This window comes from Pinus tabuliformis, chromosome 2_2 (assembly GCF_031772625.1).
Source record: "Pinus tabuliformis cultivar Carrire ecotype Pingquan chromosome 2_2, CPIR1, whole genome shotgun sequence".
NCBI lineage: Eukaryota > Viridiplantae > Streptophyta > Pinopsida > Pinales > Pinaceae > Pinus > Pinus tabuliformis.
The window spans coordinates 418,092,472-418,236,650 of record NC_142300.1 but is presented as its reverse complement, the minus strand read 5'-3'; positions in this window follow the sequence as shown (position 1 = coordinate 418,236,650).

The window sequence follows — 144,179 nt, the reverse complement described above, 5'->3', positions numbered from 1 at the left end:
TTTTCAAGCATTGAGAAGCTACATCAAGACAAGTGGGGATCTTCATCAAGCATTTCGCAAATAGGTGAGAGGCTTATTCACCATCTTTTATACTCATAATTCAAATGAAGTAATCTTAGGGAAAGAGTTATTCAATTGTCTTTTTGTTTCTAGTTTCCTTTAGGATCTAGGGAGATCGCTCTTGTTAGCAAGAGGGATTTATCCCCAAATAATTAGCAACCATAATGGGGAATGTTAATGTTCTCTTCTCTTTTCTTGGTTTTTCTTTATGATCTTCTTTGTCTAGCTGGACCTGAGTCTTAGCAAATTTATGATCTTTAGATCCTTTTAGTTTCATTGCTTTCTTTTTTATTTTTCTTGGATTTCCCATACCTGCATGATTTTTGTTCATACACAGAGCACATATCTGCGCAATTTGTGCATTAAGCAACTTGCACATGTGCACTGGTTTACACTGCTTACCAATGCAGTTCCTAGAAATTTTTGAAAAATTAGGTTTTCTTCTACCCAGAGTCTGAATTTTGGTTTCTGAAAGTGTCATCATATTTGTTTTGACTGTCCATACCTTTTCTGAACTTGTTTGAGTGCTTTGTGAGGTCTTTTTGGGAATTAATCTTTTTTGAAAAATTGATTAGGGTTTTGTCTGGCTTGTTTGTTGATTAATCAAAAAGAGATAGGTTGTCCTCAAGATCATTGTATTCCTGTCTTTTTCTGTCAAGTACACCAGATCTATTATCAAACTTGCTTATTTGTGATGAATTTCTTTGTTTAAATCACAAATTAGTGTTTCTTAAGAATTAGTGTTTTGACGAGATGTGCTTCTTTTGTTGTATTAAAAATATAAGTCATTTTTATTCCAGTATTGAAGTTTAATCATAATTACACTTTAAACATTGATTTCATAACATTCATTCAGACATTTTTAATTTTAAGTATTTCATTGGGTGTCTTGAATTCGATTTCCTTTGGTCATTGCTCAAAGATTTGTCTCGGTTTCTTAACAATTTTTGCATAATTTTTCTTTCATTTTTGCAAAACAAAAAAAATCCCCCTCAGTTGCTGGCGGTGGCTGAATTGTGTCTGAGTTTTAATCGCCTTTGAGTGTCATTATTTTTTATCTTTGGAACTTTCACCCAATTTCCTTTAGTTACACTTGATTGGTTCTTTAGTTACATTAGTGAAAGGAAATATTTGTGTTGTTCTTTCGCTAATTTGGAATCATCTTGTGTTTGTTTTGAATAATTCTCTTGCATAGATTACATTTGCATGGTTAGAATTCTCATTTCATGAACAAAAATTGTGCATATATTACATTTGCATAGTGTTCACGGAAAGTGTGCATAGATTACATTTTCATAGTTTTCAAGCAAATTGTGCATATATTACATTGCATGGTTTGCAACTTAGAGCTTTGAATTGCATTGAAAAATTAGAAGTGATACATTCTGGAGTTAATATTTTAAAGAAGAACCTCTTTACTTACTCTAGCTAGAATTCACAAAAATGAAGAGATTACAAATTTCATATTTGATGCATTAGAGTTTTGAGTCAAGTCATAATACCATCAATTTCACATCCATTTACCCTTGAGTAAATAACAGCTTAATAACACAACGTTAAATAAAATTAATCTAGAATTTTTATTATTTTTAGGGATCTTTCCACCTACAATAGATTAGGTTGTAGGGCTTTGGAATAAGAAAGTGAGTAAACTTTACAAAGCTACAGACAAACAAATAGAATCTTGAGTTAGGGAGAGAAATCCAATTATTTCATTTTTTCTCTAGGAAGCTCTTCTTATACATGAGTTAAGCATGAGATCATGTTGGATCTGGTGAAGTGATTGTACCCACTTTATTGGATATGATAGAAAATTTTCACGTATTACAATGGTGTCAAAAGGTACTTGGGGTCACTTGAAAGTAAACCTCCCATTAAACATGTTGAGGATCCTTCAAGGGGATTGAGCTTTGTTACTCTGCCCTTGTGTGTACATCTGATTTACCACTATCCCCCCAAGGGAAATTGTTTTAGTTGGTAAACTTAGTGACCATAATCCTAGGGATCTACCTAAGGTGACAACAGAGGGAAGGTCTTGTTGTACTTGGAACAGACGTTGACTAGACTCACTTGGACTTTTTGGAGGGTAATCTTTGCTCGATATGGCATAAGAAAAGTTACTTGCACCAGACTATTTCATTAAGTAGGTTTTCAGGGTAACAGGTTCCAAATTCTCATATCTATAAATATTTTCACTTTGATCTCTACGACATTGGATTTCATCACAAACTAGTAAATATTGATCTTTGTGAAAGGTGGGTTCGTATGGTTTGAATCCCTAGAATTTTTAGCTTGTGTTACTTTGCTTGTTTTACTTTTTACAAGACCTTAGGTGTGGATTGTGAATATTATTTAATTTTAATAATAAAAACTTATTTGGATTGAATCTAATGGAAATAATGTCGAAAGTTACCAATAAAGACCTCCCTTTTAATGGGAATCCTAATCCTTTTCCTGATTTTACAAATGTCAGTCCTCCTTATATGGCTACATTGTCACTTCCTGGATTCACGATAGGTTTACCTGTATGGCTGTTCTCAACTTATTTAATTCCAAATACTCTAATTGTAGCAGATCAACTGATCTTTTCACCTCAACCGAATTCTCCATCTCAACATCACCAACCTACTCTTGACCCTTTACCTTCTTCATCTAAAATGTCATCCTCCCTTTCTTCTTCTTCACTTGGTAAAAGCCTTGATGCTAGTAACCAAGTGACTAAGAAGAAGAAGAAAGGGAAGAAGAAGAATAAGAAGCATGATAAGAAAGTAGTCAACTAACCAACCATGGTCGTAAGTATTGGTATTGTTGAGGGAACTTCTACAATGAATCGTAAGCCCAAATACTCTTGCAAGCTTTGTAAGGGTGACCACTTCCTTATCAAATGTCCTGTTATGCCTAAGGTTTTGGAAGTATGGTCAAATAATTCTCATCAACTTATTGTTGATCCATCAACCTGTGATTCTTATATTCTGAGGAAAAAACTTAAAGTTAGGTTTCCTTGTAGGTTATGCAAAGGGACTCATCATAGTCACCTTTTCCCTCACATGGATGAAGCCTCAAAATTGTTGGAAAAAATTATTGTTTCACAGCAACAACTTCCAACTAATTACCGCAAACTTTCTCCCCCCCACCATCAGTTGACGAAGTGATTGATCTAAATCCAAGTACAGTCAATCCCTCTTACATTAGAGAGTGAAACATGTGTCACTCAGGTTGATGGACCATTTGTTGATCAAGTGGTCGAATCAATTCCATCTTCAGTCAATCCCACTCTCCCTTTAGAGAGTGAAATTCATACTGCTCAGGTTCTTCATGTTACCTCAAATTCTTCTACACATGGAGTCATTTCATTTGTTGCTTTTGAACCCCATCCAACTAATGAGGCTATTTATTTTTATTGGAGTAGGCTAACAGAACCTCATGTTCCTTCCTCCACCCCTTTCCAAATCATTATGAAGGCTTATGGTAAGAATGTGCATCGCAAAAATGTAGATGAAGGTGCTTCTGTCAGTATTTTATCCTTGACTACTTGGCAAGCTTTGGGTTCCTCTCAACTTGTGGTTGTTACACAGAATCTTTTAGCTTTCAACATAATCGTTAGTGAACCTTTAGGGATCCTTCCTAAGTTACCTATTACTCATGAAGGTAAATTTGTTTGTATTGATCTTATGGCAGTCCAAGGTCCCTTGGATTTCAATTTTCTCCTTGGGTGAGCCTATGTTTATGGCATGAAAGTTGTCGTATCGACACTCTTTCGTGTGATGTCCTTCCCTCACAATGGAAACATTGTGATGGTTGATCAAATTTCATACGTTGATCTTGCTTCAACTACCAGTCATACGACACCCCTAAATGTTCCTTATATGGAAGTGGTACCTACCTCGTCATGGGTTAATTATGTGGCAACCAGTCCCATGTTTTCAGTTACCGATGCAAGAGAGCCTCTCACTATTTACTCGACTTATTTTGACTTAGATCTGGTAAATGACGTGGTAAAAAATTCAATGGGGGCATTTGAATATAATTTTCTTCTCCCTATTGATCCCCTTGACATGTGTTCCTTCCAAAGAACTATTCTTCCATCTAATGAAGACATTTTCGAAGCCATGATTAAGGGGGTCTGTTATACAGCATTTTTTCACTGTCCCTGCACTCCCCGTCTATGATCCCGGAGGACCTCTATAGTGTACCTGAAATGATTTCCCATCATGAAAAAACTCCCAGTATGTCCCTCTTCATGAGCATAATAATCCCCCTTTGCATCATTTCCCAAGAATATTCCTTCTATCCCAGTTTACAAGACTAACACTACTGACCAGTTTTCTCCTTGCGCCAATTTACAGAGGTTAAAAATAACCCTTGCACCAATCGGATCGACTAAGCCCTTTTGTAGTCGTGTCGATCCTCTTTTGGGAGATTTTTTTAATGAGCTGAAGCTTCCATGTCTAGAAGCTTCGTAACGGAAGTTTGGTAGATGGTTTGGCTGGATAGAGCCGAGGAAATCAGTTTGGGCTCCTTTCCCCTATTAGGATGGAACAACCTCAAGAGATAATACCTTCTCCCATAATGAGAGGAACCATCTCCCATCCATTCAAGCTATATAAGCCTCTCTTTTTCCCAAGATAAAGTTAGTTGGAGTTTTGGAGCAAGTGTGAATAAAAAACAAGTCATCTATGTAGAATTTTTGTAGAATTTTTCTACAAATCAACTAGCTCCAATACCATGTAGAACTTTTTCTACAAATCAGCTAGCTCCGATACCATGTAGAAATTCCCACCTATAGATCACCTGGTAATGCAATGTACTAAAGAAAAACACTTGATCTACTTCTACAAAAAATTTAGCGGAAGCTTAATCAACCATGAGCAACATCAAGCATGAACACATATAACTGATAAGAAGGAATCAATAACACGTAACACAAAAGATATAAGCAGGGGAAGCACCAACCTAAAACCCCATCTCTGTATTAGCATACAAGTGGAAATATGTCCGGATTACACAAAGCCTTAGCTCGGAAGCTATCCAGCTCTCATTAAAATCCCTCTGCTGCTCATAGACAGTCAAAGGCTTCTCACAAACCTTCTCCTCTACCCTCCAAGCCTCCTATTTCTATGCACAGTTTTTCTTGGGTCCTCCAGCTGCAACCTGTGTGATTCTCACCTCACACACAACACTGACCTCTGAAATAACTGCACAAACCTGAAGGAGATAAATCCTCATCATGGATGAGCTTCCTTTATAGGAAAAATATTCATCCAACTGATAGTACACTGTCCCTTATCTGATCTCAACTGGGTCTCTGTCTGAACTGACATGCATCATTTATCCATGAGGGAATACTCAATTATGTGAAAATAATAGTTGTCACATGCATGGAAGCATCAACAAACTATATCTCATTAATTTAACAACTTGTTAAATTAATATAACTGAACTTGACTAAGTTAAACTAAGTCAACTAATCCTCTCAATATAGAACTCATCCTTAATTCCTCAATCAATGGAGCAAATCAAGGACACATTCCCCAATCAGTGGATAAATTATTGCTTGTTCTCACAAAGACTTCAAGTTTGATTTTTCTTAACTAATTAACTCATGGAGAATTAATTAATTAATATTCAAACTGCTAGTAAGACCAAATTCAAATTTTAATTCCTATTTTAGACTAGGGACTATCTAAAAATAGGAATCCAACTTGAACTGCTAAAAATAGAACTTCTATTTTTAGCACTTCCATTTTTCATTCCCTGTTGCCCAATCCAGCACTGATGCCCAAACTACAATTTTTAGCAGTGCTATTTTTAGCACTTCTATTTTTAGCAATTTCTTGTTGCCAATTTTCAAAAATCTATAGCTTATAGCTTTTTAGTGTTTGTTTGAGGGAGAATAATGTGATTTTGGTTTGGTTTGAGACTAGAGAGAAAGAGGCCTTAAACTTCCATTTATTTGGGCTATCCATGAAGTGCTAGTAGAAGTGTGGGAATCCAAATACATCGGAGGAGACCATAAACCTTAAGGCATCGGTTGTAATCTCTTTCTAATTTATATTAATGCAACTAACGATTGATTTCCTACATGAAGTGTCATTTTACATCTTTATGGCTTAAGGGTCCTTGAACTATTAAGCATGTTGTCATGTTTTTTGTTGTTGTTGTTTTCTTGTTTCAGGTATTCGAAGGAAGGAAACGAAAGATAGCTGGAGTGAGGAAGTAGGATCATCACCAAGTGGAATAGCGTTCTAAGAGGTAGGTCCTCTTAATTGATTATAGCTTAAGGATATTTTTCATTGATTGTTTGTTTGTGGCTAGACCCGCTCTCTCGGGCTAGAGGAATTGTTTGTGTCTGCACTGAGAATTTACCTGCACCACGAATTAGTGACCATACTGGGGAGCCAATCCTTCTATTTGATTGATTGTCATTTTATGGCTCTGTGTGAACTTATCTAGTATCACCATTTCCCTTTAGTGTTCTCTGTTTTGCGTAGTTTACTGCTCTGAACCTAAAATTTACAATGGCAAGTCTGGTCTTAGCCTTTGAAAAAAATTATTTTTTTCCTTGAATCCCTGGTCAGCTCATTTATTTTTTTGACAGTCGTGCCGATCAGCGCGAGCTTCTCAAAAACAGTCGCGTCAACCCCCTTTTGGCATGTGTTTCCAATTAGGTAATCACGCTGATTCTTTTAGGTGAAGATGAGGGTTTACCCTAGATCATAGCCAGTGTGTCTTGCCCTTTTGATTTCTGTCTCTTAGCTTGTTTTGATTGTGTTATCCCTGACTGGAAAGCTTCATTAGCTTGGTTTGTGTGCTTGTTTGGTTTAGCCCACCCTCTGATGTGTTAAGTTTGGCCCTGTGTGAAGTTCTTTTTTATTTTTTCTTTGAATCCCTCGATCAGCGCTACTTGTAGCTTTACTAGTCGTGTCAATCAACCCATCAGCGCTAGTTGTAGTCTGGACAGTTTTGTCGGTCATGCCAATCGACGCTAGTTGTCAGTTAGGCAATCACTCCTGTCTCTAAGTTAAGAAAAAATCAGAATTTCTCCCATTCCAGTGCTAGTGTGTCTTGACCCTCAGACTCTCTTCTTCCGCCCAGAAGTGACTAGGATGCTTTGTTTGTTTCTTTTGATTGATTGATTGGCTTGAAGTTTCATTTCTTGATTTTTTGAGTTTTTTGGATGGTTTCTATGACCCTAGGGCATCTAGGTCAATTCTCGATCATTTGTTTATTTAATCATTGTGTCAAGTTTTTGATTTGTTGCTTCATTTAATCCATCTTTCAGTTGCAACATCTTCATTGCTTCATTTTTAATTGAATGAGTGAAAGAGTCTCGTTTGTTCTCTTATTTCGAGTGTCTCTTTTCTCATTCCAACCATAGATTACATTACTTGGTTTGTCGATTGAAGCATTTATGTGTTTAGTTTGTTCAATTCAGGGAAAAAGTTGCTTTTAGTTTCATTTATCATGCTTTGGATTTGATCGATGCTGGTTTGTTCGGAATTGTGAAAATTTTCATTAAGTTGCTTTATGTGAAAGATTTTATTTCCATTTTATGAAAATAAGAACATCATTCTAGTTTACATAAGTGAAAATATTGCATTAGTAGCGTTATTGAGAAGCTAGAATTGCATCATCATAGGCATGGAAATGAAATGGAACTTATTTTGTTGTTAAGGGAAGTTTAAGTGCATTTAGGACATATATTAGTGAAAGATTTCATTCTTTGATTGTTGCATTGATTTTGTGTTCCCTATCTCTCAATTAGTATTAACTTTCATCAAAGACAAAGATCTCCTTTCTCATATAGTTGTAGGTAGGAGTTGTGTTAGATGACAATGGTAGGGCCTTGTAATCGAAACCTAATTCAAGATCAACTGTTAAAATTTATTGAATTAACATAAGGAAGCATTGAAACCTAACGCTTACATTTAGAGCTCTAGGTTAGAGACGTGTTCCAACGTCTTAAAACCTAGCAGTTGTCGTTCACTTCGGCACTAGACAGCGCCAGTACGGACTTGTGCTCCCCATACTGTCGTGTATATAAAGGAAGACCCCACTAGGTTGCAATCCTTTTATCCATAGGAAATCAAGTCTATCGCCTTGTAAATGTGATACACCAAACACAACATTCAGGGAGATTGCATGCTTGTACTTTTCGGTTCACCGAGAGGTATTATGTAGTTCATAGTTACCTGGTAATCCTTTTGCCTAGATTATCCCGAGCAGTTGTTTTGGTTTTTTTTACTCTTCAAATTTAAAAGATCATCAAGCACTTGTCTTTTCAAGCTCGTTAACTTCGAAAGCGACTAGAGTCACCTTTTGCCCTTTTCTCGACTCTTAAAACATGAAAAGGAAAAGTTTTGTTTCAGTGTTCTAAAATTAACTTCCCACGAAATATTCCTAGTTAAAGTTATATTCCTTAGTAATTCTTTAGGGTCGATTCCAATGGCAACATTTCCAGAATCTACCAGTCAAGGATTCCCCTCGAATGGGAATCCTAGTCCTTTTCCTTCTTTTGGAAACGCTGGTGCTCCTTATATGGCGATGTTGTCCCTTCCTGGGTTAACCATTGGTCTACCTGTCTAGTTGTTTTCGACCTTGGTGGTCCCAAGCATCCCAACTCCTGTCCAAACATATCCTTCATTCGAATCACGTCACGATGATTCTAAGGTTGACTCCTCACCTTATTCCCCCATTTATTCACCCACCTCTTCTACTTCGTCTGGTGAAAGTTTCAAATCTAGTAACCAAGAGGCTAAGAAGAAGAAGTAGAAGACGAAGAAGAAGAAATCAGATAAGTGAGAGGCCAACCATGCAGTTATTTCTCTAAATGCCCTTCCTATATACAAACCTTTTGATCCTCCATGGAAGGTTAGATTCCCTTGCAAGTTTTGTAAGGATTACCATCTCCTTCAAGATTGTCCTGGAATTCCCAGAGTCTTAGAGGTATGGTCTCAAAATCTAGATCAACCATCCCCATCGACCTCTAGAGATCATGTCAATGTTGCACCCTCGGTTAGCAATGGTAAGAATAAAGGGAAGATTAGATTCCCCTGTAGGTTATGTGAAGGAGAGCATCTTATTCACCTTTGTCGTCTTATGGATAAAGCTTCCAAAGTTTTGGAAAACCTTGCAACTCCTCAACCCCAAATTCCTATTGGTTATAAGAGGCTTTCTTCTGACCCTCTCCCAGTTGGTAAAGAGATTGACTTGGATTCATCTATTGCCCATCCTACTCTTCCTTAGTCAAACTGTCTTGTGACTATTCCCGACCAACCATTGGTCGAAAAGAGTGTCGACTTGGTTCTGCCACCAGTTGCTCACTTTGTTCCGGAAGAGAGTGGTGATCATATTTCTCATGTTCTTCTTGTCTCCACATATTCTCATGAATCAAAGAGTGACCCTATCATCCCTGTTGTTCAGGATAGTCTTTCTTCTATTCCTGCAGAGCATGGGGGCAATCATATGATACCCCCACCAATTAGTTTTGTTGTCTCTTTTGATTGGAGTCAATTGACTTCTTTCTGCCTCCCATCTTATGTGCCTTTCCAGATCACAGTACAAGCCTATAATATGGTAGTACATGGCACTATATTAGATGAAGGTGCATCTGTTATCATCATGTCTTCTACTACTTGGAAAGATTTGGGTTCCCCACAGCTTGTGCCTGTCACTCAGAATCTATTGGCTTTCAATAGAGGAACCAATCAACCCTTGGGGGTCCTTCCAAAGTTCCCTATTACTTTGGGAGGAAAGACTGTCTATATAGACGTGATGGTAGTCCAAGGTCCCTTAGATTTCAATCTTCTCCTTGGACGCAACTATGTTTATGTCATGGGAGCTCTTGTTTCTTCACTTTTCCGTGTGGTTTGTTTTCCACGAAGGGAGAATTGTGACCATTGATCAACTGTCGTTCATTGGTCACCAGGCACCTCCTTTGCAACCATCGTCCCCTATCGGCTCTTGTTTGCAAGCAGTACCTTCCCTGCCACAGGTCAATTATGTGGCTACCTGTTCCGTCTTCGCATCTGTTGATGTTCACACAGATGGTATTGTACATTATGTACTGGGGGCATTGGAACCCGATCTATCTTTGGTACCAAATGACATGTATTCCTCTTAGAGCATGGTTTTTCTGTTTAGTGAAGACCTCTTGGGGGCCATGTTCTCGTATGGTCCATGAACAGATTGCAGAGAAGAGTTCCTTGTCTTATGTCAAGCTCCTTTAAAATAAAAAAAATAAAACAAGGGATGTGAGCATAGTTCCTTATCTTGTGTCAAGCTCGTTAAAAAATGAATCAAGGTGTACGAGGATAGTTCCTGGTCTCATGTCAACCTCATTAAAAAATGAAACGAAATGTCACAAAGCATAGTTCCTGGTCTTGTGTCAAGCTTGTTAAAAAATGAATCAAGGTGTACGAGGATAGTTATTTTCTCTATCAACCTCGATAAAAAATGAAACTGATTTCGAGGATAGTTCTTTTAATTGTGTTGACCTCATTAAAAAATGAAACAAATCCCTTTTCCAAATCAAGTCTTTGATTTAGATCTCGTAAAATCCAAGTCGAGCCTGTTACCGGGAAAAGTGTCTATTCATAACGACTCTATCCCACTAAGGTGTGACAGTTACCTTAGAAACAAACATAGAAAACTACTTTTGTATTTCCTTTATGAATTAAAGATAGAGGGGGATAGAAAGAACCGACCTGTGTCTTGCGCTAATCCTTTGATCTAATCCCTCTCTTCTTTGACAGCTTCCAGCTACCTGCTTCCTTACTTGCCCGGCTTCACCAAGTTCCTGTAAGATCACAAAAGAAGAAAACTACACAAAGACATGGATCTATATTCATAAAAAGCTTAGGATCAGATTTAAGCTAAACATACAAATGTAACAAGCATCAATGATACACAAGCATGTAGGAGAAACTCAAATAGTTTTATTGATATAACAAGAAGATCCGGGAGGAGTTACAACCGATGATTCCTGATCCAGCATCAACCTCCCAGCAAAGAAACCCCTCTTCACCTCCAACAAAGCATAAATCACCCAATACTCTGATATCTATCTCAAAACCAATACCAATTCTTTGCAATGTACAAAATTCCAGCCTCCGGATCTCTGGGATGAGGGATCCATATATAGATGTATGCAAGGAGGATGAGTCAGCTTATGATTTGACTAGTGTCTTCTCTCTGTCAGTTCTTTCTTCCATTTGGAGACTGAGAGCCTCTTACTCACCCTTGGTCGAATTCAGTGAGGCAAGTGTCATTGGAGAAGATTCTGGAAGCTTCCATTGTCTTTCCACCTCGCGGAATGGCACTGCCATTTGTCATTTCCCACTCAACACACCCTGATAGTGCATTTAGGTGCGTTGCAATGCACCTAGCTAGTGTATTTAGGTGCTATGCAACGCAGCTAGCTAGTGGAGCAGCTGAAATGATCCTGATTTGACTGATTCTGAGCAGTTTCTGGTGGAGAACTTCTGGGAGAAGCTGTAATTTGTTGACCTTGTTCCTTTAGGGGTTGGAACAACATTTTTAGGGACTTAGGAGCCTTTGGTTTATGGACATTTCATGCTTGGTGCTGCAAGGCACAAAAATGTCTATAACAGTTGCCCCCTAAAGTATGAGGCCGTTAATCGGGTGAAATGCTTTATTATGAGGATCCGAAGTTCTTTCAATGCTGGGAGGAGACCTGTAATAAGATACAATACAATACATTATCTTCATACTGTTTTTCATAATCTAGCTGAGGCGGGCATTCCCATGCTCAGCTTTATAAATTCATTTTCATGTACATAAGACAGACAATCGTCTGAGTGTAGAATAATGATTCTGATAGAGTCATCATCCTTTTGGTAGGATTATTATCTGTGCTGCAATGCTGTAATTTTAATGTCTTTATTTTCCTGAATATATATCGCAGCCCGGATGGATGAAACTAGATCCGGGGTCTTCAATCTTGTCCGATCTTCACTCGAAGTACAAGTCGATCCATGTGAGAAATGTTCTGAAGTCGAACATGGAAAGACATCGCTTGATTACCAGTCAATGATGTAAATTGTTAACAAGCACGAGAGGAATCACCGATAATGATAATGACCCTCAAGGTACTACAGTACAATTCACGTGGTGTGAATAAAGGACTTGGCATCGAACACCACGCAAAATCTTTTGATCGAGGGCCATTGATGTAAACCTGTCGCTGGAAGTGAGAAACTTGCCATTAAGGCATGCAAGCTTCAAAGTACTGAATGGGGTGTTCCTAAATCAACTTCTTGGATAATGAGCTGATGTCAACAAGAAGCGATTCGTCAAAGGAGGGCCTTAATGAATCCCACATCAATGACACGGAATGGAGCAAATGATTTTGATGGAGGTGAAAACAATCTGATGATATACGGTTCAAGCTGGCGGTCATGAAAGAATGAAGTATAATGTATGGTAGTGGATGGGACACAGGTGACTTCTCTGGATGACTTCTCTTGAACATGTCGGCGACACTTATGTGACGGATTGGTAGCATTTACCCCAAATGTGGATGGTATGGCGTGACCATGGTGATGTGACCGGTGAATGAGACAACCCAACCCGACTCGGACACGGAGTGGAAGTGTCATGTTCAAGAGCGACTTGCTACCAATAAAGATTCTTTGAGTTTTCTTCCCAATTTTTCCCCAGTCATTGCTGACCAGTACCTCTTTATTTTTGTCAAGCTTGAGGAGGATAACATATGCTTGTTCTATAATTTTCCCTTCGGGCAAACCCATCGCTATGTTTTAACGAGCCTAGCGATAGTGAAACTCGTTCTCGTCTAAAGACAAGTTTGTCGCTATTAATCTTTTTAACGAGTTTAACGACAAAGATAACTCGGTCCTTTTCATTTTTAGAGAGTCTAAAAAGGTACGTAAAGGTAACTCCAAAATTCATTTTTTGTCATCTGATCCCTTAAGTCCGAAAAAGTATAAAACAATACAGAAGGGATGAATTTTCGATAGTTTTAACGAGCCGAAGAAAACAAGCGCTCGATCTTTTTGTGCAATAATCCCTCAGGTCCAAAAAGATTAAAATCTAGAGGAGGGATAGCACTTCCTGTCCCTTTAATGAGCTGGAAGGCCAAGGACTCGGCAATCTTTTCATATTTTACGAGTCAGTTGAAAAGAGCTTAAAGGAGACTCGTCTTTTGAGGACGAGTGATAAAATGGGTAGCAGTTGATTCCAGGTAAGGTTTGGAATTTTCCAATCACGGCAGTGTCACAAGGATGGCTAGTGAAATCACTCTTCGCAGTTGTTCCTCAAAATGAGTAAACAATCAAATGGAGGTGAATGATCGGCCAATGGAAAAGTGGAGGTGACGGTGCAAACACGACCAAGGCTTTAATGGCTGAAGTACTACATTCACGGTGGTTATTTATCGGGGAATAGTTCATTTTTTAGCGAGCTTAAACGCAGGTGGAAACATTTGCTCGGTCTGGGTTTATTTTTTAACGAGCTTGAACCTCGCGGTAAACACTGCTCAATTAATCCAGTCGTATGATAAGAATGTCTCATATAAACATGGCAACTTTCAGAGTTCCGCCCCACATCCTTTCTTTATGCAAGTTAGGAGACGACCAATCCTACGAGTTTAAAGGGTTAGAGGTCCTAAAAATTTAAAAAAATAAATAGTCGCTCTTCGCTCGCACTCCAAAAGGCTTGCATGCCCCCAGGTATAAAACAGAGTTTCAAGGTCACCCTCTATTCGAGCTGACAAAACATTCGTTTTATCAGGAAGGGTAAACCTCTTACAGGTTACCCAAAGATTGTTCTATTCGCAGCGCAAACAAAACACTTCTTCGGCGATGTCTACCGAGATAAACAAAGGTGAGTGGCGGTGTTCGCCAACTTACATAACTTTGACAAGAGAATCCTGTACTAGAATAACCCCCTCTTCCACTCACTGACGGGGGTACAGACTAGGCATATTCTCCCGCGGAAACCTACCCTATACCCAGAGTTTTCCTGCCGAAGCAGACCAGGATGCATGCCCCCTGGGTTTCAGTCATATCCCCCTGGATTACTCGCGCTCATCGGGAGGACGAACTGGGGATTGAGACATTTCTTGCGTGAAAAGAACATTTAGGGATGGTATATGACTATTTGCTATGCGTGATCCGGGAAATGAAAGCTGGTCCACGAGCTTGACCACTCTTCCTTCGTGCGGAAAACACATTACTCTAAAGAGTGAGGAGACAATCGCTCCCATGCAATAAATATAGTCTCGTCCAAGGAGTAGATTGTAATCTAGGGGTCCTTGAACTACCATTACGTTCAGGCGAACGGTTTTCCCTCTCAATGTTATGGGCACATCGGGAAGGATCCCTAAAGGTCGACTGGTTCCTTTATCAAAGCCCGTCAAATTTATCATCTCAGGCAAAAGCGATGGCGAACCAAGCGCTTTCCAAGCAGTCGAGGAAAGGGTACTCATAGAAGCCCCCTCATCTATGATGGTACCAGCCATAACCATTCTATATATTTGGACGATAATTCGGAGTGGTATGCTAGCTAGTAAACGGGGTCTACCTAGTTGATTCCAATCAAAGGAGACAACTAGGTTGCTTGGAGGTGGGACCGAATAGACGACCGGGTACGAATCTGACGAAATTCCTTCCTGCGGTAAAGGAACGGGTATATTGCCCCCATGTTCATTAGAGTCTGTGCTTATGAAGAGAATTTGGACAATCTCATCTTTGTTCTCCTCAGTGAGTGTATCATTTGAAGATGAAACCTCTGAAGGCAAGACCGGGTCAACTGCTGCCTCGACCTTTTGACTTTCGTCTGGTATGGATCCAGATGGTTTATCTTCAATGATAGGCGCTTCAGCCGACCACCTGAGCGGGCCATCTGGATTCTCAACTAGTGACGGACTCGGCAAGAGTTTTTTATATCCAGGAGGAAGTCGTAACGGTGAAACCGGACGATCATCCAAAACTCTTTTATCTTCATCTAAGAAGGGACAATGGTGGACGGCATGATTGCCTTCGCACAGTTTACAGGGAAATCTAGCTTTCCATTTTTGTCCTGGGGCTTCACTTTTGCTAGTTGACGGTGTGCTTTCAACATGATCATCAGAGGTTGACGACACCGGGTTGTGCAAACTAGGAGACCAGTCCCTCAGTATCCGGGGGATGCAGGGACAATCTCTGTGAAAGTGGTCTCCTTTGCAAATGACACATTGCGATTTGGGCCTGGTCGGTGCAGTGTGTGGATTTTCGTTAGACGACACTCGTTTTCCCCCATTCGCCTTTGGCTCCTTCTTCTTCTTTTCTTTCTTCTTCTTTTCCTTCTTCTCCTTAGGAACCTGACTTTTGGCTTTACCAGCCCCATCAAGCGAAGAGGAAGGAAGAGAGGAAGAATTAGATGAAGTAGAAGGTTGGTGGGCAACTCTGGACTCGTCTAATTGCTGATTCGATTGTTCAGGAATAGTGGTGTTCTGAACGACAGAGGTTGAGAAGAGCCATACAAGCAAACCAATTGTCAGTCCTGGAAGCGACAATGTGGCCATATGGGGTGCACCAACATCTCCCCAAGAGGAGAAGGGACTAGGATTTCCACCAAGGGGAATTCCTTGGTTGGTAGACTCCATTTTCTCAACCCAAGATCAATGTAGGAAAGGGGTAATGAATATTCCGTTTAAAATAAATTTTTAGACGCTTTGACACAACTTGTTTTTTCAGTTTTAAAGAGTCGAGAAAAAACAAAAGATGACTCTAGTCTCCTTCAATTTTTAATGAGCCTGAAGTGACAAGTGCTCAGATGGACCTTTTCCATTAAGGAGTCTGAAAAGGAACGAAAGGGACTGCTCTGGAGATCTAGGTAGAGGGAGTACCAAGCCAATCGCAAAACTGCAGAATACTTTTTACGGTACGGAAATCAATCTTCCCGAATGCTGTGTTCAGTGCATTGCGATCGATAGGGCGGCAGACACGACTTCCTATGGATAAAGGATTTAAGCCTATAGGGGTCTCCCAATATATACTCGACGGTACGTGGGAGCACAAGTCCATACTGGCACTTATCGTCTCAAAGTGGAGGAATCACCCAACCATCAGTGAGGACAACAGTTACCAGGCTTTGCGACGCCGGAATACGTCTCTAGCCTAGACCTCTAAATGTTGTGCGTTAAGTTCCAAAGCGTTGTTAGATTCATTGAATTTATTTTAAGTTGATCTTTCTTATGAAGTTTGCCTTTTGGGTTCACAACGAGATGTACATGTAATTCCTAAAACGCAATCTAAAGATGATAAGCAAACTTTTATCTCTTTTCAACAATGAAAATCCTGGCTACAAAGGGAAAAGAAAGACACAATCTTTTCACAAAGAGCAAAGAACACACTGTAAATGCACTTTCCTAAATCAAGCCAAACAGATTGTCAATATGCAAATGCACATGTGCATGTATTTGTTTTCGACTTTCTTAATATTGATGCTAAAAAGAAAGTTGATGTACAAATCTGAATTTTCTTTCAAGTGACAAACACAAACAAGCTTCTTTTCGAAATCAAAAGATAAAGACGATTACGACGCTTTACGATTTTGAAATAAACACTCGTTTTTGACACTAGAAAAACATAAATTCAGACCAAAGGCAATAGTACAAGTATAATCGACCATCAACAGCAATCAAACTTTCTCCTATGATCGAAATCGACACTTGCGACAGATCTAAATCAAAGGACGACAGTACGACTATTCTACTATTGCAATGGAAAACTGTAAACGACTCAACAAACACATAAAAACATCTACAGTTCTTTTGTACAAAGGAGGCGGAATTACAGCAAGGAAAAGGGGTTTTTAAACAGACACATACACTGATCACAGGCTGCAAAAATCAGAGACAAAACTGGAAAGAATGAAGCACAAGAACCTCAGCTACACAGGGCTAGTCTATTCAGCGCACCTGTAACACAGAGAAACTGGAATGCGGTGCAGGTTGCCCTCTCGGGAACTGTGCTGAAATGTAGGAACTCTTCACAGTACCTGCGCTGGGGCAGAAATGAGAATTCTATCTGGGTTCTGGGTCACGGTTTACAGTTTAGTCTTTGGTTTTTGGCCAAGTAAAAGCAATCAGTAATGCACAATCAGGGGGTAGATCTAAGGAGGGTCTAAGAGCTATCACAAAGGGCAATCAGATCATTTGTGAATCAGCTGTTCAAATCATAAACAGATCCAGTGAATGGATTGAAGTAGCAGATGTCTACTTTGCATTTTTTATGGCAAATGCAGTTCGAATGCTACTTATAAGTTTATGAAACAAACAACAAAAGATACACAAACAAACTAATTAGACAATCGTCCCCAGCAGAGTCGCCATTTTGTTACCGGGAAAAGTGTCTATTCAGAACGACTCTATCCCACTAAGGTGTGACAGTTACCTTAGAAACAAACAAAGAAAACTACTTTTGTATTTCCTTTATGAATTAAAGATAGAGGGGGATAGAAAGAACCGACCTGTGTCTTGCGCTAATCCTTTGATCCAATCCCTCTCTTCTTTGACAGCTTCCAGCTACCTGCTTCCTTACTTGCCCGGCTTCACCAAGTTCCTGTAAGATCACAGAAGAAGAAAACTACACAAAGACATGGATCTATATTCATAAAAAGCTTAGGATCAGATTTAAGCTAAACATACAAATGTAACAAGCATCAATGATACACAAGCATGTAGGAGAAACTCAAATAGTTTTATTGATATAACAAGAAGATCCAGGAGGAGTTACAACCGATGATTCCTGATCCAGCATCAACCTCCCAGCAAAGAAACCCCTCTTCACCTCCAACAAAGCATAAATCACCCAATACTCTGATATCTATCTCAAAACCAACAGCAATTCTTTGCAATGTACAAAATTCCAGCCTCCGAATCTCTGGGATGAGGGATCCATATATAGATGTATGCAAGGAGGATGAGTCAGCTTATGATTTGACTAGTGTCTTCTCTCTATTAGTTCTTGCTTCCACTTGGATACTGAGAGCCTCTTACTCATCCTTGGTCGAATTCAGTGAGGCAAGTGTCATTGGAGAAGATTCTGGAAGCTTCCATTGTCTTTCCACCTCGCGGAATGGCACTGCCATTTGTCATTTTCCGCTCAACGCACCCTGATAGTGCATTTAGGTGCGTTGCAACGCACCTAGCTAGTGTATTTAGGTGCTATGCAACGCAGCTAGCCAGTGGAGTAGCTGAAATGATCCTGATTTGACTGATTCTGAGTAGTTTCTGGTGGAGAACTTCTGGGAGAAGCTGTAATTTGTTGACCTTGTTCCTTTAGGGATTGGAACAACACTTTTAGGGACTTAGGAGCCCTTGGTTTATGGACATTTCATGCTTGGTGCTGCAAGGCACAAAAATGTCTATAACAGAGCCTTTCCTGGATCTCGAAAGTGAACCTTCATTCCATTCACCCAGTTGAATGAACTGAAGCTTCGGGGGCATGTACCTCAGATTGAGTCATTATGCTGGGGGCATGAAAACTTATACCAAGCATATTTTTTCATTTCAAGCTTGTGTAAACATGAAACTGAATCCAAGCAGAGTTCTCCATGGTTCAAGCTTGTGTAAAAACGAACCCATGCCCAATTTACATCTCATGATTGTCGTTTCTAACAGCTAAATTCTACTAGATGATCCTTGGTTGTTTCATTCCATCGCCACCATCTCTTTGGCCAATCATATGCTTTCACTTGGTTATTTTTCCTTTCCTGAGGAATGGCAGTAATGAGTTTGTTTATTAGCCATCCTCTTGACCATTACATGTTTTGAGAAGTTCCTCCATTACTGGAACCAGTTTCTACCCTTTATACCACTCATTCCTCCAGGAGGAGTCACCTTTAGGCTCTTTTCTGACTTTTAAAAGATGAAAATATTGCCGAGTATTTTTTCCCTTTTTGACTCATAAAAAGGAATAAAAATGGGGGGTCCTATTTCAAGCTCTTTTCTGACTCTTAAAACACAAAAATATTGTCGAGATCTTGTCATTTTTGAACTCATTAAAGGCTTCAAAATGTCGTTTACCCCTTTTTCGAGTTGGGATGAACTATTTACGAAAAGGTACTCCTTGATTGAAATGGTCAAGTGGTTCTCTCAAGTATCGTTTCCTACCTTTTTGGGCTCTAGAGACACAAATGTACGAAAAGGGACCATGTGGAATTTTCTTTTCTGTCTTTTTCAAACTCTCTAAACATGAGAAAGATGTTGAGTTTCACCTTTGTCAGCTCATTAAAAAATTAAATGACATAGGACTTGTCATTATGACGAGACCGAGCTGCTCCTTCCTAGGGCTCGTAAAACTTACTAGGATGGATCCATCTTAAGGATGGACTTATATTCCAAGCATATGCTATCCCTATCAAGCCTGTGTAAAATAACTGGGGTACTTACCAGAAATGGTGGGGAAAAATTGGAAATTCTATCAGTCATGTTGGCAGCTCACTCTTGAACATGACACTTTCTGCTTTGTGTCAGGTTGGGATATTGTCTTTTTTGTCATTTGACCTCCCTGGGTTGGTCTGCTCATTCTTACCTTCCATTTGATCTTTGTCACGTCATCATAACCACCGATCCTATGGATCCAAAAACTGCCAAACTCCGGAATCGTGTCACTGATATGTTCAATAGTTAGTCCTTTTGTAGTTACACTTACTCCTGATTCTCTGTATCATCTGAAATCATTGCATCCCTTCATCTTGTGTTGATGATTTGGGATACATCATGGCCCTCCTTCAACGCAATCGCTCCTGTCGACTTTAGTTCATTATCCAGGAATTTGGTTCGAGAGACTCCCTTCCAGTACCTTAGAGCTTGCATGCCCTAATGGAAATTTCTTCGCACTGGACAACAAGTTCACATCATTGTCTTTCGATAAAGTGATTTCACAGGTGTTCGACATCAGTTCCTTTATGTAGAAATTCCCACTGTAGATCAATAGATTATGCAATATACTAAAGAAAAATACAAGATCTACTTCTACAACAAACTTTGCGGAAGCTTAATCAATTTGAGCTAGATCAATCAGAACACATATAATTGAGAATGAGAAGCAATCACACATAACCTAGAAGAGATAGCCCGATGAAAGCCTCAGCCTAAAACCCCAACTCTGTATTATCATACAAGTGTAAAATAGTCATAGTATTACACAAAGCCTTAGCTTGGAAGCCAACTAGCTCTCGGTATAATCCCTCTATTGCTCATACACAGTCAAAGGCCTCTCACAAACCTTCTCCTCTGCCCTCCAAGCCTACTATTTCCTTAAGCATTTTTTCTTGGCGTCTAGTGCTTCCACACATGTGAATTCCCACCTCACACTGCTCACTTGGCCCAGTAGTAACTATGCAATCCTGAAGGAGATAAATCCTTCTACATAGATGAGTTTAATTTATAGGAAAAATCCATCCAACTGATAGTACATTGTCCCTCCTATGATCTCAACTAGATCTCTATTTGAACTAACATGCATGAGTTATTCATGAGAGAATATTCAGTTATCTAGAAAGCAGCAGTTACATGCATGCAAGCATCAACTAACTGAACACACAATTAATTCAACAAACTGTTTGAATTAATCTAACTAGACTTGACTCAGTTAACTGAGCTAACTAATTACAACTCAATATCACAACTCATCCTTATCTCTTTAACTGATGGATAAATTCCTCAATTAATGGAGAAACTGTTGCATGTCCCCACATAGACTTCATGTTTGATTCTCCTTAACTAATTAACTCAAGATGAATTAATTAATTATTTTACAAACAGCTGCTAAGATCAAATTCGAATTTTACTTCACTATTTTAGTTCAGGGACTAACTAAAATAGAAATCTATCCCGAACTGTTAAAAATAGCAATGTTATTTTTAGCACTTCCATTTTTCATTCCTTGTTGCTCAGTCGAGCACTGGTCCCTGAACTACTATTTATTGCAGTGCTATTTTTAGCACTTCTATTTTTAGCATTTCTTGTTGCTATTTTCAAAACTCCCTCTCAACAAGAAAGGAATTCAACTCGAACTCAATCGTGAACCTTTTGAATGTTCTGCATGCAACACTTCTCCCTAGTGTTGTTGCTCCAACAACTCTAGAAACAAAAAAACTCCCAAATGACCTCTCTGTTGGGCTAGAAACACCCTCTGATGTTGAAGCTCCCTCTGTCGCTGACAAGTGCTCCCTCTCTAACCTATGAGCTGCTACAACACTCCATGCATCTCACACTGTTGCACACCTCTCAGTTCCATCCTGCACGAGTGCAACACTCCTGTGCCTCTCGCATTGTTGCAGCCTACTAGCTCTACATTGTCTTGGGATACTTGCACTGTAACTCTCTCTACTGCTCCATCTGCATCTGTATCTATCCACTCAACCAATCCTGCTACTCCTCATCGGGGCTCCCGTAACAAGGTCTAATAAAAAAGGTTGGGTACCTCAATGATCCTACCCCTATTCCAGCCTTCTTGGGACTGTCACTCCACATCGCCCCACCTCCTACCTGGAGGTATGGATGCATGTGATCCCTATACCCACTTGGCACGAAATTTCCCCCTACTAGAGGTCTCTGCATGAGTGGATGCCTCCACTCAGTATCCACTCTGCTTCTCCAATTGTGGCTGCTCCACAACCTCCTGAAGCTATTTCATCAATTGTGGCTCCTCCACAATTGTCTGAGACTTCTTTTGGCACTGCATGTTGAGAGGTAATTTACTTTCCCTCTCAACCACCAAGTCTCCAAAATTTGCCTTGCTCCTCAAGGCTTTACATGCATCTTGTACCTCAAGTGCATACAGGTTCTTAGCTAGCACAGCAATCTATTCATCTTTCCCGCAGTCACGAAATTTTCTGGAAAAAGAGCTGATTTTAAATCAACGATATCTCCCTCATCCGAACTCCGATTCAGCCGATTTGTTTTTTGAATTTGGGTATTTTTCCGCAAGGAATCCAGATCTACTATTTTTTTCTGAAAATTTTGCACAAAAAATTTCAGATCTGCTCTGAAAACTCACAGCCCAATTTTTTTTTTACTTCGAATTCTCTTCTCTGTATACTGTTCACTGCTCCAATAAACTTGGCTCTGATACCATGTAGAAATTCCCACTATAGATCAACAGATTATGCAACATACTAAAGAAAAATACAAGATCTACTTCTACAACAAACTTTGCGGAAGCTTAATCAATTTGAGCTAGATCAATCAAAACACATATAATTGAGAATGAGAAGCAATCACACATAACACAGAAGAGGTAACCCAGGGAAAGCCTCAGCCTAAAACCCCAACACTGTATTATCATACAAGTGGAAAATAGTCACAAAATTACACAAAGCCTTAGCTTGGAAGCCAACCAACTCTCAGTATAATCCCTCTACTACTCGTAGATAGTCAAAGGCCTCTCACAAACCTTCTCCTCTGCCCTCCAAGCCTCCTATTTCCTTGCGCAGTTTTTCTTGGGGTCCAGTGCTTCCACACATGTGAATTCCCACCTCACACTGCTCACTTGGCCCAGTAGTAACTGCGCAATCCTAAAGGAGATAAATCCTTCTGCATAGATGAGTTTCCTTTATAGGAAAAATCCATCCAACTGATAGTACACTGTCCCTCCTCTGATCTCAATTGGGTCTTTGTCTGAACTGACATGCATGAGTTATTTATGAGAGAATATTTAGTTATCTGGAGAGCAGCAATTACATGCATGCAAGAATTAACTAACTGAACTCACAATTAATTCAACAATTGTTTGAATTAATCTAACTAGACTTGACTTAGTTAATTGAGCTAACTAATTACAACTCATCCTTATCTCTTTAACTGATGGATACTTAATGGAGAAACTGTTGCATGTCCCCACATAGACTTCATGTTTGATTTTCCTTAACTAATTAACTCAATATGAATTAATTAATTATTTTACAAACAACTGCTAAGATCAAATTCGAATTTTACTTCACTATTTTAGTTCAGGGACTAACTAAAATAGGAATCTATCCCGAAGTGCTAAAAATGGCAATGCTATTTTTAGCACTTCCATTTTTCATTCCTTGTTGCTCAGTCCAGCACTGGTACTTGAACTGCTATTTATAGCAGTACTATTTTTAGCACTTCTATTTTTAGCATTTCTTGTTGCTATTTTCAACACTTCCTCTCAAAAAGAAAGGCATTCAACTTGAACCTAATCCTGAACCTTTGGAATGTTCTGCATGCAACACTTCTCCCTAGTGTTGTTTCTCCAACAACTCTAGAAACAAAATTACTCCCAACTGACCTCTCTGTTGGGCTAGAAACACCCTCTGATGCTGAAGCTCCCTCTATCGTTGACAAGTACTCCCTCTCTGACCTCTGAGCTGTTGCAACACTCCATGCATCTCGCATCGTTGCACACCTCTCTATGCCATCCTGCACGGGTGCAACACTCCTGTGCCTCTCGCATTGTTGCAGCCTACTAGCTTTGCACTGTCTTGGGATTCCTGCATTGTAGCTCTCTCTGTCACTCCATCAGCATCTGTCTCTACCCACTCAGCCAGTCCTGCTACTCCTTGTCGAGGCTCTCGTAGCAAGATCTAATAAAAAAGGTTGGGTACCTCAATGATCTTGCCCCTATTCCAGCCTTCTTGGGACTGTCACTCCACATCGCCCCACCTCCTACCTGGAGGTATGGATGCATGTGATCCCTCTGCCCACTTGGCTTGAAATTTCCCCTACTGGAGGTCTCTGCATGAGTGGATGCCTCCACTCAGTCTCCACTCTGCTTCTCCAGTTGTGGCTGCTCCACAACCTCCTGACACTGCTTCACCAATTGTGGCTCCTCCACAATTGTCTGAGACTTCTTCTGTCGCTGCATGCTGAGAGGTAATTTACTCTCCCTTTCAACCACCAAGTCTCTATCATTTTTCCTTGCTCCTCAAGGCTTTGCATGCATCTTGTACCTCAAGTGCATACGGGTTCTTGGCTAGCACACCAATCTGTTTCATCTTTCCCGTCGTCACGAAATTTTCTAGAAAAAGAGCTGATTTTAAATCAGTGATATCTCCCTCATCCGAACTCTGATTCAGTCGATTTGTTTTTTAAATTTGGGTATTTTTCAACAAGGAATCCAGGTCTGCTATTTGTTTCTGAAAATTTTGCACAAAAAGTTTCATATCTGCTCTAAAAACTCGCGGTCCAATTTTTTTTTTACTTCGAATTCTCTTCTTCGTATACTATTCACTACTCCGATAAACTTTGCTCTGATAAACTTGGCTCTGATACCATGTAGAAATTCCCACTGTAGATCAACAGATTATGCAATATACTATAGAAAAATACAAGATCTACTTCTACAACAAACTTTGTGGAAGCTTAATCAATTTGAGCTAGATTAGTCAGAACACATATAACTAAGAATGAGAAGCAATCACACATAACACAGAAGAGATAACCCGAGGAAAGCCTCAGCCTAAAACCCCAACTCTGTATTATCATACAAGTAGAAAATAGTCACAGAATTACACAAAGCCTTAGCTTGGAAGCCAACCATCTCTCAGTATAATCCCTCTGCTACTCATAGACAGTCAAAGGCCTCTCACAAACCTTCTCCTCTGCCCTTCAAGCCTCCTATTTCCTTGCACAATTTTTCTTGGCATCCAGTGCTTCCACACATGTGATTCCCACCTCACATTGCTCACTTGGCCCAATAGCTACTGTGCAATCCTGAAGGAGATAAATCCTTCTGCATATATGAGTTTCCTTTATAGGAAAAATCCATCTAACTAATAGTACATTGTCCCTCCTCTGATCTCAACCGGGTCTCTGTCTGAACTGACATGCATGAGTTATTTATGAGAGAATATACAGTTATCTAGAGAGCAACAGTTACATGCATGCAAGCATTAACTAACTGAATTCACAATTAATTCAACAAACTATTTGAATTAATCTAACTGGACTTGACTCAGTTAACTGAGCTAACTAATTACAACTCATCCTTATCTCTTTAATTGATGGATACTTAATGGAGAAACTGTTGCATGTCCCCACATAGACTTCATGTTTGATTTTCCTTAACTAATTAACTCAAGATGAATTAATTAATTTTTTACAAACAGCTGCTAAGATCAAATTCGAATTTTATTTCACTATTTTAGTTCAGGGACTAACTAAAATCGGAATCTATCCCGAACTGCTAAAAATAGCAATGCTATTTTTAGCACTTCCATTTTTCATTCCTTGTTGCTCAGTCCAGCACTGGTACCTAAACTGCTATTTATAGCAGAGCTATTTTTAGCACTTCTATTTTTAGCATTTCTTGTTGCTATTTTCAAGACTCCCTCTCAACAAGAAAAGCATTCAACTCGAACCTGATCCTAAACCTTTGGAATGTTCTGCATGCAACACTTCTCCCTAGTGTTGTTTCTCCAGCAACTTTAGAAACAAAAAAACTCCCAACTAACCTCTTTGTTGGGCTAGAAACACCCTCTGATGTTGAAGCTCCCTCCGTCACTCACAAGTGCTCCCTCTTTGACCTCTGAGCTACTGCAACACTCCGTGCATCTCGCACTATTGTACACCTCTCTATGCCATCCTGCACGGGTGCAACACTCTTGTGCCTCTCCCATTGTTGCAGCCTTTTAGCTCTGCACTGTCTTGGGATTCCTGCACTGTAGCTCTCTCTGTCGCTCCATCCACATCTGTCTCTACCCACTCAGCCAATCATGTTACTCCTCATCAGGGCTCCCGTAGCAAGCTCTAATCAAAAAGGTTGGGTACCTTAATGATCTTGCCCCTATTCCAGCCTTCTTGGGACTATCACTCAACATCACCCCACCTCCTACCTGGAGGTATGGATGCATGTGATCCCTCTGCCCACTTGGTTCGAAATTCCCCCCTACTGGAGGTATCTGCATGAGTGGATGCCTCCACTCGGTCTCCACTCTACTTCTCCAGTTGTGGCTGCTCCACAACCTCCTGAAGTTGCTTCACCAATTGTGGCTCCTCCACAATTGTCTGAGACTTCTTCTGGCGCTGCATGTTGAGAGGAAATTTACTCTCCCTCTCAACCACCAAGTCTCCAACATTTGCCTTGCTCCTCAAGGCTTTCCATGCATCTTGTACTCCAAGTGCATAAAATTTCTTGGCTAGCACACCAATCTGTTTCATCTTTCCCGTCGTCACGAAATTTTCTGGAAAAAGAACTGATTTTAAATCAGCAATATCTTCCTCATCCGAACTCCGATTCAGCCGATTTGTTTTTTGAATTTGGGTATTTTTCCGCAAGGAATCCATATCTACTATTTGTTTTTGAAAATTTTGCACAAAAATTTTCAAATCTACTCTGAAAACTCGCAGCCCAATTTTTTTTTTTACCTTCGAATTCTCTTCTTTGTATACTATTCACTTCTCCGATAAACTTGGCTTTGATACCATGTAGAAATTCCCACTGTAGATCAACAAATTATGCAATATACTAAAGAAAAATACAATATCTACTTCTACAACAAACTTTGCGGAAGCTTAATCAATTTGAGCTAGATCAATCAGAACACATATAACTGAGAATGAGAAGCAATCACACATAACACAGAAGAGATAACCCGGGGAAAGCCTCAGCCTAAAACCCCAACTCTGTATTATAATACAAGAGGAAAATAGTCACAGAATTACACAAAGCCTTAGCTTGGAAGCCAACCAGCTCTCAGTATAATCCCTCTGCTGCTCATAGACAATTAAAGGCATCTCACAAACCTTCTCCTCTGCCCTCCAAGCCTACTATTTCCTTAAGCATTTTTTCTTAGGGTGCAGTGCTTCCACACATGTGAATTCCCACCTCACACTGCTCACTTGGCCCAGTAGTAACTGCGAAATCCTAAAGGAGATAAATCCTTTTGCATAGATGAGTTTCCTTTATAGGAAAAATCCATCCAACTGATAGTAAATTGTCCCTCCTCTGATCTCAACTGGAGCTCTATCTGAACTGACATGCATGAGTTATTTATGAGAGAATATTCAGTTATCTAGAGAGCAGCAATTACATGCATGCAAGAATTAACTAACTGAACTCACAATTAATTCAACAAACTGCTTGCATTAATCTAACTGGACTTGACTCAGTTAACTGAGCTAACTAATTACAACTCAATATTACAACTCATCCTTATCTCTTTAACTAATGGATAAATTCCTCAATTAATGGAGAAACTATTTGCATGTCCCCACATAGACTTCATGTTTGATTTTCCTTAACTAATTAACTCAATATGAATTAATTAATTATTTTACAAACAGCTACTAAGATTAAATTCGAATTTTACTTCACTATTTTAGTTCAGGGACTAACTAAAATAGGAATCTATCCCGAACTGCTAAAAATAGCAATGCTATTTTTAGCATTTCTTGTTGCTATTTTTCAACACTTTATTCACATTCCGTGAACTGTGATTCCAGTACCTTGAGAGCCATTGTCATTATTGGTGGTTTCTCTCGCGCTTGTTAATGTTTCACATCATTGACCGGTAATCAAGTGACTTCCTAGCATGTTCGACTTCAACATATTCATTCACATGTTAGGATTTATACTTTAATCGGATCATTTGGAGCGCAAGACCCTGGGCTAAGATTACAAAAGTCCAGGTTGTGAGGAAATGTGACATGGACATGTTGATATACATGTCTCTTTCAGATGGATGGCTACGACCATACCACGAGTTGTTATATGTGATCCTTCTCATTATTGGGTGGTTGCGACCATATCTTGGTTTCATTATGGTCCTTTATGATGGATGGTTGCGCCCATACCTTGGATCCATTTACATGATCATTCTCTAGATGTCTGCGTCCATACCACGATTCATGTATCATTATTCAAAGTTTTCAGTGACGTATATGTATCTATGCTTTCTTGCAAGTTTTCCGATGATGGGATATGGTTCCCCGCTTCCACTTATAAATCATTTCACCCCTCACTCTAGTTCAGCCTTCATGCTTTAGGGGGCATCTGTTACACAACATTTTGTCACTATCCCTGCACTCCCAGTTTATGATCCCAGAGGACCTCTATAGTGTACCCGACATTCTTTCCCATCATGAAGAAACTCCCAGTATGTCCCTCTTCATGAGTAGAATAATCCCCCTTTGCATCATTTCCCAAGAATCTTCCCTCTATCCCAGTTTACAAGACTAGCGCTACTGACCAGTTTTCTCCTTGCACCGATTTACAGAGGTTAAAACTAACCCTCATGTCGATCGGATCGACTGAGCCCCTTTCCAATCACGCTGATCCTCTTTTGGAAGATTTTTTAAATAAGGAGATGAAGCTTCCATGTCTAGAAGCTTCATAATAGAAGTCTGGTAGATGGTTGAGCCGGATAGAGCTGAGGAAATCAGTTTGGGCTCCTTTCCCCTATTAGTATGGAACAACCTCAAGAGATAAGACCTTCTCCCATGATGAGAGGAACCATCTCCCATCCATTCAAGCTATATAAGCCTCTCTTTTTCCCAAGCAAAAGCTAGTTGGAGTTTTGGAGAAAGTGTGAATAACCAGTAAGTCATTTATAGCTTATAGATTTCTAGTGTCTGTTTGAGGGAGAATAGTGTGATTTTGGTTTGGTTTGAGACTAGATGGAAAGAGGCCTTAAACTTCCATTTGTTGGGGCTATCCATGAAGTGCTGGCAAAAGTGTGGGAACCTAAATACGTCGAAGGAGACCAGCAACATCAAGGCATCGGTTGTAATCTCTTTCTGATTTATATTAATGCAACTATCGATTTATTTCCTACATGAAGTGTCATTTTACATCTTTATGGCTTAATGTTCCTTGACCTATTAAGTAGGTTGAATACAATATTGCATGATGTCACGTTTGTTGTTGTTGTTGTTTGCTTGTTTCAGGTATTCGAAGGAAGGAAACGGAAGATAGTTGGAGTGAGGAAGCAGGATCATCACCAAGCATAATAGCATTCTAAGAGGTAGGCCCTCTTAATTGATTCTAGCTTAAGGAGATTTTCCATAGATTGTTTGTTTGTGGCTAGACCTGCTCTCTCAGGCTAGAGGAATTGTTTGTGTCCACACTGAGAATTTACCTGCACCACAGGGTCCCTTGACATGTTTTTCTTCCATTTGGAAGCCATGAAACAAGTCTCATTGAGGATAGTTCTTTTATTGTGTCAACCTCATTAAAAAATGAAACAAATCCACCCCTAATTGAGTTGAATTTTTAATCTGATCTCGTAAATGAACCTTCATTTCAACCACCTATTAGTAACCATTAGTCTACTTAGGTGAATGAAACAAAGTTTGGAGGGCATGTTCCCTTGTAGCCATTATGTTGGGGGCATGAAAACTTATTGGAAGCACAATTTTATCTATTTCAAGCTTGTGTAAAAATGAAACCAGTCTCAAGAAAAAATTTCCTATGTTTCAAGCTTGTGTAAAAATGAAAACCTATCTCGAGTTCGTTTTGGGTATTATTTTCAAGAGTCGTTCAACTCATGAAAATCCTGAGCTTCTTTTGCTATCTTTTCATGCTCGTAAAATGTACATGAAAATGTTGAGTTATTTCTGTCATTACTATTGTAGTTGTATCCCTTATTAATATTGTTGTGCCCCTATTTTCCCCATATTGTTATTATTGTGCCCCACATAATCCCTCTATTGTTATTTTTGTGCCTTTATATTATTATTGTTAGGTCGGCTTGGTTATATTGTGATCCCTTAGACTCCTATATATAGAAAGAAGGTTTTTTCATTTGAATCATCCAAGAATTGTTCATTTGTATAATGTAAAGGAGGTTGCCCCCTCGAAGAGGCTAAATTCTAAGGCATTTATCTTTCTTACATGAAAATGTACATGAATTCTAAGGCGTTTATCTTAGATTCCACGCCATTTATCTTAGCTTCCAGATAATAGGTGTGGAATATAAGATGAATGGTGTGGAGGCTAAGATGAATGGCATGGAAGCTAATATGGATAGCATGGAAGTTAAGATGGATGACATGGAAGTTAATATGGACAACATGGAAGCTAAGATGGAAGCTAAGATGGATGGTATGAAAACATTGTTACTAGAAAGGCTTCCTAATGGAAAAAAGGTAGGAGAGGAAACTCATAATGAGAACAAAAGGAATGTTAATCATGATTTGAAGAATGACAACATGGAAGATTTGAAGAAAGACATTGAAGGATTGAAGGAAGTTTGACAAAGTTGCTACAAGAAAGGCTTCTTAACGATGAAAATGTTGTAGAGGAAACTCATGACGAGAAAAAAATAAATGTTAATCATGATTTCATAGACTCTAACATTGTAACAAAGACCCACCATGTTCCAAATATCGATATGAGGAAGTTTTATGGCAAAGATCTTGTAACATGGATACTACAGATGGAGCAATTTTTCGATCTCCATAATGTACAAAACACGCAAAAGGTACACATTGCAACTTTATATTTGGAACCAAACCAATTTGTATGGTATCAATGGCTTTGCTCTTGTAAAAAAATTGTGACTTGGGAAATTTTTACGGAAGAAATGACAACATATTATGAGGATACAAAAAACAACACTTTTTTTAGCTAATTGATAAACCTCAAACAAAAGGGTTCAATGAGGAAGCACATTGAGGACTTCCAAAAATTGAATATAAGGGTACAAAATATTCCAGAGGAGCATAGGATTGATATGTTCATAGGGACTTTAAAGGATAACATCCAACATAAGGTTCGCCTTTGGGAACCTAACTCATTGGAGAAGGCATTTAGGTTGGCAAGAAAAATGGAAAGAAAAATTATGGCAACAAGGAAGCCTACCACTCACAACTATAAGGATGGAAGTGTTGTTTCCCCCAACCATCCACAACCTACAAGGTTGACACCCCAACAATTGGAAGAAAAAAAAAGCAAAAGGGCTTTGTTATAGTTGTGATAGCAAATACACTAAAGGTCATAAGTGTGCTGAGAAGAAATTATTTTACATAGATTGTGAAGAGGAGGAAGAAAAGGAACAAGAAACACCAAAAGAAGAGGATATACACCAGGTATAAACCCTAGAGAAAGAAGAAATGAATCCAACCATATCTTGTAATGCATTGGCTAGAATTACCACTCCTCAAACTATCAAGATAGAAGGACATATCAGGAAGAAAAAGGTAATAGTGTTGATTGATTCTTGAAGTACCCATAATTTTATTCATTGTAAGATAGCCAAGGAATTGAATTGCTTCTTATATCTAGCACTAGAGTATCAAGTGATGGTTGCAAGTGGAGGAACCATAAATTGCTCTAGAAAGTGCCATAATATCAAGCTATCCTGGGAGAATATGTATTGAATAGCCCAATGCTTTCCATTCTAATGGGAGGTGCTGATGTTGTACAGGAGTCCAATGGCTACAATCCTTGGGTACAATAGCTTTTAATTTTCAAGTACTTTTCATGCAATTTTCTCCAGATGGAAAGGAAGTTGAATTAAGGGGTATTGCAGGGAAACCTGGAAAGATAATCAGCTCTAACGGTATGACAAGGCTTCTAAAAAAGGAACAACGAGGTGTAATTGCACAATTATGTTCGCTAGATGTTTCCACATAAAAATCACCTATTTCTCCAGATCTCCAAAACGTCTTGGACGATCATTCCAAGGTATTTGAGACTCCCAAAGGTCTCCCACCTATTCATGATCAAGATCATGCTATTCATTTGATTCCAGGAAGTTTTCCTCCAAACATCAGGCTGTTCAGATATCCTTATGCCCAAAAGAGTGAAATTGAACATATGGTTGCAGAAATTCTAGAGGCTGGTATAATTCAACCTAGTCAAAGTTCTTTCTCTGCTCCAATAGTATTGGTGCACAAGAAGGATGGATCATGGCGCATGTGTCCGGATTATAGGGAGCTCAACAAGCTCACTATTAAAGATAAATTTCCCATTCCTGTCATTGATGAATTATTGGATGAATTACATGGATCAATTTACTTCACCAAGTTGGATCTTCATTCAGGATATCATCAAATGAGAATGAAGATTGAAGACATTCTAAAAACAGCATTTAGAACTCACGAGGGTCATTATGAATTTTTGGTCATGCCTTTTGGCCTTACCAATGCACCTTCTACATTTCAAGGTTTGATGAATTCCATTTTCAAACCCTTCCTTAGAAAATTTGTGTTAGTATTTTTTGATGATATACTAATCTACAACAAGTCTTGGAAGGATCATGTTGAACATGTTGACAGGGTACTACAACTATTGGAGGAGAAACAATTATATGCAAAAAGCTCCAAATGTTTCTTTGGAGTACAAGAGGTGGAATATCTGGGTCATATTGTATCTCATGAACTTGTTAAGGTAGACCCTAGCAAAATTAAAGCCATTAAGGAATGGAAGATCCCCACATCCATAAAGCATCTGCGGGGATTTCTCGGGTTGATAGGGTATTATAGCAAGTTTGTTAAGAATTATGAGAGAATAGCAGCACCTCTAATAACATTATTGAAAAAAGATGCATTTTCATGGACTCCAGATGCAACAAAGGCCTTCGAACGTCTTAAAGAGGCAATGTTCCAAGCATCGGTCTCAGCTACATCGGACTTCAAAAAAACCTTTATTGTGGAATGTGATGCTTCAAGAAATGGAATTGGTGCTGTTTTACTGCAAGATGAAAGACCCATTGCTTTCGAAATTCATCCAATCAAGGGAAAGTACACAAAGCTATTTATGAGAAGGAAATGTTTGCAATACTACATGCATTTAAGAAATGGCGACCCTACCTAATGGGAAGACACTTCAAGGTAAAAACGGATCATGATAGTCTTAAATACTTTCTAGAACAAAGATTATCCTCTGAAGAGCAACAAAAATGGGTCACAAATACGTTGGGTTATGACTTTGAAATCATCTACAAAAAAGGGAAGCAAAATGTTGTGGCAGACGCACTCTCAAGAAAGGATGAGGATGTGGAAGCATTGTTGTGCGCCATTTCTATTATCCAACCAGATTGGATAAACGAAGCAAGGGAGGAATGTAAGAATGAAAAAGAAGTGTGGGCACTTATTCGAAAGTTACAACAAGATTCTAGTACATCTAATACATTTAGCTGGAAAAATGATTCATTATGGTACAAAGATCGCTTATACTTCTGTAAGAATTCCCAACTCAAACAAAATATTCTTATGGAATTGCACACTTCTCCCTTAGGAGGGCACTCGGGATTTTTAAAAACTTACCACAGGGTTAAGAAGGAATTTTTTTGGGTTGGCCTTAAATCGGATATTCAAAAGTTTGTGGCGGAATGTTGATTTGCCAACAAAATAAAGTTGAAACAATTAAGACCCCGGGTCTATTACAACCTTTATCCATTCCAAGCCAATGTTGGGAGGAGGTTTCAACGGATTTTATCACAAGTTTACCCAAGTATGAAGGAAAGAGTGTCATCATGGTGGTAGTTGACAGACTTATCAAGTATGCACATTTTTGTGCGTTATCACATCCATTTAAAGCCAGTACAGTTGCTACTGCATTTATGGAAACAATTCAAAAGCTACATGGAAGCCCAAAGATTATTATAAGTGACAGGGATCCCATTTTCACTAGAAATTTTTGGTCAGAATTATTTTCTTGTCTTGGTACTTAGTTAGCTCATAGCTCATCTTATCATCCTCAATCTGATGGGAAAATTGATATAGTAAACAAATGTTTGGAAGGATATCTTCGTTGCTTTGTATCTGATAAACAAACACAATGGGTCAAATGGTTGCCTCTGGCTGAATGGTGGTATAACACTTCTTTCCATACTGCAGCAAAAATGACCCCATTTATGGCACTTTATGGATATCAGCCACCATCCATCACATCATATTTAAAAGAAAATTTTAAGTTTCAAGTAGTGGAACATCACATCGAGCATCAACAACAAGTTCTCCAACTCTCAAAGGATAACCTCGTGTTGGCTCAGAATAGAATGAAACAACAGGCAGATCAACATCGCAACAAAAGAAGTTTTGATGTAGGTGACTGGGTATTCCTACGGCTACAACGATATAAAAAAATGTCCCTCAAGCAAGCTAAGAAGGATAATAAATTATCACCAAAGTATTATGGTCCGTACAAGGTGTTGCAAAAGATTGGTACTATGGCATACAAATTGGATCTTCCTGCAGCTTCTCGAGTACACCCAGTTTTCCATGTTTCATGTTTAAATAAGGTTATAGGTGACAAGCTCCTAGTTCAAACAATATCGCCAGAACTTGATGAGGAAGGAAAAATTATATTGGAACCGGACGCAGTTATAGAAACAAGAACTCGACAGCTATGAAATCGATCAATTTCAAAGTATCTCATCAAGTGGAAGAACTTATCCACTGAAGATTCCACATGGGAGGATGAGAATTTTATACAGAAGCATCCAGAACTACTCAAGCGTTGAGGACAACACTTTTTTAAAGGAGAGGGGCATGTTGGGTCCCTATAATACTAGTGATTCCCCCATTACTATTGTAGTTGTATCCCTTATTAATATTGTTGTGCCCCTATTGTCCCCATATTGTTATTACTGTGCCCCACATAATCCCTCTATTGTTATTTTTGTGCCTTTATATTATTATTGTTAGGTCGGCTTGGTTATATTATGATCCCTTAGACTCCTATATATAGAAAGGAGGTTTTTCATCCGAATCATCCAAGAATTGTTCATTTGTGCAATGTAAAGGAGGTTGCCCCCTCGAAGAGGTTGAATTCTAAGGCGTTTATCTTTCTTTTCTATCTTTTTGTGAGCTGGTTTCATAACAGAACAACGCATAACTGTGCTATGTCTGCCACTATAGACCGTGAAGGTGAATCAAAGAAAAGTAAAAATAAAAAGTGAGATCTAGAAGCATTGTTGGGCGAATATATCCCAACTGAAAGCTCTCAAGTCATATATATTTGAGCCAAACCCCTTAGATGATGGACCTAATTCCATTTCCTCAAGGAACCCTGATCCCCCAATTAGGGGATCTCATCCTCCTCTTTTGGATCTAAAACTTCTTCCTCTTGGGCTATAAATTGACCAGAGGGTAGATAGATAGAGGAGGTCAGAGAAGATAGACTTATGTTGTTGGATGGAAATTGGAAATCTTATCATCTAAGGAGAGGGTTGGAGGCATTTGGGAGGAACCTCATGACATCAAGTCAAAGGTTGTAAGGTTCTTCTTTATCCTTGAATTAATACAAATGAATCATTTTTTTCATTGTATTGTCTTACTGAAATGATGAATGGTTTATAGTTCTTTAGATATTCATTAAGGAAATTTCAATTTCTAATCTCCTTAATCATTAGATTAAGCTTGTTTGAATTTTTATGTTGCATATGCCTTTGATCTTTCTTATGTTTGTGGTTGCAGGTCTTTTCAAGCATTGAGAAGCTACATCAAGACAAGTGGGGATCTTCATCAAGCATTTCACAAATAGGTGAGAGGCTTATTCACCGTCTTTTATACTCATAATTCAAACGAAGTAAGCTTAGGGAAAGAGCTATTCAATTGTCTATTTGTTTCTAGTTTTCTTTAGGATCTAGGGAGATCACTCTTGTCGGCAAGAGGGATTTATCTGCCTAACACCTAGCTTGACCATGATGAAGAGGCATGGCGAATTCCCCAACAATCCTACAAACCTAGAATAAAACATTTATGCATGTGTTCATGTTGTTACCACTAACTTCGGAAGTATACACCCTTCTTTCCATAATATCACACAATAGTTCAAAGTGGGAGTCAACGACGAGGACATGGAGGCATGTCTGGAAAACTGAAAACCAAGACAAAGCACCTCTGCATAGAGCTTTGAATCCCACCCACCAGCTGCCAATGCAAGCTTACGGGATCCCTAAATTGAGGTCAAGTTACATAATTAGTACTTCTTAAGATGACTCTGAACTCCCTAGACTACCATCTAGCTAATCCAGGTGTAGAAAATTTCCAAGCTTGAAATGAACCACTCCCCTAGAGAATTACAATAAGACCCCTTTAGGAATACCCAACCCTGAGGTAGTTGGCTTGGGGGATGAGCCTCCCTAGCTCTCCCCTGGAAAACACCCACTATAAATATAAGAATAACCCATACATAACATGGGTGATTATGAACCCCCACTGACAGAGGAAACCACCAATACTGAGAGGACATAAAAATAGTAACATAGCAAAGAAAATGAATTTTCTTGCGATAAAAGTCAGAACCAAGCCTAGAAGGCCAAGATACATGCACCAAACCTCACATTGTTGAACTACCTCCCAAACTCCACGAAGTGAATCTGAGAAAGTGTCTAAAATACCAAGGTCCTAAACAAGGTGCATTTTTTTGCGCACAATGCCTAGCAGTGCATCACCAAGACCTAATTGTCCCTCACAAAACACACATTCCTACTCCACGATAGGCATAACTTCATGTGCAGAAGTTACAGATGTTCCCATTACAAGCTCCACTCCCATACCACCTTCAAACTCACAAAATGTGCTAGCAATCCAGACTAAGAACCATATCATTTTACCTCCCACCAACTCCATATGTTTAACACGAATGAGCTTAATTGTGATGTGAGTGTGCATGCATGAAGGGTGACACACCACCCCTATAAATTATCAGGCAGGTTGATGAGGTGGCATTCACCCTCACTAATCCCAATGTTCCCCATGTCTGTCACCCCCATTGAGGAAAAAAAATCTTAGAGTTAGTAAATCATGATGTGCTTGGATTGTATATGTTCCATCATTAGTTAAATCTATGTACTATGTTTCAAGATAATTTAGAGACATAAATTAGGACAAAATACTCATATCAATTTGGTGTTCATAAACTTGGAAGCACACTATCATATGTAATGAGTTAGATTATATTAGTTGTCACTTTTAAGTTAAGTCAAAACTAAAGGCTAAATTAAGTATGAAACAAAAATTTTAATCTAATCAAATAGGATTGAAATTTAAATCATGCCAAATTGACTTATGAATACATCGTACTGAGAATATACTAAGACTTCTTACATAAGTCAAAGTTCTCTATGCAATCATGTTCAAGATATCAAGCTTTCTCTCAAATTCTTGGAAATAAAAATGGTCAAAATGGTATTTAATATAAAGGATTGTTTATTATATTAGGTCTTTTCTTTCCATTAGAAGTATGTAGACACTCTAGTAGTCTTTTACTCAATCAAGTAGATTTTGGCCTAGTACTAGTTAAGAGGTTCAAAATGCACTACGACCTTATCAATTTGTGAGAGTGAAAATAGGTGGTCACTCATAGTATTATACTCATCCTTTTAGTTGATATGTTCCCAAATCATTAATCTAATCTAAGGAAATCATTATATGAAAAACATGGAACTACGGTGTTTGATAGCTCAAGGCTAAAGGGAAAGGTTATCAAGAAAATAGGGCCTTCCTCACCGAGAAATATGGTGAATGACACTCCAGGTGCCTTAGTTACTTTTGCTAGTCAAATTAATCCTTCAAACAATAATTACTCTATGATAAATAAGACTCATGAACATACTAAAATCTATGGAAATTTAGATATATTCTAATGATCGAGAGTAAAATGAATATGGTTGTTATGATATAATAATGCAATATAGCGATATAGTGATATGTGGTTTGTGATGTATAGTGAGATCACACTAAGAATCAACTGATATAACTAAATTAAAATAGAATTGAAAGCATTAGAAATTAGATAATACAACTATGGTATAATAAGAAAAAAATACTTATAAATAGAGGTTTTAAAAACTAGCTTTAAAGCTTATCAACACAATGACTAGGAAACTAGTTTATAAACAAATTTATATCTGAACGTACAAGATGTAATCAAAGAATATAAACAAGAAAAATATAATAATAGACAACATTAAACAATAAATAAATATATGTTCTCTCGATATTTCAAGGATTAAAATTAGTCCTGATTATGGATCCCCTTTGGGATTTTAAACGTTGACAAGATTCATGTAATACTATGGAGAATCTGAACTATCTTTATCCAAAAGAAGACCACATAAGTTTAAAATATAACACCATTTACCTGTACAAAGGGGATATATGGAATGAGATATGCTCTCTTAAGATTTCAAGGATTAAATTAGTCATGATGATGGATCCCCTTTCAGAATTGAAACGTTGACAAGATTCATGTAATACTATGGAGAATTTGAACTATCTTTATCCAAAAGAAGATCACAAAAGTTTAAAATCTAACATCATTTCGCTGTAAGGAGGGGATACATGGAATGAGTATATTCTCTCGAGATTTCAAGGATTAAAATTAGTCCCGATGATGGATCTCCTTTGGGATTTGAAACGTTGACAATATTCATGTAATACTATGGAGAATCTGAACTATCTTTATCCAAAAGAAGACCACATAAGTTTAAAATCTAACATCATTTCCCTATACGGAGAGGATACATGGAATGAGATATGTTCTCTTGATATTTCAAGGATTAAAATTAGTCCTAATGACGGATCCCCTTTAGGATTCGAAATGTCGATAAGATTCATGTAATACTATGGAGAATATGAACTATCTTTATCCAAAAGAAGACCACATAAGTTTAAAATATAACATCATTTCCATGTACGAAGGGGATACATTGAATGAGATTTCTTCTCTTGATATTTCAAGGATTAAAATTAGTCATGGTGATGGATCCCCTTTGGGATTTGAAATGTCTACAAGATTAATGTAATATTGTGGAGAGTCTGAACTATATTTATGCAAAAGAAGACCACAGAAATTTAAAATCTAGCATCATTTCTCTGTGCAGAGAGGATACATGGAATGAGATTTGTTCTCTTGAGTTTTCAAGGATTAAAATTATTCCTAATGATTGACAAGATTCATGTAACACTATGGATAATCTTAACTATCTTTACCCAAAAGAAGGCCATAGAAGTTTAAAATATAACATCAATTCCTTGTAGGGAGGGGATACATGGAATGTGATATGTTCTCTTGAGAATTAAAGGATTAAAATTAGCCTTGATGATGGATCTCCTTTGGGATATGAAACATCGACAAGATTCATGTAATATTGTGGAGAATCAAAACTATCTTTATCCAAAAGAAGACCACAAAAGTTTAAAATCTAACATCATTTCCCTATACACAGGGGATACATGGAATGAAATATGTTCTCTCAAGATTTCAAGGATTAAAATTAGTCCTGATGATGGATCCCCTTTGGGATTTGAAACGTCAACAAGGTTCATGTAATACTATGGAGAATATGAACTATCTTTATCCAAAAGAACACGGAAGTTTAAAATCTAACATCATTTCCATGTACGGAAGGGATACATGGAATGAGATCTATTCTCTTGAGATCTAAAGGATTAAAATTAGTATTGATGATGGATCCCCTTTGGGATTTTAAACTTCAACAAGATTCATGTAATACTATGGAGAATCTGAACTATCTTTATCCAAAATAAGACCACATAAGTTTAAAATCTAACATCATTTCCCTATACGAAGGGGATACATGGAATGAGATTTGTTCTCTCGAGATTTCAAGGATTAAAATTAGTCTTGATGATGGATCCCCTTTGGGATTTGAAACATCAACAAGATTCATGTAATATTGTGGAGAATACGAACTATCTATTAGAGTCCTACGTTATAGTAGCCAAAGTCAAGTTTGGTCTTTCTATTATTTTGCGTCAATTTGTAAAGTTTAGCCATGATCTTATAAATATCAAATTCTAAAGTGTTAGTTTAGAATAAAGGGTGTAATTCTAAGTCTGAGTCGTCATTAAAATTCAACGTGTCAAACTCTTGAAGGGGTCTAATTTTAGCAAAGTCTAGGGTTTTATGTCATTTAAGTCATGAATAAAGAAAATAGTGGGCTTAGTTTTCCATAATTTGATGAGTGATTGTTGTCTTGTCATGGGTTAGTGGATGAGTTAATGGAGGATTTAGGTGTCATGAGTCAATATGTGTTAGTTGCAAAATCATACCCTTATCATCACTACTGGTGTTGTGTTTCTTATTTATGTTGCATTTTTAAAGAAGGGAATCATTGCAATGAACATAAGGTTTTGGACCATGTGGAGGATTAAAAGACATATTTTGACTTCCAAAGAATCCATCGAGTTCATCATTCACCTCCCCAGACACTCTAAACATCAACAAGGAGTTTGTTGCGTTTTATTTAAAGGGGATTTGTTGCATTTCTAGACAGTCAGTGCACTTCTACAACCTGAGAGTGTTCTTCATCACATTGACCATGCACAGGTTCCATTCTTTCCTTTCTAAGATATTTCATGTTGTATTTAGCCTAATTCACCTTTCAAAACCAAGCAAAGAACCTAGACGAGCCCCTAACTCTCATAACCTATGACTAGTTGCACAAGTTTGTTATGTTTCTGTTGTGAGGGGTAATTTTCAAAGATAAAGATTTGTAGCTTAAGAAAAGGTTTTTAAACAAGTTTCCAATGTTGCATGGTTATCTTCAACCTACCCAACACATTCAGAAGTCGAAAATATGGTCAGAAGCATGGTAACCAATGAGTTGTTGCACTTCTTTCTGTGCAAATGCCAGAAGCATTAGGGTTTAATTAAAAATCAATATTTTTGCATTATTTTTTGATGTGGTAACTTAAATAGGTTTACAAGGGTGGAAAAATCATCAATCATCCTTTTCTTCTCAGCCAAAGTTCAAGCATGTGATTAAATCAATGCAAAGACAACTCGTTGCACAAACGTATTTTCACCATATTTCTTAAACCATGTACCCGTTTTCCATGAGATATTTATAGGAGATGCATGGGGGTAATATAAATAGACTCACTCAATTTCTGGTCAAAATGCTTCACAGTTTTTGAGAAATGAGTCATTCAACATTTTGACCAATGAATTCGACTCCAAAACTTCTACAAATGTTTTTTTATGACTGTGAAGGTTTTTCTTACCAATTTTTAAATTCATGAATCATCTTTTGGGACTGATTTAATCCATTTTTTTCAAAAAAAATCCCATGTAATTAATGAATCAAAATAGTTTTCTATTTTTTAGGGAAGTAGTTTGTTATCATTTCTATTTTGATGTAATCAGATCTATCTCTTGGGGATGGTTGAACTCTACCCCTTGAGCCTAAGGAATGATCTTTTAGTATATATTTTATGAATCTACATGAACAAGGGTTGGTCAGCATGTGATTGAAATAACTTGGTGCTCCGCACATTTTGATTAATTTCCAGTGAATGAAAGAAGGATGAAGTGACTTGTTGCAGGAATGCAAGTGTTAGTCCTCTATGCTGATGTATCTCTTGTATTTTTTTATTTTCTTATGTAATTCCCAAGCTTGAGTATTAATTCTTCAAATGTTTAATTGAAAATAAATTTTTCAAAATTCACTATACATGCTCTGTTATGGTAAATTAATAATATTAATGTTTACTCCTCATTAGAACATCTGAAATTCACCCTTGGATAGGTGCTTTAGGTGTTTTCAAGTTCATTACTCCTCATCTTGCCCTCCTACAATGAATTTTACTTTAATGATTGTAAGATTTCCTATCTTGCTCTTGTTGCAAGAACTCTTCATTATCCCACTTATTCACTGAAAATATCAATTGAGAGTGATTTCATGCCCAATGGATTTGTCTTCTCACACCTACCTTCAAAATCATTAAAACAAACCCTTTTCTTTTGATCCACACAACTAGTCTAAGATCAGGAATCATTTAGTCATCTAATTCATTGAGAAAACCTTAGTGAGAGAGCCATCTCCAAGGCTAGAAGGGCTAGATTCTAGACTAAAAGTGGTATGTGGTTACCTTTGTAATCCTTTTTCAGCCTAAAGGAAATTATAGAGTGCTAACATTCTGGTTTCATTGCCTGGGAGCGAAAGGTTCCATCTTCCCCGGGAAAGATCATCAAAGTTTCAAATTTGATTGTTGATGGTGGACAGCAGTCAAACACATGAAGGTTGTACCATTCACCTAGCGACTCCAATCAAGTTTTAACCTTATCCAAAGACTCCACTAGCAGAAGCATCCAGAAATCATAGTTTTACTGGCAACTCTATTGTCTAAAAATGAATTCAATTATGAGGTATGCGCCCATGAATCGTGCTCACATTCCTAGTTTTCCAAATCGAATGCCTTGTAAAGATTGGCAGACTTATTTATCGAGATTCAGATATCATGAAAGAGATGATGATGCTCTTCACTTAATTAAATTTCTTATGCATGAATGTAAGCTAAAGGTTCAATTTCATGAACACTACCTTGTTAGCACCCTGTAATTGAACCTCTAGGTTGAGAAAAGGTTATAGGAGTAACCACAAATATCTTTGGGCTAGAAACTGGTATTTTCTATCTGGAGGGGGCTCCCTCACTAGAAAAAGTCTAAAGGTAAATAACAATTAAGCTCAGGGACTACAGAGACCAAATTTGGAAAGAAACCTAGGATTTAATGTGAGTTGTTGGTGGATTTAGGAAAAAGGCCACTGAGGCATGAAACCAAAGCCACAGCTCAAATTTATAAACTAAAACACTAGTTCTTACATAAGCCACTTGTAGAAACAGAGGCAAGATAGGTACATATTTCAAAGTTGATATCAATTGTAGTATAGTGAAGAAATTGGAAAAACACATAACAATATTTAATCAAATGCAACAGAGCACATCATGAATTCTGCTACATACTTTCATGACCAAATATTGGGAAGAACAACAATGATGGAGCACCTAACTAAGGATGAATTCCATCATAATATAAAAAACCAACAATTAACCAGAGCATCAAGAGATGAATTCTAGATAAATTATTCAGAAATGTACTTTAAAAGCGAGACTATAACAAGATATTCAGATTAACAATTGCACGAAAAGAAGAATAGTAACTCGAAAGGCATACCACATGAATCTCTGAACCACAGTGACAAAAACTTATGCTGATATCTTTATTCAAATAACATGATCACATATGCACAGGGCCTCTTTTGATTTCCAACCCTTCTTCCATATTTTGCTTAGGTTTTTATACATTTTCCATAAAGTAAAGGAATATGATTAGATGCATTGTATCCATTATCCACTAAGTGGATCGAATCTAGCTAAACATAGAAACATCATGGTTTTGGAACTAAATCTTAAATAAAACTAATAAAAATGCAACATTATCCTTAAAAAAACTATCTACTAACTAATGTCTTATCCATTCATCCTTATTCCTATCCTTAATCATCAAAACAACAAGGTTTGGGCTTGATACAAAAACAAAAAAAGCATGTAGTTTGAGTTGCACAGCGAGTGAAGTATTGCGCAGCATTTTTGCAGTAAGATCCAGCTTGGCATGTATACGTGTTGCACCAAATGACAGTAAGATGATGAGGATGATGACAAGGTGGTTAAGGTGGAGAGGGACTCGTAATAACTCATGTAATAACTCTTTAAATTGTTGCGTAAGGGAAGAGTCCATTTCTTGAACTATTTGGCTCCATCAAGTGCATCCAGGGCTTCTGCAATTTGAGTATCATCTTCTTTGATTGTCTCATTGATGGCCTTCTTGTATTTTTCATTGTTCTCTTCTATTTGGTCAGCTTGCCTTTGGCAGACTTCAATCTCTTCAAACAATCTCTAATACTCCTTCCATTCATCAAACACTGGTTTTTTTTTTGCCTGAAAGGTTCCTCCCATATGCTATTTACCTTTACCTGTTGACCTTGTGATAGGTATCCTCAGTGGCATACTAGCTTCTTTTATCTCCTCCACATTAATTACTTGCTTTCCTTTTTCTTCAATTGTAGGCCCAGAAGACCTCTTGGACAATTCAATTTCTTTTTGTTGTGCTACCTTTTTTTGTTGTGTGCCTTATTTCTTTATTTTCCTTTTGCAAATAGGAAATCTGAAGTTGAGATTTGGCAAGACTTTCTTGCAACTTTATGATTTCAAGATCCTTGTCTTCCTCCATCTGAACATGTTTTTCCTCCCCTGTACCCTGTTCTAGCATATCCTGTGAGATATCAGCTTGAGGAGTTGGCTCCTCCATTAATTGTTTTGCAGAAAATCTTGTCCTCGACCTAGTTCTTGGCATATGTATAAATTGTGCCTCTTCCACTGGTATCTTTCCTTTCTGTTTGCTTGCTTCTCTCTTATCCCTCTTTGTTTCCTTAATTGTCTTTATAGCCTTGGGTACCTCTGCCTCTTCCCATGTCACCTTAGTTTTGGATACCTTTGTCTCTTTCACTATTGCTTTAGTTTTGGGCTCTTCTACTTCCTCATGTGTCTCCATTGGGGAGATGTCTGCATGAGCTAGCAGACCTACATTTGACAAAAAAATTTCCCATGACATCTTCCTCTTTTCTAGCTCATGCAACACCAATAACTTGATCAATGAAAAGTGGAAAAGGTTGGGAAAATGTTTATCTCCCTTTGACTGTACCCTCTCTTCCATTTTGCCCAAACTCTTAAATAAGTAATATGGAAAATTTAAACTCTTCTTGGCAGTGAAATGCATGAGAAATCTAATATGGTATTGATATACTTTACTAAATCAACCCTCACATGTGAAGTATCTCTGGATCACTTTCAGCAATTGACTGTAATGGTTTAACAAATATGTCCTGGGGAATGTAGTATCATACTTATCCTTGAATTAGGGTTTGACAAATTCCTTGAAGTATGTTGCATCCAATTCCTTCCCCTTAAACCAACTCTCACCTTGCAAAGGGATGGATGTAGCTTCAAAAATAGTCTCCTCTGACACCACAAACTCCATACCACCAATTTTAACTTTATCTCCTTTGAAATTAAGAGAAAACAGGCTTGCAAGTTGCAGATGATGGCCATGAGTCTGTATTTTCTCACAAAAAGAGATACACCTAGTCTATTCAAATGCCAATCTAATGGTTGGGTCAGAGTTCACAATGTCTAGGTTCCTGGGTTCAATGTGCACCACTTCTCCTCCTTTGTTTTTCTCTTGCTAACAGGGATCTCCATGTGGCCTTTAAAAAACTACAGGGCAGAGTTTTGTTTATGTTCGTGGCACACTGAATTTGTGGAGGAATGACAACACTAAATACACACTGACAGCACAATATATAGACAAGTGATTTGGCCTTTTCACAAGTTTCAAAAGGACTTTGTCTATCATCTCTAACAAATTTTTACACCACGCTACGCATATAATGTAATGGAGTATGTGTAGGTGAAAATTTATAAAAGGAAACTGACAGGCTTATGACTCAATCCATTTGACACCATTCACACATGACACATAAACCCTAGGGTTGCAATACTATCTCGAACTTGAACGAGAATGTAAATAGGGTCTTTGCGCAGTGATTGTGTAGTAGTGCATATAACAGTCATCAATCAACTTAAATATGAGCTTCAAAAGACAAACTATGGTTGTGGATGATGTATCCTACCTCAAACAATAAGGAGAACCCTTTTGTAGTTGTGTATGTCCTCTGCAAGGTGTTGGAGAAGGTTGTGCAACAGTTGTGCAACAACTGTGCAATTCCAAATTTTGGGTAGTGATTACATAGCAGCCCTCCACAGTCAAACAAACTTTGTCCTCGCACCCTGTCTGCTTGGTTTCAATCTCTAAATTGGGTATGTTGTCACTATGCTTCAGAAAGAGCACAAATGTTGAACGAAGAGTAAGACAAGGGCGACATGAAAGAAATTTGAAATGTGCCTTTTGTTTGTTTTTCCCTTTGTATGCTTAATCATTCGATTGTGTTGTCATGAGGGTAGGTTTAGGACAAAGGTGTTATGGGTAATAGTGGTGAGGAGCATGATATATGAATAATCGTAATTAGATATGAAGGTATATCATCGATGATGGTAGGAGGTGAGTTTATGAATGTGAGTAATAATGATTGGGATGGTGGGTTTAGGATGGGATGATATGTATATACATATGAATGTGGGATGTAAATGTACATGTAGGGGGTGTATGTATAAAGGGAATTTGATGAAATATGGTATAGGAATGGGGAAATGTATGGTAGGGACATATGAATAGAAATATGAATTATAAATGGTGGAATGACTGGATGAATCATACTCCACAATCAACAAAACTTTTAAACTGAACCAGACTTATTTTTAATGGTTCTGACCAGTGAATACTGACACATAACCCTTTGAACCCTGACTGACCTTTATAAACAAATGACCTCATGAATTTTCCCATCGACTAAGACTCTTTCAAGCTTTGTTTTATTCTGCATGAACCTTTTATGGACAACTTGTAATGATGTCAGATAATGACTCTTTAGACTATGACAGCAATAGTTCATAGGATAAATTGTTGGATGAAAACCAAAATGAATGAATTAGACAAAGGTATTTGACCTCAAAACCCTAAGCCCCTAACATCCCTAATGAATATGTTTATGGATACCTTGGAGGGAAAGGAAATATCATGGTATGAACAATTTCTAGTTGCTAGTTTATATTGTTTAAAATATTTTCATACAATATTCTCTGAAAATTTTAAAGAATCTTATCCATCTTTATTGCTGGTTCAAAATTGTTCTGGACATTTTGAGAGTTTCATTGAAAATTTGGAAAACTTATATGAAGATGATGAGTTCATGGATGATGAAATTTTAGAGGCCCTTCATGACAATCATTTTTAGCATCAAGAAGAAATGTTAGAGGCTAGTTGTTAAGATATTCAGGAAAATTTCCAGCAGATAAATGTTTCTTCTTTCGCTGAAAATCAAGCAGATTGTAATCTTGTTGTTAAATATCATGTCTTTTCTCCTGAGTTTGATGAACACATTCAGAAGTTTTCAAATGACCAAGAAAGGGATGAGGATAATAGATCATTTTATTCTTCATGTCATTCATTTTCTTAGTTTTCGTCTCATGAAGAAACTTATGAAAAACAGATCTATGAAATTGCATGCTTAAAAACTTTAGGCAGTGAAATAATTCATGGTGATAACTACCATATTTGCAAGAAACTAATGAAGAAGAGTAGTTTTTTCTAGACCCCATGGATGTATAAATTTTTCTTATTCAAGATGTGGTTTCCTCAATTGAATATTTTCAAGAACACATTATTCTTTTCCCTAATACAAATGATAAGCCTGATGAAAATATTTTTTTCTTTCATTTTGACAAATATGTTGCATTGGATGACTTAGAATGTTGGGTGTGTGTTATCGTATTTCCATTCCTAGCCCCACTCGCAAAGCCAGGGGGTTAGAGGGGGGGTGGTAAATCACCGCTTTGTTGTGTCGGGCGCAGCGGGGGGTTTGAGGGGGGTGGTAGCCCCCCCCTACAAGGTCCAGGGTAGCACAACATGGGGTTTGAAGGGGGAGGTAGCCCCCCTCTACAAGGCGGGTGGTGGGCTCCAGTATTGTAGCAATAATGCTACAACTCCTGGAACTCCCTTCTTTAATTTTATCAACCCGGTAGTTCGTAACAAACTTGGAAGCGACGGTGCTGTATGCACAAGTACTAGCTCTTGCCGCAGCTGTCACTTGGTCAGCTGGCACAAGTCCGCTAGGGGCTCAAGCCAACTTCTATGAGCTCTTAGAAGAAGCTTTTTAACTGATGGACGAAAGCTAACTCAAAGGAAGCTAATCTACTTGCGGAAAGAAACTCAAAGCCAAAAAGAAATACAAACCCTAGCAAACCCTAGCAAACCCTAATTCTACCAACTAGTCCTACTGATGCAAAAATGAGAATGCAAACTACGAGAAGAGATGCCATTACTTCTAGGAAGGTAAAATTCATGTGTCTAAGTTATCACTATCTGAAGAAAACATCTTTTTGTATTTTTGTTTGAGTTATTAGAATTATCATGCATGTGCTTTTAACTAGTTTTCCACTGTGCAGGGATGGATCAAGGGATGAAATGCTTTGGGAAAGGTTAGGATGGTACAGAGAGGGTCTAAGGGATCCCTAACATTCTTTCTGAGAGTTTCACAAAGTCTGGATGCCATGCAACCATGTTTATGAACTTCTACAGGAAGTCTGCAGGGGTTTCTACACGATGTTCTGTAATTCTTCTACAGGATGTTTCGAACTGGGATTTTTGAGGATGGGTGATTGATGGAAGATGCATGGATGGTTATGGAGGTAGGATGGGGGTCTGAAGTGACCCAGGAACTGATGGATGGAGTGGTGAGATGATATGTGGAAGGCTGATTTGGCTTTAAGGTAGTTGAGACAACAATGGAGAAGAAGGTAGGGTTACGTGGCAAAAGAGCAGATGGGAGATGAGGAAACAGACTTGGTGATGGAGGAGCTGATCTGGATGAGGCTCAGATGAACGAGGAGGTGATGAAGGTGCCCTGCATAGTGTTTACCTGATCAAACCAACTACGTCTTGCATACAATCAAAATATTAGATGATCTATCTAACAGTTTAATGAGATCAGTGAACAGCAACCTTATTCATGACAAGAATCACGTACAGCATGTGAACAAAACATTATCAAAGAGATATAAACGCATGACTAACTCCTACCAATCCATCCTAAACATAAAAATCTACTTCAACCATCAAAAGCAACCTAAGTAACAAAGCATGAATTAAATCTACAGAGCAGACTTTATTTTAAGAATGCAGCGAACACACATAAAGATAAACAAGGGAGGTACTGGGCGCTTGAGATGGGCCCAACCCCAAGAGCTACAGCCTCCCAAGAGAGATTTAGAGCTGGTGCAAAGCTGGATTCATCTTTATTAATCAAGAATGAAGAGTTACATCAAAATTGTCCACAAGAAGAACTTGCAAATGAGCTGAAAGCAAAGCTAATCTATTGCATCCAAATCGAACTATAAACTAGCTAACTAATGGCTGCAAAATGACTAACCACTAGCTACTATCTACTGGCTAACTAGCTAACATCCACTGGCTAACCAAAATGAGGCCCTAAGCCTTCTTATTTATACAAATTGAGGACCCAACAGTCCTCCTAAACTTTAGGGACTCGGCTGCCCAAAACTTGGAGTTAACAGCAGTCCTACTTGACTTGCTTGGCTGCCCTTGTGCTGATTGATTCGGTGGCCCTTGAACTCCGAGCTGATGGTGGAGAATTCGAGGTAAGGGCCCATTAATGAAGGGGATACCTTCCTACAAATCCTCTAGCTTGTTCTCCCACGAATTTGGCTGCCAAGTGCTCATTAAGACCTTCAATTTTGTCTCCAAGTTGACCAAAAAGGCTACACAAAGCACCCATTAGACTTGTTGGCATAATGACTAACCAAATTCACTCTATTAACATAAATATAATCAAAAACATGCAATAAACTAATGAGAATGGTGGATTAATTCAAATTAGGAGGTTGAATGAGCCCAAATAATTGTCCATTTTTGGGGCTCATCATCACCCCCTACTAAAAGTGTTGCTCATCCTCTGAGCAACCAATCTCTCTCCTCATCTTTGATGGCCCTGGTGGCCTCCTTGGCTAAAATCTCGGCCGATTTCTCCTTTGGCTTCCCTCTTTTCAAACTTCCTGTAGAAACAGTTCGCTGGCTTCCTGTAGAAACAGTCCTCTGTCTTCCTGTAGAAACAGTCTGCTAACTTCCTGTAGAACCAATTTTCTCTGATTTTGCTTGCTTGGCTGGGGGTGCCTTCTCCTTGAACTGTGTTGTGGCTGCCTTGGGTGTGTCCCTACTTGTTTGGCCTTTTTCAGTCTTCTCTGCTCGTGCTTGCAACCGCTTCTCCCTTGGCATTTGTGTTATTTTACCACCCCCTGCTTTGGCCTCAACAGCTTGTCATTTTCCCTCATTCCTCTTCCTGTTCCTTCTGTGGTGGTCTTTCTTGTGTTTGTTACATCATCATTGAGACCCTCACTGTTGCTTCTTTATCATATCCATGAAGTCTACCTGAAGGTTAGATCTCCATGTGTGTCTAAACTGTGATTGCAACCGTGGAATTTTATTTCAAATACCCATTGAGAGATATCAAATTACAGTTCACACTGAGGTATGCAGGCCAATATAAATTGTATGTTGAGATCCTTGATCATAGGACAGATCCTTCAACTTCATCTCTTTGATGAAAACACTTGCAGGTTGACGAGATGATGTTCATATATATTCCTAGGTTTATACCTCCATAGATATTTCTTAATCATAGGTATACTGAGTATCACATATATTCGTTGTGATATGTCTAGACATATCTGAATATAGAGCCGAGATGTAACCCTTGTTATTTATGCAATATATATACACAGTCTTCTTTGTCCATCCAGGATACTGCGTTTCAGGTATGCCGAGCTTGTAATTGCTTCAGTGTTTTCTTCTCTGTAGATATGTGAGGAACTGTTGTCATTAGCCATCCTTATTGCATCCGGAAGCAGTAGGTTCTGATTATTGTATATCCTCCCCTCATCCATTCCATCAACAGCTTTGAGTCCTCAAAGAATCACATATCGTCCACCTGACTCTCCTTTGCGACTGCCAAAAGAACAAAGACGGCCCTAACCTCTTCCCAGTTTACTTGCTGACCTGACCAAGGCCACATACTGCCAATAGAATAAAGACAGCTCTAACCTCTTTCCAGTTATTCGTGCCAATTAGATGATGAACAAAGTTCAAACCCTTGCTTGAAACTGGAGCAATGGCAACAGTCCCTATTGTTGCTTCCACCTCAGAAATGACTCTCCACCAATTTTCGAGCCAACCCTTATAAGCATTCTCATTGTAGCTCCTATTTTCCCTTACCCTAGCACCAAAACTTGATGCTTGGGGCTGAATAGCATGACCACAGACAACCGTATTAACTCTTAATCAGTAAGGTAGCTCTTTGATGATGTCCCCTTAGAATATGATCGACCAAGCCATCTTGCAATCTTGAACATTTCCTAATGCCAATCACCACACATGCCAACGATAGGTACCAACATTGCAGGTTTGGACTGAAGTCTACAACTTACTTTAGTCCATCTGTAATTTTCAGGCACCACTGATCTCAAATTTTGCAAATGACCTTGATACCTTGCAGCAAATATTCAGGTTCATATGATGATGACAGTAGACTGGATGATGGAAGGATTGTTTATGACTGCACCACAGAAAGTAGCCAAAACAAAAAGATCAGAGTTGCAGAGTCTCAGGGTTGTATGTTTTGCATTGGTTGATGTCAAGAACATGGAAAAATTAATCAGCGGATGGTGAGAGTCAGCCGGGCATTTTTAATTGCGGCGTGATTTGTGGTGAGGTGGCAAAGACATGCGTTGGCCCATGCAAACTGTTGGTATCCACTGCAGTGTTTAACTATTTGCTCTCTGCTTGTAATCTCATCCATCAAGCACGCTGAAGTTTAACTATCCATCACTACCTGTTTTCAATTTCCTTCCTGAGATGGCTGAGCACGCGTGTCGATTGCACCCACCGAGCGCTGTTTGAACTGGACGAGGGTGGCCAGTTAGCTGGCCACCGATTTTCTTAATCTCGACCATCTCATTCATTCATGCAATGCTTAGATTAGATTCATGCAAACAGAGGAACAAGTTTAGTCACGTACCTGCAAGTCGTGCGTGGATGCTTTGCTGCATGCATGTGTTGATCTTCATTTGCTGCATGCATGTGTTGATGTAGTTGCATGGTGGCTTGATTGATGATTCATGGCTATTTTTTTTGTGTGCAGGTGTCCTCTGGATGGATCCAAGCTGCAGGAGTTCATTTCCACGTTCAGACCTGCATGTTCAAGCTGCTGCTGCTGAATTTTCACAAGACCAGAACTTATTTTCGCCATTGCTCCCAAACGGTAAACCGGATCGATCTGAAACTTGTTGAGCATGTTCCTATCATCATTATGCATCTCCCATAGCAAAATCGTGATCAATGGATGCACGGATTTTGAGAAAAATTGAAAATGGCTGAAGATTTCAGAGATCAATTTCTCGGAAACCGTGCATCGGAATCGGCTGAAACTGCTTGGGTAGGTTACCATCACTCATATGCATATCCCCATGAAACAGGTTTTGAAACGGATGCACGGATATGGAGAAAATGCAAAAATGGCTGATGGTGATGGAGGCTGATTTCTTGGAAACCGTACACCGGAACGACATGAAACTGCTTAGGCATGTTGTCATCACCCTTGTACAATTCCCCATAAAACGGTTTGTCAAATGGATGCATGGTTTTCAATTTATGACAAAAACAAATTTTGTTCCATGTGTTTTTTCTTCAAGGCATTTTGCAAGTGTTTGCATGGAAGGGAAAACTGAGCTTGGGCTGTGATGCAGGTATGGAGATGATGGAGGAGGAGTTGGAAGATTGCATGAGGGCTTCTGAACCCTTGAGGAAGTTACCATGTTCGCCAAACCACTTTTTGAAATGCATGCCTAGTTTCCCACAATTTCTACAGGAAGTTCCTGTAGAAGCACAATGAGAAGCACAATGAGGTGGAAAAAATGATGGAGAAAGGCAAGGGATGGACACACAAGTGCTTGTAGGCCTAATCAACAGATTCCCACCATTAGATTCACTTTTGAAATTGGATTTGGCTCGTCCAAAGGTTCTACAGGATGTTTCCTGTAGAAATACAGAGCTTCCTGTAGAATGCACAAGAAAAATTCCTTTGATCTTGATTTGAGTGCTCCTCCTGTCATGAAACGTCCTTCTTGCAACCTACAATTAGCCAATGGAAATTAGTTTTATTTTTATTTTTCTTTTTCTCTTTTTTTTTGAAAAACAACTAGGGCGCCTCATGGAGGTTTTCACCCTAATTGCCTGCCCTGAGCGCCTCCAAGGAAGGTTTTCACCCAAGGATCTTATTCTCTTTTCTCTTTTTTTCCAACCCATTGACCGCCTCATGGAGGTTTTCAATCAATGAGCCAATCTGAGGCGCCTCCGAAGAGGTTTTCACCTTAGATTTTTGTTTTCCTCTTTTTTCATTTTTTTCTTTTTCTTTTTTTCTCTTTTTTCTTTTTTCTTTTTTTTTTTTTTTCTCTACCCTACCCTACTTGAAAAACAAAATCGTTCTCAAGTATAAGAATACTTCCAATGGAGCCATGTGCACATCAAGATTAGAGACAAAATGATGTGGAGGCTCGAAATGCATGCTTGGATAGGTATCCAGATCTCAAAGACCAAATGATCTGACCTTGAAGGGATCAAACATAGCTGAGGAAGAGAGTACTGCTGCAACTCAGTGACTGTCTGGAACCATGTCTCAATATAGCTTTGATATCCTTGGTCCTTTTGCTGATCTGGATCATTCTTCATGTCACCTTCTATTATGACTTTCTCATCTTCCTCCTTTTGCTGATCTGGATCATTCTTCATGTCACCTTCTAACATGACTTTCTCATCTTCCTCTTTTTGCTGATCTTTCTCTTGAATACATGGAAGATTTGATGGTAACCCTGAGGAAGCTTTCTCGATCTCTGATTCCGATCTCTTCTCTTCATCAAGTGCAGCCCATGGTTCTTTGATATCCTCTTTGGAATCTTCTTTTTCCTTTGGTCCTTCAATGTTGTCAATATAATCTCTGTTTTGCAACACTCTTCCTAAGCTTTGGTGAACATCATTGAGCTCAAGAGGAGTCATTTGCACATGTTGTGCCTCAGCTTTGCAATTGGGTTGAGCTGCTCCATTGTATGGTTTTGGAAATGGTGGTACGGGTAGTTGAGTGGAGGTGTGAAATTGAGATGGAGATGGATGGCATTGTGATTGGGTAGGCATTTGAGGTTGCCTTGGTGGAGGAGGAGGCGATGGTTGTGGATGAGCAGGTGGTGGAGGAAAATGAGCGGGATGAGAGTTGTACTGGGGCCTCCCCTCCTGATAAGGTGCATTCCACTGTGGCTGTGGCTGAGCATAAGAGTGAAACGAATGAGCAACTGGTTGGGCATAATATGGATCTGGGAAGGAACAAGGAGGAGGTGTGGACCAGGAAGGATGAGCAGGGGGACCCCAAGAAGGCATGAAAGTGGCTTGATAGGGGTCGTAATAGGTCCAGGGTGCCCCTTGCAGTTCCTGTTGGTAAGATCTAGGTCCATACGGCCAACTTTGGTTCATGTAATAGAGTGATTCAGTGGCTCCTTTGGCTCTCTGACATGCAACTTTAAGTCCAGGCAAGGAAGGGCACTGATTTGTAGGATGGTATTCTTCACAGATGAAACACACTTCTAGGGAGTGCATTGGACATTCGTTCCTAGGATGCTTTCTAGTGCACCTAGGACAAAAAATGGCCAAATCCCTCTTGGCTTCTTCTTGCTTCTTTTGGATCCGCAAGGTATCCAGTTGCATGGCAAGAAACTGCCTCATATCACTCTTGAAACCTTCGATCTGATTTTCAAATTCATCTTTGGACAAGGTGTTGCTCCCAACATTTTTGCTTGTAGCCATTTGCTCCAGAGGAAAGGTTTCTTCTTCTTCTCCCCTAGAGTTTCTTTAAATATGCCTTGATGTCCATCCAGGGGTTCTTCTTAGTCACAGCCATCGAAGGAGAGAGAAGGTTGGCTGTGTGAGGCAATGGGGGGTGTTGTGAAATCATTTTTCTAACTTATCTCTACTCCTACAAGGCATGAAAGGAAATCTTTTTGATTGATTTTTGCATTTTTCTTCTTGTACCTGCAAAACTAAAATAGATTGAACTGCAACTAACTATCTTGCTGAAATGAAAATGCAGAATTGAAATGAAAGCAGGAAAGGACTAATCTATTTTGCTCAAATGAAATTGCGGAATTGAAATGCTAATCTACGCTTGCAGAAATGAAATTGCGGAGTTGAAATGCTAATCTATGAAAGCAAGAAATGCTAATCTACTTTTGCATAAATGAAATTGCATAATGGAAATGAAATAAACTACTTAGCAGAAGGTTGTAGTGGAAAATAGAAGAATAGCAACAATCACCAATACTCTGCCGCTTCCCCGGCAACGACGCCAAAAAGATGGTGGGCTCCAGTATTGTAGCAATAATGCTACAACTCCTGGAACTCCCTTCTTTAATTTTATCAACCCGGTAGTTCGTAACAAACTTGGAAGCGACGGTGTTGTATGCACAAGTACTAGCTCTTGCCGCAGCTGTCACTTGGTCAGCTGGCACAAGTCCGCTTGGGCTCAAGCCAACTTCTATGAGCTCTTAGAAGAAGCTTTTTAACTGATGGACGAAAGCTAACTCAAAGGAAGCTAATCTACTTGCGGAAAGAAACTCAAAGCCAAAAAGAAATACAAACCCTAGCAAACCCTAGAAAACCCTAATTCTACCAACTAGTCCTACTGATGCAAAAATGAGAATGCAAACTACGAGAAGAGATGTCATTACTTCTAGGAAGGTAAAATGCATGTGTCTAAGTTATCACTATCTGAAGAAAACATCTTTTTGTATTTTTGTTTGAGTTATTAGAATTATCATGCATGTGCTTTTAACTAGTTTTCCACTGTGCAGGGATGGATCAGGGGATGAAATGCTTTGGGAAAGGTTAGGATGGCACAGAGAGGGTCTAAGGGATCCCTAACATTCTTTCTGAGAGTTTCACAAATTCTGGATGCCATGCAACCGTGTTTATGAACTTCTACAGGAAGTCTGCAGGGGTTTCTACATGATGTTCTATAATTCTTCTACAGGATGTTTCAAACTGGGATTTTTGAGGATGGGTGATTGATGGAAGATGCATGGATGGTTATGGAGGTAGGATGGGGGTCTGAAGTGACCCAGGAACTGATGGATGGAGTGGTGAGATGATATGTGGAAGGTTGATTTGGCTTTAAGGTAGTTGAGACAACAATGGAGAAGAAGGTAGGGTTACATGGCAAAAGAGCAGATGGGAGATGAGGAAACAGACTTGGTGATGGAGGAGCTGATCTGGACGAGGCTTAGATGAACGAGGAGGTGATGAAGGTGCCCTGCATAGTGTTTACCTGATCAAACCAACTACGTCTTGCATACAATCAAAATATTAGATGATCTATCTAACAGTTTAATGAGATCAGTGAACAACAACCTTATTCATGACAAGAATCATGTACAGCATGTGAACAAAACATTATCAAAGAGATATAAACGCATGACTAACTCCTACCAATCCATCCTAAACATAAAAAGCTACTTCAACCATCAAAAGCAACCTAAGTAACAAAGCACGAATTAAATCTACAGAGCAGACTTTATTTTAAGAATGCAGCGAACACACATAAAGATAAACAAGGGAGGTACTGGGCGCTTGAGATGGGCCCAACCCCAAGAGCTACAGCCTCCCAAGAGAGATTTAGAGCTGGTGCAAAGCTAGATTCATCTTTATTAATCAAGAATGAAGAGTTACATCAAAACTGTCCACAAGAAGAACTTGCAAATGAGCTGAAAGCAAAGCTAATCTATTGCATCCAAATCGAACTATAAACTAGCTAACTAATGGCTGCAAAATGACTAACCACTAGCTACTATCTACTAGCTAACTAGCTAACATCCACTGGCTAACCAAAATGAGGCCCTAAGCCTTCTTATTTATACAAATTGAGGACCCAGCAATCCTCCTAAACTTTAGGGACTCGGCTGCCCAAAACTTGGAGTTAACAGCAGTCCTACTTGACTTGCTTGGCTGCCCTTGTGCTGATTGATTCGGTGGCCCTTGAACTCCGAGCTGATGGTGGAGAATTAAAGGTAACGGCCCATAAATGAAGGGGACACCTTCCTACAAATCCTCTAGCTTGTTCTCCCACGAATTTGGCTGCCAAGTGCTCATTAAGACCTTCAATTTTGTCTCCAAGTTGACCAAAAAGGCTACACAAAGCACCCATTAGACTTGTTGGCATAATGACTAACCAAATTCACTCTGTTAACATAAATATAATAAAAAACATGCAATAAAATAATGAGAATGGTGGATTAAGTCAAATTAGGAGGTTGAATGAGCCCAAATAATTGTCCATTTTTGGGGCTCATCAGCGAGGAAGCACCCCAGGGAAAAAAATTGGACCCTTAGTTAGGTGGGCAGACCTACATATGGTTTTGTGCATGGATTTTGCACATGATTTTGGGCATGATGGTTTTCTACCCATGGTATCTTGTAGATCCAGTCAAGGGAACTATGATTATGTTCTAAACCATGGTTAATGGACTAGGGTTTATGGATGCTTCGACATGTATATATATATATATATATATATATATATATATATATATATATATATATATATATATATATATATATATATATATTGTAACCTTGAAAGGAACATAATGAAAAACCAATCTGGTAGTCTCGGTTTTGGGATCTAGGGGAAAATATTTGTGTATATATGTTTTATGTTTTATGCTCTCTCCATTGTTTATTTTCTATTTTTAAGAATTTGTTTGCAAGTAATTTATGTACAGGGTTAAAACCTACATTTGGTATCATATTTGTTTCAGCTTCAAGGGGACACCTTTGTTGCTGAGGGGTTTTTCTCGAGCCCATGGTAGACCCTGTTCAGTGGGAGATCTATGTGATTGATTCTTGCGGTGAATGAAGATGGCGAAAAGTGGAAAGATAGAGATTGAGAAATTTAATGGTCAGAGTTTTGAGTTTTGGAAACTCAAGATGGAGGATTTGCTGGTGGATAAATATCAATGGATCATGGTAGATTTGGGTACTAAACCAATGGCAACGTCAAATGAAGACTGGACAAAGTTGGATCGAAAATCAAAGAGAATAATACGGTTGTATATCTCAGATTCAATATTGTTGAATGTATCAGGGGAAGCTACAGCGAAGGCTTTGTGGGACAAGTTAGGGACTTTGTACCAATCTAAGTCTCTGGGGAACAAACTATTCCTATGGAAAAAGTTGTATAACCTGAGGATGAAGGATGGAAACTTAGTGATAGAGCATCTGAATGCCTTTAATACTATGGCAAGTCATTTGTTATCTATTGATATTAAAATTTCAGATGAAGATAAGTACATCAGTTTTTTGTGTTCTCTACCGGATTCGTGGGATAGTCTAGTTTTTGCAATAGTAGCAATACAACTACCTTGAATTTTGATTAAATAGTATCATCCTTGGTGTAGGAGGAGATGAGATGGAAAAATATCGAGGGATAGAATGGAGATGCCTTGTTTGTATGAGGACAGTCCCAGAACATAAATAAAAATAAGTCCTCGAGTGGGAGATCTAAATATCCAAGAAAACTTGTAAATCTACGCTGGAAATGCAGAAAGGAAGGGCACTTCAAAAAGGATTGTAGATCTAAATCTCCTTAGAAAGGAAAGGGATATGATGATCCTCCTTCTGCAGATGCAGAAACAAACTCAAATGAAGGTGGAGATGTGTACTTGGCTTCTCTTGAAGTACACATGTATATCATGAGGCATGGTTGATTGACTCAGGTGCATCATTTAACTTCACTCTCCATAGGGATTGGTTCTGCGAATATGAGAAATATGATGGTGGTGATGTCTTCTTAGGGGATAACAAGAATGCTAGAATCGTCAGTCATAGAAAATTCGAGTTGAAGTTGCAAGGTGGAAGGATTAGAACACTTCTAGGTGTTCTGCATATTCATGCATTGGCCAGAAATTTGATTTTTGTAGCAAGATGGATGATGCGGGTGTAAAAATAGTGTTCGAGAAAGATACCTTCAAGATGGTTCAGGGAGCACTAGTATTGATGTGGGGAGTTCATATTGGAACTATGTACAAGATTTTGGATAGCACTGTTATTGATGGGTGCAACAGTTCTGTGGTCCCTGAAAGTAGAGCAGAAAACCTTGTGGTCTTTGGAGAAAAGACCATGCTATGGCCTCAAAGGATTGGACATATTGGAGATAAGGGCCTTCGAATACTTCATGGTAATGGTATGGTAGATGGTATGCCTAAATTCTCTCTGGATTTTGATTTATGTGAACATTGTGTATAGGGGAAGAAAAATCAGGCGATTTTCCCCTCTGGTGCTAAGAGGGCGAAAGGGATATTATAGCTTGTGCACAGTGATGTGTTTGGACCTATGTTGGTTCCATCATTGGGTAAGTGTGTACTATGTATCATTTATATATGCCTTCTCAAGGAATACATGGATATATTTCCTCAAGAAGAAATATGAAGTCTTTGACAGGTTTAAAGAATTTAAGGCTCGGGTGGAAAACCATACAGAGAAGAAGATAAATGTGTTGAGGACAGATAATGGTGGAGAGTTATACAAGAAGGAATTTGAAGATTTCTGTAAGAAGTGAGGTATAGAACAACAAAAGACTACTCCATACACACCTCAGTAAAACGTAGTTGCAAAAAGAATGAACATGATGCTGATAGGGAAAGGAAAGAAGCATGCTTAGCGTTGTCGGGTAAGGAGAAGAATTATGGGCAGAGGTGGTGGAGATTGCATGTTACATGGTTAATAGATCACCTTCATCAACATTGAAGGATAAATCTCCACAAGAGGTATTGACTAGTAAGAAACCCTCTCTTTCATATCTGAGGGTATTTGGCTATGATGCATATGTACATGTTCCAAAGGAGAAAAGAACCAAGTTGGATAGTAAATCTGAAAGGTGCATCTTTATTGGGTATAAGGATGGTTTAAAAGGTTATAAGCTTTGGAACCCAGAAACAAGGAAGGTTGTGTATAACCGAGATGTAGTTTTTAGAGAGGTGAAATATGTTATTAAACATGAAGTCCTACCAAAGGAACCTAGGAAGATAGAGTTTGAGCTAAAGGAGGAAGAATCAGACTCTACAACAGAAGAGGAATCAGAAGATGAAGAGCCACAAACTCCAACTATGAGAAGATCAACTCGATAAAGAAGGCAGCCAGAAAGGTATATTCCATCTGCTTTCTATTAAAAAATTGCTTTATCTATTATTGATGATGATCCTAAAACTTTCTTGGAAGTAGTAGATTCAGAGGATGGAAAACTCTGGAAAGAGTCCATGGTTGATGAAATGGAATCTTTGCACAAAAATTAGGCTTGGGATCTGGGTGGGTCGTCGGCTGGAAGGAAACCCATTGGCAGCAAATGGGTGTTCAAGAAGAAGATGAATGAAAAATGAAAGGTGGAGAAATACAAAGCTCGTTCGGTAGAAAAAGGTTATTCCCAAGTGCCGAGAATCAATTTTGCTGATATTTTTTCTCCTGTTGCCAAGGTATCTTCTATTAGATTACTTTTTTTTGTTGTCGCTGCTTTTGATTTTGAGGTAGAACAGATGGATGTGAAGATAACATTTCTTCATGGGGATCTGGAAGAAGAGATCTACATGAAGCAACCTAAAGGCTTTGCGGTGAAGAGTAAGAAAGAACTGGTATGCAGGTTAAAAAGGTCTTTGTATGGGTTAAAATAGTCACCAAGGATGTGGTATCAGAAATTTGATACATTTATATGGGGACTTGGCTTCACCAGAAGCAAAGCGGATCACTGTGTGTATTTTAAATTAATTGGTGATCGTGTTATTTATCTGGTCTTGTATGTGGATGATATGTTGCTGATTGGAAATGACAAAGAAATTATCCAGGATTTGAAGACCTAATCCTCTAAATTCGACATGAAGGATCTTGGTGCTAAAAACTATATTTTGGGCATGGAAAGTAAATGAGATTGGGCGAAGAGGAAGCTTTGGTTAAACCAAAGTAAGTATTTCGAGACATACTATAAAGTTTTAATATGGAGGATAGTTAACCGATGAAGGTTCCTATTCCTGTAGATGTAAAGTTATCTATTGAATAGTGTCCCAAGACACTAAAAGAGGAAGAGGACATGTCTCATGTTCCATACGCAAGTGTAGTTGGTAGCCTGATGTATGAAATCGTTTGTACTAGACTAGACATTGCACGTGCAGTAGGAGTATTGAGTAGGTTTATGTCAAAACCAGGAAAGGACCATTGGACAACAATGAAGCGGTTTTCAGGTATTTGCGTGGCACTAGTGATTATGGTTTGTGCTACCAAGGTAGACTAGGATTGGATAGAGTTTTCGACATCCATAGCTTTATTGATTCATATTGGGCTGGAGATCTGGATTAGAGAATATCTACAAGTAGATATGTGTTTAACCTATTTGGAGGCACAGTCAATTGGATGAGCAAGAGACAATCTGTAGTGACACTTTCAACTATAGAGGTAGAATGCATGGCAACCACTCATGCAAGCAAGGAATTATTGTGGTTGCAAAGATTGTTTTCAAGTATGGGGTTAGTACAACAAGCTATAAGGATAGACTATGATAGCCAAAGTGCAATTTTCTTGGAAAATAACCCTGCTTATCATTCAAAGACAAAGCACATTGATGTTCACTATAACTTTGTGAGGGATATGGTTGAGGATTTAAAGGTGTTGTTGGTAAAGGTGGACACTTTGAAGAATATTGCAGATGCATTGACGAAGACTGTGAGTACTGAGAATTTTTCTTGGTGTAGAGAAACAATGGACATTATAGGGTTGGACCAATGACTAAGATCTCTTGTGACCCCCTGTGTGGAAAATAAAACAACAAGTGGGAGAATGTTGGGTGTGTGTTATATTATTTCCACGACTAGCCCCACGCGTGAAGTCGAGAGGTTATAGGGGGGGTGTGTAGTCCTCCCTTTCTTGCGCCAGGCACAACGTGGGGTTTGAGGGGGCGGTAGCTCCCCTCTACGAGGTCTGTGGTAGCACCTGGGAAAAACTTTTTTGGACCCTATATTAGGTGGCCAGACCTACCTATGGTTTTGTATATTTTTTGCACATGGTTTTGGGCATGATGGTTTTCTACCCATGGTATCTTGTAGATTCGGTCAAGGGAACTACGGTTATGTTCAAATCCAAGGTTAATGGATTAGGTTTTATGGATGCTTCGGCATGTATATATATGTATTGTAACATTGGAAGGAACATAATGAAAAATGAATATGGTAGTCTCGGCTTTGGGATCCAGGGGAAAATATCTATGTATATTTATTTCATATTTTATGCTCTCGCCATTTTTTATTTTCTGTTTTTAAGAATTCATTTACAAGTAATTTTTGTACAGGGTTAAAACCTACATAGAACAACTAGCAATCGAAAAAGAAGGGAGTGCTTGTGTTTTTGTTGACCTTCAAGACAGGGTAATGTTTCATATTATTGAAGACCCTTTTGCCAATTTGTTGCAGTCATCAAGGAAGATGGATTTTCTTATATTTATGGATTATGATTATCAATTTCAGTTGAATTTTGAGTTGCCAATTGTAAAAAATTATTTCTATTTGAAAAAAATGAAAGCAAAGTCTAGTCATCAAGCCATTTGCTTTCATGGTTACACTGGTTTTTTAACTTCACTTGATCAAGCAACTTGTGGGTCAGTTAGAGTGATTAGGAGTGAAAATAAGCTTAGCACTTTGAGCATCTTTTTCAGCAGAGTGCCAGTTTCCAACAATTTGTTTCGACAGATTGGTATTACTTTTCAGCATTCATTTTCAATTTGCAGATGTGCGTTGAAGATTTGTAAGAGACCAGGTTACAGGCTACAATTGGCAAATTGAGTTTGGGATCAACCCAATGGTCATGCTACTAGTCTATGGTTTTCTTTGGCACCTCACATGGAGGATGTCATCCACATTAGAGTCGATGTTAGAGTCCTATGTTATAGTAATCAAAGTCAGGTTTGGTATTTCTATTATTTTGGGTCAATTTGTAAAGTTTATCCATGATATTATAAAGATCAAAGTCTAAATTGTTAGTTTATAATAAGGGGTCTAAGTCTAATTCTGAGTGGTCAATAAAATTCAAGGTGGAAAACTCTTGAAGGAGTCTAATTTTAGCAAAGTCTAGGGTTTTATGTCATTTAAGTCATGAATAAAGCAAATAGTGGGGCCATTTTTCCATCATTTGATGAGTGAGTGTTGTCTTTTCATGGGTTAGTGGATGAGTTGATGGAGGAGTTAGGTGTGATGAGTCAATACGTGTCAATTGCAAGATCATACCCTTATCATCACTACTAGTGTTGTGTTTCTTATTTGTATTGCATTTTTAAAGAAGGGAACCACTGCAATGAACATAAGGTTTTTGACCATGTGGAGGATTAAAAGACATATTTTTACTTCCAAAGAATCCATCAAGTTCATCATTAACCTCCTCGTATGCTCTTAACATCAACAAGGAGTTCGCTACATTTTTTCTGTAGGGGATTCACTGTGTTTTTTTACAGTCGTTGCGCTTCTGCAACCTGAGAGTGTTATTCATAAAATTGACTATGTGTATGTTCCAATCCTTCCTTTCTGAGATATTTCATGTTGTATGTAGCGTAATTGACCTTTTAAAACCAAGAAGAGCACCTAGACGATCCCCCAACTCTCGTAACCTACGACTCATTGTGCAAGTTTGTTGTGTTTCTGATGTGAGGGGTAATTTTCAAAGATGGAGGTTTTTAGCTTAAGAAAAGGTTTTTAAACAGGTTTCCAGTGTTTTATGGGTTGTCTTCCATCTTCCCAACACATTCAAAAGTCTAAAATATGGTCGGAAGCATTGTAACCAATGAGTTGTTGTGCTTCTTATTGTGCAATTGTCTGAAGAATTAGCGTTTAATTAAAAATAAAAATTTTGGAATTATTTTTGTGTGTGTGAACTTAAAATAGGTTTAAAAGGGTGGAAACATCATCAATCATCCACTTTTTCTCAGCCAAAGCTCAAGCATGTGATTAAAGCCATGCAAATACAACTCAATGTGCAAGTGTGTTGCAAAAATATATTTTCACCATATCTCTTAAACCCTGTACCCGTTTTCCATGAAATTTTACATGAGATGCATGGTGTAAGATAAATACACTCACTTAATTTCAAGTCAAAAATGCTTCACAGTTTAAGAGAAAGGAGTCACTGTCATATACGTCCATTTTTGGATTTTCTCAAAATCCGTGAGTCAGATTTAGCCCAATTTGTTTTTGGATAAGCCTTACAATGATATTAACCTCCTGAAAAAAAATAAACTCAATCTGGTTCACCATTTGGGAGATATTCAAAAAATATCAATCGCAGAATTTGTTGCGCAAATGTGTTGTGTTTGTGCGTTGCGTTTTTAGACAGTCAACCTTTTGACCAATGAATTCGACTCCAAAACTTCTATAGATAGTTTTTATGATTGTGATAGTTGTTCTTACCAATTTAAATATTCATGAATCATCTTTTGGGAGTGATTTAATCCATTTTGTTAAAAAATCCCCATGTAATTAATGAGTCAAAACAATTTTATGATTTTTGGGGAAGTAGTTTTTTATCATTTCTATTTCGATGTAATCGGTTCTATCGCTTGGGGATAGTTGATCTCGACCCCCTGAGCCTAAGGAATTAGATTTTAGTATATATTCTATGAATCTACATGAACAAAGGGTTGGTCAGCATGTGAGTGAAAGAACATGGTGCTCTATACATTTTGATTAATTTCCAGTGAATGAAAGAAGGTCGAAGTGACTCGTTGCAAGAATTCAAGTGTTAGTCCTCTATGGTGATGTGATCTCTTGTATTGTTTAATTTTCTTATGTAATTCCCATGCTTGAGTGTTAAGTCTTCAAATGTTTAATTGAAAAGAAATTTTTCAGAATTCACTATATGTGCTCTGTTATGGTCAATTAAGAATTTTAATGTTTACTCCTCATTAGAACATCTAAAATTCACCCTTGGATAGGTGCTTTAGGTGTTGTTAAGTTCACTATTCCTCGGCTCACCCTCCTACAATGAATTTTTCTTTAAACATTGTAAGGTTGCCTATCTTGCTCCCGTTGCAAGAACTCTTCATTATCCCACTTATTCACTGAAAATATTAATTGAGAGTGCCAATGGATCTTTTTCTCACACCTGCCTTCAAAAGAATTTAAAAAAACTCTTTCTTTTGATCCTGATAACTAGCCTAATATAAGAAATCATTCAGTCATCTAATTGACTGAGAAAACCTTAGTGAGAGAACCCTCTCCAAGGCTAGAAGAGATAGATTTTAGCCTAAAAGTGGCATGTGGTTACCTTTGTAATCATTTTTCAGCCTAAAGGAAATTATAGAATGCTAACACTATCTTTATCCAAGAGAAGACCTTAGACGTTTAAAATCTAACATCATTTCCCTATACGGATGGGATACATGGACTGAGATTTTTTCTCTCGAGATTTCAAGGATTAAAATTAGTCCTGATGATGGATCCCCTTTGGGATTTAAAACATCAACAAGATTCATGTAATATTGTGGAAAATCCAAACTATATTTATCCAAAAGAAGACCACAAAAGTTTAAAATCTAACATCATTTCCCTGTATAGAGGGGATACATGGAATGAGATCTGTTCTCTCGAGATTTAAAGGATTAAAATTAGTTTTGTTGATGGATCCCCTTTGGGATTTGAAATGTCAAAAAGATTCATGTAATACTATGGAGAATCTGAACTATCTTTATCCAAAAGAAGACCACAAAAGCTTAAAATCTAACATCATTTCTCTGTACGGAGGGGATACATGGAATGAGATATGTTCTTTCGAGATTTCAAATTTTTTAATTAGTCCTAGTGATGGATCCCCTTTGGGATTTGAAACATCAACAAGACTCATGTAATACTTTGGAGAATATGAACTATCTTTATCCAAAAGAAGACCACAAAAGTTTAAAATCTAACAACATCTCCCTGTATAGAGGGGATTCATGGAATGAGATTTGTTCTCTCAAGATTTCAAGGATTAAAATTAGTCTTGATGATGGATCCCATTTTTAATTTGAAACATCGACATGATTCATATAATACTGTGGAGAATCTTAACTATCTTTATCCAAAAGAAGACCACAAAATTTAAAAATCTAACATCATTTACATGTACGAAGGGGATACATGGAATGGGATCTATTCTCTCAAAATTTGAAATATTAAAATTAGTCCTGATGATGGACCCCCTTTGGGATTTGAAACGTCAACAAGATTCATGTAATATTATGGATAATCTGAATTGTTTTTATCCAAAAGAATACTACAGAATTTTAAAATCTAACATCATTTCCCTGTACGGAGGGGATACATGGAATGAGATCTATTCTCTCGAGATTTCAAGGATTAAAATTACTCTTGATGATGGACCCCCTTTTGGATTTGAAACGTCAACAAGATTCATGTAATATTGTGGAGAATATGAACTATCTTTATCCAAAAGAAAACCATATAATTTTAAAATCTAAAATCATTTCCATGTACGGATGGGATACATGGAATGAGATATATCCTCTCAATATTTCAAGGATTAAAATTAGTCCTCGTGATGGATCCCCTTTGGTATTGAAAACGTTGACAAGATTTATGTAATATTGTGGAGAATCCAAACTCTAACAACAAATAAATATATACCATATTAATGCACAACAATGAAAGAGTGCACTAACTTGAGTGATGGGGCCCTTCCACAACTCAACAAGCGCACTTATTTTGAATCAATGATTAAAAACTCTAAAGGAAGTCCATAAATTGATTAAGATGAATAAAAATAGGTTTGCAAAAAAAAATAGCTTTCAAGTCAAAATCCAACCTCTCAAAAATAATAACATGCCTTGGAAAGCTAAGTTTCCTTCCCTTTATAGAAAACATTCAACAAAATACCCAAAAATTATGTTCTTTATGAATTTTACATTATTCTAGAGATGAAATTTGATCAAATCAACCTTTGTGGGCACTCAAATTGTAGATTCAATCTCTAAAAATTGAATCTGGGTGAATTTTGTTATTTGTGCTGTGTTTTTCCTAATAGAGTGTTGGCATTGACCGCAATTTGACTGAGTGTCTCAGATTTGTTTCTGGTCAAGCAAGTATAAAACTCACCAACTTGGGACATCTAGGATCAAAACCATGTTCTATATTTTACGCAAACCTTCTGCAAATATCACAACAAAGGACGATTTACGAATTCCACTAAAATCTGCAATTTTCTTTTATAATGCAATTAATTACATGAAATTTTAAAAATTAAAAATTCAATAAAAATACCTTGAGAAAGTGATTATATTGGAAAAATACAGGAAAATATTGTCATAAATGAAAAAGAGAGGTATTCTTAAGGCTACATAAATTAAAAAAACCATAGAAAAATTCTTGGTCAAAGAGAGGACTGACATTCCCCTGGACTAAAGGTGAAGTATTTCCTCATACTTATTCCCAAAATTGGAATTATTTGCATCAAATTTTTTAGCTACCTACAACAAAAGGTTTAAATTGTCTTTAGGATATTGTGATGAGTGTCCCTTTGACTTAGGCTTCTTCATGAGTAGTTTCACTCTCAAATTCTTGTTTTCAACCTTAAGTGTCTTTTTCCTTTCATACCACTTGTATGCTTGTGTAGAGATCATGTTTTTTTCTTCTTAAAACCTCTTGTTTTCCTCATGAATACTTCAATTTTGTTTTATCAATGTGAGGTTGTGTTTGGTGAGTAAATCATTTTTTGACTTCAAGTATCTCTCTAATACTTGTATTTATTGCACAGTCTTCTTCAACTTCTTAGTTCTCCTCTTCTTCTTTACAAGGGCTTTCTTTTGAGGAGATATAAATTCCTTTCATTAGGGAACATAAGTTATTTCAACCTGATTTGAAGACTAATTTCTTATGATTTCTCCTATTTCCTCTTTTGTAACTGTGTATTTGTCTTCTTCATCAACCAAGGTATATTCTTTAGGCAGATTTCCTTTGTTTTCATATTTTCGTTCTTGTCTCTCTTTAGTCTCTAAATACTCTATACAATTATAAAGAACTTGTTGGTCCCTGATAATATTGTCAATTTCTTCTATTTCAATTAAAGGATGATTTTGGGTTATTTACTTCTTTTCCATATGAGGAAATGTAGTTGTATTTTCTTCTCTTCCCACCTATTTAGTCATAGATCTAGTCATTCTTCTAGGTGTTGATTCTTGTGTTGGTTATTCTTGCTCATATGTTTGTTCTAGCTCTTAATATTGATCTTGAACTTCAACTTGTTGTGCATCTTCTTCCTCTATATACTATTTTTCTTCCATTATGACAAATTGGTACCTTTTAAGAAAAGTTTCTCAATTATTCGAAGTCTTGGCAAGTTCCCACTCTATAATCATCTTGATTAAACCATGATGATATATGTGTTTGTCACTGTATGGAGATATTTGTGGTATCTTGGACATTTTAGTGAGACTCTTAAGTAAATGTGGAAACTTAAAGGCACTTTCTCATCTCAAATGTTGCAATATCCTAATGTGATAAAGGTAGATGAGACTGAATCTACCATCACATGTTATATATCTCTGTATTATTAAGGTAACCTCATCATGTGGATGTCTTAACCAACTTTTAGGCATACCTCTCTTCCAGTTTGGATTTTTCCTTGACCTTTTCATGAAATAGGTTCATGGCTTGCCTTGCATATGTTGTGTTTTAAACCATTTATATCCTCCTCATGGTATCCCTTTAGTTTAACTTACTATATATTCGGACAAGTGGATAGTAAAGTTTCCCACTTGAACACAATTGCCATCAAAAGATAAGACAAATGCCTTGAAAACATTTTTATTGTAACCCTTAAATTTAAGAAGAAAATAAACCCAATTATTTTCCTCTAGTATCTTAATAGTTTCGGGATGATATTCATCAATTTCAAAACCAAATTGTTCTATTTTACCAGACATTCTATTTCTCTGTATAAAAACTTTGTATATCATTGCCTTTTCACTTCAGTATCGACTTTCGTCTCCCCTATATAATCAAGCTCTCTTAATTTGTGTCAAATTACTGTTAAACTATTTCATATGCATAATATGGTAATCAAATAGTCAATTGAATGACAACATTAATTCTGAGTTGTTTTTATTAATTTGACTCAATTATAAGTAATACCCTATTTTTGTTGTAAAAACACTAGGATATTTAGGGTAAAAAAAAAAAATTAGGAATTTGAGACACTAACCCTGAAAATACCCTCTAATATCCTCTAAAAACTTATGAAAAAAAAAAAAACTTCTCTTCTGGCTCCCTATGCACACATTCACTGGTGATAAAATCTTTTATTTCCACCAAATTTATTACCAAACACTAAGTTTGTTGAGCGTTATAAACATGGTTTTCAATATCTTTGAAAAAATATTAATTATTATCTCTATAGGCCAAGGCTACTATTAGAACACGAAAATCAATTTTGTATACACCAAGAGATAAATCAATTTGTTGTAAAGATATAATTTTTGGGAAAAAATAAATTTTCTGAGTATGTCAATCGTCTGCCTTTAGGATGTAATTTTTTTTACTCGAAGACTCAATTTCGATTATTGCGGGAGCAAATCAATTGTTGGAGTACATTCATTTCTAAAATAAACATAATTTGGGAATGAATTGATTTCTCGGAAAATGAAGTGAAGTTATTTCTCAAGAACATTTCTCAAGAATTTTCATTTTAAGTGGAGTTTAAAGGAGAGATATTTTAAAGTGTGTTTATGATATATTATCGTATAACATCCATGGTTTCACTTTTTTTTGCCTTACATATATTATGAGTTACTCATGAACTTTAATTTTTAGCTAAAATAGAGGGCTTTTGTAATGGTAATAGTTACCTCTATTTTTTACATCTTTGTAGTCAAATCATGAGTGTATTCCTCTATGAATTTTCCTTTTTGTGTTGAACATGTGCTCTATAAATTCAAGGTCTCACTCTATCTTGTTTGCACCTGGGATTTATGTGTTCAAAGGTTAATTATACTTCCTTTTTAATAGTGAATGGATAGAACTTAGTTTACTTGACCACTGCAAATGAATTCAAATTATAAATCAAACTCATGCAAACAACCATACCTGCTTTGGATTGAGACAAATTGAAACTTCAATTCGTTATCCCTTATCTCGAATTCAACCATTTTTTCCTTGTTGATATCTCTCAAAACTAGAATGCACTAACATTTTTTTCCTCCTTGTATCTCTTAAAACTAGAGTAACCTAACAGAGTGTTTAAAACATATTCTAGAAACTTGATTTTGTTTCTTGAACTTAATGAGTTTGAGTAATACGTCAGGATTTTCAAAACCTAATATTTTAAATAACTTGTCTCTTCATACTTGTGATGGATTTCATTCTCCATGATTATAATGATGCTCCATCATCTCTCTTCATTGTGATATCATTAAACTGATTGTTGTGTCCTTATCCATGTTGCTTAGAACCTTTTTGAGTTGATCTCATTACTTTGAGAAACCACCTTTTAAATTTGACCTCAATACTTTGAAAATCCTTGTATTAAAGTCTCATAGCATGTCCTCATTGATAAGAATTGATTGCATATGATCATAGGGTTAGTGAGAAGAATAATAAGGTAACAAGGGAATGGGAATATAGGATTGAAAGATATAAACTAGTCTAAGGTTCTTAAGAAGAAGTATGAACTAGGATATAGATATCATGAGAAATAGTTTTAAGGGTCTCACAAAAGTTTGGGTCTTGGACCATATAATTTTGTGAGAAGGAATTTTTTAGGAAAAAAATATTTTATTGTAAATAATTCAAATATTTAATATAAAAATTCACGCATTGTAAATAAATTACCAAACCTCCTTTAAAGATAGTTATATATCAGTTTTGTTGCTTTCATTTTTTGATGGCATAGCTGAATTTTGAGAGATCCTTGACGATGAAAATTCAAAGCTAGTTGCAGGTCTTCTAATGAAGACATCACTGATTCAGGTCCCTTCGATAATAATATTATGGGTAGATTTTGATTCTCTCTGATGATAATTTGAGTTGATTATGTTGTTGCTTTGATGATGATAAAATAAGGCACATTTCAAGTCCCTCTGATGATGATAATTTAACTCTAGTTATGATGTTGTCAGGGCCCTCTACACTTTGATGGTTTTCCTTAGATTTATATTCTTGGTGTTAAGTGTTCTCCTTCCTTGATGGACTTGTTGATTTTCCTCTTTCAATTTCTCATTTTCTATATTAAGTTGCTCAAATTTTTTCATCCAAGCCAAATTTTGCTCTGATAGGACTTTGTTTTGCACTTTAAAACTCTATGACATGCTCCTTATGATATCAACGAAGGTTCTAATTTCATTCAAGATAAAAGATAATGCTTGATAATATTATTATCTTGGATGGATGATAATGCTCTTTTCCTCTGAAGCTTTGAAAGGGCTTACCATCTTTGATCAATCCATCTACATAATGAATGAGTTGTAGTACACAAAAATAAGGATTCCTGGATGTACAAATTCTATGTATATTATATACACAATCCCTAAAGGTAAATATATATACAAGAGTTTGAAAAAAAATTCAAGTACTCTCCTCATATTCTCTCAATCATCATTAGAGAGTACTTACAACTTTTTGAAACAAAATTATTGGATGGATCTTTTATTTGGAATTTTCATTAACCAGTTGTTTGGTTGTCCAATGAAAATTCAAGTTTAGCATCTGCTATGAACTTGGATTTTCACAACTATTTGTACATAATGTTGACCTGTAAACTGTCATGAATATTCAAATGGACAATTTGTCACAACAGATATGATAATACTATATTAAAAATATGAGATTCTACACGACTACAACTTTATTTAATTTCTAGATCTATATATTTTAATGTAATTAATGAATTCATGCAAATGGAAATTATGTAGAAAAGTAGAGAACAATAAAATAAGCTCACACACACATAAGACACAATATATGCTCTATGGGAAACCCTTTCAGGATAAAACCCAGCTGGAAGGTGAGGCTTCTTTGCTCTCTTTCTCTGTCTGGAAATATGGTTGCAGGTCAAAGAAGTAATGCATGTGGCTCGTGGGCTGCTACAATGCATAGATCATCTCTATGTGCTCTACCTCCTATCTCTCGTGGCTATCTTTTCTCAGCTATGGAACAAAAATGCTCTCTAAAGAATGGAATGCCTCTTCCTCCTAATGGCATGGTTATAACACAGCCTGATAGCCTACTAGTGGTTAAGTTTGACTACTTCAACTCTTAACTAGAGTTACAAAATAGACTCTTCTACAGTGTTTTTCATCACAAACACGTGGCTAGCCCCTTTTCCATAAATAATGGGGGTTGATGCGACTTCCTCCCGAACTATAGGTGTGAAAACAGGAAGGTCAACTTCTGAGTGGCATAAATTTTGCATACGAACTCTAATTGACATGGTTCTTGCATCGTTGAAGAGGTCTATGTTGTAGAATAACGTGAGAAGGTGCTACGCTAAATCAGAAAATTTGTACCCCCAAAAAATGTCGTTTGATGCCTCAAAACGCTCCTGGAAGGTTTCAGACCCTGTTTCGCCAAACTAGGTTCTGTAGATAATTAAGTCCCATGAGTTGACTCCTCCACTTTTTCCACACCAAATGCATTGAGATGGATGAGAAACAATATAATGATCCAATTTAGATCACATCTCCCCTTTTTGGAGGCTTTTGATCCCCAAAATATTTTACTGAATGAGGTGAGGAAATTTTTCCTCCACCTTCTCTCTAGTGTACCATTTATCTTTGCCTGGAAGTTGTCCCTTCAACCCAATATTCCAAAGTTCATGTTGCCCCTATCTTTTAGTTCTAGACCTCTTCTGCAAAACGGTATCTTCTGTCAACTCTATCTAAGCATCTGGTGCCAAATCCTCTACAGAAGGTAAGACCTGTTCCTCTTCCTAATCTAGCATGGAAGGCTCATGGAGTTTCAAATTTTCTACATTCACAACTGAGTAAATGCACATATATGGTGGTAAAATGAGTTGATAGGAATTTATCACCCACCTTTTCTAGTATCTCAAAGGGACCATGATCAGTTGCTCAAGACCAAGTGTTGAAAATGCTCAAAAATGAAAGTGCTCAGAATTGGTTCGAATCTGAACGACCGGATAGAGCTCGTCCTCTTGATTCTGACGCCTTGAAAGGTTCGAAAAACAGTCTCCATATAAGGAGGTTATGCTAAAAAGAAGAATTGCCCAACAACACTGAGATTTTGAATTTTTTCAAAAAAATTTAAAATAGAATATTCCTTAACATATTTCTTGAATATTCCTTTTGGGGCAGCCAATAGCAAGCTACCACGTGGCAGGCTCGGAGGCCACCGCGTGGCCAGGATGACGTCAGCACATGCATATGGTGTATTTCCAAAAATTTTGGCAACACTGCGGTTTGAACCCGCGACTTGCTCACAACCAATGCAATGGCTTACCATTTGAACACCACGGCGGGACATGGTTATGGTGCTAACGTAATGGTATAAGAGCTTTTAAGTGTGTTTCATCGGGGCTCGAAGTGGGCCAGCCCCTATAACACATGACCACATCACTCGGAACCGTGGGCTCCTCCCTAAACCGTTGGCAGAAACAACAACAGTCACCATTTGTTGATGATACGTGGTCACATATCCGTTGAACCGGCATTTATCCAACCGTTCAACCAACAGCATTGGCACGAAATCCGAGGATAACTATAGTCCAACTGACTGGGTCACATGCGCGCAAATTCAACTGATAGTTAGTCAAACAGTTATGGGTTAAGTTGGCGGGTTTTTGGCGGAGGCTCCATTTTTGGCGGGCCTAATTGGCCTCCAACTAAAGTTAACTGGAGTTATTTCAGGGCAGACTAGCAGAAACTTTAATGAGCCATAACTTTGGCTAGGAAATTCCTTTTTGGACGATTTTTTTTTTTTTTTTTTTGGGTCTCTTCAATCTTCTGGAGCCATTGGCACAGGTTTCACAGCCAACAGAGGTCGTTTGCAAGTGTTTTTGCTTCAGGGAAGTTCCACGAGCCACTAGGGCTTGTTTAGTGTTGGAGCTGCATTGGGTTGTGTGCAGCCATTGAGGGTGAAAAAGAGTCTACCTAGACTAATTTGAACCTTATGAATCCATTGGAACAGTGTATAGAAGCTGAAGAAGCCATCTTCAAGGAGATTTACATCCAAGGGGATTTTGGAGCTCAAGGCCACCAGGGGTTGGAGGCTGTTGCAGGAGCTACCAGTATTCATTCTCAACAAAAAAATAGTCGTTACTGACTATAATGAACCTTATGAATCCAATTAATGTGTTTTCAGGACCATTTGGAGACTTATAAAGGCCGATATGCTGAAGGGAAGTTTCTGGCAACCCAGAGCCAACCGTGGAGGAAGGCCTAGATCAGGGATGCAGTGCTTATTTTGAGCAAATGAACAGCCATTTGTTGATGTCAGATATGTTCTGGAGACATTAGCAGAAGTTTCAGAGACATTTGAAGAATTCTGAAGGATTTTGTGCCATGAAGAAGCCCAGGGAAGCTTAGTGCACCTACTGAAGGAATCAAGTCCAAGGGAGCCTAGATCTGCCTGCACAAAGAGGACAGCCATGACAGGGATGTATATGGTTTTTTCTAAACCCATAGGTTCAGTCAGTAACCTTTTGGAGTTGAGTGTGGAACTTGTAAAAGAATTCAAGCCATAATCCCAAAGGGCCAAGTCTAGTTGACTAGAGCTCACAGGAGACGTAGCCCACGAGATTGGGGTGAACTCCTTATTAAATTTGTTGTTATGTGTGATGTTTATTTGTTGTCTTATATGTCTAATATATATGTTTAATATCAGCTAAAACAAATAAAGTTAAAACACATAAACAGAAGAAAAGGCATACACCTTTTATGAGCTAAAATTCTGCATAACGTCAAGTTCAAGCAAGGTCTTTTTTTAATTGAATCTGAGTGTTTACTTCTTATTTCTTTAGGCAGAGTCTGTAGAGGGCCAGGTAGCTTCTAGATCTCATCCTCTCTTTAGAGGTGACATATCCAGTAAATTCCCCTACAATCCATCTCTGTATTAGAAATAAGAAGTTCACATAATTGCAGATTTAAACTTGGAGTATTTGTGTACTCATTTACATAAATGAAAATGGATACTTTGCACCCTTTATCAAGTACATTCCATTTTCAGATCATACCATACCATAGATCCTTTATTTTCTTACCAATGCCCTACAGCCTCTCATTGTTCAATTGTACCCATGCTTTGTTGCCCACCTTAAATGATTTCTTTATTTTGTGCTGATCATGCCTGGCCTTATGCTTCTGTTGCGACTTCTGCAGTGTTTCCTGCACGTGTAGATGGATCTTCCTTATCTTCTCTATAAATTTTTCATCCCTCAAAGCATCTCCTGTAAGATCTTCCCTCACTCCTCCTTGCTACCTATATGCAATATCCAAAGGTGAAGGTGGAAAATATCTAAAACATGTCTCAAATGGGGATTGTCCTATAGAAGTGTGAACTGCTCTATTATAATAATATTGTATATATACCATATTTTCATCCCAGGTCTTCGGATGCTCCTGGTTGTATCCCCTCAAAAGCTACACCAAAGTATTATTGACTACTTCTATTTGTCGATGGAATGTTGTAGATCTCTTCAAATTTGTGTCCATCTTCTCCCACAATATAGTCCAGAATGCACTGAGAAATATTGTGTCCCTGTGTGAAATGATGCTCCTTGGTATCCCAAAGTGCACCCAGACCTATCCAAAGAACAAGTTTGTTTCTTCTTTTCCACTAATGGTCTTTTATAGGGCATCAGAACAGACATCTTGATGAACTTGTCAACTACCACGAGTAGGTAGTCATGTCCCTTCCTAGTTGTCGGTAAACCTCCCACAAATTCCATGTAAATTTTTTCCCAAGTACGAGTAGGTACAAGTAAGGGATGATATAGACCTTGTTTCATGTTGCTAAGCTTGGTGGTACAAAAAAGCATGCATCATCTTATGAACCTAGCTACTTTCTCTTACATTGTAGGCCAATACACATGACTCTACAAGTTAGCCACAGTGTTCCCTACACCAAAGTGCCCTGCAACCTTGGAGGTGTGAGCCTCTCTAATCAACTATAAATGCTCACCTTTAGGAACATATAGCTTATCCAAAATGTAGAGTACACCATCCTAGAGATGGTACTCAATGGTGTTGTTGCCATCGTGCACATGACTCTGACTCTGCAACTGTTGATACACCTCCTTGAAGTCCTCATCTTCTAAATATGCCTCTCTATATGCATCATGGGTGAATGACTCCATGTGCACAAGAGTCCCCAAAGTTGTAATTTTTTATGTGGGTGGCCTTGAAAGAATATCGACCAACTTTTTTGTGTTTCCCTTCTTATACTTGATCACCAAATGAAACTGTTGTTAAAAAAACCCATCCACTTGTAATGTTTGGTTTGTTTTAGCTTAGTTTTGGCATGCAAGTATTGTAACGACTACTGATCTGTGTCGATTTTTGTATCTTTCCCATCAGATAGTGCTTCCACTTCTTCACATCTTGTACCACGGAATAGAGCTCCTTATCGTAGGTAGGGTAGTTAAGGATTTCCCCATTAAATACTTCAAAATGGTAGAAAACGGGCCTTCATCCTTGCATTAAGACAGCTCCATTAGCATAGCCACTCTCATCTTTCTCCACTTCAAAGGGTTGTTTCAAGTTTGGTAATGCTAGAACTGGTGCTTAGTTGATTTTCTTCTTTAGCTCCTCGAAAGCCTTATGTTGGCCTTTTCCCCACTGGAAACTCTTTCCACTTATTGTTATGGCGTGGAGCAGTGCTTCTACCACTAAAAATGAGGCTAAGAATTTTCTTAGGTACTCTGTTGCCCCAGAGAAAATCCTGACCTCAGAAACATTAGTAGGCACCAACTATTTCATGATGGCCTCCATATTGGAAGGATCTATCTTCAACTCTCCTCCACCGATCACATACCCCATATACACCAAAGATTGTTGCGCAAACTCGCACTTCTTGAGATTTGCTAGCAGCTAGTGCTTCTTCAATGTTTCTAGCACCTGCGCCAAATGTGAAATATGTTCCTCCCAGGTAGCACTATATACTAGTATATCATCCAGATAGACAATAAAAAATGAATCTATAAAAGGGCACAATATATCATTCATTAATCTCATAAACATATCTAATTAATTACATAGGCCAAATGGCATAACTAACTACTCATACAAACCTTGCCTGGTTTTGAAGGCAGTCTTCCATGTATCTTTTTCTTTGACTCTAACCTGGTGATATCCAAACGTCAAGTCCGGCTTGGTGAAGTATTTTTTTACTGAAACTAATCCAACAAATCATCTATACTGGGTAGGGGGTATTTGTTCTTGAGCGTGCTTTTATCCAATGCCATGTAATCTATACACATCTGCCAAGTCCCATCCTTCTTTGACATAATGTTGATGGGTGACCCACAAGGCGATGTACTTGGTTGAATAACACCCTGTTCCAGCAGCTGTTGCAACTATTGCTTCACCTCACTTGCTTCTATAACAAGCTGCCTGTACAGCCCAATATTTGGTAATGGGGAGTCTGGACAAAGTTGGATCTCATGCTCCACTTCTCTCTTACATGGTAACCCTTTAGGTTCTCGGAACACATCCTTGTATGCATGTAACAACTCCTCCAATTGTTGTTTTTGTTTCTTAGTACACCCCTCCAGGGATGCCTTGCCTCTTATTGACTCCTCTTCAGATTGAATTTCTCTTAAAAACAATAAAACATACTTCTTGTTGAAACTGATCAATTTCTTGGCTTGGTTGGCACTTACCAGTGAAATTTTTGACTTTCCTTTGTGCGCGTTGATGATGAATGATTTTCCATCCTTGATGATTTGATATTGGTTAGCTCTCCTCATGAATATTGCATCACACATGTACATGTATGGACTACTAAACATGTATCCACATACATTAAGGGGAACCAGATCCAGATCTACTTCATCAATAAAATCAACACTGATAGAAAATCTAATTTTTCATTGTTTTGTTACCTTCAGCTTTGCATCATTATTTACCCATCCCAGTGGATATGGGTTTGGATGATCATGAACTTCCAACCCCAACTTCTTGACCAGCTCTGTTGCAATGAGATTCGCATGTGATCTTGTCTCAAACAGAGCATCAATCTTTGTCTTCTTGACTTGTATCTTTATATGGAAGTGTTTGGTCATTTGTTTCTCTTCCTGTTGCTGAAGGCTACTCAGATTCATCTCCTTCTGCATTGATGTATAGACGATCTTCTCATCCATGTCCGAGTTGCTTTCAACTTGGTTGCTCAAATCAATGGCCATGAGATTCTTCTTCTTCATTAGGGGAATTTCGAGGTCTAAAATGGGCCCCTAAGGAAATTATAAAATAATAGTGGAAATAATAAAATAAGATTTGATTACATCATCAAATTTTAGAGGGGAAAAAGAATAACTATTTTTTCAACTCGTATTTTCAACTTATCTCCCTATTGGTTTACTCAAATTTCAAGCGGCAACAAGCATTGGATGCACAATTTGATTCCTCATCCAAGGAGTACCCATGTTGCATAATTTTGATGGACCTTGCTACACGAAAAATGAGAAATACATGAAAAACATGATTGCAATCACGTTTTTCATGTATTTCTCATTTTTCGTATAGCAGGGTCCATCAAAAGTATGCAACATGGGCACTCCTTGGATGAGGAATTAAATTTTGCATCCAATGAGTACTCCCGCTCGAAATTTGAGTAAAACCTTAGGGAGATAAGTTTAAAATACGATTTGAAAAAGTTATTTTATTATTTTATTATTTTTTAATATTTTTACATTTTTACTCCAAAAATGGTGAATCGTCCCCCATGGTTGACACCATCGTATTGAATCCTATTGGTTCTTCTAAAGTTTATTTTGGTTGTACATTTTTCTTAGGAGTCCCATTTTAGACCTCAAAAATCCCCTAATGATTATCTTTCTTCTTGTTCTTCGAGTTTAGATCTGGATGCAACTTCCAACACTTCTCCTCTGTATGGCCATCAATGTTGCAGTGGTTGTAGTGGTTGCTAGGACCTTTGCACTGGTCTGTTGTGGTTGTCGTCTTTTTATCTTTTTTCCTTTTTTTGCTTCTTCTTCCCCTCCTTAGAAGATTCATGTTGGTCCTTCTCCCTCGATCCACTTGATTGCACTCTTTTCAAGCCTATGTTCTCAAGGTACTGTGCTTATACACAAGCTCTGTCCACCGATTTGGGCTTGAACAAAATCGCTTTCTCACGTAGATGGTGGTGCAGACCCCCCAAATACTTGAGGAGTAGATCTAGGTTCTTTGGAGAGATACCCAACATTATATTCATCTTTCTAAATTTTGTGACGTACTCCCGCATGCTTTGGCCCGGCTTTTTCCTGAAGTAATGCCACAGGATTCACTAGTCCTCCATGTACCCAATGGGATAAAACTGTGACTTAATGAGGATTTTGAAATCCTCCCACTTAGTCATTGGAGGTTCTCCCTCCAACCTTAAGGTTTCCGTGTGGCTCTCCCACCAAGTCAGTGCATGGCCCTCTAATTTCAATCACGCGAATGAGACCTTTTTCCCTTCCTCGATCTAATGGACGCTGAAATAAACTTCCAATTGCTGCAACTAGTGGTTCAAATTTAGAGCATCGATCTCGTTGTGGTATAGCTTGATATCAACTTTTTCTTCCATTTTGAACGGGGATTGATTCATGGCACTTGAATTAGGTTGATCTTTTTGGGCTCTTTCTTCGGTTGGTTCTCCGTGTCTTCCCTTTCTCCTGATCCCTCTTCTGATTTGTCTTCTGCGTTCGAACCCCCATCTTCTCCAAATATCCCTAGCTTATTACTTAGGGTTTCCATGAGGGGGCTTACATTGCTATTTATATCCATGACTTGTTGTTCAAACTGTAAAAACCTCACCTCTACAGGATCACAAGGTTCGTTTACAGATTCGTCGCCTATGATTAGGGTTTTACGATTTTCAGCCCCACTGATCTAGATCCCTACAATCTCCACAAAATAGCCAAAGAAACCCACTCTTATACCAAATGATCTGTAAATTGTCATGAATATTCCACTGGATAGCTAGTCACAACATATATGATAATACTATGTTAAAAATTTGAGATTCTACACTATTACAGTGTTATTAAATTTCTAGATCTATAGATTGTATTGTAATTAGTGCATTTCATGCAAATGGAAATTATGCAAAAAATTAGAGAACGATAAAATAATATCACACGCACATAAGACACAAGATATGCTCTTTAGGAAACTATTTTGGGAGAAAACCCAACTAGAAGGTGAGATCGCTTCGCTCTCTCTCTTTCTAGAAATATGGCTGCAGGTACAAAGAAGTAATGATTGTGGCCTGTGGACTACTATAGTGAAAATATCCTCTCTGTGTGCTCTACCTCCTATCTCTCCTAGCTATCTTTGCTCAACTATGGAACAAAATTCTCTCGAAAGAATGGAATGCCTCTTCCTCCTAGTGGCCCAGTTATAACACAGCCTGATAGCCTACTAGTGGTTAAGTTTGACTACATCAACTCTTAGCTAGAGTTACAAAATAGACTCTTATATATTATTTTAAATCACAAACATGTGGTTATCCCCTTTTCCATAAATAATGGGGGCTGACGCGGCATCCTCCCAAACTATAGGTGTGAAAACAGGAAGGTCAACTTCTGAGTGGCATAACTTTTGCATACGGACTCCGATTGAAGCACTTCTTGTGCCGTTGGAAATTTATTTGTGTGTAGAACAGAATGAAATAGTTACAAACCAAAGTTGAAAAGTTTTACCCACCCCCCCCCCCCTGCAAAAAAAAATGTCGTTTATGCCTCAAAACACTCTTGGAAGGTTTCAAACCATGTTTCGCCAAACTGGGTCCTACCAATAAAAACGGCCCCGTGAGTTGATTCCTCCTCTTTTTCCACTCCAAATTCATCGAGATGGATGAAAAAAAATATAATGATCCAATTCACATCAAGTGTTATCATTGATGACAACTAGTTTCATTGATGTCAAAGGGTTAGTCAAAGATATCAATATGATAATCTAATGACTTGACAAGTTCATATCAAATGATGACAAAGCGGCTAAAACTTTATTGATTTTTTGTTGAATTTATGATGCTCAAATAAATATATGGATAGCTTTGTTGGATAGTCATCTCCAAGGTATTTCAAATGGTACATCACACTTGATCAAACTCTCCACGGATAATAATATATTTCAGTTTGAAGTTGATAGTGGCAAAAGGGAAAAAAACACCAAATTTGTTAAATGTTGATCATCTTTAGATTAGATCTATGACTTTGCGAACAATCCATGATAGATGGTGCATGAACTTGTGCACTAGTTAACCAGGTTAATGTTTGTGCATCTCAAGATAGATTTGGCCATCAAAAATCCCATGAATAGTCGATGGAGTGATAGCTTGTGCGAGCTTCAATGGAAGTCGAGCCTATACAAATCACTTGACCTCAACCAAGATGTACCAATCGACTTTTGACACATGGCAGGTGTTACAGATGAAAATCATACCCTCGAGTGTTGATGACATGTGATGTGGAAATCTAACGTGGATGCACACTATTGGTTGAGTGACAACCAGTGACATGTGGCAATAAGAGATTGACAAGCTTAAGGACAATGACGTATACATGATTATGTGGCAACCCAAAAAGGCACCATGTGACCTGTTGATATGACACTTTTAGTTGACCAATAGAGCCAAATGTGTATCACATGCAGCACCACTAATAGAGTGCCACATGTCAATTGTGACATCATGTTGACATTAGCAACAAGTTGACCATGGACCCTTAGGTCTGGCTCACTTGATGTGATCCCATGAAGGTTCTAGATGTCAGTCCCATAAAAAAATAAGCATTCGCACTTGTATAAATACATAAGATATGGCATAGGGTTGATAAGTGATCAAAGGAGTGTGGAGTAACGAGCAGGGGCTATACCTTCATAGTCTGAACAAGGAAATGCAGTCCTCAACTCTGAGATGTTTCGGGGTTGACTCTGTCTATGTGCATGACTTGGATTTTCATGGTATGATTGACATGACTCTCTATGGCATGGCTCTCTGTGTGGGATCTGGCTATTCCTGGTACATTTGCATGACTCTATGGCTCCCGTTATAGTGTATGACTAGGACTAGTATGGATATTGTTGTGGTATGATACAAAGTTTTTGACATGGTTGTTCATTGTATAATTGTATGACTAGTATGGCTCTCATTCCAGTGTGTGACTGGGACTAATATGGCTCTCATTACAATGGTATGATGCAAAGTTTTTGACATGGCTCATTTTGTGTGACCCGGGGTTCACTATGTGACTATGACTAGTATGGCACTCGTTGTAATGTAATTGGGACTTATATGGATCGTGTTGTAGTGGTATGATGAAAAAAAATTGATATGGTTCTCCATGCATGACCTGGTGTTATAAGCATACAATGAACAAGAACATGCTACATCTTGATAGCAACAAGAACACACATGAATATACAAAATAACAATGGATTATTGGGAAGGAATTCCAACCAAGGTTCTATTAGAATTTGAGTATATTTATACATAGATGATATAGTTGGAGCTGTTATGCCTGCTCACAACCAATCTTCATTTACTTTACTTTATACATTTACCAATGGTTACTGGAATTTACACATACATAATATATATGACAACATAGGTCTATGAGACCCCCAACATCTCCCCCACCCTTAATTCCTTACTCGTCTCGAGAAAGGATGTAGAAATTATTTGGACCACTGCTCTTTGCATAAATTTCCTTATTGTACATCAACCATGTGTAACGTTCTGCATAGGTAACTCAATTGCAATAGTTGCCAACTAGATAATGCACGTATTTGAGGTTCAGTGTGACTTCTTCATGTCAGATGGCCACTTCCTGTAGATCTCCAATATTCACATTATTTGTAGTCTTATCAACCATATAGACTATTACTCCACCTAGGAACTATCGGGAAGCTCCTCTCCAGTCCAGGGGCATCCTTTTTGCTCTCTCTACGGGCAATTCCAGTGCATGACTGTCATTCCTTGGAGTCCCTCATCAAACATAAAATAAGTGAAACATCTACATAAGAACCATCCCACTTTTTGTTCTGCCACAATCCAAGAACAATTTTATAATCTTCATATTGGGGGAATAGACAATATGGCATAATGTTGTTATCATCTTTAGCACTTCAGTGCTTTATGTGTATTTTCTGTTGTGTCATGTGGCTTTTTAGTCACTTTATGAGGTCTAAAAGTACATTGTACTTTTGAAATACATCTGTGAATTTTTTTTCTGCTTCTTATATGTTTCATATATATTGCACATGCAATTATTTTTTTGATTGTGATACATGCTTCGCTGCTGTTTTTTGTTATATAGATCTTATACTTGAGATATTACATGAAGGATAGATGCCACTAGAACTTCCTATGACTCATGACTTTCAAACAAATTAGTGTCGACTAGATGTCAACAAACATTAAAAAGTTGACCAATTTCATTTCATAAATAGACCTCAAATTGACTTTAAATTATCCTTCATATAATTCCCAAAACAAGACTCCTTTGCATGATAATCCAAATTAATTACATACTCAGAAAAATTCATTGTTAACATTAGTTTTGACAATTCTAATAATAAGTCAGGTAAATGATAGATGAGAATTGGTTCTCGTGGCTTCTCTGTCAATTGTTTTCCATTCGAGAAAAAGTTGATTCTACGTTGACTAGCCGAAGATCTATACAAACTCCTTCATGAATGTCTTCCATAAAGCTGGTCGGTCAAAACTGTTTTTTGTAGTGACCCAATCAAGAAAGTCAGCGATATCGAATCATCAACCGGATAGAGAATGGTCCACCAACAGGTGGAGTGGCCGACAACATAATCGATATTCACCCATTTATTTTCAAAGTCTGGTTTGACTGACATGCATCACTTTGCCAAACATTATTGTGCATTGCCTCAAATAAATAATAACTCTAACGAAAATATTTGACACGTCCTGGGTCGACTCCTTATTTTTTAATAAAAATATACAACCAAGGCTAGTCAATATAAATGATAGACACTAACCCAATCTTTTAGTTCCTTCATTATAGTTGAAGTTGGCTTCATGAACTGGTCCACCAATCATATAAAATTCCATCGCAAGTTGGTATGTTCGACAAATTGTAGTTGACTTCACTGGGTGATGACTCATGTGGTCCAATCTTCTTGACAGGATAGACGAGCGTGGGCATTGGCTCAGTGTAGTCGACTTCCCATGCTCCTTGGTATTATCACAATTTAATCGAAACATTCGACTATATGATTCAGTAAAATTTAGATTTTCTTACTCTCATTCTTTTGTAACATCATCCACGAGCTTTTATTTTTCTGCATATTCAAATGATCTTGTTTTTCCCAACCCTTGGAATTCTCTTCCTCTTGATATTTTCCTTTTGATATTTAGATTTTAGTATTACAAATTTTAAGTTCCAACATAGCAGCATCAACAATATTTTACGAATGGCAACACAAATTTTCTTCATTTCTAGAAAAAATTGGAATTGCAGTTGATCTCATCCTCTTTTATTTTCTCCTTTTCTAGTTCAAACCACCTCCATTCGTTGTTGTTGTCACCCACCCAAATGGAGATGAAATTGTGCCAAATTTTTATAACCATACAATGAACAAGAATAGGCTACATCTTGATAGAAGCAAGAACACACATGCATATACACAAAGAACAATAGATTATTGTGAAGGAATTCCAACCAAGGTTCTATTAGACTTTGAGTATATTTATACATAGTTGGAGCAGTTGCACTTGCTTACAACCACCTTCATTTACTTTACTTTACACATTTACCAAGGATTACTGACATTTACACATACATAATATATGATGACAACATAGATCTAAGAGACCCCTCAACACCTAGATGTGTATTGTGTAACTATATGACTGGTATGGATCTCGCTGTACTGTGTGACGGAGACTAGTATGACTCTCATTGCAATGGTATGATGAAAATCTTTTGACATGGATCTTCGTGCATGCCCTGGTGACACAATTGTGTGACTGTTATGACACTCATTACAGTGTGATTGGGACTAGCATGGCTCTCATTATAGTGGTACAATGCAAATTTTTTGAAATGGCTCTCCATGTGTGACCTAGTGTTCACTGTGTGATTGTGTGACTATTATGGCACTTGTTGTAGTGTGACCACGACAAGTATGGCACTCATTGCAGTGGTATGTTACAAAAATTCTAATATGTCTCTTTGTATGTGCCCTAACTCTTCATGGTATTACTTGTGTGGCTCTTGTTGTAGTGGCTCTCCATGTGTGACATGGCTCTTCATGGTATGATTGATGTATAAAAGTTTCAACAGAAATCTTCATGATATGAATGTGGTATCAAGTTTTTACATGGATCTTGGTGAATGACTTCACTCATTATATGGCCTCTTTAAGATATCCCTATATGACTTGGTTCTTCATAAGCATGATTGGCGTGATGTGTTTTTGAATTTTATCAATGTAACACCCTCCTCCCACATTTATCCAAGTTAACCAATCTGCTAGGGTAAACATGTGACAAGAGGATACTATGATGTGATTCAACTCCCAATGTACAGTTAAGGAAGTGGAACCGACAAAACCAAACCAATATGACCTTCCAAACATGCTACAGAACCTTCAAGAGCCAATCAACCCTTCCAGGTGACCAACCCCTGAGACAATTTGTCATTTCATTGATCTAGACCTATAGTCACTCCCATGGAAAGCCATGATTATGACTAAGGCCTTCTAGTTTCTCCCATAGCATGGCATGCTAGCGACTGTGGAATCTTTTAGTTAGTTCTGAGCTAGCGACCCCGAATTCTGTGCCACTTTTTCAGGGCCATGACTCAGGCCACTGCCCAAAACTTCATGAAACTTTCAAAAATGATAAATGACATTGGAACAAAAGTACAAATGCAAACACTTGATCAATTACTTGATTGGACCCCTACTATCCATGATAGGCATTTCATCAAACATGTCACAAATATGAAATCTACAGGTCATAACAACATATCTAAGCATAGGGGTCTCATACTTATATGAGATTCATAAAGAAACATTGTTTCCATATCACAATAACCACATTATCATCTATTAGGTCATGTATTCATTGTACTTTCAACTACTAATCAAAACATGATGAGAGCCATACATCAAGTCTGTCATAAAAAATACTCATAACCAACATATAACCAATAGAAATAACAAGGATATAACAGTGATCTGGATTTAAACAGGAACGCAACAAATTACAGAGATAACCATATACACAAAGATGCAGCGGAAAGAATACTTCATTTCATTAATGGAAAATACTGAAATATGCTTACAAACAGAAATGGAAATAAACTAGCTAGGGCGATGGTAGCTTATCTCTGAGAAGAGATGTGATGGCTACATGCCTCTGAACTGTGTTACAATGAGGCTCGAAGGCCTATTTATTGTTGAGAAACAATGGAAAACCCTTAACATTCCAAAACCTAACCCTAGGAGATGAAACGCCAAACTGTGGGCCCCATTTGGGGGTAAATTGGTACATCAACTTCCCGGGGTCGTAACTTTGGCATATGATCTCCGTTTGACGCGTACAATAGCTCGTTAGAAAGATCTATCCGAGTACTACCACTTTGGGAGGCAACATCGGTCCATGGACCCATGTTGCCCCAGATTCCCAAAAAAACGTCGTTTAGGGCCTCAAAACGGCTCCGGAAGTTCAGGACCCGAAAAACTGCTAAAAATAGTAAACGGTGCTACAATTAAGGAAACTGAAAATGCTGAGAAAGACAATGGTGGGGGTCCAGGTGGACTTGGCAGGTGGCCACCAATATCCACCTGGATCATTCCTCCCCCCTTAGGAAGCAATGGTCCCCATTGCGTTGAGCTCCTCCATGAGATGAGGAAACTTCTGCTGAACTTGTTCCCTGGTGAGCCACTTTCCCTGCTGAAGGAGTTGGCCTGCTTTGACAACTCGATACAGTTGGATATTCTGTTGGCGAGTGTTCTTGATCTGTGTGTCCATGATCTGATCAGTTGCAGCTTGTTCCATGCAATCTGGATTTAATTCTGTGGGTTTGAGCTGTTCTGCAATGTCGGATGTGTCTAGCAATGGTGGAAAGTATGGCCGAAGGCGGTCCACATTGAACACTGGGTGCAGGCCAAGGAATGGGGGAATGCTGAGCTCAAATGCATTGTCTCCCATAGCCTTAGTAATGGTGTAAGGACCATATCGGAGTGGTCTCAATTTCCGATAGGCTCCAGTAAGGCGTTCCTTTTGCAAATGCAACCAGACTTTGTCGCCCACCTGAAACTTGTGTGGCACCCGGTGTTGATCATGTCGCTGCTTGTACTTGGCATTTGATTTCTCAAGAATGTCATGGACCTGCTGGCGAATATGTTGGATGCGCTCAATGAAGCTGGTGGCCTTATCTGTTTCGGACTGGACATGAGCTGAATTCATGTGAGTAGCTGCAAGGGGCATGGCCACATCAATGGGGCATAGTGGCTGGAATCCCAAACCCACCTGAAAAGGGCTATGGCCAGTGGAGCTGTGAAGAGCTCGGTTGTAGCTATGCTAAACATAGGGGAGGCTCTCGTCCCATGTGCGTGGATGCTTTGAGTTATACATGCGCAGAATGTGCACAATCATCCTGTTGACAACCTCTGTCTGGCCATCAGTTTGAGGATGGAAGGCTGTGGACTTCGTGAGTTTGGTGTCCAGCATTGACCAGAGACTGGACCAAAAGGTGCTGAGAAACCGACTGTCCCGATCTGAGATGATAGACTGTGGGATCCCAAAGTGCACCCACACTCGTTCAAAGAAGAGTTTAGCAGTGGCTTCTGCTGTGATATTCTTCTTGCAGGCCATCATAATGGCCATCTTTGAGAACCTGTCGACGACCACAAAAACACAGTCATTTCCATGCTTAGTGGAAGGAAGGCCTGACATGTAATCCATGGAGATGGATTCCCAAGGTCGACTAGGGGTAGGCAACGGGGTATAGAGGCCTTGCTTCTTAATGGTCGGTTTGGCAATGGCACAGGCAGTACATGATCGGATGTACTTCCCAACATCCTGTCGAAGATTCGGCCAATAGAAATAGTTTTGCAGTACCGCCACTGTTTTCTCGACCCCGAAATGCCCAGTAGCCCGACTGTAGTGTGCTTCCCAAATCATCTTGGCACGCTCGCTTGAAGGAACACAAAGGTGACCGAGGTGGCATAATAGGGCATCTTGGAGGTGAAAATTTGCAACCTGCCGACCCTCCAAGAGTGTCTGGTATGTGTGGCCGAATTCTGGGTCGCTTTTGTAGAGAAGTGGCCAATCAGAAGTCTCGTGCCCGCAAGAGTTGAGCACGGTGGTTAGCGCCACGATCGGGGGTCGACTGAGGCAATCTGCAACATTATTGGTGCTGCCCTTTTTATACTTGATATTCAAGTGAAACTGTTGCAGGTATGTAGACCACTTCTGATGGCGATCATTCTGCAATTTCCCTTGGGTCTGTATGAACTGCAGAGGTCGGTGGTCTGTGTGGATGACCGTTTCCTTCCCCAAAATGTAGTGCTTCCATTGTTGGCAGGCCTGTACAATGGAATACATCTCTTTATCATAAGTGGGGTACTTCCGGACTGTGTCTGAAAGTGTTTCACTGTGATATGCCACTAGATGTCCATGTTGAGTAAGGACTGCCCCAATAGCATAGTCAGAGGCATCTGTCTCGACCTCAAATGGTTGTTGTAAATCTGGTAACGCGAGCACTGGTGCCGTGCAGAGGCGATCCTTCAACTCCCTGAATGCCTTCTGTTGAGATTCAGACCAAAAGAATTTTGCTTTCGCCCCGCCCTTGGTGACTTGACTCAAGGGCCAAGAAATATGAGAAAATCCCAACACAAACCTGCGGTAGAAGTTGGCAAGACCTAGAAAGCTGCGGAGCTCTGTTAGAGTGGTTGGAGAGGGCCAATCCTGAATGACTTGGACCTTGGCTGGATCGACATGCACCCCCTGTTCATCAATGATGTATCCCAGATACTGAACCTCGGTCATGCCAAAAGTGCATTTCTCCAAATTTGCACATAGCTTGTGTTGCCGCAGTGTTTGGAGAACCTGTCGGATGTGGTGGAGGTGCTCTTCCCAACTCTGGCTGAAGATCAGAATGTCATCCAAGTATACTACTACAAAGGAGTTGGTGAATGGCCGCAAGATGTCATCCATTAGCCTCATAAAGGTTGCAGGAGCATTCGTCAATCCGAAAGGCATGACCAACCATTCGAAGAGGCCCTCCTTGGATTTGAAGGCAGTCTTCCACACATCTGAGGGTTCAATTGGTACCTGGTGATATCCTGACTTCAGATCGATCTTGTTGAAATATTTCGCCCCCTTTAGTTGGTCTAGGAGGTCATCAATCCGCGGGATCGGGTACCTATTACAGACAGTGATCTTGTTCAGCGCCCGATAGTCAATACAGAGTCTCCACGTCCCATCCTTCTTCTGTACCAACACTATCGGGCTCCCACAGGGCGAAGAACTCGGACGGATGTGACCTTTCTGCAGGAGCTCCTGAATCTGCCTCTTGATTTCATTGTTCTCCAGAACGGAGCGCCGATAAATTGGTCCATTGGGTAGCGGCGCACCTGGGGTCAGATCGATGGAGTGCTTGACTTGACAGTGCAGAGGAACCCCTGCCGGGGAGGTGAAGATGTCTTCGTACTCCTCCACAATCTTGTCCATCTGTAGCTGCCGTGCAGAGGGACCCCGTTTGGAGGCCGCGGCCACTGTCTTCTTCTTCCCTTGAGGGCGTATCATCAGGAAAACAAATTTCCTGGTTTTGGAAATGATCTTACTGCATTGTTTTGCAGTAATCAAAGAGATGGCGGCAGGTGGTGCTACCTCTGGTATCCTGAACAACTCATTTCTCAATGTAATAATAATAGCACGGGGCCTTGATTCATACACAGCATGTCGCTTCCACAAGTATGGTTGTCCTAGTAATACATCACAAACTTCAAGGGGAGCAATGTCACATAATACCTCATCCGTGAAGGGCTTGATGTTGTATGGAAGGCGACACTGCTGGCTCACGCGAAGATCTCGCCCTTGGTGAAGCCACCCAATGGTGTATGGTTGTGGATGTGTTGTGGTCGGTAAGCCCAGCCGCTTCACGGCCTCTGCCGAAATGAGATTCTTTTGACTCCCGCTATCAACAATGAACTGTATCGGGGAGCCCTTTGCCCACATCTGGGAGTGGAAGAGACGCTCCTCCTCCTCTGGATCTTCGGGTTCATTTTTCTGGATCTTTGCGGTAGCAACAGTGGCGCTGGGATCCGCATCAATGATCTGCTTCCCTTTTTCATACCCCTTATCGGGTTCTGACTCAGAGTCGGAACATGCATCTGATTCTGAAACCTTTAGCTCAGCCACCAGTGACTGCTTGGCCCGACACTCACTTGTGTTGTGAGTGGAGCTCTTATGGAACTCGCACCATTTTCCAGTGTCCTTTCTCGGCTTCGCGGCGTTGCTCTTTGCTTGCAGCTTCGGCTGGTTGTCTTGGGCTGTCCCGCCTTGGATTTGTCCTTTGTTCTATGGTTTAGGGGCACCTTTCCCCTGCTTTGGATTCGCAGATCCAAAGTCTCGCTTCTTTTGTTTAAACTTCTGCTCGACCTTGACGGCATACCGGTATGCTGCGCCGAGCGAGGGGATGTTTAGGAACTGTATTTCTTCCTAGATGTACTTGTGCAGGCAGCCACGGTATTTGAGTATCAAATGTTGCTCTGAATCCTTGATACCCAACTTTGTGCGAAGGGTATGGAAAAGATTGGTGAACTCCGGCACGTCTTGGTCCCTTCCCTGCCGCAGCGTGGTCCACTTTATGTATTCATCCTCATAGCTTCCGACAGGGTAGTACTGCTCCTTGATGGCATCCCGGAACGAATCCCAGGTGGGTGCGGCTGAAAATAGTGAGCCAGTACTTTCATCCTTCTGCTCGCAGTAGGTTTCCCACCAGTCCTTGACGTGGGGGGCTGCTTTGAGAAGAGCAAAAACAATCTTTTCCCGACTTGAAAATTCATGAACAGAGAAATAACCCTCTAGCAGATTTAACCATTTATCTACGGCATCGGCGTCTATCTGACCCTCGAATATGGGGATTTCAAAATTAACTTGTACCTTAAAGGGTGTGGCGTTTCCAGAGGAGCTGCTGGAAGCCGATGCGCCGCTTCTGGGTAGCCGCTGAAGGATCTGCGCAAAGCTGTCCATCATCGCGTTCCGTTGTCGCTCGAGCGCTTCTTCGAGCAAGATTTTGATGGGATCTCCTGCCCCCTCGTCTTTCTTCTCGTCCGCCATGGGAGGCCGTCGGGATTTGCGAGGCTGGTCTTGCAAAGGTTCAACCAGTTCAAGCCCTAACTCCTTATATCCCGACCTTGTTGGGGACATGCAAAGAAAAACAGAGAAAAAGCAGACCGCTCTGATACCACTGATCCGGATTTAAACAGGAACGCAACAAATTACAGAGATAACCATATACACAAAGATGCAGCGGAAAGAATACTTCATTTCATTAATGGAAAATACTGAAATATGCTTACAAACAGAAATGGAAATAAACTAGCTAGGGCGATGGTAGCTTATCTCTGAGAAGAGATGTGATGGCTACATGCCTCTGAACTGTGTTACAATGAGGCTCGAAGGCCTATTTATTGTTGAGAAACAATGGAAAACCCTTAACATTCCAAAACCTAACCCTAGGAGATGAAACGCCAAACTGTGGGCCCCGTTTGGGGGTAAATTGGTACATCAACTTCCCGGGGTCGTAACTTTGGCATATGATCTCCGTTTGGCGCGTACAATAGCTCGTTAGAAAGATCTATCCGAGTACTACCACTTTGGGAGGCAACATCAGTCCATGGACCCATGTTGCCCCAGATTCCCAAAAAAACGTCGTTTAGGGCCTCAAAACGGCTCCGGAAGTTCAGGACCCGAAAAACTGCTAAAAATAGTAAACTGTGCTACAATTAAGGAAACTGAAAATGCTGAGAAAGACAATGGTGGGGGTCCAGGTGGACTTGGCAGGTGGCCACCAATATCCACCTGGATCAAACAGCGATAAAATCCACATATAAGCCAGTACTTTTACACATGAAATACCAAGGAGAAATATCTCTTATTAATGAATTCAAAATCCAACCAGGTTTGGGACTTCCACAAACCACCCAACCATATATTGGCTGAACCAAATCTTTCTTTCATCCAATGACTCTCGTGCCATATTCCAAGCATGAACGTGGGACTCAAAACCAAACGAAATCATGTTTCCTTATGATTTACTGCAATCCCCACCAGATCACTAGGCCCTAAAAAAGCATGGATGCCACCGGATTTCTCCGCCTACACCGTGAGGAATTTACCTATCTCCTAGTCTCTAGTCTTTACCATATATCCCGCCATACAACGGTCGAGGATTCCTAGGCCTAATCAAGACTCTGCCCTCCAGGATTTACTGTATATCCCACCATTCACCAGTCAAGAATTCATAGTCCTAATCGAGGACGCACACCTCTGGGCTTCACTATATATCCCGCCATTCATCAATCGAGGATTCCTAGGCCCACAAAGCACACAAAATTTGGCTTTACCGCAATCTCAGTCCAGTTTAGGAATTCTTAAGGGTTGTGTTCTTTCTTTTAGAGACTTCCTCACTCAGTTTTGAAACCATTTAGAAATCCATCTCAACCAAATACAAGAGAACCAATCACACAATGGCTATCCGAAAATGGAAAGGCAAGGCTGAAGAACATTATCGCACCTGGAAAAACCCATTCCAATGATAGCAAGAGAACCAAATACACATATGCATGTACCATGCATGCCAAAACTAGCAAGGAAACTACACATGAAAATTGATAGCTTCCAATAATCATGTTGTAGTTGCTTGATCTTTCTCTTCCTTGCTTGATATTTGCCTTCTTGGTCCTTCCTTTTATTTCCTTGATCCAATGATAGAGTGATCCAAGAATGCTCTAAGTTTCCAAGAGTGTGAAAGAGAGAGAATAGAGAGAGAGCTCCAAAACTAAGCTGACAAAAGGTACCAACTGATCCTCAGAAGTATTGTTATTAATGAGGCCTCTATCTTCTTCATTTTTCCATTATTTTCCTTCATTTTCCTCCTCACATGCAACTTGTGACCTTTCACCTTCCTTTTCTCCTAATTTCCATTATTTGCATAAAAAAATCCAATTAATGGCTCATGCATTTCCAAAGCCTTTGCCATTTCCTTTGCCAATTTCCTTAGCCATAATAAACCAAATTAACATCCACACTAGGATGTTTTCCCAACACTCAGCTTGGAATACGTGTCCCATGACCTTGATTATTATTTTTCCTTTATTAACTTTATTACATGGAATTTTGACTAGGGTTGTTACAGAACCCTCCCCCTTGGGGGAACACCATCCTCGGTGTTCAATGACACATACAACCAATAAGACTACTAAAGGAAAAACATACTGCCCATGTAGATTTATAACTTAGCTCAATGCAATATTTACAATGATTAACCTACTGAGAAGCAAACCAACATGCTAACATAACAACATGACAACCATAATGACATGACACTCATACCACTTATTAGTGCTTTATAACACATCCCATGGTGTTATTTACATCCATATACATATGTACATATACCAAAAACATTCGCTCAACCAGTGAATAGATAAGGATACATAGCCTACATCTGATCTGTCAACTCCCATGTAGCTTCATCAGGTCCAAAGTGCTTCCACTACACTTTAACATGCTTGATTTCTCGGTTCCAAAGCATGAGAATCTTTCTTTACAATATGCATTGAGGTTTTGACTGGAATTCTCCATCTGGCTTCACCTACAATACAAACCAGGCAATCACATGATCAGTATATTTAACATACTTCTCAAGCAATTACACATGGAAAACATCATGGACTTTCATTGTCGGAAGCAGTGGAAGTCAATGGGATACTAGTCTAATCCTTTCAAGAATCTTGAAAGGTCCACAAAACTGAGGTGTCAGCTTGGCACATGATCCAATCCTCAATGGGATCTACTTCGGCTTGATGCACAAGTACACTTGTTCCCCAACCTGAAACACCTTAAATAACTTGTTCTAATCTGCATAACTTTTATGCATGTCCTATGTTTCTTTCAGATTCTTATTGATTACCCACATTTTTTATTCCATCTTTGCCAACATTTATGGTCCAATCAACACCTTGTTCACTGGATCACTCGAACTGATGGGAGCATTACAACTCCTCCCATACAGTGCTTCAAGAGGACTCATCCTCAAAGATTCTTGGTACCAATTGTTATAATCAAACTCAACCAGTGGAAGGTACTCCTCCCATATCCTCTACTAATGCATCACATACATCCTCAACATGTCCTCCAATATCCTATTGACCCTCTTTTTCTGTCCATCTGTCTGCGGATGATAATATATGTTGAAGGCCAACTCTATCCCAAAACCAGCAAACATGTCCTTCCAAAACTTGGAAGTGAACTTAGCATTTGTTCTTGACACAATCTTCTTCAGTACACGATGCAGCCTCACTACATCTCTTATGAATATTTGTGCCACGTCACTAGTTGAATACGTAGACTTCACTGGCATGAAGTGTGATAACTTTGAAAACCTATCCACAACAACCATCATGGAATCATGTTTTCCAAATATCCTTGGAAAATCTGTGATGAAATCCATGTAAATGACCTCCCACTTCCACTCTGGAATTAGAATCGGTTTTAGTAGTCCACCTAGATGGTTACACTTTGCCTTCACCTGCAGACAGTCCAAACATCTAGCTGATGGGCCTCCAAATTAGACATAAATTAAGGCCCATTTGACCATCCTTCAGCACATTAAACCTCTCTTTTTTGCATTAGATGACATATTTTTAGCTTTAATATTTTCATTAGGAAGGTTTAGAGATAATTGCATATTTGTGCCTAATATTATTTATTTTTGTAGAATATTGTGAGAATATTGGACAGATTATGAAGATTTGGAGGAGGAGATAATCTAGGGACTTGCTCCCTACTACAGGAGGATCAAGATTGGATAATAAATGAACAAAATATCATGAAATTATTAACAAATTCTGGATCTCCAGTGATTGAGAAAATCTAGGAATGTGTTCCATGTCATTTAATGTTGATTCCTAGTGTTGGGAACCAGATCCACTATTTGAGAGATTTTGGAGGGTAAACATTCCTCCTTTCAAGTATAATGCTTCCTCATCATTTTTTATAAGCACCAATTCGAATTTGCCTCTAGGGGGGTATGTATTTCTTAGTCTTCTTGTGGAGAAAGCTTATTATTTAGCAGCTCCATTTTCATTTATAGCGGGGATGTACTTAGATTGATTCAAATAATGGAGTTTGGTGACATTTTTAGCCTCTAAAACATGGTTTCCTCTATAGGAATCTGATTTTCTTTGGGCTTGGCCATCCCAGGAGCCTCAGAGCCATCTTGTATAATTTGTTTATCTCCTTTCAATATATTTTTCACTTGCATCTCTTATTTTTGCACTTATTATTCATGCTTCTTTTGTTGTAGGTTACATTGGTTAAATGATTTAAGTGATTTTTTTGTAGGTTATTTATATATTCACAAGCATTATTCATCCTTATAATATCTTTTAAAATTCATATTTATCACTAAGCTACTTGGATTGGTTTACTAGTTCACAAATCTAGAAGTTTTGGAAGTCGTTTGTAGCAAAATACTAGTAATTTTCTTCTATCTTTTAAAACGTGTTAATGAGCTTCATTTGAGTTGATTCCACTTGCATTGGGTCATAAAAACATTCAAGTTAATTAAAAAAATTACCCCATATCATTTTAACTTCATTAGGTTAGGCATTTGGTAGTTTAACTAACTTACTAGTTCTTGATTTTCCATTTTTTAAAGTAGTAATTTTCTTCTAATTTTTAGCACATGTTGGCAGGGGCACTTTAGAGTGATTCTATTTGGAATGGAGTCCTAATACATCCTACTTAATAACATTTTTTTCCCATCCCATTTTCATTTAATTTACTTGGGCATTCAGCAAATTATATCCTCCTGTAGCACCTCCTATATCACTCATGTAGCCCTCCTGTAGCATGTGTAAACTTGACCATATTTTCTCCAAAAGCTTGGTTTTTGTCTCTTAGGATTGAATAATTATCCCTAGGCTCTAAATCCATGATTGGGGAAGAATAAACACCATTTATGACTTTCCTTTTTACAAAGTAGATTAGGCCTATTTCTTTGAATTTATGCTCTTAGGATTTCAATTACAAATTGTTGTTCTTGCATAGGATTAGTTTATTTTCAAGGAAAATTTTCACGTTCTGCAATTAGACTAATGATTCACATTGTTTCAAGTAGCACAAGTTTTACATTTTGAAAACATACAAGTACTTTTCATTTCTTCAAATAGCATAACCTTTACCTTCTTGCAATTAGGACTAGTGTTTACATTTGAGCAAATAGAATTTCCATTTCTTGCAAATACAGTGACATTTCCATTTCTGCAATTAGTTTAGGCTTTGATCTCATGAAATTCACTTGCTTGCAACAAATCAACAAAATAAGGACACATTTCATGTTGCACATACAGTGTCGACACCTCTTAAGTTTGTACGAACCCTGAGTTGATAATTTAAGTTGGTAGCCTTGGGAGTTTTTGAATTCTTGTTGCAATACTGGGGCTCATCACTTTTTGGCGCAATTGCCAGGGAAGTGTCAAACTATGCATTGTTTTATTCCCTAGTTGATTAATTTCTTTCAGGTAGAAGAAGAAGATGTCGTAGAGAAGGTAGAAGAAATGGATGGATCTTATGACAATGAAGAATGTCCTCTTAGATTTCCCATTGAATATACTGAAATCAATGTTCATATGAATAACATCCCTTCATATTTCCTTCCCAACTTCCATGGTATGGGGCAAGAGGATCCAGAAAACTCTCTCTTTGAATTTGAAATCCTTTGTAGATCTTATGGTTACTTACTAAACACTCAAAAGTTGAGATTGTTTTCGGTAAAATTGAAGGATAGAGCTCTTAAATGGTTCATGAGTTTAGGAACTAATTCAATAATATCATGGAATGATATGAAAAATATATTTCTAGAAAAATATAAATATCGTGACCTTAAAGAAGAAATCTCTAGAATGACTCAAAAAGAAGATGAGATCCTTGAGGATCTAATAGAGAGATTCATGTATAATGTTAAGAGGGTGAAATTGCATCATTTAGAATTTGAAACACTAAAAACCCTCTTAGAACAATTAGAGAGGACTCGATTGATCTCCTTGATCTCATGAGTAGAGGTAATGTATACCAATTATCATTTGAATAAATTTGTGAAACATGCAAGCGCATATCAAGAGGAAGTGAAAAAGTAAGTAAATCAGCATCATGGTCGATAAGTCAAGTTGAACTTGGAAATTTGCTTGATAACTTTAAAAAAAAAATCTTAGCAATCTAAGCAAACAAGTAGAAATGTTAAGAATGCAATATGAGCAAAAGGAAGACGTTGATATTTTTGTTGTCCATGCAGAATCACAAGTTATTAAATATTTCCCATCATGACCAAGGTTGAAGGAAGTTTACCAAGAGGATAATAGAGCAAATCAATCACCAAAGTAGCTATGTTATGTAGCTCAAAGAAGACCATGGCAGCCTAGTCAACCCGATATGATGCAAGAACCTAATTCACAATTTCAAGGTTATGCACACCCATCTCAAAGTAATTGGAACACACCCTTTCCTTGGAAACCTTGACCATATCAACCCCAAAACCAATCTTGGCAACAAGGTTGGCAAGAACCTTATGGGAGAAATCCACAATATCCTCAATATTTTTTTCAATATCCTCCATACCCAACTCCATGTTATCCCTACAATCCACCTCCACCACAACCATAACCCCAACCACATCCATCTCAAAAATCCACTTCCACTCAACTACCTGTACCACCAATTCCAAACCCACACAGCGAAGTAGCTCAACCCACTAACAATGTTGAGGTACAACACTTCCAAACATCTCCTCTTGATCTAAATGGTATTCATCTTAGCTTAGGAAGAGTGCTGCAAAAAACAGATTCTTTTGATGTCATTTAAGGACAACATTCAAAAAAATAAGATTCAAATGAGAAGACCAAAGAATCATGGGTTTCACTTGATGAAGAGCAGACATTAGAATCAGAGATTGAAAAAGTTCCCTCATGTTTACCATCAGATCCTCCATGTGTTCAAGAGAATAATCAACAAAAAGAGGAAGATTTTAATGTCATGGTAGAATAAGACATGAAGAATGATCCAGATGAGCAAGTGAACCAAGGGAATCAAAACTATATTGAGGTTTGGTTCTAGAAAATCAACAAGATGGAGCATCACTCTCTTCTTCAATAGTGCTTGATATCATAAAAGTCAAAGCATTTGGTCTCTAAAATTTAGGTACATGTCAAAGCATATATTTCGAGCCTACAAATGAGTTTATATGTCATCTTGATGTGCACATGGCTCCATTAGAAGTATTCATATACTTGAAAGAGATTTTGTTTTTTTCAAGTAGAGTAGGATAGAAAAAAAGAAATAAAAAATGAAAAAATAAGAGGAAAAATAAAATATCAGGTGAAAACCTCCTTTGAGGCACTTGAGATTGACTCATTGATTGAAAACCTCCATGAGGGACGGTCAATGGGTTGGAAAAAAAAAAGGATCCTAGGTGAAAACCTCCTTTGAGGTGCCTAGGCAGACCTACTAGTTGAAAACCTCATTGAGGCAGCTAGTCAACCTAAAAGAAAAAAAAAATGCAAAAATGAAAAGTTGTGTTTGCTCCATGTATCTCTCCGATGTTTGCAGGTGCTCTCCAACCTTTGCAAGCAACAAAAACAAGTTAGCACCAAAAGAAAAAGTTGATAAAAAATCTAGTCAAAGGAATTCAAACTTGGGCTTTCTCCTCCTTTGCCTAGATGCCCCAATAGGACCAAGGCCATGTCAATCCATCACCCTCATCCATTTCCAACATCCATCCATCATTTTCAAGTCTTTCCCATTCATTTTCCTAGTTTTCCTAATATGCTATAGGAGGGTTTTGTTTTGCTACAGGAGGTCAAATACATAGGGCAGAAATTATTTTTACCATATCTCAAAAATTTTACATCCATTTTCCGATTTGTTTCATATGCTGATGCATATGGATGATGGAAACATGCTCAAGCAATTTAAGCAAATTCCAGTGCACACTTTTTGAGAAATTTACCTCCATCACCTACAACCATTTTTAAGTTTTCTCAAGATTCGTGCATCTGTTGGCTGAGATTTTGTATGGGGAGATGCATTAGGATGATGGCAACATGCTCACCAAATTTCAGGTCAATCCAAGCTACCATTTGAGAGATATGGATAAAACAATTCTACTACAAGAGACTGTCCTGAAATGCTACAGGAGCAGCCTGAAATGCTACAAGAGGCAGATCTAATTGGAAAAAGGGGCCAAAAGGGCATGTATTCTCTAAGAAATGTTGGGAGAGGTCCACCTATATCACCTTCATCACTCATCCACTCCATCTAGCCAAGAGTCATCTTCAAATTCCACTCTGCCTTACATGAAGAAAAAAAATCAGAAAAATCTTTGTCATCAACTTTTCCACCACCTACACCACCTCTTGATGATTTTAACCATGTCCTTATACCTCCTATGACTTTCCATCAATCCCACATGTAGTAATGAGGTCTCGAAGATGAATTAAATGATTGTTACAGGAAGAGGATTCCTCCTGTAGCAGCCTTTACAGTTACAACAGAACTCAACATCAATTTTTTTTCACCCACAGAGCAGAAGATCTAGCCACCTTGAGCATCATGAATCCATTTCTAAAGGGACACATCCTCCTTAGGAAGCAGTCCATCCACTCCACCAGCAGCAGATGGGACACTTGGAAAAAAACTACATGCACAACAATTTTATCAGTCAAAGGATCATCAAGCTAAGAAGACCTGTGCAAAAGCAAACAAAGGAAACCAACACCTTCAAGATCATTGTATTATGAAGTCTAGCTCTAGCATGCAAGCATCTCCAGCAAATCGACATCACAGGTAGGTACAGGTATGAAATATTATTCACCTCTTCTCTTGAGAATGTTATGGTTAGAAATTTGTTTTCGATGCATAAGAGATGAGGTTTTATAAGCTAAGGGTGGGTTAGCAATCTCAGCCACCCTCAACCAGTTAAGTGCAGCTAACTCCCTCACTCATGCAACGTGGAAAATCCAAATTAAGAAGGGTGATGATTACGAGGAGTGGGGACAACAGTTAAAAGAGGAAATTCATGCAAAGGCCAAGTCACCAAAGCGCTCTGAGCCATTACCACAAAAGGGAATAAAAGTACGAGGCTCAAATTCACTTGCACAATTACTCATTCCCAAGAAACAGTTGGAGAAACCCATCAAGGTACAAAAGGATGAGCTAGATGCTACCAGGGGCTGCCTAGGGTGCTATAGAAGAGATACAGAGTTTATTTTCAGGTGTTATAGGATAGGGCATAGCTGCTACAAGAAAAATAAGGCTGCTACAGGAGAATCATGGCTGCTATAGGAGAGATAGATTATGTGCTACAAGAGAAACAAATTTGCTACAAGGCAAGACAGTGTGCTACAGGAAATTCAAAATGGCTACAAAAAGCCTAATTTTGAGCAACTTTACCCTATATTTGAAGAGGTACATCTAAGACAAGGGTAAGTACACATTTTTATCTGCCATTTATGGACAAGAAACCTGCAAAACCTCTCATTCCTTCAACCAAAATTCTGATATTAGTTTGAGAATAAAAAATTGAATGAGAATGTTTCTTTTGAGTTAAGAAAGATAAGAAAGGAAATGGAATTTTTTTTGAGTTGAGTCTGAAGTTTTCGTTCCTCTAACCAGTATGGATAAAACTGCTCTTTTACCCCTGTAGCAGATTGGGAGTATTGGTTTTCCAAACTTTGGAAAATCACAGTGACAAAACATGGGGGGAGTAGTTTCAATTGAAGAGAGTCCATGAACTCATCAAGGATTATAATTATCACATATGTTATGGAGAATGTTCAAAAACTTGTATCATGGGAAAACATTGTGGACATTAACAGGGAGACTTTTCTTAAGACACAAGCACAAGCCTAATTAGAACTTGGAGAAAAGGATGGATCTACAGAAGAAGGAGCTAGAGAAGAAGAGGAAGAGAATGGAGCAAGATAAGATGTGCCAAAATTCCTTCTGAGGTAGCTTGGGATGTTAAGGAGGCCACCAGGGCCATGAATTAGGTCACTAAGTTGCTCAGAGGATGAGCAACACTTTCAACAGGGGGGTATGATGGGTCTCCAAATTAGACATAATTTAAGGCCCATTTAACCATCCTTTAGCACATTAAACCTCTCTTTTTTGCATTATAGTACATATTTTTAGCTTTAATATGTTCATTAGGAAGGTTTTAGAGATAATTGCATATTCGAGCCTAATATTTTTTTTTTAATTTGTTTTAAGTTGAATCTCGGAGTATCCACAGTAATATTCATGCTTTTCAATGTTTCAAATCCCAACAGGGATCCATCATCAGGACAATTGCTGAATGATGATATAAGAAGAGCTCAGTGAGGAGATAAATAGTGTTAAGATATTTTGTTTTCAAGAAGATGAGGTCGGCTTTAAAAATTTTATATTTTTGTTTTTATTTTTAATTAATTTTTATTTTATTTATAATAATTATTAACCATGTTTTAAAGTTCTATTATTGTATTAATTATTTTATTGTGTTTTTATTATTAATTAGTTTAACTAATTAATAGAATGTAAATATTTTTAAAATTAATTTTATTGTAATTAATGGATTATGTATAATGTTATTGAAATGATTAAATAGTTTATTATTAATGTATCTTAATTCTAATTAATTAATTAATAATTATGATAATTAATTTTTAATAAAAGATAGATTGAATTTATTTTAATGTAATTACTAATTATATTAGATTTAATTAATTAAATGGTTAATAGATATTATAATTAGATACTAATTATTATTTTACATGCTTATATATATATATATATATATATATATATATATATATATATATATATATATATATATATTAGTAAACTAAATGATTTATAATAATTAATTGTTGCTAAAAGTATTAATTGATATTAATTATTATTATAAATTAATTATTCTTATCATTATTGTAGCTAACCTATAATTAATTATTATAATGCAATTAAGAATCATAATAATAACTTATTCTTAACTATTTTTATTTTATTTTTATTTTATTTTTATTTTTATTTTTATGAGAAAGCAATTACTTGATTACCTAAGATGTACTCGTGGTCCTAATCCCTTTGATTAAAGGAAGCCAACTTCCACTAATCTCGATACCGTTGTCCCTATTGAGATTATGTGGATGTTTTATAATTTCAAGAGCCTCCCTAATCTTCCGTCTTTGGTATTGTTCTTCTCTAGTGATAATTGAGGCACTCTCCAAACAAACCTAGTGTTTTGTTTTTGAGGAATGTTCCGCAAGGGTCGACGTACCAAACCTTCCATTCTTAATATCTGCTCCATGTTCTTTTAGTCTTTTCTGCAGAGAACGCCATGTTTCACCTATGTAACTTTTTCCACAAGAAAAATCAATTTTATAAACCCCTTTGAGTTTTTGTCTATCAATATCATCTTTCACTAATCTCATTCCTTGTTTTATTGTTCCAGGAGCTGAGAACTGAGTGACTATGTTTTTCTTTTTCAATATTTTGGCAATCCTATATGTAACCCCTTGAATATATGGTAGGAAAACTCTAGCATATTAAGGAAGGGTTTGGGCTTTAGGTTCTTGAGATAACACTCTCCTTTCTACTCTTTCTATAGTTTTTTTGATGTCTTTTCCTTTATAGCCTATACCCTTAAATATGGAAGATAAATTCTTTTTCCCTTCCTCAAGATGCTCAGAGTCAGAAATTCAAAGGGTTCTAATGGCAAGAGTGTTAAGGACACCAAGTTTCTGGGCCGGGTGATGGTAGGATTCAACGTGGAGGTAGCTTTCTATGTGAGTTGATTTCCTAAAAACTTTATGTCCTAAAGAGTCATCCTCCTTCTTGATGATAAGAACGTCTAAGAATGGGATACTATTGTTTTCCTCAAGCTCCATAGTAAATTTTATTTCGGGAGAGATAGAGTTAAGGTGCATAAAGAACTTATCAAGTTTTGTCCTACCATGAGTCCATTTTAGGTTGGTATCATTGACAAATCGTTTCCACCATGCTGGCTTCAAAGGGTATGTTTCAAGGGCTTTCTTTTCAAAGTATTCCATGTATAAGTTGGCCACAATTGGCGATAGGGGTGATCCCATTGCCACCCCAGATGTCTGCTCATAATAATCTCCTTGAAATGTGAAAATTGTTGACCGCAAACAAATCTCAGCAAGTTTTGCAGTTTCTGGGTCAGTAACCTCATTTATAACTTGAATAGCTTCATCTAAGGGGATCTTGGTGAATAACGATACCACGTCAAAACTTACCAAGATGTCATCCTGGTCTACCCTTTCATTTTTGATAAGCTTCACAAAATCATGGGAGTCCTTGATAAAAGAATCAATATTCCCAACGAGAGGCCTAAGGATCTTTGCAACATACCTAGCGAGCTCATAGGTTGGGGAACCAATGGTATTAACTATTGGTCTAAGAGGAACCCCTTCCTTGTGGATTTTGGGCAACCCATAAATTCTTGGGAAGGTTTCACACGAAGGAGTTAGTCTCTTTTTTAATTTTTCCTCAAGTTTGGAATCTGAGATTGCCTTCTTGACTTCTCTAGAGAAGAACTGAGTGAATATCATTTTTGACTTATCTCATTCCTTGTTTTATTGTTCCCGGAGCTGAGAACTGAGTGAATATCATCTTTGACTGATCCCATTCCTTATTTTATTGTGTTTTATTATTAATTAGTTAAACTAATTAATAATAAAACACAATAAAATAATTAATACAATAATAGAACTTTAAAACGTGGTTAATAATTATTATAAATAAAATAAAAATTAATTAAAAATAAAAAACAAAAATATTAAAAATTTTAAAGCCGACCTCATCTTCTTGAAAACAAAATATATTAACACTATGTATCTCCTCACTGAGCTCTTCTTCTATCATCATTCAGCAATTGTCCTAATGATGGATCCCTGTTGGGATTTGAAACGTTGACAAGCATGAATATTACTGTGGATACTCTAAGATTCAACTTAAAGGAAATGAACCACAGATGCCTGAAATCCATTATTTATTTTTATAGAATATTGTGAGAATATTGGGCAGATTATGAATATTTGGAGGATATAATATAAGGACTTGCTCCTTACTATAGGAGGATCAAGATTAGATAATAAATGAACAAAAAATCATGAAATATCATGAAATTATTGACAAATTTTGGAGCTCCAATGATTGAGAAAATCTAGGAATGTGTTCCCTGTCATTTAATGTAGATTCCTTGTGTTAGGAACCAGATCCACTATTTGGGGGATTTTAGAGGGGAAAGCTTCCTCGTTTCAAGGAGAATTCTTCCTCATCATTTTTTGTAAGTACCAATTCGAATTTGCCTCTAGGGGCATGTATTTCTTAGCCTTCTTGTAGAGAAAACTTGTTATTTAGTAGCTCCACTTTCATTTCTAGCATGGATGTACTTAGATTGATTCAAATAATGGAGTTTGGTGCCATTTTTAGCCTCTAAAGCTTGGTTTCCTCCATAGGACTCTGATTTTCTTTGGGCTTGGCCATACCAAGAGCCTTAGAGCCCTCCTGTATAATTTATTTCTTTCCTTTGAATGTCTTTTTCAGTTGCACCTCTTATTTATGCACTTATTATTCATGCTTCTTTTGTTGTAGGTTACATTGGTTAAATGATTTTAGTGATTTTTTTTTAGGTTATTTACATATTCACAAGCATGATTCATCCTTATAATATCTTTTAAAATTCATATTTATCATTGAGCTACTTGGATTGGTTTACTAGTTCACAAATCTAGAATTTCTAGAAGTCCTTTGTAGCAAAATACTAATAACTTTCTGTTATTTTTTAGAACGTGTTAATGAGATTAATTTGAGTTGATTCCACTTGAATTGGGTCATAAAAACATTCAATTTAATAAAAAATATTACCCCATATCATTTTCACTTGATTAGGTTAGGCATTTTCTAAGTTAACTAACTCACTAGTTCTTGAATTTCTAGTTTTTAGAGTAGTAATTTTCTGTTATTTTTTAGCACGTGTTAACAAAGGTATTTTAGAGTGATTCTAGTTGGAATGGAGTCCTAAGACATCCTAATTAATATAAAAAATGTTCCCATACCATTTTCATTTGATTTACTTGGGCATTTGGCAAGTTATCTCCTCCTGTAGCAAAACAGGGCCTCCTATAGCACCTTTTGTAGCACTCTTGTAGCCCTCCTATAACACGTGTAAACTTGACAAGATTTTATCTAGAAGCTTTTTTTTGGTCTCTTAGGCTTGAATAATGACCCCTAGGCTCTAAATACATGATTGGGGAAGAATAAAAACCATTTATGACTTGCCTTTTTACAAAGTAAATTAGGCCTATTTATTTGAATTTATGCTCTTAGGATTTCAATTACAAATCGTTGTTCTTGCATAGGATTAATTTCTTTTCAAGACAATTTTTCACGTTCTACAACTAGACTAATGATTCACATTGTTGAAAGTAGCATAAGATTTACATTCTAAAAATAAACAATTACTTTTCATTCATGCAAATAGAGTAACCTTTACCTTATTGCAATTAGGACTAAAGTTTACATGTGAGAAAGTAGCATTTCCATTTCTTGCAAATAGAGTAGCATTTCCATTTCTACAATTAGTTTAGGATTTGATATCATGACATCACTTCATTGCATCATATCAATGAAAGAAGAACACATTGCATGTTTCACATACAGTGTCGACACCTCTTAAGTTTGTACAAACCCTGGGTTGATAATTTAAGTTGGTAGCCTTGGGAGTTGCAGAATTCTTGTTGCAATACTGAGGCTCATCACTAGCCACAAAATCTGCCAATTCCTTCTTTAGATTCGGCCGATGTTAAAACTTCTTCACTGTTGTCAATGTCTTCTGGTATCCTCGGTGACCTGAATATGGTTTTTCATGAAACTCTCACAAGATATTCTTCTTGACCTCATTTTCATTCGGCACATATATCATGTCCCTAAATCTGACAAAACCATCTATTGTAAGATGATAGTCCACATCCTGACCACTTGTACCCTACTGTGACATGTGCATAAGCTCCATGTACCAGTGATCCTGCTATCGTGCTTGTAAGATCCAATCATGTAAGTATATCCCATAAGAACTCGTACTTTATATGTGATTCACCTGTACTCTCCTACTAAGAGCATATGCAACCCTGTTCTCCTTACCCTTGATGTACATGATCTCAAAGTTGAACTCATTGATCGTGGCCAACCATATAGCTTTCCTAACATTCAGATTCAATTGGTCAAATAGATACCTTAATCCACTATGATCACTCATCAAGATGAACCATCTGCTAATAAGATAGTGTTTCCACATCTTCAAAGCATGGATGATTGCTGCAAACTCGAGATCATGTGTTGGATAATTATGCTCATGCTCATTAAGTTTTTTTGACTCATAACATACTACATTTCCTTCCTGAAAAAGGACTCCACCAAGTCCTATCTTGCAAGCATTTGTACACACCACAAATTCTTTTTTTGGATCTGCAATCTTTAACACTGGAGCATTTGTCAACAATTGCTTCAATTGCTCAAAACTTGTTACACATTCTTCTGTCCATTCAAATTTCTTACCTTGCCTCTGTAGTGACATAATAGGATATGCAATGTGATAAAAAAATTTGATGAACCTCCTATAATAATCTTCTAGCCCCATAAATGATCTTACCTCATCCACATTTCTAGGAGTTGCCCACTCCATGACAGCCCTTATCTCTTCTGGATCCACTGTTATGCCCTCCTTGGAAACATCATGTCCCAATTAATGTACCTATGTCTAAAAGAAACTGCATTTTCTAATCTTAGCATACAATTGATGCTCTCCCAGCAATCTCAGTATTGTTGCTAAGTGTTCACCATGCTCTTCCTCACTTTTAGAATATATCAAGATGTCATCAACGAATACAATAACAAACTTGTCCAGATAAGGAAGCAATACGATAATCATCAAGCACATAAACATAGTTGGAGTATTGATCAAACCAAATGGAACTACAACAAACTCATAATTCCCATACATGGTCTAGAAATTTGTCTTGTATATGTCCTCTTCCTTGATGTGTACCTGATGGTATCCTGATCTCATATTCGAGAAAATTGTTGCTCCTTTTAACTGATCAAACAAGTCATCAATCCTCAGTAACAGATACTTATTCTTGATGGTCACCTTATTCAATTGCTTGTAATCAATTCATAGCTTGAGAGTACCATCTTTCTTCTTCAAAAACAACACTGCTGCACCCAAAGGTGATACACTTGGCCTATTGTATACCTTGTCAAGCATTTCCTTCAACTGCAACTTCAACTCTACTAACTTTGGTGTGCTCATCCTATATGGTGCCTTTGATGTTGGTGCTTCCCTTGGTACCAACTCAATGGAAAATTCCACTTCTCTGTGAGGTGGAAACTCTGAAATCTTTGTTGGAAACACATCTTGAAACTGCTGCAAGATCGGGTACCTGATCAATACCTTTGCATCTTCAACATCCTTACCTTTATCACTGGAGATATGTACTATGAATAAAACACACCCTTTTCTACGACTGCACTTTTTATGCATAGTTGTCACCATTCTAACTGATGTTGCCTTCTTCTTACCCTAAAATATTCTCTATTCTCCATTGTCATCCAAACACTCAATGGCCTTGTCATAACAATCCACTTTTGTTCTATGAAGATACAACCATTCCATACCCAAAATCATACTATATGATCTCAACTGAAATACATTCAAATTTATTGAGCTAGGCATACCAGTCAACTCGAATGCACAAGATCTTACCCAGTGATACACTCTCTTATTTGTACTAAAGCCAACTACACTAACCAGGATTATGCATGTACTTCTTTATTCAAACCACACTTATCCACTAGGTCAGGACTAACATAACTATAATTAGATCCAGGGTCAATCAAAATGGAAACAACTTGATCACAAATCTTACCATCCATCTTGATAACAGTTTCCTGGTGATATTCCTATTTGTTACCTAGTGCTGCATAAATCCATGGAAAGCTTTGCCCAACATCCCCAATTGTTTGTACTTTTTGTGCATTGTAAATATGAGTCCTACCATCTTGATTCTACATACAATCCTTCTTAAGATGCTCCTTACCACATGTCCAACACTAAAACCGTATTGTACCATCACCTTTATTTTGTTGCCCTTCATTATGTGACCCACTAAACTTCTTGTAAGGTGCAACATTTTCTTTCTCACCTACATCCTGAGTCCTTGTTCTCTTTGGCTGCCATTTACCTTTAGCTTTGTCTTTCCCTTTCCAACCTTGCTACGATTTTGTCTTACACTTTGAATGCTCATAACAATGCTTCAATTTCCCAATAACTCCTTCAAGTGACCGAGCCTCATCATACTTAATCCGATCTCTAAATGCTAATGGAAATCCATCGACAAATATCTGAACTTTGTACTTATCATCCTTAATATATGGTACATACCTCAATAAATCCAAGAACTTGGTCGTGTACTCCTCATTTGTCATTGATCCCATCTTTAGCTCATAAAACTCCTTGGCTTTGATGTCATAGTACCGCTCTGAAAAGTACTTCTTCTTGAAAATTCTTTTGAATTCATGCCAAATCAACTCCTCTGCCTTGATGTCTCTAACTCGCTTCACATCTTCCCACCAGATGTTTGCTTTCCCTTTGAGGCTAAAGATAGATATTCTAACCTTCATGTTCTCTGTGTAATCATGTAGCTTAAATGATTTCCTCATACCAAGTAGCCATGCTTCTGCATCCTCTGATTTCCTCAAATCTCCATCAAAGGTAGGTGGCTTCGCTTTCTTGAACTCATCATCACTCCTCTTGTAAGGATGATAATGATGACGATCATAGTTCCTGTCAGAACCAAAACTAGGATAGAACCTGTGTCCATCACCTCTCCTATCCGTAGTATCCAAGATTTTCCCATCTTTGATTGTGTCATCTCTGTCTAACCTATGCCCACCATGAGACTTATTGTCATATGCCCCTTTAGTCCTGTCCTCCTACCCATGGCTGATCCAAAGTGATCCTTGTCTCTGCAATTCTGAGAAACTTTGAAGGATTACTGCATTAACTTCTGCTTGTTTCTCTTGTGCCTGAATGATCCTATCATTATCTTCCTATTAGGTCCCTATAATACTAGTGATTCCCCCATTACTATTGTCAGTGTAGCCCTTATTGTTATTATTGTGCCCCTATTGTCCCCATATTGTTATTATTGTGCCCCATAGAAGCCCATTATTGTTATTGTTATACCCTTATATTATTATTGTTATGTTGGCTTTGATTATATTGTGATCCCTTAGACTCTTATATATAGAAAGGAGGTTTTTTCATTTGTATCATCCAAGAATTTTTCATTTGTGTAATGTACAAGAGGTTGCCCCCTCAAAGAGGCTAATTTTGAAGTCGTTGATCTATCTTTTCTATCTTTTTGTGAGTTGGTTTCATAACATTTGGTATCAAAGGATGATAAGATGAGCTATGAGCTAACTGAGTACCAAGACAAGAAAACATTTTTGTCCAAAAATTTCCAGTGAAAATGGGATCTTTGTCGCTTACAATAATATTTTGGTTTCCATGTAGCTTTTGAATTGTTTCCATAAATGCAGTAGAAATTGTATTGGCTTTAAATGAATGAGATAATGCACAAAAGTGTGAATACTTGGTAAGTCTATCAACTACCACCATGATGAGACTCTTTCCTTCGGACATTTTATACAGAAGTATCTAGAACTACTTAAGCGTTGAGGACAACACCTTTTTGAAGGAGAGGGGCATGTTAGGTCCCTATAATACTAGTGATTCCCCCATTACTATTGTCATTGTAGCCCTTATTGTTATTATTGTGCCCCATAGAAGCCCACTATTGTTATTGTTGTGCCCTTATATTATTATTGTTATGTCAGCTTTGATTATATTGTGACCCCTTAGACTCCTATATATAGAAAGGAGGTTTTTTCATTTGTATCATCCAAGAAATTTTCATTTGTGTAATGTAAAGGAGGTTTCCCCCTCGAAGAGGTTGATTTTGAAGTCGTTAATCTATCTTTTCTATCTTTTTGTGAGCTGGTTTCATAACACTGCCTTGCAAATCCTTATTTCTGCCTTCAAGCTTCTCAATGTGTCTACTAAGTCAAAAGAATTCCCAACACCACGCTACCCATCTAACCCATAGGGAGAATCATGTGAACTATAGTCTACCATATTTCTAGTCATATTTGATCTCTTTCCTGCAAGTACACCATGTTGGCTAAAACCAAAAAATAACATAAAACATACCTCAGTATAGTTCAGGGGAGGATATCTTATCTATAAGATCAATCAGATTAGCACGATACATGTATAACCATAATCACATCAGCATATAACATCAGTTAACCACTATCTAGTTATCAATGCATGACCATACTGACCACATACCATGACCTCATGCATGACAACTACAACCATATCAATGTATGCATAACAATATATAAGCACTGACATGCATAACTGACATACAGTCATGACGACCACATCCAACAACACACTGTCCTCTTTCACATGGTGACGCAAATGCAACCATGACCAACACTATGCATAAAGAACATGCACATAGACCACAAGAAAATAGAGCACATATATGCAACCGACATGAATGCATGACCCACACATTGCTCATCCAGTCCAAGGGGTGAACCATGCATTCATACCACTTTGTAACACCTTGCTCCCACATTTACCCAAGTTAACCAGTCCAATGGATTAAACATGTGATGAGATGCAACCGACAAAACCAAACCAATATAACCTTCCACACATGTTACAGAACCTTCAGGAGCCAATGAACCCTTCTAGGTGACCAATCCCTGAGACAACTTGTCATTTCACTGATTTGGACCCCCATCCACTCTCATGAAAAGCCATGCATGCGACTGAGGCCTTCGAGTCACTCCCATAGCAAGGCATGCCAGTGACTGTGGACTTTTTCAACTAGTTTTGAGCCAACGACCCCGGATTTTGTGCCAATATTTTAGGGCCATGACTCAGGACACTACCCAAAACTTCATGAAACTTTCATAAATGATAGCTAACATTGGAACAAAGGTATAAATTCAAACACTTTATCAATGACTTGACTGGACCCTTACTAGCCATGATAGGCATTTCATCAAACATGTCACAAATATGCAATCTACAGGTCATAACGACATATTTGAGCATAGGGGTCTCATACTTATCTAAGATTCTTAAAGAATCATTATTTCCATATCACAATAGTTGCATTATCATCTAATAGGTCATGTATTCATTGTACTTTCAGTTACTAATCAAAACATGATGAGAGCCATACATCAAGTCTGTCATAAAACATACTCATAACCAGCATATAACCAATAGAAATAAAAAGGATATAACAGCCATAAAATCCACATATAAGCTAGTACATTTACACATGAAATACCAAGGAAAAAGAGCTATTATTAATGAATTCAAAAGCCAATCAGGTTTGGGACTTCCACAAACCACCCGACCATAGATTGGTTGAACCAAATATTTCTTTCAGCCAATCACCCTCATGCCATATTCCAAGCATGAATGCAGGACTCAAAACCAAACCAACCCAGGTTTCCTCATGATTTACCACAATCCCCACCGGATCACTATTCCCTAAATAAGCATGGATGCCACCAGATTTCTCCACGTATACCGTGAGGAATTTTCCTATCTCCTAGTCTTTAGGATTTACTATATATCCTACCATACAACAGTTGAGGATTCCTAGGCCTAATCAAGACTCTACACTCTAGGCTTTACGATATATCCTACCATTCATCAGTCAAGGGTTCCTAAGCCTGATTGAGGGCACACACCTCTAGGATTTACCATATATCCTGCCATTCACCGGTTAAGGATATAGGCCCACCATGGCACACAAAATCCATATTTACCGCAATCTCAGTCTGATTCAGGGATTCCTAGGCCTTGCATTCTTTCTTTCAGAGACCACCTCACTTATTTTTTAAACCATCCATCAATCCAGCTCAAAAAATACAAGAGAACCCATCACACCATCCTTGAGGACAAGCAGCCTTGATGATGGGAATTGCACAATTCTGACTGGAATTTGGCCTTGAGCTAAGAAACTGCGCAGTCATGGAAGGCAGCCCAACATTGAGCCCAGAAACTACGCAACCCCTCACTGAGCTCAGAAACTATGTAGTGCGATGAACCAGAAAGTTGCCTAGTTCCCCAGAACTACGCATTATTTCCCTGCATTGTGCATGGCAAGTTTCCTCGGAAAAGGCAAAAAAACTAAAAAACTAAAAAAAACAAAACATCCCTCAAAAATAGGGTTCTATATTTAGTATCCTGAAAGAGGCACTTTCATTATTTTTAGAAACTTCCGCCAAGTGTCGTTTTTTCCTTGATTTTAGGCATGCGCATCATAAGTGCCTAATTAGCTCAAATCTATCTAATCAATGCCTTTAGAGCTCGTTTTCACATTCGATCTTGGAGATCAAGGAACCTTCGGTGTGATTGTTGTCGCTTTTCCAAGTGAGTTTCACTTTTGTCATCTTTTCTTGCTTTTTCTGTCGCTTTTTGTCATTTCACTTATGTGACTGTTGTTTTATTTATTTCTCTTCACAGTTGCTATAATTTCAACTTATTTCAACTTGTAGAAGTTTTTTTTTAAGTTTTCATTTAACTTTCACAAGGGTCGCATTAGTTTTCATGTTTTTGCACCAATGGTCATTGTTGCGGAAACTCTCCTCACATACTTGATTTCCATTCTGTTTGATTAGTTGTTGCACTTGATCTACATGGATTTACTCATACTTAGCTAGTTTTTCACTTAACCTCACATCATCACTCCCTTCTACTAGTTTTCCACACTTCCACCAGGAAGATCTACACTTACTTTGGCCAGATCTTGACTTGCCCAGTTGGGAACTGCGCAATCCTAAGGCTCAAGCCACAAGCTTGGCCTCTGGAACTGTGCAATGTGCAGTACAAGCTGGCTCCAACTACGCAGTTCCAAAAGTCAGCCTCTCACCTAGGCCACTAAGATTACCCAATGTGCAGTCTCTCCAAGTCTTTGCCCAGGTTGGGACTGCACATTGCACAGTCCCAAGCCTCAAGCTTCATCCTTGGCTTCTAGGATTGCGCAATGCACAAATCCCATCGGCAACCAGTCCCTCTTGTCAATGAGAAATGCATAATCCTTCCCATCATATGCTCGGTTTTCTACTTGATCATGCCTTGTAATTAGGTTTTCTTAAGACTGATATTTGTTTGTGATGCCTTTTTTTTCTCACAGGTATCACACTTGTTGAGCACTTCTCTCTGAGTAGTCATTGTTACCATGGAACCAAAGAGATCTGCTTCAAAAGAAACCACTAAAAGTAGTACTAGGGAAGCAATTGAGCAAACAATAGTAGAATTTTCGAAGTATGCAAACACTCAATTTTTTATAGAAAAAGGATCATCACTGACATGGAAGCAAATTAAATATGCTTTTTCAAAAGGACTTTGAGGTAGACTTAGAGGACCGGCTGGTTTATCTCAATATCTGACATTTAGGACTACACAAGGTTTCATTCAGATATCCAACCTTCCCGTGTGCAGATGTCATCAATTGGATTGTCTCACACATTGATGAGAAGACTATGACATTGAGCAGTGCCAGTAGACATAAGCTAGCTATCTTTCGAGAAGAAGATTATTAGTGCATGTATCACTTTCCCGAGCCAGTGAAGCTCATGTACTCATTGTTCTATGCCACCCACATCTATGTGAAAACATGAGACATAGTCAAAGGTTGGGTGAATGAACCATCGAATTTTCAACAGACATCCACCCATGTATACAAGACAAAGTCCCTCAAGAAGGCCTAAAAGCTCTTGGTTATCTGAGCTTGTAGGATCCATGGTCAACATAGCATGGAAACCTTTCCTAAAGGTGGCAAGTCTTATTAGAATAGGTTTTGAATGAGGGGAAGTCTTTCAACCGGTAAGATATGTTGGCTTGATAGTTGAGGGCCAATGCAGCACAGGCTCAGAGTCCTCCTGATGGTGAGCAAGCAAAATTTAATATGTCTCCATATTTACTAGATGCAATTTGTGCAAACAGCAGTTCCTTGGCTTGAACTAGACATGGCCACCACTAGAATCTAGTGCATATATATTGCAAGTTGTTTTTGGATTGCAGTCATCGAGGAGTAATGACACAGCTAACTGACCACTTCATCATCCTGCTTTACAAGCTCATCTTTGAAGAAGATCCACCTTGCATGTCATGAGGAGCAATGGAGGTGATAGCATACATCGCAGATTGGTATGCCTCACCAGGTTGCACCTTCCTTAGAGTGTTCGATAGAGAGAAGCCTCTACATGTTTTACCAAGGTATGCCATCAACAATCTTGTCATGCAAGAAGTGTCATATCATCTCACTGGAGGGTTTTCAGCGGCTTTGCATAGGAAGAAGAAAGCACAGCAACCCACTCTTCCTTTGCAAATTGGATTATATGAGATAAAGAACTTGAAAGTCACAAATGTCAAGGGAAAGGAAATAGTACGGTTTACATCCAATACTCAGGACTTTAATCAATATGATCATCGTGGTATTTAAAGACCATTGTGCGAGAGTTTACTTTATGTGGATCGATGGGGCACTCCATTGGCCATAAGAGGACCCATGGAGGAATTGCTACAATGCCTCCAGACTTTGTGAGCCAGTCAATTTAGTAGGTACTTCACAGGATACTGCACATATGGTAGAAATTCCAAAAGAAATAATAGTATAAGGAAGAAATCGCATTCAGGACAAGGGAAAGAGGAAGACTGTCGACAGTCCAAAGGGAGAACAAAGTTGCAAGATGAAAGAAAATCCTATTCTCATGAAATAAGATTTAATAGCAGAAGAAAAGAGGAAGCAGAGGATACAGAGATCAGAGTGGGGGAAGAGAGAAAAGCATAGGCTCTAGGAAGCAGAACTAAAGTTGCAGGAGACAGAGCAGAAACTGAAGGAAGAACAGGAGTTGAGGAGGAGGGAACAAGAAGAGAAGCAAAAGAAAGAAGAATAACAAAGAAAAGGCACGATGATAGAAAAAACAACGTCGATATAGGTTGAAGAGCAGGAATAGAACCAACTAGCAGTTGAGGAGGGAGGTGAACAGATGTAGGATCAGAAGCTTGCTCGACAGATTGAGCACTCGATTGAAGTAACAGGAATGAAGATGGAACAGGAGCCGCAAAATGAAGATGTTGATATGATGTCAAACTCACCACAGGTCACCACTCAGTCTCCTCCACCTCAAGCAGTAGATCCAACCGTGAGTGAAGAAGGGGATTTTTTTCCCATCAATAATGATCCGGTAATGGATGTGTACAATCTGTCATTTAATGAGTTCCAGAAGAGGATTGTACAAGCACGAAGAAAGAATTTTCCATATGATCACGCATCACCTGCATTCGTTAGAGAAAGGGTGATAGTGGTGGACACCAGGAAGCATCCAAATTCCATTGCCGAAGCCAACTTGGCCTTTGCAGGAGAAACAAGATCAAACATTCAATATTTGACAGTCTAGAATGAGAAATTGGCACAGAACTTGTAGGCTGCCAGGAAAGATGTAAAACAACTCTGCGCAGCAGCACAGAGTGCAGTTTCGACACAGGTTTACTTAGAGGAGATGAAATTAGTGATACTTGATGAAGTATCAACACTAAGAGAAACCATGTGGAAGATTTATGATGGGTTTGTGACTGTACATAAAGTAGTTGTCTATTTGCATAGTCCATAGCAGTAGAGAAAATAATTTGTTAAAACTCTCAAGAACATACAAGTTTCCATTGCCTATGTGAAAGAATGGACAATGCGATACAAAGGGGCACCGCTTGACTTAGTGAAGAAAATGAAGCCACAAGCAGAGCTGGAGAAAGCGAAAGTTTGGATGTTGATTAAAAAAAAAAGCATCTCACCTCATTTATTGGTAGAATTTAGGACTCATAAGTATGGTTGTTTAGTAGTTTGGATGTCTTGGTGAAAACACACCAGATCCCATCAGTTGATTCACTCACCAAAGCCAAACCTAGGAACCAAGTTTGGCAGGAGATCGAAGAGTACTTGGAGCAGCTGAGACATATTCCCACCAAGGAAGATTTGGATTTGAACAAACAAAACATACAGAATTACATCGGTGGTCCTATTTAAGTCAGAACAATTTTGTTCATGCTTTAGAACGAACTTGAAAAATTGGTTCCAAGGCATTGTACCTGAATGCCATGGAGGCTAGAGTCCACTCCTATCCAAACAGCATCACACAGTTTGGGGACATCATCACATAGTACTGAGCTTGGAACCAATATGTGGCCGAGAATCAGCAAGTCGAGGTTGTTGAGCTAGATTTCTGCCAAAATCTAGCATCATAGTGTCGTGTCTTGTTAGGTTGTCATGTTGTCTCTACCCTATTTTTTCTTATATGGGTACAAGTGTAAAATGTAATATTATTTGTAATTATGTTGTAAGTGAAATTCCAAGTGTCAATATTGGAATATGAAGAGTCATGATGTAATGTAATGAGTCATTTTGTAAATAAGATGAAGAGTCATGAGGTTAGTTCAAAGGTCACAAAGGGGAGTTGAAGAGTCACTCCCTCTTGTTATAAATAGAACCTCATAACTCATGTAACAGGATTTTGGGAGCCAAGATTTTGGCTAGGCTTAGGCTTAGAATGAGCTTGGGAGTATTGTGAAGATCCTTGGCTTCTCTATAGCATAGGGCGAGTATACTTCTTTGGAGGAGCAGGTGTTCTCGACTTTAATGTTCCATTATTGGGGTTAATGGTCCATCAACGGTGTATGTATGAATGGAAATTTCACAAATAATAATAAATTTAGAGCCAGCACACTTTCATGCATATGTTGTGAATATAGTAAGACTATTCTTGTTGTATTTCCAATGTATGTTATTTAACTTGTGCTTACTCTTGGGAACTATTTCGTTTTCATTTGTATGAATCTTGTTGAATGTGTGTTGTTGTGTTAATTCATCACTTTAACTTGTGGACTCTTCTGCATCTTAGCTTGTGATGTCATTAAGCTCATGTGTTCCTTTCAAGCTATGTACTATTATAGGCTTCCAAGGGGTGCACTTCCTTTTCCCTTCGTGTATTGGAACCTTCATGCATCACTATTGGCTTTTCGCAAGATCACACACTTGCTCTCACTCAAAGTTACCATACTTCATTTTGCGCGTTTTTGCAGTTAAGGCATAACATTACCACCCACTATTGGGATTCCTACTCTAAAAGGTGTGAGGTTTAGTTGGGACTTCATATCGGGGAGATCCCCTGAATGTTGGTGGGTCCAGCACCGTCAACATTTTTTGGTGCTAGAAGGAGGGCCAATGAAAAGTTGAGCCCTTGAAATCTTTTTTGAATTTCTGCACTCATTTAATATCTTCTTCCACAATCATAACCCTGGCATGTTTTTCCATAAACGTAAGTTTGCAAGTGTTGATGAGTATCATAGATGACTTGTCAACTCTAAAATTTGATGGCAAGGGTGAAAAAACCTCATTTGAGCATACTACTCATTTTCTTGAATTCTGCACAAAACACAACATCCATAGTGAGGATTTTGGTTTTAGGTTCTTCATTCTCACGTTCGAAGGGTGTACAAGGGAATGGTTTCGCACATTGTTTGATGCCTCCTTACACTCTTTCGAACATCTTGTCACATAATTGTTTCACACTTTTGATATGCATGATCGTAAACACCTATGCAAGAAAATTCTACAATTGCAAAAATCACCTGATGAATCACTGCATCATTTTCACAATCATTTCATGCATTTTTGTTTTGAATTTCCTAAAGATGAATTTGATTGGCCTTTCTTGTCAGGGAGATTTCAATATCTTGTTCACATTTCAGAAAATGCACACGAGCTTGAATCCTTTGAATCGCTCCCAACATACCTCGGTGTTAGAGCTTCTAAATCTAGAATGGAGGAAGTTGTTGTTCCAAGTGACCCTCCGTCCCCTTCTCATCAAATAGCTTTGGTTCCGTAGGTTGGGGCAGGAGAACTTGAAAATTCATATGTTGATCTACCATCGTATTCTCCCAATTCACATACCCATAATTTTGGTGCAGGTTTGGACTATGACTCTGATTGTTGTGATGAAGTGTTATATCCTCGTCTTCCATCCTTTGGTCCCTCTGATCCTCTAGATTGTGATTTGTTGCGTTCACCTATTTTGAATCTCTCTTTTGATGTTCACGGGGATCAATTTATGGATGAAGTTGGTGTTGAACAACAGACCTGAGATATCATTTTTTATGAGTGTGGGAGTCTAAATCTAAACAAGAATCTGCGATGAAGGATGACCTCCTTCCTCCCACACCTCTTCCGTATTATCCTGACATTTTCCATCATTTTGTCATTCCTATTGAATCTTGTTAAAATTCAGTTTTTTTTCATGTTACTACTTTCAATCATTCTCAGAACACGTGGAATGTCATTTTCTCATCCAAAGTCGGAGAGGAAAAATATGTTTTACCTGATCCTCCCAATCTTTCATCTTATATTTCTAGGAATATAAAGGGTGAAATTTCTTGCTCTCCATCATCCCCTCTTTAAGATTAATTAGATCATGAGGATGCCTCTATTCATAATCTTGAACTTTCTGATCATGGTTGTCGTTATCTTTTCATTGATTCATTCGATCACAATTCTAATTTTTCCATTGTTGAACTTTCTAAGCCACCGATATTTGATGATCCATTTTCTGATTAATTGGAGCTTCCCTTAGTTGTCAAGGCACTTCAGCCCGAGATGATGGTTATGTTAGGTTCTTGTAGTCTTGAGGTCAATTATACTTCTGATCAGAAATGTGTTGAATCTTTCCAGGCTCCTCATCACTCTATTGTACACATTGAAAATCAATTTGTTTTACAATTTTTGCATCCTCCATCTGTATTGCACGATCCTATCACTCATTCATTGAAGGATTCTTACGTGGCGAGAATGGTTGCAAAGCGAAAATTTCCTTCTTTCTTTATGTTTTATTGTTTTCGTAGTTTTAAAGTTTGTTCTTGCATGTCTTCAGGTTGGAGTGTGTCTACACCCCACCATGCACCCGCAGAATGTTTCCCATGCGCATTTCTTTCTTTCTTTTTTGCACGTTATTTCAAACTTCGAACACTTTGGTTTGCACTATATTATCTATTTTGTTTTTTGTTATGCTTGTATATATTTCTTGACTTGCATTCCATCACGTAGATAGGCCAGCCAATGCATAGGTGGCTGCATTGGAAGTATCATTTCACGTGATTCTGGCCTATTCATTGTTAGGTTAGGAGTAGGAGTAGTTGTTTTATTTTCTTGTTTGTTTCTTTGAATTGATTTCTTTCACTTTTTGCTCTGCTTCTTTCCTTTTGTTTGTTTTCTTTTCAGTCATAGGATAGCTTCTGCATGAGACCATGTTTGGATTCTCAGACAAGCAGGGTGAATTCCAAGAGGAATTTGTACTACTATCAACGCTTAGTTATATTTTTATTTCCTCTCTTTATGTGTTGCATTTCTTTTAGTTGATGAAACTTTGATGGAAAATGTGTTCCTTTCAAAGAGAGTCATAGTGAAATCATGATGCTTGCACTTTTAACTAGTACCGCCTACTCTAATCGGTCTTTTATTTTTGGTTAATCCTTTTCAACTAAGTCGAGTAGATTAAGGAAGGGAGAACAACCTTAACAAGTATGTCAGAAGTGTATATAAACATCCTTATCTGAAGGGACAACCTCTTCTGCTCTCAATAAGTTGGGATCCCTCTTCTGCCCCCATGAAATAAATAAGTGCCTATACATAGTTCTTTGAACAAATAAAATGAAAAAAATGAAATAAAGGGCGAAAGAAGAGAAATGCTTCCTGCATAGAGAGGTGAAGCAAGTAACTTCGTCTGGGTACTGTCCAGGCTCGCTAGTAACGGAGCAATGTTTGTGTTTCTGAAGTGACTCCATCGAGGTACTATCCAAGCCTGTTGGTAGCAGAGCAACACTAGAGATGAAAACTAAGACTCTGACAATTTTTTTTACTTGTGAATTTATATACTCCTCATCCCCAATCGAAACAACTCAGTCTGACTTGGCTTGGTATGTGTGCTGCTAGTGAAGAGAATGGTATGGAATGTATCTCTAACTCAAGCTAAGTGAAGAAGTTGTGATAATCAATTAACTGAACAATACTTCCGAAATAGTTAGACCTATTTTACATGAGACAAGATCCATACAGAGAGCTTGAGTTCTACCAGTGTGTTGCCAATGTTGTAGCAGCTACAACCACCCTCCAAAATTTCGCATAGGCTTTGATTTTGGATCCTTCCTTCTTATTCACAGGAGCTTATCTAGCACTGATTCAGGTATTGATGCTTCAACTAAAACTTATCTTTTCATTTTTTCTTGTTCTTTCTTGTTTTCACACTTAGCCGATCTTTCTAACTCACAAGTTGAGCTTCCAACTTGGTCTCGCAATAGTTCTAGGCTTTCCCCCAGAAATTGTGCAATCCTCGAGGGAAAGAAACCTTGATGATGGGAATTGCACAGTTCTAACTGGAAGTTAGCCTTAAGCTTAGAAACTGCATAGTCATGGAAGCCATCCCATCATTGAACCCAGAAATTCTGCAATCCCTCACTAAGCTCAGAAACTGCGCAATGCACTGAGCGGAAAGTTTCCCAGTTACCCAGAACTACGGAGTCTTTCTCGACAGTGTGCATGGAAAATTTCCCCAGAAAAGGAAAAAAAAAAGAATAAAGCAAAAAATCATCCCTAAAAAATAGGGGTCTATTTTTAGTATCCCAAAGGAGGCACTTTTGCTATTTTTAGAAACTTCTACCAAGTGTCACTTTTTCATTGATTTTAGGCATGTGTATCATAAACCCTAATTCACTCAAATCTATTTAATCGACTCCTCTAGAGTTCATTTTCACATTCGATCTTGGAGCTCTAACATTCCCGATGAGATCAAGGAACCTCTAATGCGATCGTCGTCACTTTTTTTATGAGTTTCACTTTTGTCGTTTTTTCCCGCTTTTTCTATTGCTTTTTGTCATTTCGCTTGTGTGTGTGTTGTTTTACTTATTTCTCTTCATAGTTGCTGGTGTTTCAACTTGTTTTAACTTGTAGAAGTGTTGTTTTAATTTTTTTTTTGCCTTTCACAAGTGTCGCAATAGTTTTCATGTTTTTACACCAATGGTCGTCGTTGCAGCGAATCTCCCCACATACTTGATTTGACTTTTGTTTGATTAGTTGATGCACTTGATATACATGGATTTACTGATGCTTAGTCAATTTTGCACTCAACCTCACATCATCACTCACTTTTGCTCATTTTCCAAACTTCCACTAGGCAAATCTACACTTGCTTTGGCCAAAGCTTTCATTTCCCAGCTGGGCACTGCACAATCCTAAGGCTCAAGCCACAATATTGGCCTCCGAAACTGTGCAATGTGCAGTACAGGTTGGTTCCAATTGTGCACTGCGCAGTTCTAGGAGTTAGCATGTCACCTTGGCCACTGAGACTGCGCAATTCAATATCTGCCTAGGTTGGGACTGCACATTACGCAGTCCCAAGCCTCAAGCTTCATCCTTGGCTATTGGGACTGCACAGTGCACAGTTCCCATAGGAAGCCAGTCCCTCTTGTCAATGAAAATTATATAATCCTCCCCACCAAATGCCCAGTTTGTTTCTTGATCATGCCTTGTAAGTAAATTTTCTTAAGACTAATATTTGATTGCCATGAGTGTCTTTTCCCTCCCACGGGTACCAGAGTTGTTGAGAAATTACCTCCAATAGTCACTGTTACCATGACACCAAAGAGATTTTCTTCAAAAGAGAGCAATGAAAGCAGTACTAGGGAAGCAGTTGAGCAAACACCAATAGACTTTCCAATGTATGCAGACACTTAGTTGTTTATAAAAAAGGGATCATCACTGACATAGCAATAGGTTAAATATGCTTTTACAATTACTTTGAGGCAGACTTAGAGGACTAGTAGGTTTATCTCAGTATCTGGCAGTCAAGACTACACAAGGTTTCATTCTTATATCTAGCCTTACCATGTGCAGATGTCATCATCTAGATTGTCTCACACATTTATGAGAATACTATGACATTGAGTAGTGCCAGCGGATAGAAGCTTGCTAATTTTTGGGCGTAAGATTATCAGCGCATGTATCACTTGCCTGAGCCAGTGAAGCTCATGGACTCATTATTCTATGCCATCCACATCTATGTGAAAACACAATACATTGTCAAAGGCTGGGTGAAAGATCCATCGAAGTTTCGACAGACACCCACCCATGTATACAAGACAAAGTCCCTCAGGAAGGCCTACCAGCTCTTGGTTATCTTAGCTTGCAAGATCCATGGTCAGCAGAGCACAAAACCTTTCCTGAAGGGTGGGAAGTCTTATTGGACTAGGTTGTGAATGAGGGGAAGTCATTCAACTGGTCAAATATGTTGGCTCAACAGTTGAGGGCCCATGTAGCACAGGACCAGAGTCCTCTCGATGGTGAGCAAGAAAAATTTTATATGTCTGCATATTTACTAGATGCAATATGTGCACAACAATAGTTCCCTGGCATGAATTAGACATGGACACCATGAGAATCTATCGTGCATATCTATTACAAGTCGCTTTCGGAGTGAAATCATTGAGGAGTAATGGCACAGCTAACTGACCACTTCATCATCCTGCTTTACAAGCTCATCTTTGAAGAAGATCCACCTTGCATGTCACGAGGAGAAATGGAGGCGATAGAAGACATCGCAGATTGGTATGCCTCACCAGGTGGCACCTTCCTTAGAGTGTTCAATGGAGAGAAGCCTCTGCATGTTTTACCAAGGTATGCCACCGACAAGATTTTCATGCAAGAAGTGTCATATCATCTCACCACAGGGTTGTTAGCAGCTTTATACAGGAAGAAGAAAGCACCATGGCCCACTCTTCTTTTGCAAATTGGATTATATGAGATAAATGTACATTTTAACCCCGTACAGAAATTACCTGCATACAAATTCTAAAAAACAAAAAATAAACAATGTAGAGAGTATAACACATAAAACAAATATACACAGATATTCTCCCCTGGATCCCAAAACTAGGAATACCAGATTGATTTTTCATTATGTTCCTTTCAATGTTACAATACATATATATACATGTCGAAGCATCCATAAACCCTAATCTGTTAACCCTGGATTAGAACATAATCATAGTTCCCTTGACCGGATCTACAAAATACCACGGACCGAAAACCATCTAGGAACCTTCACCGGTTTACTATCTTGCATATTAAACCTCTGCAATATTTTCTCGACATACTTCCTATAGTTTAACCAGAGCTTCCTCTTTTCCTAATCTCTTTTAATTCCCATGCCCAAAATATAGTTTGCAGCACCAAGATCTTTCATGTCGAATTTGGATGAAAATTGGGTCTTCAAATCTTGGATAATTTCTTTGTCATTTCCAACCAGCAACATATCATCCACATACAAGACCAGATAAATAACACGGTCACCAATTAATTTAAAATACACACAATGATCTACTTTTCTTCTAGTTGAGCCAAGTCCCCGTATAAATGTATAAAATTTCTGATACCACATCCTTGGTGACTGTTTGAACCTATACAGAGACGTTTTTAACTTGCATACCAATTCTTTCTTACCCTTCACCACAAAGCCTTCAGGTTGCTTCATGTAGATCTCTTCTTCCAAATCCCCATGAAGAAATGTTGTCTTCACATCCATCTGTTCTACCTCAAAATAAAAAGCAACAGCAACAGATAAAAGTAATCTAATAGAAGCTACCTTCGCAACAGGAGAAAAAAATATCACCAAAATCAATTCCCAACACCTAGGAATAACCTTTTGCTACCAACCGAGCTTTGTATTTCTCCACCTTTCCTTCTGCATTCATCTTCTTCTTGAACACCCATTTTTTGCCAATGGGTTTCCTTCTAGCCAACAAATCCACCAGATCCCAAGCCTCATTTTTGTGCAAAGATGCCATTTCATCAACCATGGCCTCTTTCAAGAGTTTTTCATCCTCTGAGTCTATTGCTTCCTTCACAGTTCTGGGATCATCATCAGTAATAGATAAAGAAAAATTTGAATAGAAAGTAGATGGACTATACCTTTCTGGCTACCTTCTTTCTCGAACTGATCTTCTCACAACCAGAGTTTGTAGCTCTTCATCTTCTGATTCCTCTTCTGCTGTAGAGTCTGATTCTTCCTCCTTAAGCTCAAACTCTATCTTCTCAGGTTCCTTTGGTTGGAATTCATGTTTAATAACATATTTCACCTCTCTAAACACCACATCTTGGTTGTACACAACCTTCCTTGTTACTGGGTTCCAAAGCTTATAACCCTTTAAACCATCCTTATACCCAATTAAGATGCACTTTTCAGATTCACTATCCAACTTCATTCTTTTCTCCTTTGGAACATGTACATATGCATCACATCCAAATACCCTCAGATGTGAAAGAGAGGGTTTCTTACCAGTCCATACCTCTTGTGGAGTCTTATCCTCCAATGCTGATGAAGGTGATATGTTGACTAAGTAACATGTAGTGTCCACCGCCTCTGCCCAGAATTCATGTCCTAACCCGACACCACTAAGCATGCTTCTTGCCCTTTCATCAACGTCTTGTTCATTCTTTTTGTAACTCCATTTTGCTGAGGTGTGTATGGAGTAGTCTTCTGTCGTGCTATACCACACTTCTTACAGAACTCTTCAAATTCCTTCTTGCAAAACTCTCCACCATTATCTGTCCTCAACACCTTTATCTTCTTCATTGTCTGGTTTTCCACCAGAGCCTTAAATTCTTTAAACCTGTCAAAGACTTCGGATTTATTCTTGAGGAAATATATCCATTTATTCCTTGAGAATTCATCTATAAATGATACATATTACATAGACTTACCCAATGATGGAACCTTCACAGGTCCAAACACATCATTGTGCACCAGTTCTAATATTTCTTTCACCCTCTTACCATTAGAGGGGAAACTCACCCGATTATGCTTCCCATATACACAATTTCACATAAATCAAAATGCAGAGAGTTATTATTCATACCTTTACCATGAAGTATTCGAAGGCCCTTCTCTCCAATATGTCCAAGCCTTTGATGCCATAGCATGTTCTTTTCTCCAGAGACCACTAGATTTTTTGCTCCACTTTCTAGAACCACTAAACTGTTGCACCCATCAATAATAGTGCTACCTTGCAGCTTGTACAGAGTTCCAGTCCAAACTCCCCACATCAATACCAGTGCTCTCCGAACCATCTTTTAGGTATCTTTCTCGAACACTGTTTTTACACTTGCATCATCCAGCTTGCTTACAGAAATCATATTTATGGCTAATGCAGGAATATGCAGAACACCCGGAAGTTTTCTAATCCTTCCACCTTGCAACTTCAACTTAACTTTTATGCAACCAACAACTCTAGCCTTCCTATCATCCCCCAAGGATACATCACCACCATCATATTTCTCATATTCACAGAACCACTCTCTATGTGGAGTGTAGTGAAAGGATGCACCTGAGTCAATCAACCATGTCTCATGATCTACATGTGTACTTGAAGAAGAAGCCAAGTACACATCCCCACCTTCATCTGAGGTGGTTTTCACCTCTGCAGAAGGAGCATCATCAGATCCCTTTCCTTTCTCAGAAGCTTTAGATTTATAGTTCCTTTTGTAGTGCCCTTCCTTTCCGCATTTCCAGCACACCTTTACAGGTTTTCCTGGAGATTTAGATCTCCCTCTAGATTTAGATCTCCCACTCGAGGACTTATTTTTGTTTATGTTCTGGGACTGTCCTCGTACAAACAAGGCATCACCATTCTGGCTCTCCATATTTTTCCATCTCATCTCCTTCGTCAGCAAGGTTGAGACTATTTCATCAAACTACAAGGAAATTGCATTGTTACCTATTGAAACAACCAAACTATCCCACGAATCTGGTAGAGAACACAACAAACTAATGCACTTATCTTCATTTCAAATTTTAATATCAACAGACAATAACTAGCTTACCATAGTATTAAATGCATTCAGATGCTCTGTCCCCAAGTCTCCATCTTTTGTCCTCAGGTTATACATCTTTTTCCGTAGTAACAGTTTATTCACCAGAGACTTAGATCGGTACAAATTCCCTAACTTGTCCCACAAAGCCTTCGACATAGCTTCTCCTGATACATTCAGCAATATTGAATCTGAGACACACAATAGTATTGTTCTCTTTGCCTTCCGATCCAACTTCTTCCATTCTTCTTCGAACACTCTTGTTGGTTTAGTACATGGTTCTATTGCGATCCATTGATCTTTATCCACCAACAGATCCTCCATCTTGAGTTTCCACAACTCAAAACTCTAACCATTAAATTTCTCGATCTTTATCTTTCCACTGCTCGCCATCTTCTTTCACCACTAGAATCGATCTCGCAGATTTCCCATTGAACTGGGACTACCACAGGCCCGAGGAAAACCCCTCAACAACAAAGGTGTCCCCTTGAAGCCAAAACAACTCTGATACCAAATGTAGGTTTTAACATTGTTTTTACACCTACATCATCCAGCCTTCTTACACATATACACAGAGATTTTCCCCTGGATCCCAAAACCAAGACTACCAGATTGATTTTTCATTATGTTCCTTTCAATGTTACAATACATATATATACATGTCGAAGCATCCACAAACCCCAATCCAATAACCCTATATTAGAACATAACCGTAGTTCCCTTGACCGAATCTACAAAATACCATGGACTAAAAACCATTGCGCCCAAAACCATGTGTGAAAACCATGCACAAAACCATAGGTAGGTTCGCCTACCTAATATAGGGTCCAAAAAAAAAAAATCTTGGGGCTTTATCGCCCCCCTACTGCGCATCGACACAACGAAGGGGGGGCTACCGCCCCCCTGTGACCCCCCCGTTGCGCATCGACACAATGAAGAGGGGGATCCGACCCCCCGGTTTAACTACTGGGGATAGTCGTGGAAATAATATAGCACAACCCAACAATAACGAACAAGAAAGCCATGGATGTGGAGGGAAAGGAAATAGTTAGGTTTTCATTTGGTACTCGGGAATTTAATTTGTATGATCCACATGGTATTGTAAATACCACTGTGCAAGAGTTTAATTTACGTGGATCGGTGAGGCATTCCATTGGCCATAGGATGATCCATGGAGGAATTTCTACAATGCCTACAGACCCTGTGATCCAATCATTTTAGTAGGGACTTCACAGGTTACTCCACATACGACAGGAATTCTAAAAGAAACAACAATAGAAGGTAGAAATCCCATGTAGGACTTGGGAAAGAGGAAGATTGCCAACAGTCCAGAGGGAGAAAAAAGTTGCTAGATGAAAGTAGATCCTATTCTCATGAAAGGAGCTTTAGCAACAGAAGAAAAAAGGAAGTAGAGGATACAGAGATCAAAGTAGAGGAAGAGAGAAACACAGAGGTTACAGGAAGCAGAAATGAAGTTGCAAGAGACAGAGCGGAAACAGAAGGAAGAACAGGAGTTGAGGAGGAGGAAACAAGAATAGAATAGGAAGTAGGAAGAACAACAAATGAAAGCCTCAATGACAAAAGAAAAAACGTCGATACAGGTTGAAGAGCAGGAACATAACCAACTAGTAGTTGAGGAGGAAGGTGAATAGATGTAGGATTAGGAGCTTTCTCAGCAGATTGAGCACTTGATTGAAGTAACAGACATGGAGATGGAAAAGGAGCCCAGAATGAAGATGTTGATCTAATGCCGAGTACACCACATGTCACCACTCATTATCCACCACCTCTAGCAGCAGAGCAAGCCCCGAGCGAATAAGGGGATGTTGTTCCCCTCGATGCTGATCTGGTAATGGATGTGTACAATATGTCATTTGATGAGTTCCATAAGCGGATTGTACAAGCATGGAGAAATCATTTTCCGGATGATCATGCAACACCTGCATTTGTTAGAGAAAGAGTAATAGTGGTGGACACCAGGAAGCATCCAAATTCCATTGTCGAAGCCAACTTGGCCTTTGCATGAGAAAAAATATCAAACATTCAATATCTGATGGTTGAGAGTGAGAAATTGGCACAGAACTTGCAAGTTGTCAGGCAAGAGGTAGAACAACTCCATGCAGTAGCACAAAGTGCAATTTCCGCATAGGTATACTTGGAGGAGATGAGAGCAATGATACTTGCTGAAGTATTAACACTGGGAGAAACCATGCAGAAACTCTATGAGAGGTTTGTGACTATACATAAAGCAATTGTATGTTTACATACTACACGGTAGTAGAGCAAAGAGTTTGTTAAAACTCTCAAGAACATACAAGTTTCCATCACCTATGTGCAAGAATGGACAATGTGATATAAAGGGGCATTGCTTGACTTAGTGAAGAAAATGAAGTCACATGCAGAGCTGGAGAAAGAGAAAGTTCGGATGTTGATTTAGAACAATAAGTATCTCGCTTCATTTATTGGTAGCATTTAGGCCTCATATTTATGGTTGTTCAGTAGTTTGGATGTATTGGTGAAAACACCCCATATCCCATCAGTTGGTTCACTCACCAAAGCCAAACCCAAGATCCAAGTCCAATAGGTGATTGAAGAGTACTTGGAGGAGGTGAAACGGATTTCCACCAAGGAAGAATTGGAGTTGAACAAACAAAACATGCAGAATTACATCGGTGTTCCTGTCCAAGTCAGAACAATGTTGCTCATGCTTCAAAATGAACTTGAAATCGATTCTAAGACATTGTAGCCTGATCCCATGGAGGCTAGAGTCTGCTTCCATCCAGACACCATCATGTAGTTTGGGGACAACATCACATAGTACTGATCTTCGCATCAATATGTAACCGAGAAGCAGCAAGGGAAGGTTGTTGAGCTAGAGTTCTCCCAAAATTAAGCATCATAATGTTGTGTCTTGTTAGGATGTCATGTTGTCTCTACCTGATTTTGTATTATATGGGTGCAAGTCTAAAATGTAATATTATTTGTAATTATTTTGTAAGTGAAATTCCAAGTTTCAATATTGGAATATGAAGATTCATGATGTAATGTAATGATTCATTTTGTAAAGAAGATGAAGAGTCAAGAGGGTAGTCCAAATGTCACAAAGGGAGTTGAAGATTCACCCCCTCTTATTTTAAATAGAACATCATAACTCATGTATTAGGATTTTGGGAGCCAAGCTTTTGGCTAGGCTTATGCTTTGAAGGAGCTTGGGAGTATTGTGAAGAGCTTTGGATTCGCTGTAGCATAGAGTGAGTATAATTCTTTGGAGGAGCATGCATTCTTGAATTTAATGTTCCACTATTGGGGCTAGTGGTCCATCAATGGTGTATGTATGAATGGAACTTTCACTTATAATAATAAAATTGGAGACATCATGCTTTCATGCATATGTTGTGAATATAGTAGGACTACTCTTGTTGTATTTACAATGTATTCTATTTAACTTACGCTTATGCTTAGGAATTATTTCGTTTGCATTTGTATGAATATTGTTAAATGCTTGTCGTTGTGTTAATTCATCACTTTAACATGTGGACTGTTCTGCATCTTATCTTGTGATGTCATGTGTTCCTTTCAAGTTGTGTACTATTACAGGCTTCCAAGGGGTGCACTTCCTTTTCCCTTCGTGTGTTGGAACCTTCATGCATCGCACTTGGCTTTCTGCAGGGTCACACACTTTCTCTCACCCAAAGTTATCATACTTCACTCTGCGTGTTTTCGCAGTTAAGGCATAACATTACCACCTACTGCTGAGACTCCTACTCCAAACTGTGTGAGGTCTAGTTGGTACTTCATATCGGCAAGATCCCCTGAATGTTAGCAGGCCCAGCACCATCAATAGTTTGTTACAATTGATAGCAAAGATATGATATGAATATCATCTGTGAAGGTTGAATTAGTAACACAATAGTGTAGTTGGTAATGTGTTATGTTGTGCCACGATAGGTCGAGGGTTCGAGCTCAGTCAAGTAGGCCAAAATTTATTTTTCCCACAAAATTGTAAATTTCCAAACTAGTAATAGACCAGCAATATGTGTTCTGTAAAACGTGTACCAGTAAGGTGCATCAAGGAAAATTTTAAGGATGGAAAATTTTCTTGAAGTTTAAAACATTGGCGAATCTCACTAATCCCTAATATGAAAATTATAAATGTTTATTGATATATTTGTAAAATTAATCAAATTTATAATTATTTTATATATAGTCTCTCTATAATGTTGGCGATTTTTAAGATAAAATCATTTTATATTCTAAAATTTGGACGAATCGTCTTTTATAAAATTGGAAATTGGCGAATCTTTTTTGTGGAAAAATCATGGAAAATTAGCCCACTGGGCGAACATTAGCCCCTAAAATTTTCCATGAGGTGCATTTTGGAGGAAGCAGACCGAAAAGGTGCATTATGTAGAACAATTATTTTTTATAATATTTTAGTGGGTTATTTAGAGGGCCAAATTATTGAAAAGGGGGGTTTGGTTAGAACTCTTTTATGATTTGAAAGAGAGGAGCTACAAGTAGTTTTTGAGAAAAAGGGGGTCATTGTTACTATTAATATGATTTTGAACTCATGAATAGGTTATGAGATAAAGAAGATGTTGAATATTGATTATTATTTGGATGTGTTTTGAGATTGTGGATCCAATTTGAAATATTATGAAAAATAGTCCAAAACAGTTTAAAAAAGGAGGTGGGTGCCTCCATTGAGGTTTACGCTTCAATTTAGTTGGAGCCTACTGCAAGTTGGTGCTTGCATGTTTTGAAGGTTGATGCATCAATCAGATTGTAGCCTACAACAATCAATGCTTGCACTCTTTAGGGGTTGGTGCCTCTAGAAAGTTGGTGCCTAGAAATCTGCTTAGGGATTGGTGCCTCTAGTAGGTTGGTACCTACAAATATATGTTATAAAAAAATTGAAGAAGATAAAAAGATTTGTGGTTTTCTCCTATAAGGATTTCCATGTACATCTGATGTTTTCTTATGATGATGTGATTATGTTCTTTAATTATGCATGGTTATGTTTATAGTTTTGACTGATTACTAAATTGTTTAAATTAACGAAAATTGGCCATTACACTAATTCACCCACCCCTCATATAATCATTAGTCTAATAAACTAAGCCTTATTATTATTTTTTCTTTTTCATATATTTTTTCTTCTTTTCTTTTTTTTTTTATTAGAAAAGTAAAATTAGGGATTAGGGATTACTTCTACCCGTTTTGCAAATCTATGGATTACTTCTACCCTTTTTGCAAATCTACATTGCTCTCAATCTTTTTTTACCAAAACTATTGTAGGGAATAATGCTCTGATGAATAAATAATTTCCCTCTCAGGTTTTCCCAGACATCCAAGACAGACACGATAAGGCATTGACTATTCTAAAACATGACCCATTCAACAATGTAAGAAATAATTGAATATTGGCAAGTTAATGCTACGGAAGAACCTATTTTTTTTCATGTAGATGAGTTAGAATTGTTAGTGTAGCTGGGAAATTTTCCTAACTAGCTCCAAAGGCTTATCCTGCACACAAAGAAAATAAACCAAACATTTCATAGCATAATAATCTTACCAATCAAAAACATCGTGAATAAAAAAATAAGAATTAATGTATAAACCATGATAATCCAAGCTTCCAAACAATCATTAGTTAAAAACAATAGAAATGGTCATTGAACAATACACTGGAAGGAAGAACACGCAATCTATATATTAATGAAGAGAAGGAAGTTTACAATCAATACTCTCTCTCTTGCTAGCTCCTAGATCCAATACTCTCTCTCTCTCAATGATGATCTCGACAGCGTAACAATGCTTTTAATTATGCTCCCTTTCTCAATGGCCAATCTCTCAATTTATAAGTAAATGGAGGCTACGAAGACTGTCAATTTCTCTCTAGTGCAAATCACACAAAATATTTGAAGTGGGTGATGTTTCCTCTTGTCAAATGCTTTAATTTGGTTTTAATTACTTTATTTGAATTGTGAAAAGTTGAAGATGAGGTCAAGGCGATCACATTCCATCATGTAAGAGTTTCCTCCTATGAACGAGAGTGTCACAATGAGTTAACTCGGGCTTTTTGCTCATGACCAGGTGAGATTCTGGTAACACAGCCCAACTGAAGAAATAGAGTGTTACAAACTAGGGTAAAATAGGTTGCATAATAGGTGACCGACGTTATAATTCAGTTTTCTCAATACTAAGGGTGTGTTACAGTCATAAATAAGCTAGAGAAATAGGTTAATTTCAGCCAAAGGCACAGTGATTTCCTTTGAGCTGATGAGGGGGTATTTTTAATGATATCAAGAACCCCTTAGGTGGATAAGTGTGAATGGCCTATGTGGGATTGGAAAGACCGCCCATTGAGAGGAAACAACATGATGAGCTTCAAAACTCAATTTTTTAAATGGAAGTAGGTTCTTCAAACCATGACTTCTCAACACGATGGCACTAAGAATGAATAATTAGAGATAAAAACTTATGTGACTTGAATAATAAGAACACCCTCTCAATAAAAATCCATCAAAATCAATTCAAATTTCATGCAAGCACAAGGATTCAACACCTGCAATGAGAAAACCCACAGATCTTAATAATAGAATGATGATCGCCTCTTTCTACACAATTGAGTTATGTGGGCACAATTCTCAATGTGTCTAAGTAGGGTCGAGGCAATGGTAGCAAGGAAAAACTTAGCCACATCTCACCTCTATTACCATTTCTTCGATATGTTATTACCTTATGCTAATTTTATATTTACTTATCCCTTGAACTTTATTTAAAACTTAATATGGAAATAAGTAATTAATGACCTTTTAAATCAAAGAAAAAGTATATTTTTTTATACAGATCATTGTTATTTAAGGTAGTTATGTATATTTGTTTCTCCACCTAGATACAAAAGCTTTAATTTTAAATGCCTTGAGGCATATGATAATGCAGTTTTGCTTTATATAGATAAAATAACAAAAAAAAATCCTTGAAGAAAAAAAGGAAGTTGTGTATGGATTAAACAAACACATTCCAAGTTGAATAATTCAATTTGGCCTTGTAATGAGGTTGTGCATTTTAATGAAGCTAGTTAATTTGGTGAAATCATGGTTGGAGGCAAACTTAACAAATACATAACTTGTAGAGGAAAAATGGGTTAATAATTTTAGTAATATGTTAGTTTGTAACATTACATCAATAATTCTCTGGAAAACATGTTCCAATTTTCTCATAGGACCATCATGAACATTGTAACATACATTTTCTTCAGGAAAATTATTTAAGTTAGTGTGTTTGGAAGAGAAATAGGAAGTTTGATGTTAGGTTAGATATAAATATTCAGAATGAAGAAATAGTGAGTCCTCAATTCAATCAACAATATATAATTTCATATAATTAGGTTTTTAGACACTTGTATATCTCTTCTTGTGATCAAACACCCATGAACAATTTATGATTTAGTGAAGGTTTTTTGAAAGGTATTGTTAATATGCCTAACTCATAGTTTCCAATTCCTAGAAATCCAATTTCAAAATTGGGTTGGTTGTAGGTAAATTTGACATAGCTACTCTCTCATTTGGAAAAATGTAATGGAGAATGTCGTATGTATATTGTAATTAGGAAGGAAGGATGTGACATGGCATGTTGTTGCATTACCAATGTCTCAAATACCTTCAAGAGTGAATTTATTGGTTCTTTTATTTTCATATATCAAATTGCAAACAGAATAAGTGATGCAAGAACATCCCTTTGAAGGTAAATGACCTACATGAATTTTATTAATCTACATAGATTAGGAATATTTTTACAATTAGTTAGTTTAATTCTATATCTATTCCCAATATTGATTTTGATCTTGTAATATTAAAGGGTTATAGGGTCATGAGTCTTAAACATGGCAAAATGCCAAGGTCATCCTTAAGTATATTATCCATGCTTTAGATTTATTTCAACATCCATAGTTTACTTTGGCATGGATTTATTCAAAGTTGTATAAAAGTGGTAAACATATATAGTATACATATTAGTAGGCCATATGCATTAGGTAGATAGGTTTAGTATGATGTAATTATGTCTAATTCCAATTTTCATAACGTAGGTGTTCATCTACGGAGTGACATTTTCTACCAACTGTGAAAGTTGGAAAATAGTATCAACTGTTAATTTGGTAGACTTATATTTCATTGGAGAAGATTAATTTTAGAAAATTGAGTGTGAATTGTGAAAAACAATAGTAATTATATCTTGGAATATTTTTTTTTTCCAATTATCATTAACTACAAGTCTTGGTCTACATTTATTTGAGGCACTCAATACCAATTTCTTTCCTTGTGAAAAAAACAAAAATTACACAACATAAATTTCTAAGTGTCAACTTAAAAACATGAAATTGTCTAAAGGTGTGAAATGATTAAAAACACATTCTCCTAGTTGATTCATTTAGTCTGGACTTGTAATAAATGTTGGGCATGAATTTTAGTGAATCTAGTCAAATTTTTCCAAATTGTGGTTAGAGGCCAACTTGGTAGATGCATAACTTGCAAAGGAAAAATTGTCCAATGATTTTGGTCATGTTATCTTGTGAAACACCAACAAGGCTATAGAAAACAAGTTTTTGTTTGATTATAGGACCATTGATCACACTATGGATTGTCTTTTCTTAAGGAAAATTATTTCTATGAGGACCTTTTTGTCAAATGGAAAAATTGGTTTTTGAATGGTAGTGAGAAATTTGAATTTTTATGTTAGATTTGGATATTTAGAATGAAGGAATAATGGGTGTTAGATGTCATCAACCATATATGATTCCATAGGATTGGAATTTGATTCTCTTATGTATTGTTTCATGTAACTAAATTCCTTAGGAAAATCTTTGAGTTAGTGAGGATTTTATGAAATGTATTATTAATGGATCTAAAATAGAGTCTTCAAACCCTGTGACAATTATGGTCATTACTTCTCCATCTAATGTATATATTAACTTTCAAGATTACTTGGAAAGTGTTTTCACCATGATTTTTGTGATTAATGTGAAGTAGGGTGAATGGTGTATAGATGAATCTTGATTTTCCATGATGGATAAACATAGTGGAGTTGACTCGCTCATTAATTGTTATATCTTGTATGGATGTTTGCATGGAATTTTTCCTTGGAGCATTGGAGACTTATGGAGATTGATTAATTTCTTCATGATGGCCACATGGAGGGTTTGTTGGTTGCTTATAGGACACCTTTATTTGAATGAAGAACATTAGGAATCTTCAAGGAGGGTGTTAAGTTGTAGATGGCATATGCAATAATTAGATGCTTGAATGGAGGCTTATACTTGACTTGGAGATGCTTGAGTTAAGGGAGTGGTTATGTAGGTGTGGTGGACCTAGAGGAGTACATGGATTTAAAGGAGAATTATAAATTTGTAGGGTTACATAGGAGGATAATTAGACACATCTTGTGGATCATTAATGCCCTAGATCCTTGCTTGTCGATATATTCACCTTAGAGCTTGACATGTGTCATTTGAAGAGAGAGCACTCAACTTGTGAGAATTTATTTTCTTGTAGTGGATTAGGACCACCACTATATTGATGGCCTCCCTTACCTCTCATATAAATAGATCAAGGAGACAGTTATTTCAAATAATTGTCATTGTCCTTGATTCTTTTTACTTTTCTCCTAGCAAGAGAGATGTTATGGTTAATAAGAAAACCCTCATAGAGGACATGAAAACAATATAGATGTCTTCTGTGTACTTGGAGATACTGATCTTATTAGATGTTGGGTTTTTCTCCTATGAAGAACATGGCATTGTAGGTCATGATAATTTACATATTCATTCATTCATCATCTTGTGTTAGAGATGTGATAAGTATAACACACTGGCCTCTATTTTTCTTTGTACACTTAATTGTCTTATAACTCTATGTCTTTGAGTGCTAGGGTGCTTGGTGAAGTTTAAGGGTTTTCTAGGGTTGTGGTTTCACCCTAGAGGAGTCAAAGAAGTTAAAGTTTTTAAAAAACATTACAAGGTAATGAAACATTGTTCTTGTAGTTCTTATAGGTATAAAATAAGACTAGGGTTTTGGAAATCCTAGTGTTACTTGGAATGCTTGATTGAGGAGAAGAATAGAAGGAGATGTATTGTACACTTGTGGGAGACAAGTATCAAAGTGAAGAGTACTTTCTAGTGTTGATGCTAGCTTATTGAAGATCTTTGGTGGTAGCCAAGGTTTTCATTGTACCAACTCTCAAAGTGCAGAGTACTTGCTAGTGTTGATGCTAGCCTGTTGAAGATCTTTGGTGGTAGCCAAGGTTTTCATTGTACCAACTCTCTCTCTCTCTCTCTCTCTCTCTCTCTCTCTCTCTCTCAAAGAAGTGGGTAATAAATTAATATTTATCCTCTTTGTAATTTTGACATTAAGTAATAAAATAATAAAGTTATGATACTAGAATTTAATAGAATTAAAAGTCTTTCGAGTAAATAAATAAAAGAAAGTAATCCATGAGGAAGGTAAGGAATCACATGTTACGGCCAAGTGGGTAATAAATTAATATTTATCCTCTTTGTAATTTTGACATTAAGTAATAAAATAATAAAGTTATGATAATAGAATTAAAAGTCTTTCGAGTAAATAAATAAAAGAAAGTAATCCATGAGGAAGGTAAGGAATCACATGTTACGGCCAAGTAGCTCAATTTTCAACATGGCACACCCTTGAGGTGACATGTGGAACCAGTTTCCATGCCACATACCATGTGTCAGATGTAAAAACATGTTGTTGTGGTGTTGGTGTAAAGAGCTTATAATGGCCATATCTTGTTGTCATGGACTCAAAATGCGACACGAAGTGTTGATGCTAGCTTGTTGAAGATATTTGGTGGTAGCCAAGGTTTTCATTATACCAACTCATATTTGGTGGTAGCCAAGGTTTTCATTGTACCAACTCTCTCTCTCTCTCTCTAAAAGAAGTGGGTAATAAATTAATATTTATCCTCTTTGTAATTTGACATGAAGTAATAAAATAATAAAGTTATGATAAGAGAAGTAAAAGTATTTTCGAGTAAATAAATAAAAAAAAGTAATCCATGAAGAAGTTAAGGAATCACATGTTATGTCCAAGTAGCTCAAGTTTCAAGATGGCACACCCTTGAGGTGACATGTGGCACCAGTTTCCATGCCACGTACCATGTGTTAGATGTAAAAAAATGTTGTTGTGGTGTTGGTGTAAAGAGCTTCTAATGGCCATATCTTGTTGTCATGGACTCAAAATGTGATAAGTTTTATATATTAGGAAAGCTCTCGACAACTAGAATACGATGGAGCGTTAGAAGTGATAGTTGAAGTGACTAAAAGAAAGTGAAAATTTATAACTCCCACCTCCTTAAGATGATCTATGAGGGTTGGGTGTGTTACAAAGTAGTATCAAAGATAATCATCCAGCTAATGAAGATGAAAATTTGGTACCTCATGTCCTTAATCAGGAATAAAGGGACTGGGTATGTTACAAAAAGCCTTTTATATTATAAGTAGGTGGATAGGTTTCAAGGGCATAGGGTTGTTAATGATTGATAGGATATCCAAAAATTCAATGATAGGCTCTAGGCATTTTGATTTTTCCTCTAACCCCCAAGTTCCAAAAACCAAATTATATAAATATTTCCTTTTACAAGGGGAAGGTAATTATGGGGTCTTACCCAGGAGAGGTTTGCAATCCTTGTTCCTGCTAAAGTCATCTATGATTTGTTTCGTATGGATACCTAAGGCCAAGAACTACTCTAATAGTTCCAATATCTTGAATGAGGGTCCTTCCAATTACCACTTTTTAGTTGGAACTTCTACCCTTTAGATAATTTGAGAGGAGTATAGTCATACCACCCCTTGTGCTTGTGGAGGCTTCCTTTGATCCCATACCTTCCTATGGGAAGGTTAATTATAATATACTACTAAGTTTCCATAGTTATTACATAATCCACATCTAAAGGGTATACCTTCATAATTAAGAGTAAATTGATAGTGATCTTTGCTTCTCTAAATAATTGGTTCTTATTCCAAGCCTTTGCTAGTTTCTATAATCACGTAGTATTATAACCATCCTAAAGTATCCAATATCCCATGAAGATAAATCTTCATAATATGAACTAAGGGATTACCCAATGTCTATAAATACATATTTCAACATTAAAACGAGATATAGTTTAGGTATTTGAAATCAAACTAAAAGTATGTCCACTCTAGTTGTTCTGGCATCAAAATCAACATCCTTTGCAAGACTTTATTTACCTCTCTAGCTGAATAAAAACCTAGACTAGCCATCTTTTTGCTAAGGAAATTATATGTAGTGCATAACCCATATAAGGTTAAAATAACTTTGATTAGTCCTTTTAGAATTCATAAGACGTCTTCTTTCATAGAAAACAACTAACTACTACCTTGTCTTCCAATTCCATTACATTATTCAACTTAGTTTTGGAACCCAAACATAACTTACTAGCTCAAGAATTTTCTTGACACATTTTGTCTTATTTGTTTTATGTTCTCCTTCCAATGATTGTTTCCCTAGACCTCGTACTTTCATAGTAATTGTTCCACTCATTAGACCAATGTTTAATTGTTTCTAATAAACATTGTCTCCTATTCATATTTTGCATTCCTCATCAAGTTGCAAAGATATAGTTCCAAATATCCACAAAGAAATATTAGGGAAATAAATTTTCCATCACCATCATTCACTCAATTAATAGGCCAATCAATTTCAATGCTAGGGACAATTTGTTATAGATGAAGTGGATTCAAATCCTAGTACACCAAAGGTGGGATAATGAATGCATCATTAAGGCCCTTGAGAAGGTATCCAACTCTATCATTCACCCTAATCTCTAACCACAATCCATATTGGCTACAACCAAGGGATAAACCCCATGCTAACTCTCCTAGAATATCTTTTGTCTTTTCATCCAATGTGAGTGACCCCTTTGATAACCTCATATGAGTGTCATGTATAACAACCTGAGGTGTTTCTCATATAAACTAAATCTCATTTGAATTGGTTGAATAATCAACTCCTTCATCCTCCATCATCACTATTCATGCCTTGATAACTCTACCCCTTTGCATGAGGATTCAAAACTATTCTTACTAAATGCATACAAAAACCCTAGATGCACCTACATTCTTCATCCCTTACTGTTTTCTCTCATAGAATGGATAATATTCCTTTTAGATTAAGCTTTTCTTTATGTTGAGGGAATGGAAACCACGAAAATTGGTCTTGTCGACAATATTATTTTATATGGTTTTTCCAACAATTGTTTGTTCCTTGCCTATCAAAAGTAGGAAGGAATACACAAATTAGGACAAAGTGTTAGATCCCAATAGCAACATTAACACTATGAAATAGGATAAAGCATTCCAGGATGTTCAAAAAATGACCAATGTGTGTTGAAACAATCCCACTACTCAAGTTCACATTACAATTCCCTCAAATATCCATGTTATTGTCCAATAGAGTGTGTAGTTGTTGAATAGTTACACTAAAAATCATTTTTGAAATTATTCCTACAATTACTTAACCATACAAATTATATAACAATCAAACACTAGCCTTTAATCACAAACCATGAAGCCACAAAATAATATTTATGTTTAGAAATACGTTAGTTGACACCATAACTTCTACAAGATGGATACTCCAGCTCTCACATCTTGATTCATATTAACATATTAAGAAAGAAAAGTTAGAATTCCTATGAAACATCATGAAGTGCTTTTTGAAATCTCACATTTGTTAAGCGTATTCATCATACATTGATCTAACCTATTACACACCTTCCTACAATTCCATATTTTAATTTGACACTTGAAATTTCTATTATGGAAAATACTCCAAATTTATCTCTTTTTTTATTGGGTAAAAAGTAGTTCTCTCTCTCTCTCCCTCCCTCCCTCCTCAGTAAAAAATAGTGTTTAGCATGCAAAGGCCTAGTTAATGATCACTAAAAAATAATAATAAATAAATAAATCCATGTGTGTTAAGCTTATTCAACCTATTACACACCTTCCTACAATTCCATATTTTAATTTGACACTTGAAACTTTGTATTATTCAAAATATTCCAAATTTTTCTCTTTTTTAATGGGTAAAAAATAGTGTTGAGTGCCTCAAGAGATGGAATATAATGCCTAGTTAATGATCACTAGAAATATTAATAAAAAAACCAAGCTATAGAGATTCCAAAATCGATATTTTCCAATGAAATTCAAATTTTCCAAAATGACCATTGATAATTTGTTAGATTTCACATATGCATACGAGGTCCATTGAAAAGTACACCTAAGTTATGAAATTTGGACAGAGACATAATTACACCATACTAAACCTATCTACTTATGCATTAGGTTTGAAAAAATATTTACCATCTAATTTTTCCACTTTTATACAACTTTTAAAAATTGCATGCCAAAGAAAAATTATGCATGTTGAAGAAATTTCAAGCATGGACGTGACTCTTAAACATGCGCCATGCCTTCTATCATACTCTAGGATCATGATCTTGGTCCCAAATTGGAAACAAGCATATATTATAACCCTGCATAATGAATTGTAGTAAACATATTCTTAATAAAACAATAAAGATGCAATGGAAAACATAGACATTAACACATAGATTTTATCTTGGAAACCCAAACCGAGAAAACTAACAACATTTTTAAATATATATTCTCCTTTATAAAAAATATATATATATATATATATATATATCATGGCATCTATTTATATATATATATATATATATATATATATATATATAGATATAGATATCATGGCATCTATTTATATATATATATATATATATATATATATATAAATTGCCCAATTTTTTTTTGAGGGCACTACACCCAATGTGACATATAGCGTGTAGATAGTGATGCAAATAATATAACACATACCTATCATTCTACCACTTGTTGTTTTATTTACACATAGGAGGTCACAAGAGTACATGATCAATAATCCAATGTTTCTCTACACCAAACGAACTTCTCAATGCTCACGGATTTTGTTAATGAATCTGCAACATTCTTCAAAGTGTCCACTTTTACTAGCAACGTCTCATTTTTTTCAACTGTGTCTCTCTCAAAGTGATGTTGAACATCAATATGATTTGTTTAAGAATTATACATTAGGTTCTTCGCTAGGAAAATTGCACCATGATTGTCACAATCTATACTCACAAAACACTATACCAACCCAATACCTAAACGCAATCTCTACAACCATATTGCTTCCTTACTTACATGAGTGGTTTCTAAGTAATAAGCTTCTATAGTTGAGAGTGCCACTATGGACTATATGTTGCTCAGCCAGCTAATTGCTCCTTCAAATAAGTTAAACACGTGCCCACTTGTAGATCTTCTACAATCCAGATCTCCAACCTAGTTTGCATCAACAAAGCCATGTATGTCCAACCCTGGTCTTCCTTGGTAACACAATACATAATCAATAATGTCACACAAATACCTGAAAACTCTCTCTATTGTTGTACAATGCTCCTTCCCTAGTTTGGACACAGACCTATTCAATAGTCCCACTGCGTGTGCAATTTTTGGTCTAGTATATAGCATTGCATACATAAAACTTCCAACCACACTGGCATATGGAACATGGGACATGTCCTCTTCCTCTTCTTGTGAGGTGGGTCATTGTTCTACACATAACTTTACACCTATAGGAATAGGGGCCTTTAATGGTTTACGTTCCTGCATAATAAACCTCTATAAAATCATCTTGACATATTTCTTTATATTTAACCAAAGTATCATATTTATTTGATATATTTTAATTTCCATGCCCAAAATTAAATTTGCAACACTAATATCATTCGTGTCAAATTTAGAAGGCACCTAAGTTTTCACTTCCTGGATTATTCCGATATCATTTCCAATCAGTGACATATCATCCACATACAACACCAAATAAATAAGATAAGAACCAAATAATTCAAAATACATGCAATAATCTGCTTTGCTCCTTGTGAAGCCAAGCGATAATATATAAGTATTGACTTTTGAAACCATATCCTTGGTGATTGCTTTAACCCATACAGGGGATTTTTAGCTTGCATGTTAGATTTGTATTTCCTTTAACAACAAAATCTTGTCGTTTCTTCATGTAATTTTTTCTTTCAAATCCCCATGTAGAAATGTTGTGTTCGCATTCATTTGTTCTGTTTCAAAACTAAAGGAAATAGCAATAGATAAATAAATATAATATAATTAGACTTGGAAACGAGAGAAAAAAAAAATCACCAAATTCAATTCTCTCCCTGAGAATAACCATTTACTGCTAATTAAGATTTATATTTCTCCCTTTTTCCTTTTACGTTCAACTTCTTCTTAAATACCAATTTGCTACCAATGATATTTCTTCTAGGTGGCAACTCCACTATATCCCAAGCCTCATTCTTTTCCAAGGATGTCATTTCTTCAACCATGGCCTTTTTCTAGAGTTTTCCATCCACTGCCTCCCTAACATTTCTAAGATCATCATCAATCATAAACAAATAAAAAATTGAATAGAAATTAGATGGAGTATACCTTTATGGATGCCCTCTTTCTCAAATTGATCTCCTCAATACCAAAATATGTGGATCTTCTTCTTTTGATTCTTGTTATTTCATAGAGTCTAATTCATCATCCTTCAACTCACTCTAACTTGTTTGATTCATTCTCCCTTGGTAGGACTTCTTGGTTAACAACATCTTTGATTTCTCTAAATACCCCATCTCTATTATAAACAACCTTCCTAGTGTATGGGTTCTAACACTTATAACCTTTCATACCATCTTTATATCCAATAAATATACACTTTTCAACTTTTTTATGTATCTTACTCATGTTCTTCTTTGGAACATGTACATAATCATCACAGCCAAATACCTTGACATGTTTAAGAGAATGTTTCTTACCAGTCCATACCTCTTATGTATATTTCTCATCAATCAATGGTGAGGGTAATATATTTACCAGGTAATAGGAAATGTCCACTACCTCGTCCTAGAAAATTCATATCCTAACCCAGCACCACTGAGCATGCTCCTCGCTTTGTCCATTAATGTCCTATTAATGTTTTCTACAACTACATTCTATTGAGATATGTATGGATTAATCTTCTCCCTTGCTATACTAAACTTCTTATAGAATTCTTTGAATTCATTCTCACATAATTATCCACCATTATCTATCCTGAACACCTTAATTTTCTTCTTTGTATGATTTTCGATAAGATCCTTAAACTCTTTTATTTTTTCAAAGACGTCAAATTTCTTCTTAAGGAAATAAATCCATGTATTCCTCGAGAAGTCGTATATAAATGAAAATAGTACATAGATTTACCCCATCATGGAATTGACACAAGTCCAAACATATAATCATTATATTCCCTTTGACCTCATAAAACCAAAGGAGAATCTTACCTGATTTTTCTTCTTATATAAATAATTTTCACAAAAATCAAAATCCAAAGAGTAATTAGACATCATTTTTACCTTACCATTACCATGTAGTACTCAAAATCCCTTCACTCTAACATGTACCAATATTTTATGTTACAACATAGCCTTTTCTCCAAAGGCTCCAGGAGATTTTCCTTCTTCTATTCAACTTCCAGGGACAACAGAATAATTTCACCCATCACTAATAGTGCTTCCTAGTAGTGTATATAGAGTCCTGATCTGAACTCCTGTCAACAATACAATTGCTCCTCGAACCATTATGCAAATATCCTTTTCAAGAATTGTTTTTACATGTGCATTGTTCATATTTCTCACATATATAAAATTTCTAGCCAATCTTGTGGTGTATAGAACATCGAGGAGTTTTCTAACCCTTCCACCCATGAGCTTCAACTTGACTTTTCCTCATATTATGATTCTAGTTGTCTAGTCATATCCCAAGAAAAAATCATCACAATCATATCTTTCATATTCTCAAAACCACTTCTTGTGAGTATTCATAGGAAACA